The sequence below is a fragment of the Gossypium hirsutum genome, chromosome D06 (genome assembly GCF_007990345.1).
Source record: "Gossypium hirsutum isolate 1008001.06 chromosome D06, Gossypium_hirsutum_v2.1, whole genome shotgun sequence".
NCBI classification, from domain to species: Eukaryota; Viridiplantae; Streptophyta; class Magnoliopsida; order Malvales; family Malvaceae; genus Gossypium; species Gossypium hirsutum.
In genome coordinates this window covers 62,220,216-62,364,394 of record NC_053442.1, presented here as the reverse complement: position 1 = coordinate 62,364,394, position 144,179 = coordinate 62,220,216, and the positions used below count along the sequence as shown (strand labels likewise).

The window sequence follows — 144,179 nt, the reverse complement described above, 5'->3', positions numbered from 1 at the left end:
TTCAAAAAAGGATTGGTGGCGACTCCCATTTTCATTCTTTTTTTTCCAAAATCCAAGTCGACCCCGTTTTCATCCAAAAAATGGTGTCAACACCAGGCCGGTCCCGGGCTTATAATTTTTTCCCGGGCCGAGCCTAGGTAAAATTTTAGGCCCATATTTCGGGTCGGGCCGGGCCTGGGCCAAAATTTTTTATGGGCCCGGCTCGGCCCGGCCTATGAGCACCTCTAAATCTTCCCTGCAAAATCATCCACTCCCGACGCACTGGAGGAATTCCTCTGTGGGAGTTGAAACCCTCACCCGTTTCACAAATGTCTCTTATTTCATCCCAACTCCGCAGATTTCTGAGCTCCTTGGAGTTTTCAAAACTGAAAACAAACACTCCAGACTCAGAATGAAAAAAAATCTTCTCTTACTATCGTTGCTCCTTTGTGACTATGGCTTCAACGTCCAGTGGAACGTCTTCTACCTAGTAGATCGGCCTTTCATGCCGTGTTCCCCAAGCTGCCATTCCGCGTGTTGCTCTATTTGCCGCTCGCAGGACGTATCGAGAGGTAAAAATTCAAAACCTGGTTACTCTATCCGTAATCTCAATAATAATGTTGCCTATAACTGATCTATCAATCTCTGATTTTTTGATTCTTTTTAGGACTGTGAGTGCATTGCCTTCTATACAAACATCTCCAAAGCCCATTTCTTCCGCAAAGATAACTGCTTCTAAACATGAATGTGCTTCTTCTGTTGTTGGGTCTTAGACATTTTTAATCGGGTAAATGCATGAGCCCATAACCAATCCTAAAATAGATTTGTGAGTCTGCTTGTTGAAGTCAGCCCTCATGCAGCAGCCAAGGTGGCTATGCAAGGTGGCCATGCAGGGAACGTGCTTCAACATCAAACCGAAACTGCATTGTTTCATTTGGTTACTCAAATGAACATTTTGTATTTTAGTTTGTTTTAAACTTAGTTGGTAGCTGCATTTTGATGTAATTAGGTGCTGAATGACAAGTTTAGGTAGTTGCTTATGTGTTCAAACAAGTTTACCAAGTTACTAGGCAATTTAGTGGTGTTAGGTATGTTATTAGGTGGTAACTTGTTTGTTTTGCTGTTGTTATCTCATATATGTATTGGCATTACGCCTTGTGAAGTGGTTAATGAAAATTCAACTCATTTTCATTCAAATTTATCTCTTTCTTTTCTGTTTTCCAATACAAATTTCTTTTTTTTCTTCCTTTCTTCTTCGATAGTTTCTTCAGCAATGCTCGACACTTGCTGTCCAAGAAAAGCAGAAACAAGCTTGTTGCTGCCTCTTGCACCAACAATTGGTATCTAGAGCCCTTGTCTTAGTGGACCTGTTGCTTCAAACCAAGGAACCTGATGGCTTCTTTAGGATTTTCACCAGCAACCCCACCAGTCTTCAATGGAGAAGGCTTTCACATATGGCTGGTAAAGATGAAGACTTACCAACAGGCCTTTGATCTGTGGGAAGTTGTCAACACAGATGTTGAGCCAGCACCACTGAGGGCCAATCCCACAGTAGCTCAGATCAGGCAACATGCTGATGAGAGGACCAAAAGGCACAAAGCCATGTCCTACATTCAGAACTATGTGTCAGATGTCATCTTTACCAGAATTATGGCCTGTGAGACTCCAAAACAGGCCTAAGACAAGCTTAAGGAGGAGTTTCAAGGCACTGAGAGGACAAGGCAACAACAGCTGTTGAATTTGAGAAGGGATTTTGAGAATCTGAAGATGAAGGAAGAAGAAACAGTGAAGCAGTATGCAGATAGAATCATGGTAGTGGTTAACAATATAAGGCTCTTTGGTAAGCACTTTGATGAGGCAAGAATAGTGGAGAAAGTCCTCTCCAGTTTGCCTGAGAGATATGAGGCCAAGATATCCTCCCTAGAGGATTCAAGAGACCTAGCTAGCATCTCTTTGACCGAGCTTATTAACACTTTTTATGCTCAGGAACAAAGAAGAGCTAGCAGAGCTGAAGATCACCAGGAAGGTGCATTTCATGCCAAGGCCAGAGAAGTGTCGAGCATCAATGCTCAAAGAGGCAAAAAGCCTTAGAAAAGCAGGCCTAAGCCTGATGCTGCAAGGAGCAATGACCAGCCCTGCAGACCTTGCAAGAGGCCAGGTCATCAAGAAGACAGATGCTGGTTCAGGCTAGATGCAGTATGTCAACACTGCAAGAAGAAAGGCCATGTTGAAAGGGTTTGCAAAAACAAAACCAAGCCGAGGCAGAGTCAATTTCAACAACCAAAGGTTGAAGCTCGAGTAGCTGAGGACAGTAGTGACCAAGAAGAGCAGGTCTTTGCTGTTTCTTGCTTAGCTGCTGAGAAGAAATGTTCAAAAGACTGGTTATTGGACAGTGGCTGCACTAACCACATGTCACCAGATGCCTCCTTGTTTAAAACCTTGGATAGAAGTTGCAAAACCAAGGCCAAGGTTGGAAATGGTCAATTCATAAGGGCTGAAGGAAGAGGAGAGGTGCTGATATGTACTCCTACAGGCAACAAGATCATTCCAAATGTGCTATTGGTGCCTGAGATTGATAGAAACCTTCTCAGCATAGCTCAATTGCTCGAGAAAGGCTACTCTATTGTGTTCAATGAAAAACAGTGCCACATTACTGATCCAAGTGGATCAAGCCTTATGACAGTCATAATGACTGACAAATGCTTTGAGGTTCATTGGCCAAATGACTTAAAGTTAGCATACACAGCCTCTGTTGATGATTCTAACCTTTGGCATCAAAGGCTCGGGCATGCCAACTTCAGATCAATGGCTCGAATGGCCAAAGAAGGCTTGGTAGAGAACTTCACCAGCTCAATGGAGCATGATGATGTGTGTGAAGTGTGCCAAATGGGAAAACAGGCAAGGCTGCCATTTCCTACAAACTCAGTATGGAGAGCCACTGAAAGACTGCAGCTGGTGCACTCTGATGTATGTGGACCTATGAGAACTGAATCACTCAGCAAAAATAGGTATTTCATTCTCTTTATTGATGATTTTACAAGGTTTTGCTAGATTTTCTTTCTGAAACACAAGTTTGAGGTAGCTCAAGTGTTTGTGAAGTTTAAAATGGCTGTTGAGACAGAAACAGGTTGCAAGCTGAAATCGATAAGGTCAGACAATGGCACTGAGTACACTTCAGCTCAGTTTCAAGCTATTTGCAATGATGCTAGCATCAAACACCAGCTTACAAATGTCTACACACCTCAGCAGAATAGGGTAGCTAAAAGAAAGAACAGAAGTCTGATGGATATGGCCAGATGTCTCCTGTTTGAGAAGAAATTTCCCAAGACCATGTGGGCTGAGGCAGTAAACACTGCTGTCTACCTTCAGAATAGGCTTCCTACCAAAGCTCTTGCATCCAAGACACCTTTCGAGGCTTGGTTTAGATTCAAGCCTTCCTTGGCATATCTGAAGGTGTTTGGTTGCCTGTGCTATGCACAAATACCAGCAGCAAAGAGGGATAAGCTATCTGAAAGGGCTCAACCAGGTGTCCTAGTGGGTTATAGCTCAGTCAAGAAGGGCTACAAGGTTTTGGATCCCTTGACAAGTACAGTCCAGGTGAGCACAGATGTCATTTTTTATGAAAAAGCTTGCTAGAATTGGGAAAAGAGTGAACCAGAAGCTGCTTCAAAAGACCTGGTGCCTGATCAAGCTGAACTCGAGCAGCTTGGTCCTGAGATGGATGTTGATGATGTGCCTGTGAGAGGCACAAGGCCCCTAGGTGAGATTTATGAAAGGGCACAGGTTGCTATAGCTGAACCTACCTATTTTGAAGAGGCTAAGGCAAATGAGGGTTGGAAACAGGCTATGGTTGATGAAATCAACATGATTGAGAAGAACCAAACATGAGAGTTGGTTGAAAAGCCAACTAACATAAAGACCATTGGTGTAAAATGGGTCTATCGAATGAAGCATAATGTAGATGGAGGTTTAAACAAGCAGAAAGCCATGCTAGTTGTGAAGGGCTTTAGTCAGAGATATGGTCTGGACTACATGGAAACATTTGCTCCAGTAGCCAGACTCGATACAATCAGATTGCTGGTTGCTGTAGCTGCTCAGAACCAGTGGACAATCCATCAAATGGATGTCAAGTCTGCATTCCTCAATGGATTCTTGGAAGAAGAGATATACATCGAGCAACCTCTAGGATTCATAATGCCTGGTAAGGAACATTTGGTGTATAGGCTAAGAAAGGCCTTGTATGGCCTAAAACAAGCCCCTCGAGCCTGGTATGCTCGGATTGACTCATACCTGGTCAGTTTGGGATTTTAAAGGAGTGTTAGTGAGCCAACACTTTATGTTAAAAGAAATCGAGCTGAAACATAGCTCATTGTCTCACTCTATGTTGATGATCTTCTAGTGACTGGAGGAGACAAGTTCATGTTAGCTGATTTCAAAACAAAAATGAAGGAAATGTTTGAGATGTCAGACCTGGGATTGATGACATATTTCCTAGGAATGGAAGTAAATCAAGTAGAAGGAGGAATCTTCTTGAGACAAAAATCATTTGCCTTGAAAGTTCTAGCCAAATTCTCAATAGAGAATTGTAAACCAACCAGCACACCTATGGCTGTTGGCATGAAGCTATCGAGCCAAGAAGACCATGAATCTGTCTGTGAAACTGATTACAGAAGCCTTGTTGGTTGTTTGCTGTATCTGACAGCAACAAGACCTGATATTCTGTTTGCTATGAGCATGCTATCAAGATTCATGCATTGCTGCAACCAGCAGCATTACAAAGCTAGAAAACGGGTGCTGAGATATATCAAAGGCACTTTGAGCCATGGAATACATTTCAGTAGGGCTAAAGAATTGAAACTGATTGGCTACACTGACAGCGATTGGGCTGGTTCAAAAGATGACATGAAGAGCACCTCTGGTTATTCTTTTACACTTGGCTCAGCTATGATTTGTTGGAGTTCAAGAAAACAAACAATGGTGGCTCAGTCGACAGCTGAAGCTGAGTATGTAGCAGCTGCCAATGCTCTTAATCAAGCTATGTGGCTGAGAAAAATTTTGAGCGATTTGAACCTACAGCAGAATGAAGCAGCTGTGATACATTATGACAACAAGTCAGCAGTTGCTATTGCTAAAAATTCTATCTTCCATGGCAGGACAAAACATTTCAACATTAAACTGCATGTGATAAGAGAAATGGAACAAGCTTGAGAGATCGAGCTGATTCATTGCAGCTCAGAAAATCAGATTACCGATATCTTCACAAAATCACTTGGTACATCGAGATTTCTAAACCTAAGGAAGCAACTAGGAGTCTACTGCATAGAAGCTGAGGAGGAGTGTTGAAGTCAGCCCCCATGCAGCAGCCAAGGTGGCCATGCAAGGTGGGCATGCAGGGAACGTGCTTCAACATCAAACCGAAACTGCATTGTTTCATTTGGTTACTCAAATGAACATTTTGTATTTTAGTTTGTTTTGAACTTAGTTGGTAGCTGCATTTTGATGTAATTAGGTCCTGAATGACAAGTTTAGGTAGTTGCTTATATGTTCAAACAAGTTTACCAAGTTACTAGGCAATTTAGTGGTGTTAGGTATGTTATTAGGTGGTAACTTGTTTGTTTTGCTGTTGTTATCTCATATATGTATTGGCATTATGCCTTGTGAAGTGGTTAATGAAAATTCAACTCATTTTCATTCAAATTTATCTCTTTCTTTTCTGTTTTCCATTGCAAATTTCTTTTTTTTCTTCCTTTCTTCTTCGATAGTTTCTTCAGCAAGGCTCGACACTTGCTGTCCAAGCAAAGTAGAAACAAGCTTGCTGCTGCCTCTTGCACCAACACTGCTGTTGGAAAGAGGCATCAAAATTAACTTTCATTTGATCTCCCTTTGGAGGTTTCCACTGTATTTCTTCAATATTATTTCGGATCAGTGAGATTTCCTCCTTACTGTTTTAACTCGACAATGTATGCCTTAATGAAACTGACAACTTCACATACTCTTTCTCTTTTACCTTCATGATATAACTTGTTTCTATTATGCCAAATGGCCTAATATGCAATGGTTATGTTTATGTTTTGCAAAATGTTACAGTTTCCGAAAACATACACAAACCAAATTTTCCATCCTTGATTTGTGTTTGTGTGCAAGGGTACCATTCCTATCTCCTGAAGCACTTGTTTCATAAAAGCATAGTCTCGAAAGAGATGGTCCACCATTTCGTCTTCCTTCTTACAGATCGAGTAGAGGGCCTCCTCCCTTAGTCTTCGATACTTTAGATTACTTAGCAAAGGAAGAAAATTATTTAGAAACCTTCCATAGGCGTATTATGATTTTGTTTGGAATTTTGAGGTTCCAGAGCTTTGTGTAATAGTTTTTTTTGTAGCAATGTCTTGTAAATTATTATCGTCCTCTGTCCCGTCTTGGCCACCAGAAATGCACCACTTGTACTTGCTTTTGACCGAGTATTCTCCCGTATTATCACCCTTTAAGATTAAAGCATTTGATAAGAGTTGTTCACCAGTGGGATGGTTAAAATCAACTCGGCTTGCTTCTTCATGAACAATCTTTCTACTGGATCCATTTTCCAGGTATTAGTTTCACTATTAATGAGGTCTGCAACCTTCGAGCATCTAATGTCAATATTCTGAATTTTTACCTTTCTGTCTCCAGGTCCTGGAATCCAAGCATCTTCTATATATTCATTGTCATGCCATTCCCAATTCTCCAGCCAGTACCATCTTCCAAAATGCTACGAGCACCCCAAATGCTTCGCTAGGTAAAAGAAGGGTGATATCCTAAACCTGCATTCATAAACTCACTCCTTGGATAATACTTACCTTTCATTACTCGTGCAAGTAAACTGGTAGAATTGGTAATTAGTTTCCAACCCTACTTCGCTAAAAGGGTTTTATTAAAAATTGAAAGATCTCTAAAACCAATTCCCCCTTGTGCCTTTGGGGTACATATATATAGAACGCCAATTGCACCAATGAATTCCTTTATTTGTTTTCGAATTGCGTATCTAGAATTTGCACATCATAATCTCTTAATTCTCAACATAAAGAAATTGGCATAAAAAAACACTGCATTGCATAAATTGGAATGACTTGTAAAGTGGATTTGATAAATACCTCCTTCCCCCCTATTGATAGATTGCGTACACTCCATGCTTTTATTATATTAATGAACCTTTCCTTTAAATTGACGAATGCGTTCTTCTTTGTTCTTCTGACCATCGTTAGTAACCCAAGATACTTCTCTGGATTATTAGACATTCTAACTCCCAATTTGCACATTGTCTTCCTCACTTGTATTTATGCTAAAATAAATCAGGGATTCGTTAAAATTCACCATCTGTCCAGACATGCTTTCGTAGCCCTTAATCACTTCTTTCATCGCAAGAGCCCTTTCCATTGTTGCCTTGCCAAAATACTTACAAAATTAAAGTGGTTTTTATGTACTTCTGTAATTCTTTATATAATTAATATTTTAATAATCCTATCATCATATTTAATATTCCATTCTTATAAATCATGCATGTTGAGTTTTAAATAAATTAAAAATCGACCACGAGCCAAATATTTTATACCATATAACTAGTTATTCAACAAAACAAAATGTGCCTACCTACCTGTATATATCGTTGCAAAATCGCCCCCCCCCAAAAAAACCTTATCCAATTATGCCATCAAATTAACTAAAAAGTTATTATTATTTTGTTTTATTCTCCTTGAAATTTGGTATAAAAACCCTATCGAGGAAATGCAAATGCAAGGTTAACATTAAGAAATTGAATATAGAATCTTCTTCTTCATCTTTGAGTGTTGTAAGAAAAATGGTGATTAAGCAGTTAATAGCTTATGCTGCAGCTGTGATAGCAAGCTTGCTAGTGAAGTTCATGGCACTGAGTCTGATATAACCGAGTTCTGCATATAATCTACTAAATTTATTATTTTAGGACACTACACCAAAATAGGTTTTTAGCGGCGTTTTTTTAGGCCTTTAGCGGCGCTTTTTAACGCCACTAAAGATATTTGCGGCGCTTCTTCAAGCGCCGGAAAAAATGCCGCTAACGAAAACGTCGCAAATGTTTACAGCGTTTACAAACAAAAAGGCCGTTAAATACCATGTTCTTTAGCGGCGCTTAGAAAAAAATGCCGCTAAAGATCATGTTCTTTAGCGGCGCTTAGAAAAAAACGCCGCTAAAGACCATGTTCTTTAGCGGCGCTTAGGAAAAAACGCCGCTAAAGACCATGTTCTTTAGCGGCGCTTAGGAAAAAACGCCGCTAAAGAACATGTTCTTTAGCGGCGCTTAAGGGAAAACGCCGCTAAAGATCATGTTCTTTAGCGGCGTTTTTTTTCTAATCGCCGCTAAAGAACATGTTCTTTAGTGGCATTTTTTAAAAACGCCGCAAAAGAACATGTTCTTTAGTGGCGCTTTTATACAAAAACGCCACTATTTTGGGGATTTTTTTTTATTAAATTTTTCATTTTTTCTGCCCTCCTGTAGCAAAAATTCAAAAGCAACATTTCAAAAGCAACCAATAGCAATAAATTTATATAATATTTCAACATAAGGGAATAAAATAATATTAATATCAATAAATAAAAGTGAATTCATATTGTTTTTGCAAAAAATGTTAAATGTTAAATGTTAAAATGATAAAAATATTTATGTCATACACTATGAAGGTGGAAGTTGCGACTTAAACATCTTCATCATAATCTGAAGCTGCTGCTGAAGTTCGTCGTACTTTTTGCTCTGCTCTGCTTCTCTTGCTGCAGCCTCCGCTTCCCTCGCTGCAGTCGCTGCTTCCCTCGCTTCCGCCTCTGCTTTAAGTTGTAGCTGGAGTTCTTCATATTTCCTTTGAACCTCAATTGTAGTCGCTTGCATCTGAGCCATTTGGTCTTTTAACCTCTGAACTTCAGCTTGAGCCTGACTCCCCGAAGCCATGTATTGGTGGGAGCTGGATCCAAAATATTGGGTTGGGCTAACAAAAGATCCTTGAAATCGAACCCGACCATACCTTTCAGGACCCAAAACTTCAGTAATAATCCGATTATCAATATCTTCAAGATGAACCGAACTATCACTAGAAGCAATTGCTTCGTACTCCGCCTTTTTATCATTTAGTTTTTCCTAATAAATATATCACATAGTTAGGAACACAATATTATATATTGAAAAACATATGCAACATAACAATAGTCGCATTAACTGCAATGAATTAAACCATTAGAAAATAAACACTATAAATAACTAAAATAAGTCAAATCGTATTAAGTAAACGTACCATTATTTCAGCAGCTTCAGGAGTCATGGGAGATCCATCTTTCTTCCTATGTGTAATTTCAAAAAGTTGAAGGCGTCCAACTTTTTGACCGGACGACCGTTCCTACAATATAGTAGTATAAATATTATTTAATAGAAAGTTATACATATTCGACAATATTAAAAAATTTAAAAATACCTCCGCCTCAGCTACACATGCGAAACTTCTCGACCCGGCTGTGTGGGTGAATTTTTGTTTCTGCCTGCTGCTTATTCCAACTTGTTCACGATCCTACATTATGAAATTTTTTAGTACGTAAATAGAAAATACTATAAACCAAAATAATTACAATAGTTTAGAAGACCTCGCCTTTATTCGAATGCCAAAATCTAACCGCATCTTCCCATTGGTACCTCAACATACCCAGCGGGACATTTTGCAATTTCTCATCGAGGGTTGTTTTTGTCTTATAATAATTTTTCTTCAAAGTACTTTTGTTGTCTCTCCATCTTTTTCCCAATGCCTTCTTTACATAAGCATCCGAGACCTCTAAAGCAAACCTCGCCTGCAAAAAACAAAAAACACAAGTTAATAAAATAAATATAAATGAAACTATTTCCCAAGCATTATAGATGACATTAACATTTTGTTACCTTAATATTATCGAGGGCTTGGTTTTTGTTGCTATCGGGCATTTGATGCCATGACTCGTAGTTTATAGGTAACATATTCGGATTTCGTGCTAAAATGCCCATGTATCCAGCTAAAAGTCGAGCTTCTGATCCAACAGGCTGACCAAAACTGTTTCGTCCAACTTTGACACGCTCGACTGAATCTAACTCGTACAACTCTCTAAGTAGCGTACGTCCTCGACCTCTGCGCGTCCCACCATTTTCAGCTACAAATGGTATATTATAATATAAGAATTTGAAAAATAAATCAACTATAACAGAAACACGCATGTAAATTAAATGAAAAATTACTTTGAACTTCTGTAGGATCCTCAGCTGTAATCGGAACATTTGAAGATCCAACTGCTGTCTGTTGTTCAGTACTATTAGTTTCTGTCGAGTTTGGATTATTTTGAACAATGCTTCCCCTTAGAATTTTTCTTCTAGGCATTTTATCTACAATACACATAAAATAGTTAATAACTTAATAGCTAATTACAACAATAACAACACATATAAAACAGTTGAAACATATAATAAGATGAAGATTTAAATTATGATATTATATATAATTAAACAATCGTAAAATGTGTCTACATCATTATTCGTAAATATCTTCATCGGTATCCTGACGAACCCATCCAAATTGTGCACTAGTACTAGGGATATTATCGTTTAAGTTTAGTTCTGGAAAGGGTAAAGTTACTGATCTATCTTCGATGTTATCTCTACTTCCACTGCCCATATCAAACAAGTCTCTAGGGATGTTACGGAGTACAACGTACCAACCCTCATCAGTTGGATCTTTTGAGTAAAAAACTTGTTTGACTTGAGATGAGAATACATACGGCTCATCTATCAGTTGTTGTCCTGTGTGAATCAATCGGTCAAAGTTCACCATTGTAAAACCAAATTGATCTTGCTTAATTCCACGAGCTGTATTAACATCGACCCAATCACCACGAAATAAGACAACTTTCCATTTGCCGTAGTAATCCAACTCAATTATGTCAGTAAGTTGTCCGAAATATTCCACATTTCCCTCGACAGGATTATTGTCCCTAGCACTAGCATAACTCGTAATTGCAGAATTGACAACAATTCCACAATTTTGCGTTCTCCTCAACCTCTCGCGATATTTTGTATGAAATCTGAATCCGTTGATGAGGAACGCACTATATCTTTTAACCACTCGATTTGGACCTTGGGAGAGCCATTTAACATCGTCGTTTACGTTCTTCCCGCTCCAAACCTCTTGAATGGAAAGTAAACTGAGTAATTCATTTGTTATGAGAAAACATTATTATTTGTAAGCGGAAGCTCGAACTGCATACCGTTTGGCTTAACCATTCATAAAATGATTCTGTAAACAACTTATTGATATCTCGATGTTGTGTTCTTCGGGAGCGCAAACGAGATCTCAATATTTGTTTGTACTCATGATCTTGAAAGGATTAAATCCATCAGATGCTAGCCCAAGCCTCACACTCCTAGGATCGCTTGCGAAGCTTGTAAATTTATTGTCAAATGATTTCCAAGCTAAAGAATCTGTCGGATGCCTTAGTAATCCATCAACGGTTCGTCCATCATGGTGCCATGTCATTGACTCCGCTGTCTTCGACAATAAAAAAAGCCTTTGAAGCCTTGGTATCAACGGAAAATACCGTAAAATCTTGGCTGGCTTCTTCCGTGACTGTGCATCATTTTCATCGTCGTTCCCATCTTCTGTGTTTCTACTTGTCCAACGAGAGTGGCCGCATACATGACAGCACTGTTGGTTTCTCCGATCGCCCCAATACAACATGCAGTCATTTGGGCAACTATGGATTTTGTTATACCCAAGGCCTAAATCTTTTATCATCTTCTTCATATCTTTGCAGGACCGAGGGATTTTTGCAAGCGGGAACATTTCTCTCAAAAACTCTAACAGCATCGTCAACGAGTTTCCCGTCCACCCTCCCAAACACTTTAATTGAAAAAGACGAACACAGAAGGACATCTTTGAAAATTTTGATCCCTCATACAGTTCTTCGTTCATGTCATTAAGTAGCGCGTAGAACTTCGCCGCTTCTCCATTCGGCTCTTCATGACGTACACTACTTCCCGGTTCGGTAAAAGTATTTCCACCAATATTACAATCATCAGAGGCCATAAAGTCCGCTGGGAATGATTCAACACCATGATTGTGCATATTAAATGCATCCCGCAACATACCTTCCATGTCATCCCCTCTACCAGACTGATGGTAAGCAGTATCAGGATAAGTTACATCCATACTTGAAGAGGAAGTACTACGCAGGCATTCACCATGAAATAACCATTGTTTATAACCCCGAACAAACCCATCAACAATTAGATGCTCGTATACAACCTCACGATAATGCCAATTTATGTTGACACACTTCTTGCACGGGCAAAGAATCATGTTCTCTTGGCTTGCATATTGAAATGCAAAATTTAGAAAACTCTGCACCCCATTTCGATAACCGTCGCTTACCCTTGACAAATTCATCCAAGACCGGTCCATTTTTTAATTCTTGAAGTCTGACGTTGACAATAAATTGCACGGGTTTAGGATTTGACAACAAGATATACATTATGTAAGTTATGTAAGTTATGTAAGTTGTGTAAGTTGCGTAAGATGTGTATTATGAAACTTATGTAAGTTATGTAAGTTGTGTAAGTTGCGTAAGATGTGTATTATGAAACTTATGTAAGTTATGTCTTATGTTAGTTATGTAATTTTTGTATTATTTACACATGTAAGTTATGTCTTATGTAAGATGCGTAAGTTGTGTATTATGAAAGTTATGTAAGTTATGTGTTATGTAAATGAATATATGTATAATATTAAAAATATAGTAATACTTATTTAAGTTATAAATTTATTATTAATAAAATTTAAATATAGCTTATATAAGCAATCTTTGCTTTTAAACTAATCTTCCACTGAATAATTCGTGGAGAGGTATATGTGTCACTAATTTGACAACAAAATATGTTTAAATATTATTAATAAAATTTAAATATAGCTTACATACCTAAATGAATATATGTATAATATTAAAAAAATAGTAATACTTATTTAAGTTATAAATTTATTATTAATAAAATTTAAATAATTTTTAAATTATTTATTAAATTTAAATAATTGTTATAAATAATTTATTAAATTTAAAATTTAAATATAGCTTACATAAGCAATCTTTATTAGTAATTTATTTAATTAATATATTCAAGTAAATTTTAGTAAAAAATATGTTTTAGTAAGTAATGTAAGTCATGTAAAATATACTTAAAAATATATATTTAAGTAATCTAAGATATAAATTTCAAAAAATTATTACTTAACAATATATATATTTAATAAGTTAAATTAAATTGTAAGTAATATATTTAAGTAAAATATTAATTTGGACTTGAAATTAAATTTTGAATTACAAGTTTTAGTAAGTAATTTTTATTTCGTGGATTTTGTTTAAATAATACACATACCATTGATTGGAAGCATTATTTAAAATAAGACAATCATCAAAAATTGGATTTTGTGAGGCATAAGATATTATGTTTCAAATATATTAAGTTAAAACATAACATATCTTCCAATATGTTATAAAGGAATATTAGAAAAAAACAGAACAATTGATCAAATGGCTGTTAAAACAATTTGCATTCGATACTACTCGCATACATTTGATGAGAAACTGTGAGATACCAACTTCTACAACAAATAAAATATGAAAGTATTATGTGCATAACTAAATAAACAAAGTCCACTTGCTTAAAACCATTTCGGGATTTGCATAATACATGACAGGCTGACCAAAATGCAACGGGTATATAACTACCACGAACAGCAAGATGATTAACTAAAGATGATTAACTAAAAACCTTTTATTTGCAACATAAAATTTGCCTTTACAAAATTTACCTCCACGCCAAAGAATATCCAAATTTGGCAGCAATGAAACGAGCTCCAACCCAGCAAGCTAAGAAAGCAACGCAGACAAAAACCAGATCCAGATTTCAGAACCAAAGCATAATTCAGAACATAACAACATAATCAAAAACAAATTATTTCAGACTCAAAAATTATTTCAAATCCAAAGCATATTTCAGAACATAACAACATAATCAAAAACAAATTATTTCAGACTCAGAAATTATTTCAAATCCAAAGCATATTTCAGAACATAACAACATAATCAAAAACAAATTATTTCAAATCCACTCAATTATTTCTGCACATAACAACATAATCTAATTCTAATTGACCAACCAATTCGGATTTTACATCCTCAAGAGAATCCATAGCAATTCATTTATTTATTTTTATCCATCCCTTCCAATTCATGTGCTATAATCTAAATCGGAATATAAATTTTGCCACCCTCTCATGTGCTATAATCTAAATCGGAATAGTAAATTGATACCACAAATCAATATTGTGGCTGTAATATAAATTTTTTCAATACCACAAATCAATACCAGAAATCAGAATATGAAACTCAAATCCATAAGTGGCTGTAATAACAGAAACGCCTTACCTATTTAACAGAAACGCCTTACATATTTAATCGGAATAGTACATTGTTGAAGTTGTTTAATCGAAACCCTAAAACCCCAAATAACTATGACTGACCTAAAACCCTAAAAATTTAATCCAAAAATAACAGAAACGCCTTACCTATTTAATCGAAAAATCTCGCAGCTGTGCCAAACTTCTTTCAAGACCGACCCCAACCTTCTTTTTTCCTTTGTAAGAAGTCTGAAATTTGTTCCCTTTCGACACTTGAGGTCTGCAAATTCACTCTTTCTGTTTTTGGAGGACGAGAGAAGGGTATTAAGTTAAATGTCCCCTTAAGAAACGACGCCGTTTAAGAAATTTTTAAGTCAGATTTGCGGCGCGTTGAGAACAAACGCCGTTATTGAGTCCACACTTGCGGCGTTTTAAATAAAAACGACACTAAAATTCCAAGTTCAGAATAAAACAGTGCCGTTTTCACTTATATACCGTAACATTTTTGCGGCGCATTAGCAAAAGCGCCACTAATAAAAATAGGAAACGACGCCGTTTCCTCAACTCGTTATAAATTTTTGTGGCGTTTTCCAAATGCGCCACTAAATGAAAACAAAAAACGGCACCGTGTCTTTGTTACACTTAAGGAAATGGGCGGCGTTTCTTCATAAAACGCCGGTAATACATCACCTTTAGCGGCGTCTTTTGCTCAAGCGCCGCTAATGCCTTCATCCAAGATTCAAGCCAAATTGATCCAAAATTAAAACAAAATTTATAAAATGAAATTATCAATTAATAAAAAATGGAGAATAATGCATTTTTAAAAATTTATTTCATGATCTATAAAAATTTTTACATCAAAATATATTTTTATATTGAATAAATATAAATATTTATGTATGCAATATACGTAAATTAAAATGATGTTAATTATATCAATAATTGTGTTAATATTTTACAATATTTAGATCAAATTAAAGTTCATGTATACAATTGAACATTAAACTGTTGTTCATGCACGCTTTTAGGATTTAACCCTAAACCTCTAAACTTTTAAACCCTAAAATCTTAAGCTGCTAAATCGTTAAACCCTAAACTCTAAAACCAACAACCAGACCCCAAAATCCGAAACAATATTAACCTATTAACATGACTAAAGTAGCCTAAACCCCAAACTTTAAACCTTATACCCCAGACTCCTAAACCTTAAACCCTAAACACCCTAATACCCTAACCTTAAACCTACATCGTAAACCCTAAACTTTAAACTTTACACTGTAATCCAAAAATACTAAACATTATATAATGAACCCTAATACCCTATACCTAAACCAAATATGATAAACTAAATATATAGTAACCTACATTACATAATGCATGGTTAAAACCCAAAAATCTGTTAAGATATTTTGCGGCACTTTCAACAAAGCGACACTAATTTTAGTATAAATTAAGACCAAAACGTTGCGTTTTGTTTATGGTAAGTCGCGGCGCTATCAACAAATCGCCGCTAATACTATGCTTTAGCGGCGTTTTACCGAAATCGCCACTAAATCAAGTATACATCAAGACCAAAACGATGCGTTTTGGTTCAGATACTTGGTGGCGCTTTTATCCAAGCGCCGCTAATACTATGCTTTAACGGCGTTTCACTAAGCGCCACTAATTCTACTATACATCGAGGCCAAAATTATGCGTTTTGGTTAAGATATTTTGCTGCTATTAATATTCTTTAGCGGCGGTTTACCGTAAGCGCCACTAATTTTATATACATTAAGATCAAAACACTGCGTTTTTGTTAAGATATTTTGCGGCGCTAGCTACAAATCGCCGCTAATACTATGCTTTAACGGCGTTTCACTAAGCGCCACTAATTCTACTATACATCGAGGCCAAAATTATGCGTTTTGGTTAAGATATTTTGCGGCGCTTCTCACAAAGCGCCGCTATTAATATTCTTTAGCGGCGGTTTACCGTAAGCGCCACTAATTTTATATACATTAAGATCAAAACGCTGCGTTTTTGTTAAGATATTTTGTGGCGCTAGCTACAAATCGCCGCTAATACTATTCTTTAGCGGCGTTTGACCATATGCGCCACTAGTTCTAGTATAAATCAAGACCAAAACGATGTGTTTCGCTTAAGATAGTTTGCGGCGCTTCCATAAAGCGTCGCTATTACTGTACTTTAACGGCGTTTTCCTATAAACGCCACTAATTCTAAGATACCTCAAGACCAAACTCTGCGTTTTGGTTAAGCTATTTTGCGGCGTTTCCAGAAAGCGCCGCTATTACTGTCCTTTAATGGCGTTTCGCGTAAACGCCACTAATTTTAAGATACATCAAGACGAAAACACAGCGTTTTGGTTAAGAGATTTCGCGGCGCATTGTGGTAAACGCCGCTAATGATGTTCTTTTATGGCGTTTAGGTCTTTGCGCCGCTAATGATCGGTTTTTAGCGGCGTTTTTCGTCCAAGCGCCACAAAATATGCCGCTAAAGACCTGTTTTGGTGTAGTGTCCACACCTTAACTCTTGCCAATTCAACCCATTCAAAAGTATTATTATTAAATAAAACACATATTTTTTCAATTCTACTTAAAATTTTTATCGAATTTAATATAATTAATTAACTGGCGGAGCCTAACTGTTTTTGGAGGTTGGGATTAAATTGTAATTTGTAATTTTTAATAGTCTATATATTTGTAATTTTTAAAGGGTTAAATCAAATTTTTATCATCTTTGGAGGGTTAAAGTACAATTTTACCATTACTAATTTAAAATTTTATAAATTATAAAGAGCTTAAATAAAAAAAATTTACCATTTTAAAGGATGTCATGCTACCTAATCTTCACTATGCTCCGTCACTGTATACAATAAATCACTAAATGAAATTAAGAAAGGACTAAAGTATAAAATAAAAGGTGCAAATTTATAAAGGTATCTACATCCTTTACTATTTTAAATAAAAAACCGAATTAAAATTGAGAATAAAATATTTGTGTTACTAAATCACATGCCTTTTATCATTTTTATAAAATTTGAGTTAGGTATACTTCACCTAACTAAATAAACTGCATGTGAGCCGAAAACAATATTATTTAAAAAATAAAAAATAAAGCCCTATGCACTTTATGTTTATCTTTTATACCTAAATCTTAAATTTTTTTAAAAATAAAACCCTATGCATTTAAAAAAATAATTTTCACTCTTTTTTAAAGAATGGTTAATTTAATTCAATAATAGATACTATTTTTTAATAATTTTATTTATAATATTTATTTTATTTCATTACTTTCAAATAATATATTTATAAATAATGTTAAATACATAAATTTAAATTATATAATTAATTTTATATATTAAAAAAAGAATTTGCTTATACTACTGCGAAATTAAAGTAATTTTACACGCTTTCATATATTTTTACATGATTCTTAACTTAACAATCCAATCATTGAATTTGTTGATATTATTGTAAATTCTCAATTGATTCGATATTTTTATCTATCCATCTAAAATATTGTATGTATTAACATTCATTCAAAGATTAAAAGTATTTTACATAAAACAACTAGTTAAATTTTTTTAATTTACGTGAAATTTCACATGCATGATTTATATAAATGAAATATGAAATATGGTGTTTTTATCTTTAAAATATTAATCGTACAAAAATATACGGAATGGTGTAAACTTCTTTAGTTTAATTTTAGTTTAATGTCTATAATGGTCATTTTTCCTTTTTACTATAAATCTATAATCTATCTCATTTTAATAATCTCATTATTATAGTAATTAATCTCACCACCACTATTGTTTTTAATCTCACTGGAATGAATCTGGTCACCATAGAAGGTGACCAAAGTAAGCAAGGGTTGTGGCTCCTTTAAAAAGAAAAATACTCTTTAGACCTCCTAAAATGAAAACCTATTATTTAAGCCATTATAAAATTCTAGTTTATCCTCAAAAATATAAAATTTTAATTTATTATCTCTAAAAATTTAAAAAATTATAAAGAAATAAATTAATATAATTATCAACTTTTATACTTTAAAAACAGTTTTCTTACTTCAGCATGATTCAAATAGACCCAAAAGACAGAGAAAATCAGATGCAGGATAGTAGGACAGACAGTACTTGCAGACAAAGGCCAAAGTGATTCATGACCAAGACAAAAACATAAAGATAAGGTGATGGACTAATGCGAAGCAGATCATATCACGTTATAATCATTTATCTACGACCACAACTCTATATTTTCTATCATTTTTCTTCTTTGTGTGAAAAAGGAATACCTAGCTTAATTAATTACTATGCTCTTTTTTTATAAAAATAACTCAAAAATTTAATTAATTACTTAAATAACCCTTTTTTCATAAAAATTGAAAATAATAAAAAATTTACGGTACAAGTTAGAGGAGCCAAAGTGTTTTGCACGTCAGCAATCTACATTAATAAATCATTTTTTTAGTGGAGCCATGTAAAATAACACAACTTGTATAAATATTAGAGAAATATTATAATTTTTAAAAGTAAAATATTTAAGCAATTTTATCCTTTTCTGGTGATCCAAATAAATTTATGCTACCAAATTCTAAGATACTAGCGGGTTCCTTGTCCTATTGAAACAACCTAAATATTTTTTTTTTCATTCGTTACTTCTTTTTCTCTGATTCTTTGTCCTTTTTCATTTTTCTTTTTAAACTTTTTATTTATTTACTTTTTAAGTTTTTTATTTGTCCTTTATTTATTTATTTTATTTGTTTTATTTATTATTGGTTTTATAAAATTTGAAATGTATATTTGAAATGTTTTATAATATTATTTTTTTAAAACTATATATTATTTTTAATTTTAAATATTATTTTTTAATATTATAAAATATTTAAAATATATTATTTTTAAAGATATGATCTTTCAAATTTATTATTTATTTTATAATATTTTAAATGCATATTTTAAAAATTTTAAATATAATTTTTAATTTTAAATATATATTTTTTAAAATTATTTTTTAAAATTATGATTTTTAAAATTATTTTTAAAGATATTCAAACGTTTTTCTAAAATTCTATTTAAATTTTTTTAAAAATATTTTATTTAAAAAAGTGAAAATTGAATTGATTGGAAAAAATAAAAAAATAATTTATTGGTTAAAAAAGGATTAAAAATATATATTAGAAATTTTTTATATATTAGAAAATAAAAAAATATATATTTTAACTGGTCACATCGTGTCAGTGGCATTAGGGGTGTTCAGTCGGTTAACTGACCTAAAATAACATTAACCGAATCGAAATTTATTCAAAAATATAAATCAAACCAAAATTTTTCGGTTAATTCGGTCGGTTAACCGAAATTATATTTTTTTTTATTTTTGGTTAAAAATTAACCGAATTACCCGAATTACCCGAAAATTATATTTTTTTTATTTTTATTTATTAATTTATTTGTAATTTTTATGATTGGGTAATTGGGTTAGGTTGGATACTTGGGTTTGGATTGGATTTAGGTGAATAGTGGGCTTATTTATATATTATAATTTTATTTATTAATTTTTTCGGTTAAACTGAAAAAATTTGGTTAACCGACCGGTTTTGAACCGAATTAACCGTTAACTGAAAAATTAAAAAATAATTAATCGAGCCTCGACCGAAAAAATTCGGTTAACCGACCGATTAACCGAATTCGATAGATTAATCGAATTTTTTCGATTTTACCCAAATTTTGCACACCTCTAAGTGACATTAGCGATGTGACTAGTCATTAGCTTAATTGTTAGTTAAAAAAGAAAAAAAGAGAAGAAGAACATTATTTAAGAAGAAGAACATTCTATTTAAGAAGGTGGGGTTTGGTCGCCCCTTCAAATATTTTGTAAAAGGAAGGAAGAAAAGAGAAAAAAAAAGTAAGTTATTTATAGTTTTTATTTTGTAATTTTATATTTTATAGTTATTGTAATATAGTAATTAATTATATTTATTTTATGTAATTTTTTTAAATTATGCAGCTATCAAAATGCTTTCTGGAGCAAATACGGATTACACTTCATCGAGTATCAATGAAACATTTAAATTAATTATAAATTAAATAAGAAATCATTTTGATTGCATGAAACTGATCTCTATTTGGTTGTTATTATCCCTTTTTAACTTTTTTTTTGCATGAAATTGATCTTTTCCTGTTAGCTATATATATTTTAAATTTATGACACATTCATAAATTTATATATTAATTTTGTTAATATGACGACCTTTCTGCTTAATTTTGCATTGTTATTGTGCTTAGTTCCATTTGTGGGGTACAAAAAATTTACATTTGTCTTTAATGAGTGAATATATTTTTTTTTATAAAAGTTCTCATATGTAGATAAAATTTTGAGTTTGAATATGCCTAGTTTATATTATATGTAAAACTCTATATATTATTATAGATATTGATTCAATAAAAATAAGTCTTTTTTTATTTATATTACCTATACCACCTATGTTTTTTTAGGACATTATTTTTTTTGTTTTATGTATTTTTTGTAGTTATATGATTGCCCTCCACCCTCGATTAATCCATCTTTGATTCCTGTTATACCTCAAGTGAGTGATTCGTTGAGATTACTAAAGCCTCCTGTTGATAAAATCCGAAAACACGGGGCCAAAGAGTTCAGAGCCACTGATGATGATGATGCTCAGCGAGCTAAATTCTGGCTAAATAATACTATTCGAGTGTTTGACGAGTTATCTTGCATCCCTGACAAGTGCTTAAAATGTGTCATATCTTTGCTACGGGACACTGCATATCACTGGTGGAATACACTAGTATCAGTGGGTCCGAAAGAGCAAGTGACCTGCGAATTCTTTCAGTCTGAGTTCCGTAAGAAATACATCAGCCAGAGATTCATTGATCAGAAACGCAAGGAATTTCTTGAATTGAAACAGGGTCGGATGACAGTGACAGAATATGAGCGGAAATTTGTGAGACTCAGTAGGTATGCCCGAGAGTGTGTTTCGACTGAAGCTATTATGTGTAAAAGATTTGAAGATGGGCTGAATGAAGATGTTAAACTGTTAGTTGGCATACTTGAGATAAAATAGTTTGTGGTACTTGTTAAACGAGCTTACAAAGCCGAATAACTCGGGAAAGAGAAGAGAAAAGCTGACTTTGAAGCCAGAGATTTTTGTAAAAGGTTATTTTGTAAGCCATTTCAGTCGACCTCAAAGAAGTTTCGAGATGATACTAGCCGTTCAAAGACTGTTGTGGGGTATTCACGATGGGATTTGGATAGACCACCTGTGAGCTCGAGAGCTACTTCAGTAGCGAGTGTGGGTAATGTCAGGTCAAATCAATCCGAGTGTGAACATTGTGGTAAACGACATTCTGGTAGTTAGAGATTACATGATCGAGCCTATTTTAAATGTAGATCGAGGGATCATTTCATTCGTGAATGCCCAGAGTTAGTGGATCAAAATTCGGTACAAAATACGAGATCGGGTAACACTGCAGCTAGAGGTAGACCACCCAGAAACACAGGTAATATGAGTGGCAGTCAGAGGGGGACCAAAGATACAACTGTTAGATCTGAGGCTAACGCACCTGCCAGAGCATATGCTATACGCGCTCGTAAGGAGGCTTCATTCCCAAACGTTATTACTGTGCTTTCACTCTCTATGATACTAATGTTATTGGACTGATTGATCTTGGTTTGACTCATTCATATGTGTGTGAGACTTTAGTATCTAGTAAGACTTTGCTTGTTGAGTCTACTGAGTTTGTGATTAGAGTATCAAATCCCTTGGGCCGGTGTGTTTTGGTTGATAAAGTGTGTAAGAATTGTCCGTTGATGATTCGAGATTTACGTTTTACGGCTGTTTTGATGTTGTTGCCATTTGACGAGTTCGATACTATTTTGGGTATGGACTGGTTGACTTTACACGATGCTGTGGTTAACTGTAAAAGAAAGACTATCGATTTAAGATGCCAGAACGACGAGATTATTTAGATTGAATCTAAAGATCTAAATGGTTTACCAGCAGTAATATCCTCGATGTTGGCTCAAAAGTATGTGAGAAAAGGTTGTAAAGCTTACCTTGCATATATTCTTGATAGTAAAGTGACTGAAAAAAGATTGAATCCTTGCCGATTGTGTGTGACTATTCATATGTGTTTCCCAAAGAATTGTCGGGTTTGCCACCTATTCGAGAGGTAGAGTTTGGTATTGATTTAGTACCAGGGACGACTTCAATTTTGACAGCTCCGTACCGTATGGCACCGACTGAATTAAAAGAGATGAAAGAATAGTTGTAAGAGTTGACAGATAAAGGTTTCGCACGACCGAGTTTCTCTCCTTGAGGTGCACCAGTACTATTTGTGAGAAAGAAAGATGGAACGATGAGAATGTGTATTGATTACCGGCAGCTCAATAAGGTGACTATAAATAATAAATATCCATTGCAACGTATTAACGATTTGTTCGATCAGCTAAAAAGGGCTTCAATGTTTTCGAAGATAGATTTGAGATTGGGTTACTATCAGTTGTGAGTTAAAGACTCTAATGTGCCAAAGACAGCTTTCTGAACGAGGTACGGACATTACGAATTCCTGGTTATGCCTTTCAGGCTTACTAATGCACCTGCTGTTTTCATGGATTTGATGAATCGAATCTTTAGACAGTATCTGGATCAGTTTGTGGTAGTATTCATAGATGACATTTTGATCTACTCTCGTGATGAAATCAAACATGCTGAACATCTAAGACTTGTGTTACAAACTTTGCGAGATAAACAATTGTATGCAAAGTTTAGTAAATGTAAGTTCTAGTTATGCGAAGTCAGTTTTTTGGGCCATTTTGTATTAGCATCGGGTATTCGGGTTGATGTAAGTAAAATTTTAGCTATACTTGATTGGAAACCTCCGAGAAATGTCTCTGAAGTTTGAAGTCTTTTGGGACTCGTTGGTTATTATAGACAGTTCGTGAAAGGTTTTTCTATGATTGCGACCCTGATGACGAAGTTGCTACAAAAAGATGTTAAGTTCGAGTGGTCAGAAAAGTGTCAGAAAAGATTTGATCAGTTGAAAGTCCTTTTGACCGAAGCTCCAGTACTAGTTCAGCTAGAGACAGGTAAAGAATTTGTTATTTTTAGTGATGCATCTTTGAACGGTTTGGGCTATATTTTGATGCAGGAAGGCAAAGTTGTAGCTTATGCCTCGAGACAGTTGAAGCCACATGAAAAGAACTATCCGACGCATGATCTCAAATTGGCCGTTATTGTGTTTGGTTTGAAAATGTGGCGCCACTATTTATTCGGTGAAAAATGTCATGCTTATTTTGATCACAAAATCTTGAAATATTTGATGACTCAGAAGGACCTAAATTTGAGACAGCGACGGTGGTTAGAGTTGCTAAAAGATTTTAAGCTTGTGATTGATTATCATTCGGGAAAGGCTAATGTTGTTGTGAATGCCTTAAGTCAAAAATCATTATTTGCTTTGCGTGCAATGAACGCGCATATAGCTATGTCTGATGATGGTGCAATGGTAGCTGAGTTGAAAGTAAAACCGCTATTTGTTCAATATATTTGTGAAGCTCAGAAAGATGATAATGATTTAATTGCAAAACGGGCTCAGTGTGATTTGAATGTTGATTCAGAGTTTCTAGTTGATGCTGAGGATTGTTTGAGATTCAGAAACCGACTATGTGTTCTGAAAAATTCAGACTTAATTCATATGATCTTGAATGAAGCTCATAATAGTCGATTATCTATTCATCCGGGTAGCACGAAAATGTATAATGATCTAAAATAGCACTATTGGTTGCGCGGTATGAAGCGAGATATTTCTGACTTTGTTTCACAATGTTTAATATGTCAACAAGTAAAAGCCGAGCATCAGTTACCTTTTGGGTTGCTTCAGCTAATCATGATACCTGAATGGAAATGAGACCGAGTCACGATGGATTTTGTATCTGGTTTATCGTTGACACCGAGCAAGAAAGATGCAATCTGGGTTATTATTGATAGATTGACAAAATTAGCTCACTTTGTTCCAGTCCATACTGATTATTCACTTGATAAACTTGCTGAATTATACATTTCTCAAATTGTGAGGTTGCATGGTGTGCCTATTTCTATTGTTTCGGACAGAGACCCGAGGTTCACATCGCGGTTTTGAAAGAAACTACAAGATGCTTTAGGTACGAAACTACATTTTAGCACAGCTTTCCATCCAGAAACAGTCGAACGAATCATTCAGATACTTGAGGATATGTTGAGAAGTTGCATTCTTGAGTTTGAAGGTACGTGGGAACAATACTTACCTTTGATTGAATTGTCATATAATAATAGCTTTCAATCTAGTATCAAAATGCAACCTTACGAGGCTTTATACGGTCGTAAATGTCGTACACCATTGTATTGGACTGAACTCAGTGAAAATAAGATACACAGGGTCGATTTGATTAAAGAAACTGAATAGAAAGTGAAAGTGACTCGCGATAATCTGAAAACATCATCGGATCGTCAGAAATCATATGCAGACTTGAAAAGAAAATATATAGAGTTTCAGATTGGAGATAAAGTTTTTTTAAAAGTATCATCGTGGAAGAAAATACTCAGATTCGGTCGTAAAGTCAAATTGAGTCCGAGATTCATTGGACCGTATGAGATTATAAAGCGTGTCGGGCCAGTTGCTTATTGATTGCTGCTGCCACCTGAGTTAGAAAAGATTCACAATGTATTCCATGTTTCGATGCTTCATAGGTATAGATCCGGTCCTTTGCATGTGATTAGTCCTACCGAGATTGAAATTAAGTCTGATATGTCATATGAAAAAGAATCGATTAATATTCTGGCTCGTGAGGTTAAAGAATTACGAAATAAGAAAATTCCGTTAGTCAAAGTACTGTGACATAAGCACAGAGTTGAGGAAGCAACCTGGGAGCCAGAGGATGCAATGAAAGAATGTTACCCACAGCTATTCACCGGTAAGATTTTCGAGGACGAAAATCCCTAAAGGGAGAGAGTTGTAACAACCCGATTTTGACCCTAATCGGAACAGTGGTTTCGGGACCAGACATCCGAGTCTAAAAAATATTTTAATATTTTTATTCTGTGTTTATTATGTGTGAATTTACATGTGTGAAAGTTTCGTGAATTAATTTTATTGTTTGAGTGCTTAATTTGAGAAAAAGGGTTTAATCGCGTAAAATGAAAATTTAGTGGTTAAATATGAAAGTGTCTAATTGTTGTTGTCTTTATACTATGATGCAATTAGCACATTATATAAGTTAGTGGATGGTAATGGTCAAGAATGACCTTATATTATATGTTTTGTATATTCTTTATTAAAGGTTATTTTGGTAACATAATAGTTTGTTATTATTATATGTTAATAAAATAAAACATAAAATAAGAAAACCATGCTATTGTTCATCTTTGTTTTCACCGAAACTACAAAAGAAATAAAGAAAGAAAAAGCTTTGAACATTCGGCAATTACAAGTCTTAATTAAGGTTAGATTTTGTTTCGATTTTTGATAATTTTTATGTTTTTAATATCGTTGTTTCGAGTACTATAAAGCCCATGCTTGAAATTTTGTATTTGTTGTGTATTTTGTAAGATGCCATTGAAGAGAACTTGTTGTTTTTGTTTTTAGATGATGGAAAATAAATATATGTAGTTAGATTTTCATGTTTTAATTAGTAATTTTTTTGATAAAAATGTGTATTAAGGACTAAATTAAGAAAAGCGTAAATTGAGGGGTCAAATGCTAAATAAATGAAAATTATGGAGTTGTGTGGACACTAGGAATATTCGACCCTTAAAGAGTGTAGTCAAATTTTGTGTATTTTGTGTTTTGAGCAAAAAGGGTTAAATTGTAAAAAGTGGGAAATGTTAGGGGTAAAATTGTAATTTGTCCATTCATGTGTTTTTAGGCTAAATTGAATAGAATCGTGTTTAAATAAGCTTAATTTAAATATGTTTAGATCAAGAATTAAAGAAATCGGATTTGGATCGGGGAAAGACAAAAGTGGTCGAGTAGCCGATTTATTATTCGACGACATCCGAGGTAAGTCTGTAAGCATATAAATGTTGTTAAATTTAATTATATACATAGGTCACATAATAAATTCAATTTTATGAATTTTATTTGATGATGGCCGAATATGATTAAGCTAGAAATATGTATTTTTGAGTTTGATTTGATTAGGTTCAATAATCAGAAGCCCCGTACGAGCCTTAGGAATAGATAGGATTTCCAATATGTGATTTTGTGTAAGACCACGTCTGGGACGTTGACATCGACTTGTTATTACGTGTAAGGCCACGTCTGGGATGTTGGCATCGACTTGTGTTTATGTGTATGACCCTGTCTTGCACAGTGGCATCAATTTGTAAATACATGTAAGACCACATCTAGGACGTTGGCATTGTACGAGCTTTCCGACTATTTGCATATCCTTTTCAATGCAGAACGGCTCAACGGGCATCGTTAATTTAAGAACAAATGTGAAAACAAATTTAAAAGTTCAGGTATGTATTATTACCATGTTAAGAAATTAAGGTAAGTTTTATATTGAATTGATGATTCAAGATTATTTAGTAAGTCTATAATGTGTAAATATGTTTGAAATTATGAGTGATTTTGGCTTATTATCATAATTGTGATATATATATGATGATGATGATGAATATACTTGTATTCTAGTAGTAAAATATTCGACTTACATATGCTAAATGTATAAATTAAAGCCATGCGAAAATGGCTTAATTAGATTGTTGTGATCGGTTTGGGTGAATTATGGTTTAGGCATATTTTGATTATGATTAAGCATTTTATGGATGGTATTATATATGTGAATGTTATGTGTGATTTGTTTGGATATGAAATTGCAAATGGTATGTTTAATTCATGGGAATTGATGTTAAATGATATTATAGGTGTATATGTTTGATTAATTAATGTAATTGCCGATAGTTATAATTTGATATTTATTTTATAGCATATAATATATATATATATATATATATAACTGGTAATGAAATGCTTAGTTTTGTAAGGTAATGTAATGAAATATATATTTTGGAAATGGTTTAAGCATGAGCATTTATGCGCATGCATTTATATAGATAGTTCAATTATATGTATTTAAACAGGTAAATGATATGATTTATATGCTTTGGTATTGGATGATCAATTTGGTTAGATTGATGTTAGATTTAATTTAGGCATATTATGCGCTAGACGAATTGGTATTACTTTGGCCACTTCAATTTAATTATTTAGTAAAGAAAATTTGCTATGCATGGGTTTGCATTCGGTTTTAAATAGGACAAATTAGTTTGATCATATGATTTTATTATAAGCCATGTATATTCGGTTAAAGGTTAAATTCATGTTATTTATTATATTTATTAGTATAAGAACCTAATTTGTTATTCAAGTTGTAATTGTATTTGATTAATTTATGTAATATTTGAATAAGATTTTGAGATTTATTAAATAGGTAATAGGAAATATTGTATATACAGATAGATTATTTGGTTCATGTTTAATTCCAAAAAAGTGTGGTTGACTATGAAATTTGAGTGAGTGTTATATTATCTTAATGAATATATATAATGTTTCTTGGAAATGGTAAGATTATATATTTGAATAAATATAGTGAAATATCAATTTTATTCAAATCTGATAAATGTACACCTTTACTATATTTGAATGGATAGTCTATGTATTCCACTTGATTGTTAAGCATGCAAATTTGGTTTACTTGAATTTTATATTTGATTTTGCTATGCTATGCTATATATATATATATAACATAGTGCATGATTCATTTTGTTTTGGATTTACCATTTATTAATTAAAATTAGAATTAAGCTTTTGGTTCGGTAATGCCTCATAAACCCAATCCAGCGACGGTCACGGGTTAGGGGTGTTACAATGAGGGCGACCTAATGTTGAAGAGGATTCTCCCTCTACAAAAAGATTTTAGAGGGAAATGGATGCCAAATTGGGAAAGACCTTATGTTGTAAAGAAAGCCTTTTCCGGAGGAGCTTTGATTTTGAGTAAGATGGATGGTAAAAACTTGTCAAATCTTGTAAACTTAGACTCAATCAAGACACACTTCACTTGAAAAAAAGAGAAGGGACAAAGGCAAAAACTCGCAAAGGGCGCTTTGAGTCCTAAAAAGGACTAAGGTGAAAACCCACAAAGGGCGCCTTAAGTTCTAAAAAAAAAGAGAGATCAAGGTGAAAACCCACAAAGGGTGCTTTGAGTCATAAAAAATAATAATAATAATAAAGAAAAAAGAAAAAGGAGAGGCCAAGGTAAAAACCTGCAAAGGGCGCATTGAGACCCAAGGGGATTTGAGTTGAAAACTCAAAAAGGGCAGCTCAAATCTTTTATTAGAATGGGACATGAGGTGATCAGAACAGCTGAAATTTTGATCAAATTGGGGCATGTGGTGATCTTCTTATACCTGAATCAACAAGAAAGGGTAGGCGACATATTGGGGCAGCGACAAAGTACTATAGATCTCCTAAACACATGTCAAACTCGGAATGGTCTTTAGAAAGTTTGTACAGAGAAACTCAAGCTACGATATTTGGGGCATCTAGTCTTCATACTATTTATATTGAATTTGTTGTTCTTAGAATACTTCATTATTTTTCAATATACATGTTCCTACTTAATTCCTCTTTTATTTTACTATCTTTGATAATTTATTCATTTCGAACCGTGCTCCCAAATCAATTCTATTTTTATCCATTGGTATGATCTTTTGCAAGCATGTGGCATTGGAATGATGATTAATGGACTAATAATACTTTCTCAAAGGAAGTTTTGCATATTACTCTAGAAGTTTCTAAATAATACAAGAACCTAAAACAGGACTATTGTTTAGAACGCACCAAGTTTAAAGGTTGAAATATCTAAGAAGGAAAAGTCTAAATTAAGACTATCCCTTCAAATTTTGTTGTCAAAATGTTGATTGAACAAAATGACAAGATGCCGTGTTGGTGACAAAGCTTCAATGAACAAACAAGCAATGATCACCCAGTGATAAGAATATGTTTTCTTGGAGAAGAAAGTTCTACAATTGTGCATAAACATTTGGTATGACACTCTAGGAAAGTGTAATAGACCAAAGAGATTCAGGTCTTGTATCCTTGAATTGCAGGATGAGAGGATTGAGAAAGAGCCAGATCTTATATTCCTAAATTATAGTGGGAGGAAGATAGTTTAAATTTTATGTCCTAAAAGCACAGTGGATTGAACCTTGAAGATTACAATGGATTGAACCTTGAAGATTATAGTGGACGCAATCTGGTTAAGTAAGATATGAGTTTTACTAGCCGAACAAGATGGCGTTCTGATGTGTTGGTAATAAATCCTTAATGAACAATGAACAATAACAACTCAAACATTAGGGGATTATTTTCATGACATTTTGTATTCATGCATGCATATTTGATTAGGAGATTTTAATTCATTCCGATCATAACATCCTAATCACTAGGCATAAATAGGCCCATAAAAAGGATTCTACAGGTCATGTTCCCTAGAAAACAGATCGGTGAAACCACAAATCCTATCTCCCTGAAGTTACAGTGGAGTGGATTGAAGACACCAGTCTTATCACCCTTGCGTTAAGACTGAAGCCAACGGATGTTATTTCACTGACGTTGCAGTGGAACAGATTTGAACGGATCTGTAGAGATTGGAAACTTGTAAAATAATCTGGACATTGCCCTTCCACAACAAATAGCTATTTTTGTACTAATCTTCCTTTTCATTTCTGCCAGCTTTACAGTTTTTTGAATCGCAACCCTACTCTTTGCCGACATTGAAATACACAACCAACATCACCTTCTACAATTTCGCCATAAAAGAGAACGTAAACCAAAACACCTCATTATTCATCTTTAACAGAATTTTTGAACTCTCCTACTAAACACAACAATTTCACCATTCTATATATGCTAGAGAACCAAGAGGTGGAGCCATAAAGAATGGCTCCACCAAAATAAAATATTAAATATTAAATATTTATATTTAAAAAACATATTTTTTTAAAAATGACACTTGTAATAAAGTGGTGAAGCCATTCTAAAAACACATATTATTTTTTAGATTTTAAATAGAATTAAAAAAAATGTTTGAATATCTTTAAAAATAATTTAAAAAATATATATTTAAAATTTTAAAAAATATATTTAAAAATTTTTAAATATATATTTAAAATATTATAAAACAAATAATAAATTTGAAAGGTCATATTTTTAAAAATAATATATTTTAAATATTTTATAATATTAAAAAATAATATTTAAAAATTAAAAAATAATATTTAAATTTAGAAAAATATATTTAAAATTTTTAAAAAATAATATTATAAAACATTTAAAATATACATTTGAGATTTTATAAAACCAATAATAAACAAATAAATAAAATATATAAGGGACAAATCAAAAAAACTTAAAAAGAAAAAAAATCATAATATTTCCGTAGTATTTATACAAGTGGCAGCTCTACTCAAAAATTAATTTTTTAATATAAATTGCTGACATGGCATGTTGGTGGCACACTTTGGCTCTACCAACTTTTTCCATAGATTTCAGGTTATTTTCGTATTTTATCAAAAAAAATAAGTCATTTAAGTAATTAATTATTTTTGGGTTGTTTTTATAAAAAAAAGCCCTTTTTTTTCTAAACAAAAAATAAAATAAAACAGTTGTACCTACCAACATGATGTATTATTTATTAGAGTATGGTCAGTGAGCATAGTGTAAACTACAGTGTGTATGTGTGCATATATATAGGTGTTTAGTGCAACGTCCGAAGCACAAGACAAGACAAGCGACCCAAAACAGAAGCAAGATGGCCACCGAATGTAAGAAGAGAGCCGTTCTGGTCGGATGCAACTACCCCAACACCATCAACAAGTTGAGCGGATGCGTAAACGATGCGAAAGCCATGAGAGAAATGATCGTGAGCAGGTTTGGCTTTGATTCCGAAAATGTTGAGCTCCTAACTGATGAACCAGAGTCCACGTGTAAGCCTACACGTGCAAACATTATGGCTGCACTCAAGAAGATGGTGGTCGCGGCTAAAGAAGGAGATGTCCTGCTTTTCCACTTTAGTGGACATGGACTTGTGCACCGCATTGACCCCCACCAGCCTCCCAACGAGGGTGAAGCAATTGTGCCTTGTGATCTCAATCCCATTTTTGGTACGTAATCAACTCGGTAAACTAAATTATTAAAATACTCTCAATCTAAGCAAACTGTTATTTATATCATATTGTGGTTGCGATGGGTGTGCAGACGTGGACTTGGGGCAATTGATTCAGCTACTACCAAGTGGATCAAGCTTCACAATCGTTTCGGATTCCTGCCACAGTGGTGGTCTGATTGATAAAAGTAAAGAACAAATTGGACCCCATAGTACTCTAAGGGGTATAGCACCACCTGTTGATTACAAGACTAGGGGCATTTCCTTAGCAACCTTATTCCAGTGCCTACAAACAGCGGCCAACGTCATAATCGCGACACAAGACTTATTTCCCACAAGAGCACTTGGGAATGCCATCAACACTGGAACAGATAATATGACGGGTATTGGCTCTCTTTTGACCACAATCTTTGGGAACAATGTGAGTCTCAAATTCCTACCCCATTATGAGCGTGATATTTTGAATTTGAGGTCACTGACGGAGGATGAGGGAATTCTGTTAAGTGGGTGCCAAGCCAATGAGCTTTCAATTGATATGCCAGCGAGTGAGAAAACCGGAGGAAAGGCGTTTGGGGCCTTTACCTATTCAGTTCTGAAGGTCATCAAGGAGAGCGAATTAGGTGCATTAACCAATAGACAGCTTGTGGTGAAGGCTAGGAATGAAATAATAAAGCTAGGAATTGGGCAGCAGCACCCTTGCCTTTATTGCAGTGATGAGAATGCTGATGCAGCTTTTCTTGGCCACCAACCCAACACCACTACGGGTGCATAAGCTGCCGGCTTTGAACCAGGGTTTTCGATCACTAGAGGTCGAAACTGTAAACTAAATAATAATGTGCTCCATCGGTGTGCACTACTACGAAGTTGAAGTTAGCCTTCATTACTGCGTCTGTGTGTGTGTTTGCTTATTAATTACTATCGTATGTCTGTGTTTTAAGGCCTTCAAGCTTATGTAATCGCCATGTATGGCTATTTCATGTATAATTTTATGATAAAATAAAACGGCCTCTTTTGCAAGATTTTTAGTTATAGTGTTTGCCATTTGGTTCTTTTGGTGTTGTATTGAAGTAATGCAAGGATGTAGAGATTTATAAAAACAAAAACTTACATGAAAAATATAAAAAGATTTTAAAATTAAAAATTAAAATTAAAACAAAGTAAAAATAAATTATAAAAGAAAATTAATGAGAAGAAACTCTAGCTAGAAGTAAAATCTTTGTTTGATTCAAAGATTCGATCATCAATGCAAAAATAACTTCAATACCTTTAATAAATTAGTTCTAGTTGTTGACTCAGTGTAAGGCAACCCATCTCTCATTGTTCGATAGCCAAGAGAAAACTCGTTTGAAATTATTTCCTAATCGATAAATAACCCTGTAACTCAACGCCCTAGATTTAACTTATCGGCAGTATTAAGAACGAGAGAGTCCAAATTCTAACTAACAAACTCATCCTAGCGAGATTCATTTTAGCTATATCACACATTCACACCACATAAATATAAACTGCGACATAAACGAATTATGTAGTTTGTCACTAGTATTAGAATGAATTATACAATTATGGATTTAAGAATTCTAATTGACAAAACAATCATTCTAAGCTATCAAATACCGACTGAACATTCAATAAACTTGAAAAGTTGTAATTAAAACAAAAAATGCATGAATACCAAAGAACAAAGAAAAATTAAAGCAAAAATTAAGTCTCACAAATTTATTAAATCAAAATCTGATAAAACCTTCGACTAGATGGAGAGTTTAAAAAGCCACAAACTAAAAAAACAAAATAAAACTAAGAACGCCTAGGTCTAGGTCTCCCCTCGTCTTAACCTAATAATGTCCATTTATAGAGAAAAATAATATAATAGAGAAAGTACAAAAGTACCATTAATTATATAAAGCAAAAGTTTTCAAGATATTTTGGCAATTTTTCGGACAAACTTCCAGGACATTTTTTGATGTCTTCTTGATGTTTTTGGGCTTCATCCGCGAAACAAATTTAGTTAGTTATGTCAATTTTCTTCAAATCTGTATATTATGAGCCCAAAACTAAAACCTGTAGCTTAAGTTATTACCAAAATACTTAAATTGTATTGTAAATATTGAAAGTCCAACCCGCAAAACGTGTCAAAAATAAACTTTAAGCTCTTTTTTTTCTCCAATTATTCTCTAAATCAATAATAACTAATATAAAATATAATTAATATAATTAAAAATATAAATAAAATCATTTAAGAGGAAAAAATATCACAAAATCCTTATTTTTTATAGAGCAAAAATATAAATAACAAGGGTGTGTGAATAGTGTTGAGAGGAAGTCAGACTTAATTTTTTAATTTAATAAGCCACATCTTACCATTTAGTAGAGTATACAATTAATTGAAATGAACGTGTTTATTAATTATTATTAATTATTAATATTTGTATGACTAAATTACATCTATGAAAACATAATCTGCCTTTATCATTTTTAAAAAATTTATGTTAGGTATACTTAACGTATTTAAATAAATTGGATGTTAGCCAAAAATAATATTAGTTTGTTAAAAAGAAAAAACAAGTAAAACCCTATCCACTTTATGATCATCTTAATCGACAGTACACAGGCCGTAAATTAGTGTGTATATATATAGGGTCTTAGTGAGACGGTGGAAGCACATTAATACAAGGGTACAAGCAACACAAAATAGTCAAATTAGCAAAGCAAGATGGGTAAGGGTACGAGAGAGCAGTTCTGGTGGGATGCAACTACCCCGAGACCCAATTCGGCTTGCATGGACGCATCAATGATGTGAAAACCATAGGAGATGGGATCCTGAACTTTGGGTTCAAGGAAAGTGATATTAATGTCCTCACCGGTGCGCCAGGGTCGTCGGTTCTGCCTACCGGCGCAAACATTAGGGATGCACTTAATAGAATGGCGTGCAATGCTAAAGCAGGAGATGTCCTATTTTTCTACTTCAGTGGACATGGAACACGCATTCCAATCTTTCAACCTGGCCAGCCTTTCAAGCAAGATGAAGCAATCGTGGCTTGTGATTTAAATCTTGTCACGGGTAGGTTTTTGTTTGAATTTAAATATTTATTTTAGCAATATATATTCATACCCTATATATACATGGTTTCTGCAGATATGGACTTCAGCCGTTTAGTTAACCGGCTACCAGAAGGAGCAAGCTTCACAATCCTATCAGATTCGTGCCACAGTGGTGGTCTCATTGAAAAAGAGAAAGAACAATTTGGTGTTGAGCATATGACGACACCAGTAAATCCCAACATGCCTAAACCGTCTAAGGTCAAGGTTAAGAGTCTTCCTTTTGATATCATACATGGTGCGATAGATACAGCAGCAGGCCTCCTACACGACGCAGTAAATATTGGCCAAAAGATTTTCGGAATCTTCGGGAAAGATGTGAGCCTCAAATTCCATCCTCACTGTTGTGCGGAAGCGTGTAAAAGAGTAAAATTATTGTACTAAAAAATCACACTAAGTTCAATTCCCAGGAAAGAGAGGTGGATCACAAGGATCGCTTAAGTACCAGGTCTTTCCTAGTCAGAATATCCCTCAATCGTAATTTAATAGCACAATAAATCACTACAATCACACACACAATTCATGCAGAATAATACAATAAAGAACACAAGAATTTAACGAGGTTCAGCAAATTTTGCCTACGTCCTCGGGCACTACCAAATATATTTCACTCCAAAATACAAGTGAGAATTTACAAAGAGAGAGAGAGAAAACAATGCCTTAAGTAGAGAATGGCAAGTTTGAGATACAGAATGAGAAATGGTTATGCCTATTTATAGTTGAGGTTCAGGGATCAACTTGCAAAGTCACTTTACAATTAGGGACCATATATTGCAAATATCTCAGATTTTATTATGCCAATATCTCGATACCCATATCTTTGACTTTCCAATATTTGATACCCATATCTTTGACTTTTCAATATTTGATACCCATATCTTTGACTTTCTATTATTTGATACCCATATCTTTGATTTTCCATAAATATGGATAATTCTCAATAATCTCCACCTTGAAGATTTAATTCGAGTAATCTTATCTTCACACAATTCTCTCTGCCTTTGTCAACAACACTTGATAGTGCCTTCTTCAACTGTTAAACATGCAGAATATTGATCAAGTTCAAACAATGTTCGAACTTGATTGTTGTTACCACCTTGGTCATCATATCTGCGGGATTATCTGCAGTCTTAATCTTCTGAAGGTGAATTTTCCCCTCATCAATAATTTCCCGCACAAAGTGGAAACGTACGTCGATATGCTTTGTACGTGCATGATAGACTTGATTCTTTGCTAAATGAGTAGCACTTTGACTATCACAATACACATTAATATGCTCTTAGATCAATCCCAAGGTTTTAACCATACCTTGTAACCAAATAGCTTCCTTTACAGCCTCTGTTACAGCCATGTATTCAGCTTCTGTGGTTGACAACGCAACTGTAGACTGCAGTGTAGACTTCCAACTTATTGGTCCTCCAGCAAGAGTAAACACATAACCAGTGGTTGATCTTCGTTTGTCCAAATCACCGGCATAATCAGAATCAACGTACCCAACAACACCTTTACCAAGTGTAGTATCCTGCTTGAATAGGAATCCAATATCCATGGTCTTATGAATATACCGTAGAATCCATTTCACAGCTTGCCAATGTCCTTTTCCAGGATTATGCATATACCTGCTCACTATACTAACTGCCTGTGAAATGTCGGGTCTTGTACACACCATTGCATACATCAAGCTACCTACTGCATTAGAATACGGAACTTGTAACATGTATTCTTGTTCCGTATTTGTCGAAGGAGATAGTTGTGCAGAAAGCTTGAAATGAGAAGCCAACGGGGTACTTACAGCTTTAGTCTACTCGTTCATGCCAAACTTCTGTAGTATCTTCTTTAAATATTGCTTCTGAGATAAACTAACTCTGCCATGAGCTCTATCCCTACATATTTCCATGCCAAGGATCTTCTTAGCTTCACCTAGATCTTTCATCTCAAACTCAAGGTTGAGTTGAGTCTTCAATCTCTCAATTTCAACTTTACTCTTAGATGCTATCAACATATCATCAACATATAATAGCAAGTATACGAAAAATCCTTCTTGTAGCTTCTGAAAATACACGCAATGATCAAATTTACTTCTTGTATACCTTTGCCCTTTCATGAACTGATCAAATCGCTTGTACCACTGCCTTGGAGATTGTTTCAATCCATAAAGCGACTTTGTCAGTTTGCAAACCCAATTTTCTTTATCAGCAACCTTGAATCCATCTGGCTGAGTCATATAGATTTCCTCTTCCAAATCACCGTGTAAAAATGCGGTCTTCACATCGAGCTGAACTAGTTTAAGATCATATTGCGCAACCAAGGCTAGCAAAATCCGAATAGACGAATGCTTCACAACTGGAGAAAATACTTCATTGTAGTCTATTCTTTCTTTCTGAGCGTAACCCTTTGCTACCAATCTAGCCTTGTATCGAACTTCATTTTTATCAGGAAATCCTTCCTTCTTTGCATATACCCATTTGCATCCAATTGCCTTCTTTCCTTTAGGTAGTGTCACCAACTCCCAAGTCCTATTTTTATGAAGAGACTGCATTTCTTCATTCATAGCTTGCTTCCACTTTACACTATCAGAGTTACTTCTTGCTTCTGTGTAAGTAGAAGGAACATCATCATCTGCAATTGGAAGTGCATAGGCCACCATATCATCAAAGCGAGCAGGCATACGAATCTCTCTTCTTGGCCTTCTATATGCAATTGAATCATGTTGCTGTAGAAGTTCTTGGGTCGAAACTTCTTCATCATTTGTTCCTTCAATATTAGCTGGATCATCATTAACCTTTTCAAGCTCCACCTGCTGCAAAGTGCCACTGGTTGTGTTATCCTTTTGTGAATCATTGTTCTTCATCATGGTTGATTCATCAAAAGTCACATCTCTACTGAAAATTATTTTCCTTGTATCAGGACACCAGAAACGGTATCCTTTTACTCCACCAGTTATACCCATGAATAATGCTTTCTTTGCTCTTGGGTCTAACTTAGATTCTTTTACATGATAATATGCAGTGGAACCAAAAATATGTAAAGAATCATAATCAGTAGCAGGTTTACCAGCCCACCTCTCCATAGGAGTTTTTTCATTTATTGCAGTTGATGGCAACCGATTAATTAGATGGCACGCATATGTAACTGCCTCAGCCCAAAATTCTTTGCCCAATCCAGCATTGGACAACATACATCGAACTTTCTCCAGTATAGTCCGATTCATACGTTCTGCCACCCTATTCTGTTGTGGTGTATCTCGAACAGTGAAGTGTCGTACAATACCTTCATCGTGACATACTTGTAGAAATGGATCATTCTTGTACTCAGTACCATTGTCTGATCGAAGTCGTTTGATTTTTCGACCAGCCTGGGTCTCCACCATCTTCTTTCATTTAAGAAATACATCCAAAACTTTATTTTTCCTTTTCATTAGATACACCCATACTTTTCTTGAATAATCATCAACAAAAGTAACAAAATAGTGCATACCTCCCAAAGAAGCCACTTTAGTAGGTCCTCACACGTCACTCTGAACGTAGTCCAGAATTTCTTTTGTATTGTGAATTGCTGAACCAAATTTTATCCTTGTCTGCTTGCCCAGAACACAATGTTCACAGAATTCCAATTTGCAAGAATTTGCACCTTTCAACAAGCCTAGCTTCGCCAAACTCTGCAAAGCTTTTTCACCAGCATGTCCCAATCGCATATGCCATAACCTGGTAGCCTCTGAATCTGCATCTTTCGTAAAAGCTGTTGATGTTGATCCAATAACTGTACTTCCATTTAAATAGTACAGATTATTCCTTCTTGTGCCTTTCATCACCGTCAATACCCCAGCTACTACCTTTAGTAATCCATCTCTCAAAGTGATTGTGAGCCCTTTAGATTCTAGGACCCCTAATGAGATAAGATTTTTCTTCAAGATAGGTATGTAGCGAACATCTGTCAAGACTTGAATTGAGCCGTCGTGATTCTTCAATTGGATTGTACCTACTCCCATTGTCTTACAAGCGCTATCATTGCCCATAAAAACAACTCCACCTTCTAGTTCTTTAAGACTAGAAAACCAGTCCTTATTAGGACACATATGGTAAGTACATCCCGAATCAAAAATCCACTCATCTGTATGACATGCCATTGCCATGCCAACCAAGCTAAAGTCTGACTCCTCATCATGCTCCGCTACACATGCATCAGAAATAGCTTTACCCTTTTGTAACTTAGGACAATTCTTTTTCCAATGCCCTTTCTCACGACAAAAAGCACATTCATCTTTGGCAGGTCTCTTTTTGGACTTACTCCTTCTACCAGATTTGTTGCTGTGCGAACGACTTCTTACTGTTAAGACTTCTGTAGTCTCTGTGATCTTTTTTATCTTTCTTTCGAGTCTCAGATCTATACAACGCACTACAGACTGCATCAAATGTGATTGTATCCTTCCCATGAAGCAATGTGGTGGTAAGATGATCATATTCATCAGGAAGAGAATTCAACAACAGTAATGCCTTGTCTTCATCTTCAAATTTCTCATCCAAATTTAGCAAGTCTGCTAAAATTTTATTGAATGAGTTCACATGGTCATTCATCGACATACCGGGTGCATACGTGAATCGATAAAGTTTCTTTTTCATATAAAGCCTATTTTCAAGACTTTTTGTTAGAAACTTTTCTTCCCGTGTATCCCACAACTTCTTCGCTGATGACTCCCTCATGACAGAGTACTCCTGCTCTTTGGCCAAACATAGGCGAATTGTTCCACATGCCTGTCTATTGATCTTGGCCCACTCCTTGTCATCCATCTTGTCAGGTTTTTCTTCAAGGGCTATATCCAACTCTTGCTGACATAAGACATCCAGGATCTCACATTGCCACATACCAAAATTATTGGTACCATCAAATTTCTCTACTTCAAATTTCGCATTGGTCACAGTAGTCTTTGACGATGACTTTTCCATTTTTTTCTCCTCAATCCCAACTACAGTACGTGAACAGTACCGTGAACGATCGTATTCCCCAAGTACGAATCTAGCTCTGATACCAATTGTTGTGCGGAAGCGTGTAAAAGAGTAAAATTATTGTACTAAAAAATCACACTAAGTTTAATTCCCAGGAAAGAGAGGTGGATCACAAGGATCGCTTAAGTACCAGGTCTTTCCTAGCCAGAATATCCTTCAGTCGTAATTTAATAGCACAATAAATTACTACAATCACACACACAATTCATGCAGAATAATACAATAAAGAACACAAGAATTTAACGAGGTTCAGCAAATTTTGCCTACGTCCTCGGGCACTACCAAATATATTTCACTCCAAAATACAAGTGAGAATTTACAAAGAGAGAGAGAGAAAAAACAATGCCTTAAGTAGAGAATGGCAAGTTTGAGATACAGAATGAGAGATGGCACCTATTTATAGTTGAGGTTCAGGGATCAACTTGCAAAGTCACTTTACAATTAGGGACCATATATTGCAAATATCTCAGATTTTATTATGCCAATATCTCGATACCCATATCTTTGACTTTCCAATATTTGATACCCATATCTTTGACTTTCCAATATTTGATACCCATATCTTTGACTTTCTATTATTTGATACCCATATCTTTGATTTTCCATAAATATGGATAATTCCCAATACTCGCTACGTAGATGGGTTAATGGTGTTGGATCCACTGAAGGAGGATGATGGGATTTTATTAAGAGGGTGTGAAGCCTATGAGACATCATATGACTATTTGGGGATGCGGTGGTTAACGTACTCTTGGTTTTTAATTTTCACAACTTCAAATCAAAACTGAACACGACCACACTTGGTTTCGCTAATCTAATTTTTTTAACCCTGATTTTGTGATGTGACACCCACCATTGAATTTATCAATATTGTTGTACTTTTCATGTATGTAAAATTTTAAATTGATTCGATATTTCTGTCATAGCTATCTAAAATATTATATATATTAACATTTATTAAACGATTAAAAATATTCTTAAATAAAACAAATAGTTAGAAATTTTTAATTTATGTTAAAAATATGCACGATGTGTTTAAATGAAATATTAAATATGTCATTTTTATCATTAAAATAATAATCATAGAAAAATATACGGAAAGGTGAAAACTAATTTATTTTAATGTCTATAATGGTCATTTTCCTTTCTTACTATAAATCTATTATCTATCTTCCCGCCATTCTTGTGTTTGAATCCGCATCTCACCACTAATTTTAACATCATCACTGTAGTAACTAATCTCACTGCTATAGTAATTAATCTCATCGCCATCCCTATTCTCAATCTCACAAGAATTAATCTTGTCTCCAAAGGCGGTGACCATAGCGGATAGGGGTCGTGGCTAGACTTGATCATGGGCTCAATCGGGTTGGGATTCTAGGCTCGTTTTCTAGGCTCAAGCCCTACCCGACCAAAAAATGGGCCTAAATTTTTTATCAAGCCTGACCCAGATAAACAATGCCAAACCTGAGCCTTGCCCGGCCCGCCTATATTAAAATATTTTATACTTTTTTATTTTAAAAAATATAATACATCAAATACACTAAAAATGTTGAAATAAATGTTTCCCAACTAATTGAAAATAGTAGCAAAATTAACAATAAAACAATAATTATACAATATACAAATAATAGCAACAATATAGTAACAATATAATAGCAAACAATAGTTAACAGTAGCAAGGAAAATTTTTTAAGCAAATTTGGGTCGGGTTGGGCCCAAGCAAAAAAATCTTACCCGAGGCTCGGCCCCTTTGGAATATGGATATTATTTTTTGTCCAAGTCTGTTTTTTTGGGCTATATTTTAGCCCAATCTCTCTCACTTGTCAAGAGAACCATTAGACTTGGACGGGTGACCCAACTCATAATCAAGTCTAATCGTAGCGCCCTTAAAATGAAAATTACTCTTTATACCCCTAAAATGGAAAACTATTATTTAAACCTCTGTAATATCAATAAATTTATAAGTTAAACATTGTATAAATACAGTTTATCGTAAAAAAATATAAAATTTTGATTTAACACTTCTTAAATCTATATAGATACAAAGTTTAACACTTAAAAACAAATTTCTAATTTTACCTCTGCAAACCGCACATTCAAATAGACCCTATTAATACATAGAAATCAGAAGCTAGGCAACACAATCACGATAGTAGGACCGACATGCAGCACTTGCAGACAAAAGCCGACGTGAGTAACGACCAAAACAAAAACATAAAGATGAGGTAGTGGACGAAGGCGAAGCAGATCATATCATGCTGTTATAATCATTTATCTTCGTCTTTGTGTGAAAAAGGAATACCTAGCTGCCTTTTGCTAGAGCTTTCTTGCTTCAGTCGGAAACCACCTTGTCTTACGCTTTGTCCATCACAACACCTGTCCTCCTCCCAATTCGGATTAATCACCCACTCTATATGTTGATTTCTTATTAGAGGCCAAATATATCACATTATTGAAACACCCTCAATCTAAGCGAACTATTATTCATGTCATATGGTGGTTGCGATGGTTGTGCAGACGTCGACTTGGGGCACTTGATTCAACGACTACCAAGTGGATTAAGCTTCATAATTATTTCTGATTCCTGCCACAGTGGTGGTCTGATTGATAAAACTAAAGAACAAATTGGACCCCATAGTACTCTAAGGGCTATACCACCATCTATTGATTACAGGACTAGGGGAATTTCCATTGAAACCTTATATCGGAGCCTACAAACAGTAGCCAACGTCATGAGCATGACGTCAAGCTTTTTGGACAAAACAGTAGTTGCCAATACCATCAACACTGGAACAAATAATATGAACATGTTACTAACTCTATAATACTGAAAAATATTGAAAGAAAAGACTAATTAAATTGTTTGTATTGTTAACCTTTTTCTATCAGTATAGAGATAATACTTATATGCATGAGACTTGAGCTAACTACTACTAACTAACCTACTAACAATATACCAGTCTTGATAACAGACTAATAGCCTAATACATTCACATACTCTAACATTTACCCAGCTTCTCAATAGGTAAGATCCGAAGGAAATTACAAAACTGAGTAAACAAAGAGACAGACAATGGTTTCCTTAAAATGTTAGCAACTTGGTACAGGCTGGTACCTCACCAACAACGAGTGAACTGTTAGCAACCTTTTCACGGACAAAGAAAAGGTCAAGTTCAACATGTTTAAACTTGAAGTGTAAAACCAGATTGCCAGCAATCGCTACTGCACTAGAATTGTCACACCAAATAGTAGGAGAGTCAGCAGAATGAAGTTGTAACTCCGTTAGCAGAGAGACTAACCATATTATATCACTGGTGGCGGCAGTAAGAGTTCAATATTCTACTTCTGCTGTTGATCGAGAAATAACTTGTTGCCTTTTTGAACAACACGAGATGGGCGTATTTCCAAAATACACATAATTCCACCTAGAAACTTATTCTGTCACCAAGCGGTCGAAAGGTAATCAGGTGTAAATGGCTCTTCAAAGTAAAAAAAATTTGGATGGAACGATTGCAAGTCGGATAGCTCGGTTAGTGGCTAAAGGATGTTCTCAGGTACTTGGATGTGATTTTAAGGAAACGTTTAGTCCGGGGGTCAAGCATGCTACTATTCGAGTTATACTATCAGTCTCTGTCTCAAGACGTTAATAATGTTTTTTTTAAATGGCAATCTTACTGATTAAGTGTTTATGCAGTAACCTCCAGGGTATGTTCAGTTTAGTCCTAATGGTGAACCTTTGGTGTGTCGTCTTAAGAAGGCATTGTATGGACTGTGACAGGCTCCACGTGTTTGGTTTAAAAAGTTAAAGTGTTTCCTACTTTCAATTGGATTTCATATATCCAAGTCGAGTTCGTCCTTATTTATTCAAGTCATACCTTCTGTCACTCTATATGTTCTTGTGTATGGATGATATTATTGTTACTGGAAGTGTACCTACATGTATTGAAAGTTTTGTTCAGAAATTGCATAAGGAGTTTTCTCTTAAAGATATGGGTGATCTTTATTACTTTTTTGGAGTTGAGGTGACTCGTTCCTCTGATGGATGTATCCATCAATGCCAGCAAAAGTACGTTCGTGATTTGCTTAACAGGTGTTGTATGACTCATGCAAAGAGTGTTCATACTCCTATGATTAGCTCATCATCTTTGTCTAAGGATGGCGGGGAATGACTTTTTGATCCCACTGAATACAGAAGTGTTGCAGGGGCGCTATAGTATGTGGTTCTAACTCGACCTGATATTGCCTACGCAGTAAATCGCATCTGCCAATTTATGGATACACCCACTACTATACATCTGGTTGCTTTAAAATGCATATTGCGGTATTTGTGTGGTACTCTAGACTATGGGATTGTGTTTCGTTCGTCTACTCAACTCTCTTTAGTTGGTTATGCCGATGCAAATTGGGGGCTGGATCTTGATGATAGTTGATCCACAACTGGCTATTGTGTATATTTTGGTCACAACTTAGTGTCATAGTGTTCAAAGAAACAACAAGTTGTGTCTCATTCCACAGTCGAAGCTAAATATCAGAGTCTTACTGCAGTAACGAGTGATGTCCTTTTGCTGACTTCATTATTAAAAGAATTAGAACTTCAGTCTAATGATTTCCTTACTATATGGTATGACAACTCAAGTGCAGTTGCAGTTGCTGTGAATCCGGTTTTACATTCTAAGTTTAAACACGTGGAGCTTGATTTGTTCTTTATTTGTGAAAGATTTGCTGCTAGGTCTTTAGTTGTGGGTGAAATACTTGCGTGCGATCAAATTTCTGACATTCTTACTAAGCCTTTATCTGTTTCATCTTTCGCTCGGTTTCGAAGTCTTCTTCAGGTGTTACCCGTCGGAAAGATAAGTTAATGTTAAAATATAAAATAATAGCTGTTAGTATTGATAGGCAACATTTAGTTTTTTTATTCTCATCAATCTATTAATTTGTTAGCAGCAATTATAAATAATAGCTAACTCATGTACTCTATTATTGTGAAATGGTAGAGGAAGGGAAATCACCTATTTTCTTGATCAATATAGCATTACTTTGTTCATTAAGAAAGTTCTTAACACGTTCTAATTGGACTAATTTACCCAGCCCGCATGTAAATAAATAAAACCAAATACCAAATAAAAATTCAAAGTCCAAATACAGTCCAATTGCTAGCCCAAACCCAAACCCGATTTCAAAATACACTAAGACCCAATCTAAATCCCTAACCCAATAAACAGTGGCTCAATTACAGAGGCCCAATGCCTAGCCCTAGACCACGAGACAAAAACCTTAGTAGCAATAGATGCTTTTTGCCTTTGCGCTACAGCCGAACCCAGGCCCCCCACGCGTGCGCCCCTCCGAGCTTGTACTTGCACAACAAAAATGGCAACAAACAGCACATGTAGGAAAAAATAGTAAGAAAATCAAAAATCACAAATCAAGGCCGTCAGATAACATAATAGATTTCTTTTTATGTTATTTTCTTGTTTCATTTTGGCTATAAAAAGCCATTGAAAATTTGTAAATGGGGGATACGAAAAGAAATAAAAATTGGCCATTGCTAAATTCTTTGCTCCGTTCCTGTTACACGAGAACGAGCAAAGAGGGGCAGCTATAATTGGCCCAATTTGCCTGGCCCGTATGTAAATAAATAAAACCAAATACCAAATAAAAATTCAAAGTCCAAATACAGTCCAATTGCCAACCCAAACCCAAACTCGATTACAAAATACACTAAGACCCAATCTAAATCCTTAACCAAATAAATAGTGGCCCAATTACAGAGGCCCAATGCCTAGCCCTAGACCACGAAACAGAAACCTTAGCAGCAATAGTAGCTTTCTGCCTTTGCGCTGCAGCCGAACCTAGGCCCCCCGCGCATGTTGCTCCTCCGCGCACGTGCGCCCCTCCGAGGTTGTACCTGCACAACAAAAATGGGAACAAACAGCAGAGGTAGGAAAAAATAGTAAGAAAATAAAAAATCGCAAATCAAGACCATCAGATGACAGAATAGATTTCTTTTTATTTTATTTTCTTGTTTCATTTCGGCTATAAAAAGCCATTGAAAATTTGTAAATGGGGGATACGAAAAGAAATAAAAATTGCTAAAAGACAGAAATCCAGAGGTGATTTTCATTTTTTTTCCTCTCTCAATAATTTTTTTCTGTTCTTGAATCTTTTTATTTATTTATCGTGAATGAAGAAAAAAGAAACAGTTAAGAGTCGGTTACCTGGTAGTCGAACCTTGGTTCGCTACATCGCAATCGGAGGCGGGCGAAGGGCGGAGGACCTTTGAACGGCCTAATTGTTGAACGGCGCTCGGAGAGGGTGAGACAAGTTTTTTTTAGGGATTGATTTTTAAATCATAAATGGCTGCTAATTTTAGGGTTAAAATTGGTTTGTATATGATAAAAGAAACGGCGCCATTTGGGGTCTGTTTTAATGACTCCAAAACGACGCCATACCGCCATGTATACCCGCGTAGTGACCCGACCCGGGGAAAGATCCGCGCATTTTGTAGCGCATGGGGAATTTGTGCAAATGGTCCCCCACGTTTATAACGTATTCAAATCAATTCTTTAATGGCTTTTAAATTTTGCTTGACATTTTCTTTTTGTATCATTTTGGTCCACATCAAAATGCAGCGTTTTGAGAGAAGGCAATATTTCCTGTTTGGCCCTCATGTTATTCGCGCGTTATGCTCTGGCCCTTCATTTTGTTTTATTTTTTTCCCTTTTAATTCTATTTTGAGTTCAATTTAATCCCTACTAATTTACTGTGCTTGATTTTTTTTAAAAATTTTATTTAAGCATCTATTATTCCCTTATTTTTAATGTATTTAATTTTAAAATTAATATTATTTTAAATTTATTATTAACATTGTTTAAATTTATTGTATATTATTATTTTAATTTTATATGTATTATTTTTCTAAGCTTTTCATGCATTATTATTATTTTTAAATTTATTATATATTATTATGAAGTTTTTCATTCCATATGTATTACTTTTTTAAATTAATATATGTATATTATTTTGTGTGTTTTGATTTTCTTCTTATATAATATTTATTTTAAAATTTATTTGGATACTATTATTTTATGTAGTATTTATTTCGAACTATGTTTTTGATTTATTTCAAACTTTGATATATGTATATATTATTTTAAATTTACATAATTCCCCTTCTTTCATGTCATTTGTTTTTTTAGTTGTTTTAAAATTTGTTACATTTTATTTGTGTTAATTTGCTTCGTATTTCTTTCAAAATGGACTTTTGATTCATTAGCTTTTAAAGTTAGTATTTGTATAAAGATGATTGCTCTCATGTGTATTGTATTGCTTATTTGTATTTATTTGTCGCTCATTAGTGTGCACTTTAGTTTACAAACTATCCTTTCCCGTTATACATTATCATTCCATCGTTTTTTTTCTTAAAGGATTATGCTTAATTAAAGTAATTAAATTGTTTTATTCAAAGGTTTTCAAAATAACACAATACTCGGTATCCAAGATTCTCGAGAAGATTGTGCCCTAACTTACTGGGTTTCAATTTTCCTCGATGAATTTAGGTAACCCTGTATCCTTCTTTCCGAAGAACGTAAAAATTCCAAAATTAAAGCTTATCTCGAGGATTCAAAACGTTGGGTCCTAAATAATTGGATATGACATTTTATTATCTCGAGATGAAGTTTTCTAATAAAGGCAAATTCATGTTGTTATCGGAACTTCAAAGAATCATACCCTAACTTACAGGGTTTCGATTTCTTCATTGAAGCAAGATGATTAAATTTTTTAGTTTTCAAAATAATAAATTCCAATAAATATTTTTCTAAAGGGGAATTGTTTTTTTTTTCGATATTCGACCTTAAGACATTAATAATCAATTAGGTACCACTCTTATACCATATAACTAGTTATTCAACAGAATAAAATGTGCCTACCTACCTGTCTATATCGTTGCAAAATCGACCCCAAATAAAAAAATAAAAAAAAAAACCTTACCAATTATGCCATCAAATTAACTAAAAAGTTATTATTATTTTGTTTTATTCTCCTTGAAAGTTGGTATAGAAGCGCCATCAAGGAAATGCAAATGCAAGGTTAACATTAAGAAATTAAATATAGAATCTTCTTCTTCATCTTTGAGTGTTGTAATAAAAATAGTGATTAAGCAGTTAATAGCTTATGCTGCAGCTGTGTTAGCAAGCTTGCTAGTGAAGTTCATGGCACTGAGTCTGATATGACCAAGTTCTGCATATAATCTACTAAATTTATTATTTTATCCACACCTTATCTCTTGCCAATTCAACCAAATTCAACCCATTCAAAAGTATTATTATTAAATAAAGCACATATTTTTTCAATTCTACCTGTGAAGTTTAAAATTTTTATCGAATTTGATATAATTATTTAAGTGGCGGAGCCTAAATTTTTTTGGGTTGGAATTAAATTGTAATTTGTAATTTTTAAAGGGTTAAATCAAAACTTTATCATCTTTAGGGGGGTTAAAATACAATTTTACCATTATTAATTTAATATTTTATAAATTATAAAGGGCTTGAATAAAAAATTTACCATTTTAAGGGATGCCATGCTACCTGGATCTCCACTATGCTCCGTCACTGTATACAATAAATCTCTAAATGAAATTAAGAAATGACTGAACTATAAAATAAAAGGTGCAAATTTATAAAGGTATCTACATCCTTTACTGTTTTAAATAAAAAAATTGAATTAAAATTAAGAATAAAATATTTGTATTACTAAATCACATGCCTTTTATCATTTTTATAAATTTTGAGTTAGGTATACTTAACCTAACTCAATAAACTGCATGTGAGCCAAAAACAATATTATTTAAAAAATAAAAAATAAAGCCCTATGCACTTTATGATTGATTATCTTTTACACCTAAATCTTAAATTTTTTTAAAAATAAAACCCTATGCATTTTAAAAAAATAATTTTCACTCTTTTTTTAAAGAATGGTTAATTTAATTCAATAATAGATACTATATTTCAATAATTTTATTTATAATATTTATTTTATTTCATTACTTTCAAATAATATATTTATAAATAATGAAATATATTTATAAATAATGTTAAATACATAAATTTAAATTATATAATTAATTTTTTATATTAAAAAAAAAGAATTCGCTTATACTAGTGCGAAACTAAAGTAATTTTACACGATTTCATATATTTTTGCATGATTCTTAACTTAACAATCCAATCATTGAATTTGTTGATATTATTGTAAATTCTCAATTGATTCTATATTTTTATCTATCGATCTAAAATATTGCATGTATTAACATTCATTCAAAGATTAAAAGTATTTTACATAAAACATGAAATATGAAATATGGTGTTTTTATCGCTAAAATATTAATCGTACAAAAATATACAGAATGGTGTAAACTTCCTTAGTTTAATTTTAGTTTAGTGTCTATAATGGTCATTTTTCCTTTTTACTATAAATCTATAATCTATCTCACTGCCATTGTTGTGTTCGAATTCTAAAACACATCTCACCACTAATTTTAATAATCTCATTATTATAGTAATTAATCTCATCATCACTGCTGTTTTTAATCTCATTGGAATGAATCTCGTCACCACAGAAGGTGACCAAACTAGGCAGGGGTCGTGGCTCCTTTAAAAAGAAAAGTACTTTTTAGACCTCCTAAAATGAAAAACTATTATTTAAGCCTCTCTAAAATCTAAAATGAAAAACTCTTTAGATAATTGAGTTATCATATTTTTATAAAAAATTTACCATACAGGATGGGTATCGGGTTCTGAGGTTGCGGTTTCATTTTCCCAAGCACAATCCGGACGAGCGAGTCATGCCATACTTACAATTGGCGGGATTTGGGGACGTTGCATTGATCTGAAGGTTTGGCCTGAGGGTGAACTTAATATCCGTCTTGGTTGAGCAGTGGTGTATGAAGACCCACACCTTCATTATGCCGTGCGGGGAGTGTACTATCACATTGGAAGATGTTGCTATGTAACTTGGGTTATAAGTTGATATTGTTGTGGTCACGGGCCAAAGAAAAGTGTTGGAACCTTCAATACTATGCCACAGATTGCTTGGACGGTCCCCTAGTGGTGGGGAACATAATTTCACATGCTTGACATTGGCATGGTTGAAACTAAATTTTAAGTAGTTATCAAGCATTGCCACTGAGCACGAGGTGATGTGTGCCACTTGAGCATATATTATGCAGCTAATCGGGGGTACTTATGTCGAACAACACGTCTAATAGGGTCCACTTAAAGTACTTGCCTCTATGTGAGGACTTCTCTCGTGTCGATAATTACAGCTGGGGATCGGCAGTGTTGGCCAAATTGTACCATGAGCTTTGCCGAGCAACAAAACATGGGGTTAGTAACATGGCTGGTTGACTAAATCTGCTGCAATCTTGGGCTCTATACAGGATGCCATTTCTAGTGGTTGTTAGGCACCAACCATATTCGTCGCCACTTGTAAATAGGTAAAAACAAAATTATACTTAACATTTAATTGCTAACATGTTTGTTTCGGTTTTAGATGGGCCACGTCTCCGCGAATTGGTGCGACCTAAACATTAATCATTTACCAACAAATGATAGAGGCATCCGTCGGAAAGAAAGTAATACATATTAACATGGTTTAAGTAACGTTGATTTAACTTATCCACTTGCAGTATGTGATGTGACTTGACTCATTATGTTATATTGTGCAGTTCTTGTGGATGTTGTATTCAGCACCGAACATTGCAACCCTTATTCCTTAGTGGGTTCACGTAGAAGCCCATGTGTGGTGTATTAACATGCCAGTGCTCAACTTCTCAACCATTGTGTGGTATAATACCGATCGAGTTATGTGACAATTTGTGTAACACCTCAAACCCAGCATAGACATTATCGCCAAATTTGGTAATGCTGCGATGAAGGGTTTTGAAATCAGAACCATTTCGATAAATCAACCAAGTTTTATAAATAATACTGAAAACATTATTTAATTAATTCATATTCCAAAACATAATTTTGAGCAGAAATATTAGAAATCGTTATATTTGAAAATCCCGTTTGCATTTTCAAAAAAACCTTTGTTTAGTAAAAACCACGGTTTTAGCCAACCGTCGCAAATGAAGAGTTAATTCGAAAATCCAAATCTAAAATAAAACCAAACAGTCCGGAGAGTCCCTTAATTACAAAACTCCCAGAAATAATCCATAACTAAACAAAAACCACCAATTAAAATTAGTTCACAAACTTGTGGTTACCGTGAAACTCTGCCGCACCGATTTGCCTAAGACTGTGGATTACCTGAACATAACAGACAAGCAGAACTGAATTTTCGCAAACTTAGTGTTTAACCCAACATAAATAGACATGCAGTACATACACAAAATCTCATATACAGTCAAATATAGATTCAGACCTAAGTCCATATTAGATGCAATTATCATAATCAGATAAGCAAAATAGATACATGTAGTACTATGGAATGCTCGATACAACAAGCGGCCTGAGATGCACTTTTGCATGTTTGACTTCAGTCCTTTGACTGAATACATGTAGTGGTACATGACTCGATGGCGTATTTAGTTATATGGTGGGCAACATATAATAGTACCGGACACAGCTATAGATATGTAAGTCAACCTATGGGGGAGCTAGAGGATCAACATATGGCGGAGCCCGACTCGGAGGACCAACCTTTAAACATATCGTACCAATAGGTTGATGCTTTTTGTGAAGAGTCACAGAGCAGTTCATATCACCTGGACATGGGCGGTTCGAGTTCATATTACCCAGAGCAACCACTGATATCATTTGATATGTTTGGTAATAACATTTATACACTCCGCCTCATTCCATGTTTGATCCAGCTGCTGATCCTCCTGATGTGCCGATCCATTTGATATGTCGACACAAGAATGATTGGACTATCTTTCATTAGTGACATGATGCAGTTGCAAATAATTTTGGCATCCAATTTTTGGGGATCTTGAGAATACGCACGACAGTGCATGTATGACACCATTCTAATTTTCGTATTTGCCACTATTGAGTCTTCTGTATAAATGCAACCCGAACCCGTCAAGCACACCCATCGTCGGCTCTCCAGCATTTCTTAACATATAATGTCGGTGTAGACTTGGCAACCTTGTAATCAATCGATAACTTCATGCTATAATTAATGTTTGATGGCAAACACACAGCCCGCCTTGTTCTCGAACCATTACCCAATGAACAACTCCTCCAACTACGAAATTGACGTCAATCTATGAGCATGTACTATATCAGTGTACTCAGGGAACTCGGATGCATGCACTGCATCTGGATCTAGATTCAACAGGTCACCTCCAGGTTCATTTCGTAAAATAATGCCACGACTCGGGTTATTGAATGAAGGCCAGTGAACGTCTTCCACCTCCTCCGGGCCTTCATCAACGATATCGTCCGGAACCTTATCAACATCGAGGTCGCTAAAATCGTAAACGTCCTGATCAGAATCTTCATCATTATTGGTCATTTCTTTGATATCTGCCTCTGTGCTTATTATCACCTCCGAATGTATTTGTAGACGGGGACCGGGGGTAGGGTTGTTATACGAACTCCCACCATAATTTGGATTTTCGGGTATCTGCAATGTCCCACCGCATTCTAACTAGTCTGTCCATCTGGCATTACGACCAAAGTCAAATTCGCGATGTTGACTTATTGGACTAACATTTTCAACAGGCTCTGAGTTTGCTAACTCAGTAAATAACTCAACTGGTTGGGGATTCTCACTTCCAGTCGACCACCATATTTCCATCATAGTGCCCAAGTCATCATCATCTAACAGTTGCATCTCACAAAATTTGAACAGATCTGTAGAGATTGGAAACTTGTAAAATAATCTGGACATTGCCCTTCCACAACAAATAGCTATTTTTGCACTAATCTTCCTTTTCATTTCTGCCAGCTTTACAGTTTTTTGAATCGCAACCCTACTCTTTGCCGACATTGAAATATACAACCAACATCACCTTCTACAATTTCGCCATAAAAGAGAACGTAAACCAAAACACCTCATTATTCATCTTTAACAGAATTTTTGAACTCTCCTACTAAACACAACAATTTCACCATTCTATATATGCTAGAGAACCAAGAGGTGGAGCCATAAAGAATGGCTCCACCAAAATAAAATATTAAATATTAAATATTTATATTTAAAAAACATATTTTTAAAAAATGACACTTGTAATAAAGTGGTGAAGCCATTCTAAAAACACATATTATTTTTTAAATTTTAAATAGAATTAAAAAAAAATGTTTGAATATCTTTAAAAATAATTTAAAAAAATATATTTAAAAATTTTTAAATATATATTTAAAATATTATAAAACAAATAATAAATTTGAAAGCTCATAATTCTAAAAATAATATATTTTAAATATTTTATAATATTAAAAAATAATATTTAAAAATTAAAAAATAATATTTAAATTTAGAAAAATATTTAAAATATTTAAAAAATAATATTATAAAACATTTAAAATATACATTTGAGATTTTATAAAATCAATAATAAACAAATAAATAAAATATATAAGGGACAAATAAAAAAAACTTAAAAAGAAAAAAATCATAATATTTCCGTAGTATTTATACAAGTGGCGGCTCTACTAAAAAATTAATTTTTTAATATAAATTGCTGACGTGGCATGTTGGTGGCACACTTTGGCTCCACCAACTTTTTCCATAGATTTCAGATTATTTTCGTATTTTATCAAAAAAATAAGTCATTTAAGTAATTAATTATTTTTGGGTTGTTTTTATAAAAAAAGCCCTTTTTTTTTCTAAACAAAAAATAAAATAAAACAGTTGTACCTACCAACATGATGTATTATTTATTAGAGTATGGTCAGTGAGCATAGTGTAAACTACAGTGTGTATGTGTGCATATATATAGGTGTTTAGTGCAACGTCCGAAGCACAAGACAAGACAAGCGACCCAAAACAGAAGCAAGATGGCCACCGAATGTAAGAAGAGAGCCGTTCTGGTCGGATGCAACTACCCCAACACCATCAACAAGTTGAGCGGATGCGTAAACGATGCGAAAGCCATGAGAGAAATGATCGTGAGCAGGTTTGGCTTTGATTCCGAAAATGTTGAGCTCCTAACTGATGAACCAGAGTCCACGTGTAAGCCTACACGTGCAAACATTATGGCTGCACTCAAGAAGATGGTGGTCGCGGCTAAAGAAGGAGATGTCCTGCTTTTCCACTTTAGTGGACATGGACTTGTGCACCGCATTGACCCCCACCAGCCTCCCAACGAGGGTGAAGCAATTGTGCCTTGTGATCTCAATCCCATTTTTGGTACGTAATCAACTCGGTAAATTAAATTATTAAAATACTCTCAATCTAAGCAAACTGTTATTTATATCATATTGTGGTTGCGATGGGTGTGCAGACGTGGACTTGGGGCAATTGATTCAGCTACTACCAAGTGGATCAAGCTTCACAATCGTTTCGGATTCCTGCCACAGTGGTGGTCTGATTGATAAAAGTAAAGAACAAATTGGACCCCATAGTACTCTAAGGGGTATAGCACCACCTGTTGATTACAAGACTAGGGGCATTTCCTTAGCAACCTTATTCCAGTGCCTACAAACAGCGGCCAACGTCATTATCGCGACACAAGACTTATTTCCCACAAGAGCACTTGGGAATGCCATCAACACTGGAACAGATAATATGACGGGTATTGGCTCTCTTTTGACCACAATCTTTGGGAACAATGTGAGTCTCAAATTCCTACCCCATTATGAGCGTGATATTTTGAATTTGAGGTCACTGACGGAGGATGAGGGAATTCTGTTAAGTGGGTGCCAAGCCAATGAGCTTTCAATTGATATGCCAGCGAGTGAGAAAACCGGAGGAAAGGCGTTTGGGGCCTTTACCTATTCAGTTCTGAAGGTCATCAAGGAGAGCGAATTAGGTGCATTAACCAATAGACAGCTTGTGGTGAAGGCTAGGAATGAAATAATAAAGCTAGGAATTGGGCAGCAGCACCCTTGCCTTTATTGCAGTGATGAGAATGCTGATGCAGCTTTTCTTGGCCACCAACCCAACACCACTACGGGTGCATAAGCTGCCGGCTTTGAACCAGGGTTTTCGATCACTAGAGGTCGAAACTGTAAACTAAATAATAATGTGCTCCATCGGTGTGCACTACTACGAAGTTGAAGTTAGCCTTCATTACTGCGTCTGTGTGTGTGTTTGCTTATTAATTACTATCGTATGTCTGTGTTTTAAGGCCTTCAAGCTTATGTAATCGCCATGTATGGCTATTTCATGTATAATTTTATGATAAAATAAAACGGCCTCTTTTGCAAGATTTTTAGTTATAGTGTTTGCCATTTGGTTCTTTTGGTGTTGTATTGAAGTAATGCAAGGATGTAGAGATTTATAAAAACAAAAACTTACATGAAAAATATAAAAAGATTTTAAAATTAAAAATTAAAATTAAAACAAAGTAAAAATAAATTATAAAAGAAAATTAATGAGAAGAAACTCTAGCTAGAAGTAAAATCTTTGTTTGATTCAAAGATTCGATCATCAATGCAAAAATAACTTCAATACCTTTAATAAATTAGTTCTAGTTGTTGACTCAGTGTAAGGCAACCCATCTCTCATTGTTCGATAGCCAAGAGAAAACTCGTTTGAAATTATTTCCTAATCGATAAATAACCCTGTAACTCAACGCCCTAGATTTAACTTATCGGCAGTATTAAGAACGAGGGAGTCCAAATTCTAACTAACAAACTCATCCTAGCGAGATTCATTTTAGCTATATCACACATTCACACCACATAAACATAAACTGCGACATAAACGAATTATGTAGTTTGTCACTAGTATTAGAAAATGGGCATTATTTTTTGTCCAAGCCTATTTTTCAAGCTTATATTTTGCCTAAACTCTCACTTTTCAGGAGGGCTATCGGACTTGGAGGGTGACCAAACTCATAATCAAGTCTAATCGTGCCCCTTACAATAAAAATTACTCTTTATAGAAATAGAAAGCTATTATTTAAATCTCGCTCAAATCAATAAAATTATAAGTTAAACTTTATATAATTACAATTTATTCCCAAAAAAAATATAAAATTTTGATTTAACAATTCTTTAATCTATATAGATACATAATTTAACTTTTAACCCTTAAAATCCATTTTGTAACCTCACCCCTACACCAACCTCACATTCAAATAGACCCTAATACATAGAAATCAGAAGCTAGACAACACAACGACGATAGTAGGACCGACAGCACTTGCAGACGACGGCCAACGTGAGTCACGACCAAGAAAAAAACCTAAAGATGAGGTGATGGACGAAGGCGAAGCAGATCTAATCATTTATCTTCGACCACCACCCTATATTTTTCTATCCTTTATCGTCTTTTGTCTGAAAAAGGAATACCTAGCTGCCTTTTGCTAGAGCTTTCCTGCTTCAGTCGGAAACCAACTTGTCTTACGCTTTGTCCATCACAACACCTGTCCTCCTCCCAATTCGGATTAATCACCCACTCTTTTATTTTTAATTTATTTCGTATTTGATATTATCAAATAATTCCATAACTCCAGAGTCACTCTTTTATGCAGTACTGATATGCAAATTCCTTGCACAAAATGTTTGCATATGCATGGATTTCGCATGCATTTTCAAAAACACAAAAGACAAACAAAAGTGTTGTACCTGCCTACCTACCTACCTACCTACCTACCTACATGCCGTCATCTTTATGGTCAGTACACATGCTGTAAATTAATGTGTATATATATAGGTTCTTAGTGAGACAGTGGAAGCACATTAATACAACGGTACAAGCTACACAAAATAGTCAAATTAGCGAAGCAAGATGAGTAAGGGTACGAAGAGAGCAGTTCTGGTGGGATGCAACTACCCCAAGACCCAATTCAGCGTGCATGGATGCGTCAATGATGTGAAAGCCATAAGAGGTGTGATCCTGGACATTGGGTTTAAGGAAAGCGATGTTAATGTCCTCACCGATGCGCCAGGGTCGCCGGTTCTGCCTACGGGTGCAAACATTAAGGATGCACTTAATAGAATGGTGAACAAGGCTAAAGCAGGAGATATCCTATTTTTCTACTTCAGTAGACATGGAACGCGCATTCCAATCTTTCAACCTGGCCAGCCTTTCAAGCAAGATGAAGCAATCGTGGCTTGTGATTTAAATCTTGTCACCGGTAGGTTTTTGTTTGAGTTTATATATTTTTTTTAGCAACATATATTCATACCCTATATATACATGGTTTCTGCAGATGTGGACTTCAGCCGTTTAGTTAACCGGCTACCAGAAGGAGCAAGCTTCACAATCCTATCAGATTCGTGCCACAGTGGTGGTCTCATTGAAAAAGAGAAAGAACAATTTGGTCCTGAGCATATGATGACTCCAGTAAAACCCAACAAGCCTAAACCATCTAAGGCTAAGGCTAAGGCTAAGAGTCTTACTTTTGATATCATACACAGTGCGATAGATACATTAGCAGGCATCCTACACGACGCAGCAAATGTTGGCCAAAAGATTTTCGGAATCTTCGGGAAAGATGTGAGTCTCAAATTCCATCCTCACTACGTAGATGGGTTAATGGTGTTGGATCCACCGGAGGAGGATGAAGGGATTTTATTAAGTGGGTGTGAAGCCAATGAGGGGATATTTACTAAAATATTATAACAAAAATAAAAAATTACCAAAATGTTATAACTTTTTTTTATTTACCAAATTATATATTTTTTATTTACCAAAATATATAAAAAACCAAAAAAAAAAACAATGAAAAAAAAAATCTAACCGATGTGACGGGTGTACCTTGGTCACGCCAATGGGATTGGCGGCACCAAAGGTGCCATAGCCATTGGCGGCACCAATGGTGCCAATACCATTGGCGGCACCAATGTTTATGGGGGGGTCGGTGGTGGGGGGACCAGAAGGAGAGGGAAAGAAAGAAAGAAAGAAAAAAAGAAAGAAAGGAGATGAAAGAAAGAAAAAGAAGGAAAGAAAAGGAAAGGAGAAGAGAAAAAAAGAAAGAAAGAAAGAAGAAGAAAAGGAAAGGATAAGAAAAAAGAAAGAAAGAAGTAAAGAAAAAGAAAGGAGAAGAGAAAAAAAGAAGAAGAAGAAGAGGGAAGGAAGGAAAAAGAAAAGAAAAGAAAAGAAAAGGTATTTTTTTTATAAATTTAATTTTTTTAATATTTATGTTACGTACATTATAGTTATTTTATTATTTTGTTTAGCATATATATTTTATGAAATATATTTAGAATGAAAAAATAATGGTATGTACATTGTATGTTGAATAAGGATTTTTTTTATGAAATTTATTTAGGAATTTGAAATTTAAATTTTAGGAAAATAGCATTAAAAGAAAAATGACAAAGAAGTATGTTTAAGAAAACATAAAATACGAAAAGAAAAAATGGGAATTGTATATTTATCGAAAATAATAAAATGGGAATAAAAATGCAAAAAGTGTACATGTAATAAATTTCAAACATAATAAATTGAAATAATATAAAATTATAAAATAAAAAATTACGATATTGTTAAAAATAATAAAATACTGAAAAAAATACGAACAAATGGCCGAAGTAAGAGTGTATTAGTAAATTTTTTTAAAAATTCAGAAATAAGTTATACAAATAATTGAAACAAAATGTACTGAAATAATATAAAATAATAAAATACGAAAATAATATATTTTTCTTGAAAGTAATAAAAATCGGGAAAATAATAATACGACCAAAGGGCAGGGGAAAGGGTTTATTTCGGGTTTTTTACCAAAATATTAGAAAAAAATACGAAAATATTATAAAATTTTTTTATTTACCAGAATAATGGGTTTTTACAAATATATTAAAAAAATTAAAAATAACCAAAATGTTATAAGTTTTTTTTATTTACCAAAATATATATATATATATTTATTTACCAAAATATATAAAAAAACTGCAAAAAAAAGGGTGATGGTTATTTTTTTACAGAAAATTAATACGAGCAAAGGGCAGGGGTAAGGGTTATTTTTTACAGAAAATTAATTTAAATAACACACTAGATTAATAAATTTCAAACATTATGCACTGGAATAATGTAAAATTATAAATTTAGAAATTATGATATTTTTTAAAGGAATAAAATGCGGAGAAAAAAAATACGAATAAATGGCTGAAGTAAGAATTTTTTTCTAACTTTTTTTTCAACTTGCAGGCATCGCAATGGCTGGATTGATTCAAAGCAATATTAGACACATATCTGATGCGACTAATAACGCGGTATGATTTATTATTTGTTAATCAGAAGTTCTATTTATTTTAAAAGGATATATGCAGTATATACAAAGAAATTATGTTATCGTAATATTTTTCTGTAATTTAACACTATCAGGACTCGTTCTGAGTATTAAGGGGCCGCGTGAGTGTTTTAAAGAAAGCTCCGGATGATCGATTGCTGCCATACCTGGAGCTAGCCAGATTTGGGTCAGTAGCATTCATCCGGTCGTCCGACTTGCGCTTTGATTTATTATCTGCGCTAGTGGAGCGGTGGCGTCCGGAGACCCATACTTTCCATTTTCCGTGCGGGGAGTGCACAGTGACCTTGGAGGATGTTGCAGTGCAGCTGGGGCTCCCAATTGACTGGAATCCCGTAACGGGAGTATCATCATTCACCGATCCGGTTGCAGTTTGCTATCAACTCCTAGGAGAGTCGCCAGAGGACGGCGACAAATATTTTTCCGGCATCAAATTTACATGGCTAAAAGCCAAAATTAGACAATTATCAGTGACCGCCACTGAAGGTGAGTTGATGTGCGTTGCCCGAGCGTACATCATGCATATGATAGGGGCAGTACTCATGCCTGATGCAAACGGCGACAGTGTGCATTTGTCGTACCTGCCCCTGCTAGCTTATTTCTCCACTGCTAGGCGGTATAGCTAGGGTTCCGCCGTTCTAGCAACGCTCTACCGGGAGCTTTGTCAGGCGACAAAGCCGCAGGTTAAAGACATCGGCGGATGCCTCATACTGCTGCAGTCGTGGGCGCTTTATCGGATGTCGTTTTTGGCACTCGTTAGTCACCAACCCTATCTGTATCCACTGCCACTCAGGTGATAAGACGCTAAATTGTCATTATTTGTAGTCATAATATATTGAGTAATGTTACCAACCCTATACCCTATACTATTTTTTATAGGTGGATGACCCGTCCTGGCATCAGGAAGTCGTCTGATGTCCCAATATACCGCATGAGGATTGAACAGCATGCCCGGGAAGGGGTAAGCTGCTATTCTAATATTCATGACATCTATTCTATTTCTATATCTTAATCACATGTTATCGGTCTAACTCGTTACAATGGTATTACTCATGCAGTTTATATGGATGCCATACCGGAGGCGGGAAATTGCAAATGTCGTACCCTCGTCCGCACTCGTTGATTCCCACATATGGTGCATTAACACACCAATTATTAATTTCAACGTCGTCAAGTGGTATCACGTCGATCGCGTGCTTCGACAGTTTGGGTGCATCCAACCTATCCCGGATCCGCCGGCCCAGTTGGAGGATGATCACGGCTTGACAAAGAGAGGAAGAGTTCAATTGGGCTTGGGAATCAAGCACCGAAAATACGTCGCACTGTGGAACGATCGATTTCGCCGAATTCCTCAAATGGTTATGGCTACGGACCTGCAACCATCATTGGAGTATACACAATGGTACCATAGTTGCAGGAAGCCATATTTACTTGAAGTACAATCGAACTATAATCCCCCCGTACGTACAGCAAGTTGGGGCATCGGACGAACCGAGCCCGATGGATCCAGATCCGACGGCATATTGTTCTCCGCAACTGACAGAGCCGGAGCAGGACCCCCAGCCAGATCCTGGACATTCACAGTCAAATGTGGATTCACATGGCTATCGTCCGGATTTGGTGGGCGATAAATATTATCCGAGCTTCGCAGACGGCGAATACGCCTACGAGTTTGAACTGTTTGGATCCCCCGGCTGCAGTACGGCATGCCCGGCCCGTCCGACACGTATTCGCAGCATTATGGTTCAAGTTCGTCGGCGACGAACGAGGCACAGGACCATTCCTCTATGTTTTCCACGCCCCCACCTGCGGACGATGAGGATGTTGGTCGTCTCCCAGACCGTGAGCGTCGACCTCCGCAGAGGTATACCCCCCGGACAACACCATCGAAACATTGATTTTAGGGATTTGATGCACTTTTTGTATAAAAAGCCATATTTGTATTTTAATTGACCTTACTTCTGATTTTTTTGTATAAATATCCATTATTATTATTTTTCATTATATTAAAGCTCAATCGAATTATGAATGCCTCTATTTTCGATATAATCTTAATAATTCCAAGTGCGCACATGGTACAAAGCTGAATAAAATTAATGTTTATAACAAAATACAAAGCATATCAATTTCACCCCGATCCGGACGACTGACCAAAATGAAAGTTTCGGTTAAGACATTTATTCCGGCTATGACCACTTAACCGGTATATTCCACAACGCTTTCCATCAAATTTTTCCCTAATGTCCATCTCATTACGGATTCTGCTTGACTGCAGACGACCCCTTGGATTCCTCCTTAGCCCTCTGTCTGGGATCAGATCGAAAGTCATCGGCGACACCTCCCACATAGATAGGTCCGGCAGGACGGGGAACTCATTCTCCCAGACACGCAATGTGCGCTCCAGCGTGTACACATCATCGACATATTGTTCAACATCAAGGTTGACTTTAGCACACGCCGCCACGATATGTGCACAGGGATAATGAATTGTTTCAAACTTCCTGCACTCGCACTGTCTGTTCCGGAGATCAACTCCGTAGGACCTAGGTCGACGACCGATGTTCTCAGTAACTCGAAACGTTTCCAGTCGTCGTGAATATATTTCCATGTTCATTGACCTCGCCAACCGACGGTTTACGACCATTGCATCCCTTACATGTTCGACAAACACATGTCCCGCCTGAATTTGGCCGACTTAATGCTAGCCCATTCTTGGCATCAAAGTAGCCAGCCTGTAGAAAGTAGCAGGAAATACCGATGCAATCGGAAGATGACGTGTTTTCAACAAGACAGCATTGATCCACTCGACTAAGTTTGTGGTCATGTGGCCGTAACGAAAGCCCTCGTCAAAACTTTGAGCCCACTGCCACGGCTCCATTGTGCGCAACCATTTTCGGAAAGATGTGTTTGTCTGCCCCTCCATGTCACTCTCAAGTCGGATCATTCTTTGCCGGAAAATATGTGGCTTTAACTCGTACGCTGCATACATATTAACGAAAAATAAGTTCTAGTAAGTCGATAACATCAAACATTACAACTTATAGTGAAAAGATAAGGTTATCATTTACCCATTGCCACGACTTGTCTCTTCCAGTCTGCATTTTTATAATTTTTATGGAAGTTAGACGCAATGTGACGAATGCAGTAAACGGATCTCCACGGTAAACCAGAATGCCTAATAGCTGCAATTAAACCCTTCCCTCTATCGGAGATGATGCAAATGTTATCGTTCCTAATAACATACCTTCGCAGATTTGTGAGGAAGAATTCCCAAGACTCTATGTTCTCTTTATCTACGATAGCAAATGCTATCGGGAGCACATTTCTGTTACCGTCTTGAGCAACTGCAAGAAGTAGGATCTGTGTATATTTTCCAAATAGCCATGTCCCATCCACCTGCACAAGTGGCTTGCAGTGGGAAAATGCTCGCACACATGGATCGAAGGTCTAGAACATCTGATGGAAAATCCTTTTTGCCGGCTGTAACTGGTCATCCGGGCCGTAATATGGACTTATCTGCAAGTCAATCACAGTCCCCGGTACGTACTTCCACATAGCAGCTATCGAACCTTGAAGCTCGTTATACGACGAATCGTAATCCCCATACAGTTGCTCCATCGCCATCTGTTTAGCTATCCATGCCTTCCGATATGAGACTCGATACTGGAATCGTGCTTGGATTTTCGCAATGAGTATCGAAACTTTAATGGTCGGCATGTCCTTCACCATTGGCATGATACACGCACAAATAGTTTTTGAATCAAGTTTTCCATGATCTTCTATCATACGTGTTGATGTGCATGTATGAGGACCAACAAATTTTCGTATCTCCCACAGCTGAGAACTTTTAATGAATGCAGCTCGTACCCGCCAATTGCAGCCTTCCGCTGCCTTCCAACACGCCTCAACATATATTGTCGGAGTAGACACGGATACTTTATAATCCACCGATATCTTCATGCTGTACCGTTTAATGGCATATACGCACTCTTCTTTACAGCTGAATCTCTGGCCTATGAATATCTCATCATCATCAGATGTTACGGGCAGCCCGTGAGAATGAACTATTTCAGGGTACTCCAGAAACTCAGCTACATACGTTGCGTCGGGGTCTATGAGCGACATATGTGGCTTAGGATTATTGTGTATCACAATACGCCGCATCTGCTCCCCAACCGAAGAAGCGTTAATGCCTTCATCGTTGTTGACATCTTCATCGTCAATATCATCAGGTACATCGTCAACATCGGGATCACCGTCACTATCGACCTCTTCATCCCAATGATCGCCACCACCTTCTTCTTCGCCAGCACCTTCTTCTTCACCACCAACCATGTCAACATCGGGTGTAATATTCAGGTTGATACCGATCCCTCCCATAGTTGATTCACTATCAACGTATGATATTGGAGTCACCATCCACGGTTCTTCAGCCCCGTCTTCTTCATCAGATGCATTAACATCTTCATTTTGCTCCATACCGACTAACTCAGCAAATAAGTGAATCGGTGCATTCTTCTCACTCCCATTCCCACAGTAGAGATCGACCATTGTCTCCACGTCTTCGTCGTCTACAAGTTCCATCTCGACGAATTTGACCGGATTTGTCGAAACCGGAAACTTGTAGAAAATTTTTGCTATCCTTCTCCCACAACGTCTATGAATTTTTGCACTAATCCTTACCTTCATTTCATCGAACGATACATTTCTATTAAATCTCATTGCTATTTGTTGCCGACATTCAAATACACATCCAACACTTGTTGTCAAGATGACTCAATCGAAATAAACGCATACAAGAAACTTAGCATCCATCTTCAATATTTAATCTGTCAAAAAAAACAAAATCTCATAAAAATTCTCGAACGGTAACTAAATTACTTAAAAAAAATTTTATACTCAAAATAATATACAAAATGATACACACTAAAATTATTAATTTTACTAAAAATAATAACTAACTAACTAACTATAATAATAATACTAGTTTTTTACTAACTAGTTTATTTTCGTAAATAAAAATAATAAGTAACCATAATAATAATACTAGTTTTTTGCTAACTATAATATTACTAAGTTACATCTTAATACATTAATAACATCTTAATACTAACAACAACAACAACAACAACAACAACAACAACAACAACAACAACAATAATAATAATAATAATAATAATAATAATAATAATAATAATACTAACTAATACTATTATTTTGAGTTTTATTAATCTTAATAACTAAAGTAAAACAAAAAATATTACAAAATATACAAAATAATAACAACAATATAATCAATTATTTTTTAAAAAATACATTCTTTTTCTCCTCTTTTTCTCTTCTTTTACGCAGTAACTCTTCTTCTTCTTTTTTTTTCTTTTGATTTTTCTCTCTTCAGCTGGACAAAGGTCGTTTTTATAATACGAGTAGTGCCGCCAATCAATACGGCACCATTGGTGCCGCCAATGGTATTGGCACCATTGGTGCCGCCAATGGCTTTGGCACCTTTGGTGCCGCCAATCCCATTGGCGTGACCAAGGTACACCCGTCACATCGGTCAGATTTTTTTTTAGGTTTTTTTTGTTTTTTTATATATTTTAGTAAATAAAAAAATATATATTTTGGTAAATAAAAAAAAAAGTTATAACATTTTGATAATTTTTTATTTTTGTTATAATATTTTAGTAAAAAACCCGCCAATGAGACATCATATGACCTGGTCTTGGAGAATAAAGCCTTTGTGGCTGAGGCTGCCAAGATTTTGAAGAACAATGGATTCGAGCAGAACCCTTGCCTTTATTGCAGTGATGAGAATACAAACACACTTTTCTTGGGTGGCTTTGCTTAAATTTCTGATCAAAATGCTGGTGCTCAGGCTGTCAGTAATGTGCTTATGTTTTGCACTACTACTAGAATAAATTTGACAGCCTGTTGACTTATATCTACCTACCGCTGTTTTCTTATGCATCTTCTTATATAGTGTGAAATTCTAGTGTATAAATAAATAAATAAATAAAAGTTTTTATTCTCTTATTTAGAGTTTTTTTAATCTTATAAGTTAGGTTAAGGGAGGTTTCGGATTGTTATAGCCAAGTGGGCCGAACATTAAATGGTGCGGAGAAATTCAAGGTGTCCGACAATCTTCATCAATAACATGTATTAGGAGAGTGATTTCAAGGTCACACGGGTCCGATTCTATCATAAACGATTTGTGGTAAATTTGACATGTTTCAATCCAAGATCATTAATTTGGAAGAGATCCTTTTCAGTTAGAGAAAAAAAATATATGCGGATCAATTTTGATCAGTAGAGATGTGCATCCGTTCCAATCGACTAAAACATTAAATTTTTTTTTACAATATAATCAATTCTATGTTAGATTACATAAATTTAAAATTATATATTCTTGAAAATTTATTCAAAGAAAAATAAGAGAAAATAAAGATATTTTAGTATGAAAATTTTGAATAATTAATTTACTTATTTAGGTCTCAAAAATGATTATTTAAGAATCTTTTTTAATTTTTTATATATTCTTTAGATTTTTTTTATTTTTATAAATATTTAGAATTTTTTTGTAATTTTTGTTGAGAGAAAGATCAATCTGCTCATTTTTAAAATTGACCGGGGCCAAACGTGTATTTACACCAATCTATTATTTGAGTTATTCGAATTGTAAAATTTAACCCGACTTCAATCTGAAACTAGAATTACTTAATCGAGTTTACTCAAATTGGACCCCATAGTACTCTAAGTGGTATAGCACCATCTGTTGATTACAGGACTAGGGGCATTTCCATTGAAACATTATATTAGAGCCTGCAAACAGCAGCCAACGTCATGAGCACGACGTCAAGCTTCTTGGACACAACATCAGTTGCCAATGCCATCAACACTGGAACATATAATATGTTGGAAGGGTAATAAAAATAACTCAAGTACTAATTTTTTATTACACACAAATAAACACAATACAAATATAAACTCTTTTTTCTCTCTCTACTAGCTGCTGCTAGTTTTTCCTTTTTATACAACTCACAACACCTTTCTTTCTTTTTTTCCTCTCAAGCTCACTAACGTTTTCACACACACTCATTTAATTTTAATTTCATAAGACTCTACTTACATATTTATAAGCATAGTAAACCGACTTAAACTTTATCAAGCCTTGCCGTCTAAGACTATTCAAGCTGCTGTCATCATTATCCTTTATCATTTGTGCAGGCCAATTTACAAAGTTGCAGCTACTTTTGCAATTCAATTTCAAGCCAATTTGGATAGAAATTCTTTGGCTGCAATTTTTATGCCGACTTTGAAAGTTGGTTTGTTTTTTAACACTTCCCCTTGAACTTTTCATTCCAAGCTTTTCTTTGAGTTTATAGAATATGTCCGTTTTCAATGGTTTCGTAAAAATATTCGCCAATTAATCTTCTAATTTGGAGTAAACTAACTCTACATTTTTATTTTTCACTTGCTCTCGAATAAAATGATACATTGTATCCATATGCTTGCTTCGACTATGAGACACTGAATTCTTTACAAGAGATATTGTGGACTTGTCAACATAAATTATAATTGGACCTTCTTGTATAATAGTTAATTCACCTAAAATATTCTTCAACCAAATTGCTTGAGACGTGCATGTTGCAACATCCATGAATTTTGCCTCACATGTTGAGATAGCTACTGTTTGTTACTTTTCGATGACCAAGAAAATGCCGCGAAGCCAATATGGAATAAATATCTGGATGTGTTTTTGCGATCATCAAAGTCACTACCATAATCACTATCTAAATAACCAACCAATTTTGAACTCTGTGAGTGTGTATAAAATAAACCATGATCCATCGTACCTGTGATGTATCTCAAAATTCTCTTTGCTGCAATCAGGTGATCTTGTTTTGGCTTCTCCATGTATTTGCTAACTGTTCCCACTACGTACATGATGTATGGCCATGTGATAGTCAAGTACCTTAAACTTCCAACAATACTTTTATTCAACATTGGATTTACCGACTCTCCGGATGAACCAACACTTAATTTCATGCCTGGTTCTACGGGCGTGGCTACTTGCTTGCAATCTTTCATTCTGAATTTTCTTAAAATCTGTTCTGCATATTTTTTTTGAGACACAAATTTTCCATCTTTCATTTGGTTCACTTCGACTCAAAGAAAGTATGACATTTCACCAATATTTGTCACTTCAAAATCTTTAGTCATAGCTTTCTTAAATTCATTGAACATACCTGGATTGTTTCCCATGAAAATCATATCATCCACATATAAGCACACGATCATGATGTCACCAACTTTATTTTTCTTTGTATATAGAGCATGCTCGTATGGGATTTTCATGAACCCGTTCTTCTAAAAGTATTCATCTATTCTTGTGTTCTATGCTCTCAGGGCTTGCTTCAGTCTATTTAAAGCTTTCTTCAAGTGATAAACTTTGTCTTCTTGTCCTTGTTTCCTATATCCAGGTGGTTGTTCAATTTAGACTTCTTCTTCCAGGTAGTCATTAAGGAATGCTGACTTCACGTTCATCTAATAAATTTTCCATTTATTTTGTGCTGCAATTGCCATGAGAAGTCTTATAGTATCAATTCTGGCGACCGAAGTAAATATTTCATCATAGTCCACACCGTATCTTTGCTTGTAGCCTTTTGCAACTAGTCTTGCTTTGGATTTCTCTATTTTTCCTTCTTTGTTGGTCTTCGTCTTGTACACCCATTTGATTCCAATTGGAGTATGTCCTTCTAGTAGACTTGTTAGCTCTCATATGTCATTTCTTATTATTGTTGTAATTTCTTCATCCATTGCCTTTTTCCATCTAACATCTTCAATTGCATCTTTATATGTTATTGAATCACATTCTGTCATTATATAGAATAATGAATAATCGAGTGTTATTTCTATGGTTCTGTAACATTATAAATATCGCGTAAACTACGCATTATTGCAGGTGCTTCCTCTGAGTTGCTGGTACTGTTGTTGGTTGGTGATGATGATGCTGTAAGAGTTGTTGCAACAGGACTTGAAGGAGGTGTGATAGCCCGAAATAGGGCCTAATCGGAATAGTGGGTTCGTAACCACAAATCCGAAGTGCAATAGTTTTATTTTATAAATTTTTATAAGTTACTGATTGATTGAAATATTGTGTGAAAATATGGATTGGAAATTTTAATGATTTAGTGCTTAATTGAATTTTTAGGACTAAATTGAAAAAAATGCAAAGTGTGTCTAATTAGTGATTAAATGACTTAATTGAATTATTGCATGAAATTGGAAGTGTTTATGTGACAATTAGACCATAAATTAGTGTTATGGACACAAAAGGGTAATTCTAGAAAAATATCTAAGTAATGGGTCAAGGGCATTTTTGTCCAAATTGAGAAAAAGACAAAATAAAGAGAAAATAAGTGTCCATCTTCTTCAAAATCAGAAGCTTGCTGCCGAAAGTTTCATGTTACCATAGCTAAGGTTCTTGATTTTTCTAAGCTCAATTGTAAGTGATTTCTTGCCCCATTTTTAACTATTTTCATATTTTTATGCTTATTGATGCTTGAATTTCATGTTTCTACTATTTAATTTAAATGAAATTAAAGTTTAAAAATTGACCCATTCATGATATAATTGTAAATTGATTAGTGATGTTAGATAATGAATGTTTGAAGTGTTAATTACAAGTTTTACTAGATGAATTTTGATGAAAATATTGAAAAAGGGCTAAATTGTGAAAGATGGTAAAGTGTGCATAAAGTTGTGATTTGGTGAAATTGAGGGCTGTTATAAGCATGAAATATGATTTAGTGAAGTTTGAAATTTAAAAATTTAGTGAATTTTATTTTTACGAGCTTAGGGACAAAAGTGGAATTTTTGAAAAGTTTTGGGGAAAAATGTAAATTTGTCAAAATGTTGTGTATGAATTTTATTTGAATGAAATGTTGATAAAATGTATTAAATTGTGTTAATATAGATCAAGAAAGAAGAAATAGTGGAAGTGATCGGGGAAAAGAGAAAGTTATCGACTAAATTACAAAAATAGTCGTTTTGCATCCGAGGTAAGTTATGTGTAAATAATAGTTATATTTTTATAAATTGTGAATTATATTTGATATGTGAATTAATATTCAATGTGGAAGGAAAATTATTCATGAATTATTCAAGTGTTAAAGTGTTGAAAATAAAGTGTTAAAAATAAAGTGTTAAGTGTAAATTCCCGGTTGAACTTAGGAATAGAAGTGGATACAAGTGACATGTCACTAGAGATCAGTGTTACAGTGTTACAGTGAGTCCCGGGTGCTGGGTGATCTAGCATGTGTTGCAGACACCTGACAGCTTGTGTGAGCAGGCCTGTGGACATTTCCAGTGTTATTGATCAGTGGTAGCTTCGGCTACGTTTCAGTGGTAGCTTCGGCTACATAACAGTGGTAGCTTCGGCTACATTTCAGTGGTAGCTTTGGCTATATAATAGTGGTAGCTTCGGCTACATATCAGTGTTGCACTTATGTGCTAAATCTCTACGTATCTGTGTATATTCCGAGTGTTCAACGGGATTAATAATGAGTTAAAGTGAATATGAAATGAAGTGTGTATGCAGGTACATTTGAAAAGAATGAGCATAGTGATAAAGATTAAGTGTGAAAATGTATATGCAAGTGAATTGGTAAGATTGTGTATGTATAAGTGATAGAAATTGCTAAGAAATGTTTTGATTAGTTATATGTTAAAAGTGTTAATTATTAAATGAGTAATTATTATTTACATGTAACTTACTAAGCTATTAGTAGTTTACACCTTTCTTCTTTTCCTTTGTTTTATAGTGATTTGAACTTGGTCGAATTGGGGATCGTCGGAGCTCGTATCACACTATTATAATCATCTCGGTATTATGTGCTTTTCAGAATGTTTAAAACTATGGCATGTATAGAGTGTTAATCATTTTGAGTATGTTCATATGATATGGCTAAGATTAGCTATTGAAATGGTTAGTAAAAATTATGTTTTGGGTGTTATGTATGTTAAATGTTAACTAATTCAAAGAAGCAGTTTCTTTGACAGCAGCAGTGACGTGAATGTGAAAAATCACCATAAATAGTATAAATGGAATTAGAGAGTTAATTATATATGGAATTAAAGCTTATCAAGTCTATTTTTATATGAAAGAAACAGTGTAGGCAAAGGAATTCTGTATTTTGAGATATTTGAATTTTAGTGAGACAGGGTCAGAATGGTTTTTGAAGTCCCCTGTTCTGACTTTGGAAAATCATTATAAATTGTACAGGAATAATTATGGGTCATAATTTATATTTCTAGATTCCTTAGTGAGTATATTTTCAAAATAAATAAACGGTAACCTTATATGAATTCTGTACAATGAGATAATTGATTTTTAGTGGCAAGAGGTCAGATCTATCGAGCTGTGAAACAGGGGATACTTTAATGAATAAAATGTACTAATTGGCTAAGTCAAAAATTCTGAAAATTATATGGTAATTAGGAATATGAGTCTAGTTTCAGGGAAAATTTACAGATTTAAATTTTGAGTTTTGTAACTTGAGTTATAAGTAAATTAGTGACAGTCGCGCAGGTGGACAGTTTTGTTGTGAACAGTGAATTTAATTTTAAAAGCAAATTTTTATGCTCTAAATTGGTAGGTTAAATTGGATAACATCTCGTACTCGATTCCGACGATGGTCTCGGGTAAGGGGTGTTACAGGAGGGCTTTCATCGTCGCCTTGTTCTTGATTAATAAAGTCGTCGTCTTTGTGATCACTGAAAAATAATCCATCAATTTTCCTCTCTTTTTCGTTCCATCTCCAGTAATCAGCTTCATCGAATTCAACATCTCTTGAAATAATAACTTTCTTGGTGAGAGTGTTGTATAACCTGTATGTCTTGCTTCTCTTTTCATAACCAATGAAAATACATTTTACTCATTTATCGTCAAGCTTCTTTCTCATCTGGTCAGTAACATAAGCATATACGATGCATCCAAAAATCTTGAAATGTTCGACTCCTAGCTTCTAATTGTTCCAAGCTTCGTTTGGCATCTTGTATTTCACACTTTTTGTTGGATGCTGGTTCAACAAATAAACAGCACATTGAACAGCTTCAGCCTAGAAAGCTCTTAGTAAATGCTTACATTTAACCATGCTTTTTGCCATATCAAGAATAGTGCGGTTCTTTCTTTCAATGACTCCATTTTGTTGTGGCGTGTATGCAGTTGTCAACTGGTGAATAATTTCGTGCTCCTTGCAGAAGCTTTCAATTAGCTTTGAAGTATACTAACCGTCTCTATCAATTCTAAGTATCTTAATGAAATGTCCACTCTGTTTTTCTACCAGGGCTTTGAACTTGATAAACTTGTCAAATGCTTTTGATTTTGTTTTAAGAAGATATATCCAACTTTTTCTGCTAAAATCATTAATAAAAGTAACATAGTACTTGTTTCCACCAAGTGATGGTATATTAAAAGGACCTGCTATGTCAGAGTGCACGATCTCCAATGGTCTCTTGGCTCGTCGAGTTTTTCCAACTTCAAAACTCTGTCTATGTTGTTTTCCTTTAATGCAGGCTTCACACAGTTGATCAGAAAGATTAATTTATGGCAGCCCATTCACCATATTTTCTTTTAACAATAGCTTCAGACCAGAAAATCCAAGATGCCCGAACCTTAAATGCCATAACCATGAATCATTTTTAATTACGTTCTTCATACATTTCACCTCTCCAGATTCAATGTCAATAGTAAGCAAACGGTTAGGCGTAATATCAACTTGGATAATTAATTCACCACTCTTATTTTTTAGGGCGAGCATACAATCCTTCATATGTACTTTATATCATTTTTCTAGAAGCTGTCCAAGGCTGATGATGTTGCTTTTCAAAGCTGGTACGTAATAAACTGTTAGGATCGTCCCGATTAAGCAACGAACAAGTAAAAACTAGTAGAAGAAATTGAGAAGATGAACACACAAATTTAACGTTGAAAAACCCCTCCAAAGGGGATAAAAAACCACGGGCAAATATAATTTTACTATAATGGCAAAAGAACGAAGAGTATAAAAGATGGAGATAAAAACTAAACCCCGAAAACTCGAAAAATAAAGAACTCTCAAAACTTAAACACAAAATTCTCTAAATATGTTATGAGTTCTAATCTAATGGGTGTGTTTTTCTAAGATTGTAAAAGAGCCTATTTATAGGCTAAATTAGTAAGTAAAATAAACTATGCTAATAAATGCTAAATATATTATACAAATAAATACTAAATCTTCTAGAAAGAAAAAATTATTTTTGTTTAACTTGACTTGCAAGCAATCTCTTAGAATTTGGGTCACACAACTTTAACAACCTCCACCTTGACACGAATTCTTTCAACGCCATCTTTGCCAAAACCCGCCACGGGTCTATCTTGAACTATGCAGGAAATTAACTGAGTCAAATCTATACTTAGAAGCTGGAAGACTTCTAGCCTCCGACTTGTGCACTGCCAAATCAAAACTAACCCAAGTCTGATTTTCACAAACATAGTGCCCTAACTTTTCAAAACCTACATCCAAAAGAGAACCTCTATTCAACGAAACGGTCATACCTTTTTCCCTCCTATGACCAGGTTGCCTTCGCTCCAAACGAGTTAACTTTGACTCCGTAACGGACGAGGGATGTCCGATTTCACCGATCACTGTAGAACCTTCCAAAATATAAAGACTGTCAGTTCTTTTACCTTTTAACAAAACGAGAGCTCCACGAGATACTTTAATGTCACTCGACTCGATGTTGATTCTACATCCTTTCAAGTCTAAAATACTCGAGGAGATGAGATTTTTTCGTAAATTACGTACATAACTGACATCTGAGAGTGTCCTAATCGTCCCATCGTCTATCCTAATTTTAACAGTACCAATACCAATTATCTTACTAGATGAATAGTTTCCCATGTGCACAACTGCACCTTCAACTGAACTGTATGTGGAGAACCATTCTCTATTGGGACACATGTGGAAAGAACATCCTGAATCTAGGATTCACTCAGACGTAAGCTTAGAGTTATCTCTCGTTGACACTAACAAGAAATCATCACCGCCTTCATCGACCAAATTAGCACCAGCTACATATTCCTCGTTACTCTCAGCAACTATTTTATTTCGCAGTTTATAACAATCTGCTTTGACATGACCTAACTTTTTACAATAGCGACACCTTTTGTCTCGTTTCTTTGATACTACCAAAACGGAAGCTTTCCTATTTGCTTTGCTATTCAAACCAAACTCATTGTCGAGTTTGTCTCTACTCAACAAATGACCCTTCACATCTTTGAACGAGAGTTTGTCTCTACCATAAATCAGGGTCTCCCTGAAAGACTTGTATGAAGGTAGTAAAGAGCACAATAATAGCATAGCTTGATCTTCATCGTCAATATGAATATCAACGTTCCTTAAATCATTTAAAAGAGTAATGAATTAATTGATGTGATCTCTAAGAAGCTTACCTTCATTCATGCGAAACGTAAATAGACGTTGTTTCAACACTAAACGGTTAGCCAAAAACTTAGTCGCATAAAGAGTTTCTAACCTTTTCCATAAGACAGATGAGGTCTTCTCCATCAATACCTCCTACAATACAGTATTCGCGAGGCACAAATGGATTGCAGACAATGCCTTTTCATCAAGCTCTTCCCATTTTGTTTGATTTAGATTCTCAGGCTTTTTCCCTATAACAACCTTTTCAAGCCGTTTTGAACTAGAATTGCCATCATCCGAACTTGCCATAGATTGAAATTTGTCTCACCATCGTACTTCTCAATTTCAAACTTTGTTGTTGCCATCTCTGAACGGGCTGATCTATAAAAATTGAACTAGCTCTGATACCACTTGTTAGGATTGTCCCGATTAAGCAACAAACAAGTAAAAACTAGTAGAAGAAATTGAGAAGATGAACACACAAATTTAACGTGGAAAAACCCCTCCAAAGGGGATTTCGCATGCATTTTCCAAAACACGAAAGACAAACAAAAGTGTTGTACCTGCCTACCTACCTACCTACATGTCGTCATCTTTATGGTCAGTACACATGCTGTAAATTAGTGTGTATATATATAGGTTCTAAGTGAGATAGTGGAAGCACATTAATACAATGGTACAAGCAACACAAAATAGTCAAATTAGCGAAGCAAGATGAGTAAGGGTACGAAGAGAGCAGTTCTGGTGGGATGCAACTACCCCAAGACCCAATTCAACTTGCATGGATGCATCAATGATGTGAAAGCCATAAGAGGTGTGATCCTGAACTTTGGGTTTAAGGAAAGCGATGTTAATGTTCTCACCGATGCACCAGGGTCGCCGGTTCTGGCTATGGGTGCAAACATTAAGGATGCACTTAATAGAATGGTGAACAAGGCTAAAGCAGGAGATATCCTATTTTTCTACTTCAGTGGACATGGAACACGCATTCCAATCTTTCAACCTGGCCAGCCTTTCAAGCAAGATAAAGCAATCGTGGCTTGTGATTTAAATCTTGTCACCGGTAGGTTTTTATTTGAATTTATATATTTTTTTAGCAACATATATTCATACCCTATATATACATGGTTTCTACAGATGTGGACTTCAGGCATTTAGTTAACCGGCTACCAGAAGGAGCAAGCTTCACAATCCTATCAGATTCGTGCCACAGTGGTGGTCTCATTGAAAAAGAGAAAGAATAATTTGGTGCTCAGCAAATGATGACTCCAGTAAATCCCAACAAGCCTAAACCGTCTAAGGCTAAGGCTAAGAGTCTTACTTTTGATATCATACACAGTGCGATAGATACAGCAGCAGGCATCCTACACGATGCAGCAAATGTTGGCCAAAAGATTTTCGGAATCTTCGGGAAAGATGTGAGTCTCAAATTCCATCCTCACTACGTAAATGGGTTAATGGTGTTGGATCCACCGGAGGAGGATGAAGGGATATTATTAAGTGGGTGTGAAGCCAATGAGACATCATATGACCTGGTTTTGGGGAATAGAGCCTTTGGGGCGTTCACCGATGCAGTGGTTAGCGTACTCGATCAGTGCATGGGTGGTGGAATAAGCAACAGACAACTTATGGTTGAGGCTGCCAAGATTTTGAAGAACAATGGATTTGAGCAGAACCCTTGCCTTTATTGCAGTGATGAGAATACAAACACACTTTTCTTGGGTGGCTTTGCTTAAATTTCTGATCAAAATGCTGGTGCTCAGGCTGTCAGTGTCGTCTATAATAATGTGCTTATGTTTACACTATTACTAGAATAAATTTGACAGCCTGTTGACTTATATCTACCTACCGCTGTTTTCCTATGCATCTCCTTATATAGTGTGCTTTTGCTATGTGTGAAATTCTAGTGTATTAATAAATAAATAAAAGCTTTTATTGTCTTATTTTGTCCTATAGAGTTTTTTTAATTTTATAAGTTAGAGTAAGGGAGGTTCTGGATTGTTATAATCAAGGGAGGGCGGACAATAGAAAAATGGAGTGGCGAACTTCTAGTTGTTGCAACGATCTTCATCGATAACCTTCCAAATAACATGCATTAGGTGAGTGATTTCAAGCTTAAACGGGTCTGATTCTATCATAAACGGCTTGTGGTAAATATGACACACTCTAATTTAAGATTCTCATTTTGGAAGAGATCCTTTCCGGTTGGAGACAAAGGATATATGTCGATGAACATCGACCACTAGAGGTGAGCGTTCGATCGGATCGCGTGAAAAAATTAAAATATTTTTACAATTTAACTAACTCTATACTAAAACACATATCTTTGAAATCATATATTTTTTAAAATTCATTAAAAAAAGAGTAAAAATAGTATGATAAACTTGAATAATTAATTAACTTATTTAGGTCCCAAAAATGATAATTAGATTTTTCTAATTTTTTTTATATTTCTTTAGATTTTTTAATATATATTTAAAAAAGTTTTAAATTCTAAAATTCTTATAAATATTTTGAATTTTTTTGTAATTTTTGTTGAGAGAAAGATCAATTTGCTCATGTTCAAAATTGACAGGGACCAAATGTGTATTTACACCAATTTATTGTAACATCCCAAAATAGGACCTAGGAGTTTTAGAGGTAATTTAGGAATTTTAGCCTTAGAGTGTTCGGAATTTTATGAATTGGTTTATCGATATTTTTTTTTTACTATGGTTAAAATTAAATCAATTTCTGAAAATGAGTTTTAAATATCTTTAATTTTGAAAGTAGGATTGATTTGTAAAAGAGTTAAAATTGTGAGTTTTTAAGAGGCAATTAAAACAAATTTTAAAAATCAACCTAAAATCATCCCCACCTATAATTTTTACCTTAGTCTTCTCCATTTTCATGCTTTAGCCGCCCCTTGCTCTCAAAGCTCCTCTCTTCCACTATTTGATCTTCAACCTTAATTCTCTTGATTTCTATCATCACCCAAGCCAAATATCTCCATAAAATCTAAGAAAAACACTCAAAAACACCACAGATTTCTCTATTGTCAAGTTTGTGGGTTTTTTTGGGATTTTCATCAAACGCTCGATTTTTTTGTTTAAATGTTATTTAGTCTTTAAAACTAAGTTTTTAGCCATTAAATCACAATAAAAATCGAAAATTGGGTCGTTAATGGTGAAATTTGAGATTTTGCATAAAAACGATATTTTAAAGTGTTTTTCAATTAGTTTTAACATTATTAGAAGGTTTCTAAACTTACTTTGAAGTTTCGTTAAAAAATTCTTGAGTTTTAATGAATTTTCAGAAAATAGTCATAAAACATGTAGAAAAAGTCAATACCATGAATTTAGTATTTTATTCTAGTTTAAAGGTTGGGAATTAGTCGTAGGTAAATTATAAGATGAACGAAACTGATTTTAGGGAAAAAGATTGAGTAATTGATTAGTGTTTGAGCTAGTTTGAGTAGATATAAAGACAATGAAAAACTAGTTTGAGCGTTTGGCTTTTCGACGAAAGTGTAATTGGTGACTTGGAATAATTACTTGCGAACATGATTCAATGCGTTATTTTGGAATTTAGTTGTGACCTAAACCCCTACTCTAAATTTCGAGTGTAAGCTTTCTCATACCTATGTTATCTTGTGAACTATGTGCTTATGTGTTTGTGAATATGTGAACTGAGATGATATGCTATAACATGTGATATATGGTTATCATAACTGTTGTGAAAGTGCAAATGTGTACATGTTATGTATATGTTAAATGTTAGTGACAATGTTTTTCTAAAAATAGCAAATATACAATGATAGTGCACGGATAGTTGGTAAGTGATATGTGTTTAATTTTGGATATTTTGGACTTGTGATCTTGAACCCGTTGGATATAGTAGGCATGCCATAGGATTGTGAGTACTCATCTATATGTATAGTGATTTGGGCGTTGAGGCCTTGGGACATGTTGGAGTGATAAGGGAATGTGAGCTAGCCTCTATTCAATGGGGCATGTGAGGGGAAATAATGAGAGTGTTAGCTTTATGCTTCACTTTTGAGACATGTTTGACTCTACGAGTCTATGTGGTGTACTGGATATCCGTGTATCCGATGAGTGGTGATAGTGCCCACTTTTACGTTTCATAACTTATCTATAAAGATGTTTTGAGTATTGTGATATATGCTTAAATGTTATGAGATTATATGTATATTGTGATATATGCTTGAATGTTATGTGATTATATGTATATATATTGTGATATATGCTTGAATGTTATGTGATTATATGAGTATTGTGATATATGCTTAAATGTTATGTGATTATATGAATATTTTGATATATGCTTAAATGTTATGTGATTATATGAGTATTGTGATATATGTTTGGATGTTAGGTGATTATATGTGTAACAAGATATATGTTTAAAAGTGAATATGTTTACAATGTAAAAGAAATAGAAAATAATGCACAAGTAAGTATATTATGACACTAGTGTTGGAATTGTTGAGGTTGTGCTATATGGTTGTTTCGTTGATGCTTGATGAATTGTTTGCATGGTAGTTATTCTAGGCATTCACTGAGCTTGTTAAGCTCACCCACTTCTTTCTTAAAGTGCCGGTGTGAGCGGTGTGGTTCCAAGGGGTGATCCAAGTAAGTTCATTTCCGTGATTTAGTAGGTGTTATTGTTATTTGTTTATGTTTTGGAAAAAAGGCAATGTGGTAGACTTCTATTGGTATTTACCATGATGTTTTAGATGCTTCCATAGATTATTTGTTCCTAAGTTTATGAGATTCATTTCGTATTACGTTGATTATTGCTCAGACTTACTTTCGATGTTTGAGACTATCATATTGTCCTTTTGATGTTTATTTGATGGTGATATGATAGCATGATGAATTAGTACAAGTTAGAATGATTTTTTTGTGCTCAAGTATGTTGTATTTTTCTGGCTTGGAGTAGAGGTATCGATATTCATGTTTTTAAAATGATACATCTGTGATTTTGAAATGTGTAGGAAGTCAAAATCGTAGATTGGTATCAATATCATATCACGAGTATCGATACTCGAAGTAATTTCATCTATACTTTTGCAAAGTTACTGATACTTTATGAGACTTTGATTTTAGATGAGAAACAGAATACTGATTTGGTTCTAATTTTACAAAGGACATCAATACCGTACCAGGAAAATATTGATACCCTTGTCCTACTATCGATACCTACGTACTTGCTTGGAAAATTTTGCTAAATGAACCCTATGCAAGTTTAATTATTAGTGTAAGACTATTTGATGTATGATTAGCACGTAACGATGATAACTAAAGAGTAAGATCGACTTAAAACCTTTACGAATGATATTGTGGAAGACGTCTTCATTTAAAATGGGCTTTTATTCGTTGTGTATGACATGAGACGATGGTGTGGCATCCTGATATTCGGGCTCGACGACCAGGCTGGGTATAGGGTGTTACATTTATTATTTGAGTTATTTGAATTGTAAAATTTAACCCGATCTCGACTTGAAACTCAAATTACTTATTCGAGTTGACCAAAAAAATAAAAATAACTTAAATAACTCAATTCAATTAACTCAAAATTTGATTTTTTTAAAAAAATCAAATCGAGTTTTATTCACTCCTATCTATCACTCTGAGCCAATCAACAAAGTGTCCATAGTGTATTTATTAGGTGAGGAGGTTTAGAGTGCAGATTCAAGAAGCTCGAGGCATTCACAAAGTGTTTGGAAATGTTTACATTAATTCCATTTAACCTTCGGAGAGTTGTTTATTTATAATATTTGTTTTATTTCATTACTTGCAAATAACATTTAATATTTTATTTACATTAGTTAGGTGTATAAAGAAATATATTTATACTTATATTTATAAATAATTTCAATACATAAATTTAAATTGTATAATTAATTTTATATATTAAAAGGAGAGAGATCTGCTTACACTAGAGTGAAACTAAAGTAATTTTACACGCTTTCATATATATATATATTTGTATCATTATTAATTTAACAATCCAACCATTGAATTTATTGATATTATTGTACTTTTCATGCATATAAAAATTTTCAAATTGAGTCGATACTTCTACCATAACAATCTAAAATATTGTACATATTAACATTCATTCAACGATTAAAAGTATTCTTACATAAAACAATTAGTTTGAACATTTTAAATTTACATTAAATTTTATACACATGAGTTATATAAATGAAATATGACGTTATTATCATTAAAATATTAATTGTACAAAAATATACTGAAGAGTGTAAACTGCTTTAGTTTAATGTCCATAATGGTCATTCTACTTTCTTACTATAAATCTATAAACCACTGTTGTGTTTGAATCCTAACACACATTTTAGTATTAATTTTAGTCTCATCACTATAGTAACTAATCTCACCGCCATCGCTATTTTCAATCTCACTGGAATTAATCTCATTGCCAAAGGCAGTGACCAGAGCAGGTAAGGGTCGTGGCTAGACTTGATCATGGGCTAAATCGACCCGAAAAATGGGTCTAAATTTTGTCCAAGATTAAACCAGATAAAAAATGCTAAACTTGAGCTTGACCCGGTCTACCCGTATTAAAATTTTTTATGTAAATATATAATGCATCAAATAAACTAAAAACATTAAAATAAATACTTCCCAACAAATTGAAAATACATTAAAAAAAATCTTTATATTTAAATAACACTAAGATAGTAGCAACTTAGCAAGCAAATGTTTCTAAAATAGTAGCAAAATTAATAATAAAACAAAGTTATAAAACATCTAAATAATAACAACAAAATAGTAGCAATATAATAGTAAAATGGTAGCAAAACAACATTAAACAACACCAAGAATTTTTTTTTAATCAAATTTGGGTCGGGCCGGGCCCGGACAAAGAAAATCTTACTCAAGGCTCGACCCGTTTCGAAAACGGGCATTTTTTTTATCTAAACCTATTTTTCATGCCTATATTTTTACCTAAACCCTCTCACTTTTCGAGCACACCGCCACCCATAATCACATCTAACCATGACCCCCTTAAAATGAAAAATACTCTTTATACCCATAAAATAAAAAATTGTTATTTTGATCTCTCTTAAATCTATAAAATTATAACTTAAACATTATACAATTATAATTTGCCCATTATGAGCCAATTGCCAAATAAGGCCATAGAAATCGAAAGCTAGGCAGCAGAATCTCGATAGTAGGACCGACAGCACTTGCAGACGAAGGCCAACGTGAGTCACGACCAAGATAAAAACATAAAGATGAGGTGGTGGACGAAGGCGAAGCAGATCATATCAGTGCTGTTATAATCCTCTAGCTTCGACCACCACTGTATATTTTCTATCTTTTATCTTATTTGTCTGCAAAAAGGAATACCTACCTTATCTTCCTCTTTGTCCATCACAACACCTGTCCTCCTCCCAATTCGGATTAATCACCCATTCCATTTCTTGATTTCTTATTAGAGGCCAAATATATCAAAATTGCTTAATTGGAAAAGTGTGGTATCAAATTTGGACTTAATAATATGGAAAGCTTTTCAAATTATTCATTTTTGTGTATAAAATATTTTATAATTATTTTAATGTTAATTTTAATTTTTTTTGTAATATAAAATTTTTATTTTATAACTATTTTTAATTTGTAAAATTCTAATAACTTAATTTGTCCTAAATCAATTATTTATCCAAATAAAACAATTACAAATTTTAATATTTTAAATTAATTCTAAAATTTTTAGTCCAAATACACTCTAACAGTGGTACTTTTATACAGACAACTAATTGCATGTATATGGATTTGCCATGCATTTTTATAAACAATAATAAAATAAAACAGTTGTACCTACCAACATGATGTCTTATTTATTAGAGTATGGTCAGTGAGCATAGTGTAAACTACAGTGTGTATGGGTGTATATATATAGGTGTTTAGTGCAACGTCCGAAGCACAAGACAAGACAAGCGACCCAAAATAGAAGCAAGATGGCGACCGAATGTAAGAAGAGAGCCGTTCTGGTCGGATGCAACTACCCCAACACCATCAACGAGTTGAGCGGATGCGTAAACGATGTGAAAGCCATGAGAGAAATGATCGTGAGCAGGTTTGGCTTTGATTCCGAAAATGTTGAGCTCCTAACTGATGAACCAGAGTCCACGTATAAGCCTACACGTGCAAACATTATGGCTGAACTCAAGAAGATGGTGGTCGCGGCTAAAGAAGGAGATGTCCTGCTTTTCCATTTTAGTGGACATGGACTTGTGCACTGCATTGACCCCTACCAGCCTTCCAACGGGGGTGAAGCAATTGTGCCTTGTGATCTCAATCCCATTTTTGGTACGAAATCAACTTGGTAAATTAAAATTTTAAAATACTCTCAATCTAAGCAAACTATTATTTATATCATATGGTGGTTGCCATGGTTGTGCAGACGTGGACTTGGGGCAATTGATTCAGCAACTACCAAGTGGATCAAGCTTCACAATGGTTTCGGATTCCTGCCACAGTGGTGGTCTGATTGATAAAAGTAAAGAACAAATTGGACCCCATAGTACTCTAAGGGGTATAGCACCACCTGTTGATTACAAGACTAGGGGCATTTCCATTGAAACCTTATACCAGTGCCTACAAACAGCAGCCAACGTCGTGAGCGCGACACAAAGCTTCTTGGACACAACAGCAGTTGCCAATGCCATCAACACTGGAACAGACAATATGACGGGTATTGGCTCTCTTTTGACCACACTCTTTGGGAACAATGTGAGTCTCAAATTCCTACCCCATTATGAACGTGATATTTTGAATTTGAGGTCATTGACGGAGGATGAGGGAATTCTGTTAAGTGGGTGCCAAGCCAATGAGTTTTCATTTGATATGCGAGCGAGTGACAAAACTGGAGGAAAGGCGTTTGGGGCCTTTACCTATACAGTTCTGAAGGTCATCAAGGAGAGCAATGGTGCATTAACCAATAGACAGCTTGTGGTGAAGGCCAGGAATGAAATAATAAACCTAGGATTTGGGCAGCAGCACCCTTGCCTTTATTGCAGTGATGAGAATGCTGATGCAGCTTTTCTTGGCCACCAACCCAACACCACTACGGGTGCGTAAGCTGCCGGCTTTGAACCAGGGTTTTCGATCACTAGAGGTCGAAACTCTAAACTAAATAATAATGCGCTCGATCGATGTGCACTACTACGAAGTTGAAGTTAGCCTTCATTACTGCGTCTGTGTGTGTGTTTGCTTATTACTATCGTCTGTGTGTGTGTGTTTGCTTATTACTATCATATAATGTCTGTGTTTTTTAAGGCATTCAAGCTTATGTAATCGCCATGTATGGCTATTTCATGTATAATTTTATGATAAATAAAACGGCTTCTTTTGCAAGAATTTTATTTATAAGCGTCGGTGTTTGACATTTGGTTCTTTTGGTGTTGTATTGAAGTAATGTAAGCATGTAGAGATTTATAAAAACAAAAATTTAATTGAAAAATATAAATGAGTAGATAGCAATAGGTAATGTTGTATTTATATACATCCGTGACAATTTTATTTTTAAAATAAAAATATAAAGAGTTTAAAATTTAAAAATTAAAATAAAAATTAAAACAAAGTAAAAAGAAATAATAAAAGAAAAGAAAATCAACGAGAATAAGCTCTAGCTAGAAGTAGAATGATTCAACATGACGAGGCTCGGATGCCACTTGTTAGAACCGTAAAATAAAATAGGATACAAACTTAAAACTGTAAACTAGGATCTATCATGTATCAAATCATCAAGAACAAAACTAGATGCGAAAGCATACCTTAATTCATTGATTTCTTGAAATCTACGGATATTGGAGTTTTGATCTTCCAAATTAGCACAAAAGAAATTCAGAGAAGGTGACTCTTTCTTTTCTAAATATGGAATATTAGAAAAGTTACTTTATGTGTAATTTGATAACCATAACCCTAATATATAACTTTTACACGTTAACCTAATATCTAATTAACCCATTATTGATTAGAAATTAATTACTAGAGTATCTACACATATTTAACCTATACTTTATTTAATAATTAAAGCCCAATAAAATTTAACCAAATTCGATCACTTTTAATTTGGGCTAACCTTTTATGATAATAGATAAAAACATGTAATTACCCTTATTATATATATGTGATGTCCATATTTTCCAACCGATATTAAAAAAGGAAAATTTAAAATGCAATGTAAAACATAGTTATACACGCACCATTTGTAACAGCCCAATATTGACCCTAATCGGACATAATGGTTTTGGGACCACAAATTCGAGTCAGAAAAATATTTTAATATTATTTTGTGTGTTTATTATGTGTGAATTTTATTGTGTGAAATTTTCGTGTTTTAATTTCGTCGTTTAAGTATCCGATTTAATAAAAGGGCTTAATCGCGTAAAATAAAAATTTAGAGGTTAAATATAAAAGCACCTATTTTTTGTTTTCTTTTTAAATGGGAGGATTTATGATGCAATAAGACCATATAGTAGATAGTGGGTGGCATATGATATAATTAACCTTAATATATATGTTTTATATATTTATTATAATAAGGTTAATTTAGTCAATTGTTAAATTAAACATTATAATTAAAAATAAATGATGAAAAGATGAATGTTTTCATCTTTTCTTAGCCGAATGTTAAGCATGAAGAACCCAACTATGGCTTTCTAAAGTTTGGCACTTTCATAGCTTGATTGAGGTTAGTTTTGTTTCGATTTTTTGATAATTTTTACGTTTTGAGATCGTTGCTTTGTGTATACTACAAGACCCATGCTTTAATTTTAGAATTTGATGGTGATTTTGAGATATGCCATTGATGAATGTTTGAGCTTTTTGATAGTTGATGATGAAATATGAAAGATGGGTGAAAGATTAATATGTTTTGTCTTTGAATTTTTGGTGAAATTGAGTAATTAGGGCTAACTTGTGAAATTAAATTTATTGAGGGACTAAAATGTGAAATAAATGAAATGTGTGGACTTTTATGAAGCCTATGAACATTCGGCCCTAGCATAGGTTGGGCAATTTTGCGTATTTTGTGTTTTATGCAATAGGGACTAAATTGCAAAAAGTGTAAAATGTCAGGGGCAAAATGGTAATTTTCTCATTTATGTGTTTTTGGACTAAATTGAATGTAATAATATTTAAACTAGTTTATTTTGAATATATTTAGATCAAGAAATAAAGAAATTGGAGTTGAATCGGGGAAAAGCTAAAGTAGTCGACTAATCGTCCAGTTTCGATTTTACACTGTCCGAGGTAAGTCTATTAGCAATTTGATGTTATTAAATCAGTATATATGTATGTATATATATTATATTTTGATGTGCTGAAATTGAAAGTATATAGATTGAATTTGGTTTAAGTATGAATGATATATATATATATGTATCATGTTCGAAAATATATATATATGTATAAATTCTTGTTTTTAATCAAAGGTATATATATAATATATATGTATACATAAGGTCCGAATATATATAAGTATATACATGTATAAACCCTTGGACTTGGTTAAAAGTATGAATGTTATATATATGTATATGTGAGTTGGAACATATATGTATGTATATGAATAAGTCTTGAATATATTTAAAGGTATGAAATTGTTAGCTTACATTATTTATAAGGTGTTCGAATGTATGATATATTTTCTTTGAATTGATTTTTAATGTTATGAAATATATATGTATTTAAGTGATTCGATTAGTAAATGTATGTTACTTAAGGTATGATATAAGTTAAATGATAAGATTTTAGTAGTAGAATTTAATTTATTAAATTATATATATGTGAGTGTTCGGATGTATAATTAAGTCATTTAGCTGAATTTGGTATTTGATCTTTATATATCTATGTGGTTTAAAGATATAGTTAATAAATTATTGAGCTGAATTTTTATGTATGGATATTATATACAAATATAGTTCGAATAAGAGTTACAACTTCTGTGAATTGAGATTTTCAGGCTCAGTGCCTATCAGGTTTATTGTCAGTGAAATAATTTAGACTTTACGTCTAGCAGGCTTGATGCCGGTGAAACATTTCAGACTATATGTCTAGCAGGCTAAGTGCCGGTGTACAGAATCAGGCTTCAAGCTTAGCAGGCTAAGTGTCGGTGAATCTATTTAAAGTATGTGATTACATGCATTGGATATGTATATGATTTCAGTTACAAGTATTTGATGAGTATACAAATGTTCAGTTATATGATTTTGGTTATATTTAATTGATGAGCATATATATATTCGGTCTAAGCATTTGTTAAATATATATATGTGCATTCGGTATATGCATATATTAAATATATATGCATTAGGTATATGCATTTGCTAAGCAGTTGATAAATATATATACATTCGGCAAATGTATTCGATAAGTATCTATATATGTATTTGAGGTGTATATACATTTGTTTATAAGTATTTGATGAATATATTTGCATTCGGTTATATGCTTTAGATATGTACTGGGTTTTAAGTTTAAGACGAGTATATATATACAATCAGATATAATATGTGTTTAGTATATATATACATGTTCGGTTATATGCATTCGGTTATAATGTTTATTTAGTATATATATATGATCGGTTATATACACATGATGTATATGTATACATATATTCAGATGTATGCATTCGACAGGTACATATATTTGGTTATATATAAAATGGTTTAAGGACAACAAATGCTAATATTATAATTGTTTGTGTTATTTACAATTTCAGTGAATTTAATTTGGAAATTATATGACTTTTATATATATTTTAGTTATGCTATAGACTTACTAAGCTATATAAGCTTACTTTGTTCGTTTACGTCTCTCTGTTTTATAGACTTAAAAATTCAAGCTTCAAGCTCGGGGATCGTTAGCAAAGTTCATAACTCTATCTACTATCTTGGTATTTAAATGTTAGAACTTAACTTATGGCATGTATAGGCTGGACATTATTTTTGTATGTTGTATTTTGAGATACTGTTTATGTAAATATTAGCCATGTGAAAATGCCTTATTTCCTTATGGTTTAGATCGTTGCAATGTTTATGTTTTGTTTTAAAATAGTTAATTTAGATTTGAAATTAGTCAAATAGCCGAATATTCATAAGGTAGAATGTCATTTAGATTGAATGTTAATAGGTTATAAAGAGTAAGTAGATAAGTTCAGGTACAATTTGAGTTAAACAAATTTTCATATAGATGTTAAAATTTTTGAATTCAAATAAACGTCTGTTCTGAGTTGTGTTTTGTTCAGTAATGCCTTGTAACCCTAATTTGGAGACGGATATGGGTTAAGGGTGTTACACCAAAACAATTTGTAGTTTTCTAAGAGGTAAATGATCAAATAGTTGATAGGCATGTTGAAGGAAGACGACATCAAAAAGTTTGGAAAACAAATTACCATCTAAACTCATCAGCATTCAATTATGAACTCGGATTGAAGTTATTAGGTATGGCAAAACTCAATCCATCAAATAGATTTTGAATTGTTTCTCTTCGAATGAAACATTTGTTTTTTTTTTTTAAAGAGTGGATGCAGGACAGGACAGGGTGAATTTTTTTCGGTAATTACTATAATTGTTTGTCCTTCCCCGACCCACTCTACTGTATAAAATTACTATTTTATCCTTGTATATATAAACTATTTTAAGGGTAAAAATATAAAAATGTAATATAGAAAAAAAATTAAATATTTTATGTTTAAATATTTTTTGAAGAATTACATTTAAATATTTACTTGACTTTAAAAAGATTAAAAATATCAAAAACAAATATCAAAAAATAAATTGAAGTGGAGCAAAGTGGGTTGGGGTGTGTCGAGGATGAATGTATACAACATGCAAATGATGGAGCGATGATCGATAATAAATTTAACAATATTTACTCTCACCCCACTCCATTGTCATCTCTAAAAGCTACACCAAATTAAATCATAATTGTAAATTTTAATTAAATTATAAAAAAAAACTCATCTTTTTCAGCTAAAGAATAAAACATTTGTATTACTAAATCACATCTATAAAAACATAATCTGCCTTTATAATTTTTCTTTTTAAAATTTTGAGTTAGGTAAACGTAACGTATCTAACTAAATTGCATGTGAGCCAAAAGTAATATTATTATTTTTGAATGTACGTAAATTATAATAGTTTAATATGGAATTAATACTATAAATTCATAAATTCATCTCACTTTAAAAAAATCATATATATAATTGTATAAAATTAAAATTTACGTATTAAATTACACATTGAATAAATATTTATATTTTATTTTAGAATATATCTCGATAAATTATAAACTTTGTTTAATTGTCCCTAAGCCATTTAGTCACTGGTATTTTTTAACAAATATAACAAACCTAAAAACAAAATATTAACTTTTTTCTTTTTTGGTGAATTACAATAACAGGGAAAAGCCCGAACGACAAATGCAACTAACACGATTTGAACCCAGACAACACCTAGGACGATGAACACTTTTAACCATCAGGCCATCACATAGGGGTCCACTACAGGAAATTAAGGTTTTAGCGGTGTTTGGACGAAAAACATCGCAAATGTTATACACTAGTAGTGCTAACGAAAAAATGCTGCAATAGGTAAAGCAATAGTAGCATATATGATAAAAACACCACAAAATAATGTAAGAAATAGCAGCCTTTGTGGTAAAAACGCCGCAAAAGGTGACATTATCTCAGGTAAGACAATTCTTCTTCATTTCTTCCTTTTTTTTAAATTTTCTTATTGGCTTTTTATTTTTGTGTTTTTTTTTAATTTCTAGATCTATTGTAATTTATTTTCTCTTTTCTTCTGAATTATGGGTTATGCTGGTTGGGTGATTAGAAAATTGGGGTTTTGATTGATATTTCAATTCTTCTATATATTTTTTTAATTTTTACTTAACAAAACTAGAATATGTGATTTACAATGGTGTTTAGTCCATAAAATTTCCACAATATACTTTTACGAACCAAATAATAGATACCTTAAGCAATCTTAGGTTTGGAAAAAAAACAAATAATAATATGTTAATCCACTCTAATCTCCTTTTCTTCTTTAATTTCCTTTCGTTTTTCTTATTGTCAATTAATTTCTTTTGCTGTTCAAAGATGTCGTTTATCCGAAGATCTTTGCCGACTATCAGTCGTTCTCAAGAGCTCTCCTCCAATCATTCAAGTGAATACTTTTCATTCTTCCTTTAATTTTTGCCTCACTATAATTAGAATTATTTACTTTGATTTTTTGTGACGCGATCTTTCAGAAAAATAGGAAGTTATATCTAAATTGGAAAATATGCATTGAAATCATGTCATTTTGAAGTTGAAACGGTATGGTCTTGGCTGGTTTTCTTTCAAATGAGTTCATCAAAAGCATAAATAAGCTTTTAAAAATGATTAGGTCATGCAAGGTAAATCTGTAGACTGTAAATGATAGATACCGTTTCTAGAAAAATCTATTTATTTTGTATCTTAATGAGCAGTATCAGATACGGGCACCGGTAGTTGCTTGGAGGAGTTTCAAGACCTTAAGTGCAACGGAAAAGTGGGGTAAGTGGCTGATGATGATGATGAGCTCATTTGATTCTAGATACAAAGATCTCGATAAATATTTATGTTTCATGATTATTTGACTTCCGTCTGCCGCAGATGGGTTGTTTTCCATCAAAACTACCAGTAAGTTTAGTGTCTCAGTATTCTTTTCTTGCTAGTCAAATATCCATGGTTGAATAGCTTAGATTTTGACAACAGTTAGGGGAACAGGGAATTAGAACCAGAGATCTCCTTTTTGGAAGATTAACATGGTTACCACTAGGCTATGCGTATTGCCTGTCAGTTGTTAGCTGCTTAAGGTGTGGGCGATAATACAGGGTTGTCAATGACTCAATTTTGCTTTAAGTTTACTACGCTGCTTATAGTGCCTGAAATGTTGTCAAGAGGCATGCTTCTTTTTTTCCTTTTAATATTAAAATTTGTCCATTTATTCCGTTAGTTAGAGCATATTAAACAATATATATATATACATGCATATGTGTGTGTGTGTGTCTCTTCTGTTAAATTCTTCGTTATGTATTTAATAAAGTCAATTTTGTGTCTGGCTGCAGGCATTAGTGATAATAAGATATATCATTATCACTTAAATCTTAGAGGAAGTGTTTCTGCGAGAAGGCTGACTAGGATACCTTCAATTCCTAAGAATGATGCAAAGTTCAGGTATGCGCCATACTTAAACATTTCTCTGTTCTTAGGTTATACAAAACATTATGATCTTATTTATTTGTTTTCTGTGGCACCGAAGTATGTCTGTCCATTTCTGAGACTATAGATGCCTTGCTGAGAGATATCAAACACTACTTTCAGAAGGTTTGTTTTTGAGTATTTGACTGACAGTTTTTGAATGACAATATAGTATATGCAAACAGAGTTTTTGAGTATTTGGCTGTGGATTTTGGTGCAACTTTAGCATACACCGAATCCTTCAACAAATATAGCTGAACCTATTAAGAATTTAGAAATCCAAGATTCTTTGTTTATTTCTAGCCAATAAGCTTAATTACTTGAATCAACTTGATAGATAATCTATTAGAAAGAAAGAACCATAACTTCACAGATAAATCAAATAAAAAAACTTAGGTGATGTCAGAAATATCACCTTTGCCACTGTATTACCATTTTGCTAGGGAATCATTTCAAGAAACCTCTTCATACAACACTGGAGGAATCTCGCATAAGCTGATGGACGCAAGAAATGTTTGTCAGCATTCATATGCAGTATGCAACCAGCTAGTTGAAAAGGACATAACTGACAATTAATCAAGGTTTTTCATTTTTTGAATTTTAAAACTGACTGTATTTAGGAAGTTTTCTAGAAGACTGTCATTCATATCTTCTAAGTCGACCTAGGAAGTTCTCCTCCAAAGAGTCTTCTCATAAAATCATGGATCATGAAGTATGTTTTTTGAAAGTATGGATTTCTAAGACTGACAATATCATTTTTTGCTTGTATGGATTTCATTGTCTGTGGTCTTCTCTCTCCTTTCTTTCCCCTAAAGATCCCCGTAAGTTCAACTGCTACTTTGATGCCTTTCATCTGTACACAGAACGATATGGTCTGAAATTTGTATTTTGAATATCTGAAGAAACTAACCTTTTCAGAATGCTTTCCCTTCATTTTCTGAGATGCCATGTAACCTTCTTCAAGTCATGTTGGGAATGAATTTTATCTACTTCAATTAACATCTCCTTGTTAATCATATATTTACCAAGTTTTCGTTTGATAAACCCAAGAAAAATACTGAATTTGTATTATTAAAATTTTATGTATGTCACAAAATTAAATGCTGAATATATTTATATTATTGGGCAAGTGTAAATACCGAATTTTGAAAAGTACTTATTTCATGATTTTAACTTCTTTCATGTAACATTTATATTAGTCTGAATTTTGGAGTGCAGGTTCCAGATGCTCGAGGCATTCACAGAGTGATTGGAAATGCTTACATTAATCCCATTCAACATTTTCCATATTTTTCAACAATTTTAATATTTTTATTTATAAAATTTGTTTTATTTCATTACTTCAAATCGTATTTAATATTTTATTTACATTAGTTAGGTGTATAAAGAAATATATTTATAAATACTATTAAATGCATAATTTAAATGATATAATTAATTTTACACATTAAAAGGGGAGGGATCTGCTTACGCCAGTGTGAAACTAAAGTAATTTTATACGCTTTCATATATTTTTTGATATTATTGCACTTTTCATGCATTTAAATTTTCAAATTGATTCGATATTTCTATCATATCGATCTAAAATATTATATATATTAACATTTATTAAACAATTAAAAGTATTCATACATAAAACAAATCGTTAGAAAATTTTAATTTATGTTAAAGATATGCATATGATTTATATCAATGAAATATTAAATATGACATTTTTATCATTAAAATATTACTTGTACAAAAGCATATGGAAGGGTGTAAGCTACTTTAATTTAATGTCCATAATGGTCATTTTGCATTCTTACTATAAATCTATAATCTATGTTGCTGTCATTGTTGTGTTTGAATCCTAACACCATTTCACTATTGACTTTAATCTTATCACTATAGTAACTAATCTCACCACTATTTTTAATATCATTGAAATTAATCTCATCGCTAGTAGTGACCACAGCAAATAGGGACGTGGCTAGAATTGATCATGGGCTAAGTTGAGCTGGGATTTTAGACCCATTTTCTAGGCTTGGGCCTAACTTGATATGAAAAATAAACTTAAAATTTTGATCAAGCCTAGTCCAGATAAGAAAATGCCAAACTTGTGCTTGGCTCAGACCACCCATATTAAAACTTTTTTATATTATTTTTTTATTTTAAAAAATATAATATATCAAATACACTACAAACATTAAAATAAATATTTCCCAACAAATTAAAAATATATTTTAAAAAAATATACTTGAATAACACTAAGATAGTTGCAATTTAGCAAGAAAATGCCTCTAAAATAGTAGCAAAATTAATAGTAAAACAAACTTACATGATATTCAAACATTAATAAAAAAAATAGCAACAATATAATAGTAAAATTGTAGCAAAATAGTAGTTAACAGCAATAGGATTTTTTTTAACCAAATTCGAGTAAGGTTAGGTCTACGCAAAAAATCTTACCTAAGACCCAACTTATTTGGGAAACAAGCCTTATTTTTTGTCCAAGCCTATTTTTTGAGCCTATATTTTTGCTTAAACAATCCCATTTTTTGGGCAGCCATTCGAGTTTGAAAGAATAGCCCAACTCATAATCAGATCTAATTGTAGCCCCCTTCAAATAAAAATTACTCTTTATATCCTCTAAAATAAAAAATTACTATTTGAACCTCTCTAAAATCTATTAAATTATATGTTAAACATTATATAACTACAATTTATTCCAAAAAATAATAAAATTTTAATTTAACACTTCTAGAGATGCATAATTTAACTTCAACCCTTAAAATCAATTTTCTAACCTCACCCTCATACAAACCGCACATTCAAATATACCCTAAGACATAGAAATCAGAAGCTAGGCAACACAATCACGATAGTAGGACCGACAGCACTTGCAGACGAAGACCAACGTGAGTCACGACCAAGATAAAAACATAAAGATGAGGTGGTGGACGAAGGCGAAGCAGATCATATCAGTGCTGTTATAATAATTTATCTTCGACCACCACCCTATATTTTCTATCTTTTATCGTCTTTGTCTGAAAAAGGAATACCTAGCTGCCTTTTGCTAGAGCTTTCTTGCTTCAATCGGAAACCACCTTGTCTTCCTCTTTGTCCATCACAACACCTGTCCTCCTCCCAATTCGGATTAACGACCCACTCTTTTATTTTGAATTTATTTCACATTCAATATTATCAAATAATTGCATAACAACAGAGTCACTCTTTTATGCAGTACTGATATGCAAATTCCTTGCTCAAAATGTTTGCATATGCATGGATTTCGCATGCATTTCCAAAAACACAAAAGACAAACAAAAGTGTTGTACCTACCTACCTACCTACATGTCGTCAACTTTATGGTCAGTACTCATGCTGTAAATTAGTGTCTATATATATAGGTTCTTAGTGAGAAAGTGGAAGCACATTAATACAACAGTACAAGCAACACAAAATAGTCAAATTACCAAAGCAAGATGGGTAAGGGTACGAAGAGAGCTGTTCTGGTGGGATGCAACTACCCCAAGACCCAGTTCAGCTTGCATGGATGCATCAATGATGTGAAAGCCATAACAGATGTGATCCTGAAACTTTGGGTTTAAGGTAAGCGATGTTAATGTGCTCATCGATGTGCCAGGGTCGCCGGTTCCGCATACTGGTGCAAACATTAAGGATGCACTTAATAAGATGGTGAACAAGGCTAAACCAGGAGATGTCCTTTCTTTCTACTTCAGTGGACATGGAACTCGCATTCCAATCTTTCAAGCTGGCTAGCCTTTCAAGCATGATGAAGCAATCGTGGCTTGTGATTTATATCTTGTCACTGGAAGGTTTTTGTTTGAATTTATATATTTATTTTAGCAACATATATTCATACCCTATATATATACATGGTTTCTGCAGACGTGGACTTCAGGCGTTTAGTTAACCGGCTACCAGAAGGAGCAAGCTTCACAATCCTATCAGATTCGTGCCACAGTGGTGGTCTCATTCAAAAAGAGAAAGAACAATTTGGTGGTGAGCATATGACGACAACAGTAAATACCGACAAGCCTAAACCTTCTAAGGCTCAGGCTAAGAGTTTTCCTTTTGATATTATGCATAGTGCGATAGATACAGCAGCAGGAATCCTACACGACGCAGCAAATGTTGGTCAAAAGATTTTTGGAATCTTCGGGAAAGATGTGAATCTCAAATTCCATCCTCATTCCTCACTACGTAGATGGGTTAATGGTGTTGGATCCACTGGAGGAGGATGAAGGGATTTTATTAAGTGGGTGTGAAGCCAATGAGACATCATATGACCTAGTTTTGGAGAATATAGCCATTGGGGCGTTCACCCTTGCAGTGGTAATTAGCATAATCGATCAGCACATGGGTGCTGGAATAAGCAACAGACACTTATGGCTGAGGCTGCCAAGATTTTAATGGACAATGGATTGAGCAGAACCCTTGCCTTTATTGCAGTGATGGTAATACAAACGCAGCTTTCTTGGGTGGCTTTGCTTAAATTTCTGATCAAAATGCTGGTGCTCAGGTTGTCAGTGTCAGCAATAATAATGTGCTATATATGTTTTGCACTACTACTAGAATAAATTTGACAGCCAGTTGACTTATATCTACCTACCGCTGTTTTCCCATGCATCTCCGTATATAGCGTGCGTTTGTTATGTGTGAAATTCTAGTGTATTGGTAAGTCAGGTCTTCAAGCTTATGCCACTAGTATATGTCTATTTATTCATGCCCATTTGTAATGTTCATCATGCTATAATGTGGTATAAATAAATAAATAAAACCTTTTATTGTCTTATTTAGAGTTTTTTTTTAATTTTATAATAAGTTAGATTAAGGGAGGTTCCGGATTGTTATAACCAAGGGGGGCGGACATTAGAAAAATGGAGTGGAAAAACTAAGGGTGTTCAACAATCTTCATCAACAACTTTCCAAATAACATGCATTAGGAGAGTGATTTCAAAGTTAAACGAGTTCGATTCTACGATGAATGGCTTATGGTAAAATGACATGCTTCAATACAAGATTTTCAATTTGGAAGAAATCCTTTCTTATCGGAGACAAAGGATATATGGAAACCAACATCAACCACTTTGAACCAATGAACAAGGTGTCCATAGTGGATTCATTAGATGAGGAGGTTTGGAGTGCACAGGTCTAGAAGCTCGAGGCATTCACAGAGTGATTGGAGATATTTACATTAATTTTTTTTCCATATTTTTCAAAATTTTAATATTTTTATTTATAGTGTTTATTTTATTTCATTACTTCAAATCATATTTAGTATTTTATTTACATTAGTTAGGTGTATAAAGAAATATATTTATAAATAATATTAAATACATTAATTTAAAAGATATAATTAATTTTATATATTAAAAGGGGAGGGGTCTGCTTACACTAGTATGAAACCAAAGTAATTTTATACGCTTTAATATATTTTTGTATAATTATTAATTTAACAATCCAACTGTAAGATCCTAAACTTGGCCTAAAAGTTATGACCGGATGTTGAGAAATTACATTCAACTTGTTCAAAAGCCTTTGCTTCGATCAAACTAAATGCATTTCGAAAATATACACTTTGGCAAAACTTTCATGAATGTTTAGAAAAACTTAAGTTCGGAAAAAACTCACTTAAAACCCAGAATTTTGAATTTCAAATCGTGTGTTTTGATAATATCTATTTTGACAAATCATTTCTAGTTTAAGGCAAACACTCATTAAAACCATTTGTTTTTTATATAGAAAAACTCTTTAGGAGTTAGTTTACAATGGAAAATTTTCAGAGATTTAATTTTGGAAATCAAAATTTTAAATTGTTAACCCAGCAAGATTTAGCAATTTTATGTTCGCAAATATCAACATCGATGAATTAAATAGAAACCAAAACAAAAACCCAAAAAAAAATTACAGCCCCAGAAGTTCAAAATAAACAATTACGAAAATTGCCAATTTTTTAGAAATAACTGATAAAACCATCCGAGCACCTGCACGCCGTCCTACTCTAACTTACCGATTACTTGAAATGTGTTGAAATGTACAAAAAAAAAACAAATGGTTGAGCTATTAAGTTTAGTGTCTAACTAAAACTCAAGCTAAGGTCACATACAATACAATAAACAAATAAGAAAATCACAGCAAATTTTATAACAATTAATCAAACATAATTGAATATGTATGATTATGCCAATTCGATATTTTAGAAAATCATAATGCGGATTTTTTTAGAAAACGTCCTACCCAACTCCGCTACACACCAAAATAGAGTTCCCTAGAACTCTTCCATCCAAAAACACACCAGTTAAGTCATCACGGGTTGCCCATCAATAATGACCCGCCACCCCGGGTTGCCCGGTAACAATGTCTTAGCAATATGCAGTTAAATTGCCAGATCAAATATATGTGATCAAGCCATTGAATTACGCAGATCATTAAACTACCAATACTGAATCTTTCTCCTTTAACATTATCAAAATTCCATGCAATGTGTCAAGGCATGTATGTACAGAATCAAAATGGTGAGCATGTAGAACATGCTGACGTACAATAACAGAAACAAAAGACATGAAAGTCCAAGCTTTACAGAATAGATTTATTTAATCTTATAGAAACACATCAGTTTTACCATGAAATCACATGCATGGTTATATCAAATTCAAAAATACAAATTAACATGATCGTACAATATAGACGCTTATACAGACATAACGAATCAAGACATACCTTCAGAACTAATAGTATTAGCTCATACAAATTTATAATACATATACATTTAACACAACATAGAACCATATTTATAGATACCTTGTTTTCAAGTCCTATTTAAGCGGTACGGACCCTACGGAGAGGCTAATTACCTTCTACCGATCAAATTGGGCCAAGATGGAATTTCCAAAAAATGGGCCCACACGGCCTCGTTTATACCCGTGTGGCCCACACAGCCCAATTGGCCCAGACCGTGTGGCCAAACGAACTTGCACACGGCCTGTCACATGATCGTGTGTCACACACGGCCTACCACACGGTCATGTGGCATCGATAGTGCACTTTTTCAACTTTCTTCGATCGCTGTTTTTCGAATTTTTCAATTTTTTCGTTACACAACTTACTGCTTTCCGATGTCGACCCACAACAGCCATTTCAGCACCTAAAGAAGAAACAATTCCTACGACACTGTTCATCGACAAAGAATTACGCGCTTCACAGACCTCCCATGCAACCTTACCACAATCCCAAAACTCCAAATCGCGAAGACCAACAACCGAATTAAAGACTAGAAGCGACACGGACCAGAACCGTGACAAAAAAGTCGTTAGGAGCGACAAATAGATAAAATAAAATAATAGATAAACAACACCCAACAGATGAGAGCAAATTGGTTTCCAGAGAACAAGAGGAAAGAATAACGAAAAATTAAGAAAAACAAAAGATGTCAGAGCATTACCTTGGTAGCAACAAATTAAACAAAACTAAGAAAGACCAAAAAAATGGAAAAGAATTGAGAAGAAGAGTGCAATGAGAAGAAGCTGAAAACTACTTTAGTTTAATGTCTATAACGGTTATTTTGCTTTCTTATTACAAATTTATTATCTATTTTTCTATTATTGTCGTGTTTGAATCCTAACACACATCTCATCACTATTTTTAATATCATCGCTATAATAACTAATCTCATTGCTATAGTAATTAATTTCATCGCCATCGCTATTTTCAATCTTAAAAGAATTAATATTGTCTCCAAAGGCATTGACCAGAGCAGTAGGGGTTGTGGCTAGACTTGATCATGAGCTCAATTGGATTGAATTTTAGGCTCGTTTTCTAGGTTCTGGCCCTACCTGACCCGAAAATAGGCCTAAATTTTTGTTCAAGCCTGACTCAAATAAAACAATGCCAAACCTAAGCTTGGCCCGGCCCGCCTCTATTAAATTATTTTTATTATTTTTTATTTTAAAAAATATAATACATCAAATATATTAAAAATATTAAAATAAATATTTCCCAACAAATTGAAAATACATTAAAAAAAAGTCTTTATACTTATATAACATTAAGATAGTTGCAACTTAGCAAGCAAATGCATCTAAAATAGTAGCAAAATTAACAATAAACAATAATTATACAATATCCAAACATAACAATAAAATAGTAATAATATAATAGCAAAAAAACAGTTAACAGTAGTAAGGAAAAAATTTTAAGCAAATTTGGTCGAGTTGGGCCCAAGCAAAAATATCTTACTCGAGGCTCGGCCCATTTAGAAAATGGGTATTATTTTTTGTCCAAGCTTATTTTTCAGGCCTATGTTATTTTCCAAACTCCCTCACTTTTCAATAGGGCCATCGAGCTTGGACAGGTGACCTAACTCATAATCAAATCTAATCGTAGTCCCCTTAAAATGAAAATTACTCTTTAGACCCTTAAAATGAATATTACTCCTTACACCCTTAAAATGGAAAACTATTATTTAAATCTCTCTAAATCAATAAAATTATAAGTTACACATTGTAAATTTACAGTTTATTCAAAAAATAATAAAATTTTGATTCAACACCTCTAAAAACTATAAAGATACATAATTTAACTTCAACCCTTAAAAGCAATTTTCTAACTTTATCCCCACGGCACATTCAAATAGACCCTGAGATATAGAAATCAAAAGGTAGGCAACAGAACCACGATAGTAGGACTGACAGCACTTTCAGACTAAGGCCAACGTGAGTCACAACCAAGATAAAAACATAAAGATGAGGTGGTGGACGAAGGCAAAGCAGATCATATTAGTGTTATTGTAATCATTTATCTTCGACCACCACACTATATGTTTTATCTTTTATCTTCTTCGTTTGAAAAGGAATACCTAGCTGCCCTTGTCCATCACAACACCTGTCCTCCTCCCAATTCGGATTAATCACCCACTCTTTTATTTTTTATTTATTTCGTATTCAATATTATCAAATAATTCCATAACTCCAGAGTCACTCTTTTATGCAGTACTGATATGCAAATTTCTTGTACAAAATGTTTGCATATGCATGGATTTCGCATGCATTTTCCAAAACACAAAAGACAAACAAAAGTATTGTACCTGTTGGCAAATAATTAAATTAATCTTGCATAAATTAAATTATGAGAAGTTATGAATGTGAAAAGACTTGAATATGAAGAGTTAATAATGCGAAGAGACTTGAAGATGAAAAGTTACACACATGCATGAATAGTCATAACTTCTATAGTATTTAAGTTATGTAAATGAATAGTTACAACTCTTAGCATTTAGTGATATAGATGAATAGTCACTTACAACTCCTATATAAAGAGTTATATGTGATGAAGAATACATAGTGTGAGTGAAATAAAAAGTTTATTAGAAAAAATTTTTCTTCTCTTCCATACAAAATTTGTTTCTCTTCTCCATTATATTCTTTATCACTTTCTTTGTTTTATTTCTCCAAATATTAATCAAACTTCTACAAATTGGTATCAGAGCCTTGTTCATTGAAATGAATAATTTTATTCCTCTTTCTTCTGTTCCCCAATTAACCACAGAAAATTATGGCAAATGGAGTATCCAAATGAAGGCTCTTCTTGGATCTCTAGAAGTTTGGGAGATTGTTGAAAAATGTTATAATGAAGTTGAGGCTGAAGAGGAAGAATGATTAATACAAGTTCAAAAAGAGAGTCTAAGAAAATCAAAGAAAAAAAATCAGCAAGCCTTATTTTGGATATATCAAGGAGTTCAATCATATGAAGCGGCTTGGGAAAAAATTGCTTGTGCCACTACGGCAAAACAAGCATGGGAGTTTTTACAAAATTCATTCAAATGAGATGAAAAGGTGAAAAGAGTTCAGTTGCAAACTCTTCGAGGGGAGTTTGAAAGATTGCAAAAAATAGAGTCGGAATCAATTTCTGATTACTGTTCACGGGTTTTGTCCATAGTCAACCAATTAAAAAGAAATGGTGAAACTATGGATGATATTCGTGGTGTTGAGAAAATCCTCCGTTCTTTAGATTCCAGATTTGACCACATTGTAGTAGCCATTGAAGAATCAAAGGATTTGAGTACAATGACTATTGATGAACTCACAGGTTCGTTGCAAGCCCATGAAGAAAGATTAAACAACAACAAGAAGAAAGTAGATCTAGATCAAGCACTCCAGTCAAAGTTGTCTCTAAATGAGAAGAAGGGAGATTTTAAAAATCAAAGAGGGAGAGATCGTGCTCGTGGAAGAGGAATAATTTTTAGGGGAAGAGGCTCAAATGCTCGTGAAAGAGGTGAAGATGCAAGCATGGAAAATGGATGGAAATAAGCCAACCAAAGTCAGAATTTTAGAGGATCACAAAGAGGACGTGGACGTGGAAATTAAAGAGAAAGAGGTCGTGGCTATTTTGAATGTTATCATTGTCGCAAACCTCGTCATTTGGCAAGTGAATGCTGGTACAAGAAAGAAGAGAAAAATAAAGCTAATACAGTACAAAATAATCAAGAACAAAAGCAAGAAACTTTGTTGCTCGTGTCTCATAGTGGAGAGATTGGTGATGTCTGGTACATAGACAGTGGTGCTAGCAAGCATATGACAAGTAACAAAAATTTATTTTCGAAGTTCTTTGAATCTAATTGTGGAGAAGTAAAAGTAGGAGATGGCAAAGCTTACAAAGTTAGCGGTGTTGGTGAGTTGGAGTTCAAACCAAAGCAAGGAAGGGTAGAGAAAATGTCTGAAGTTTATTTTGTTCCTGGTCTTAAAAATAACCTGCTTAGCGTTAGGCATCTTTTGAAGAAGGGATATGATATTTATTTCCGTGACATGGCTTGCTATTTGTCAAGGAAAAATCAAGTTGTTGCTAGAGTTGTAGTGGCATCAAATAATTTTTTCTCTCTCACCCTTCAAAATCAGAATATGTCTTGCTTTATTGGTGCTCATAAAGGAGTTTCAAAGTTATGGCATGATAGATATGGACATCTGAACTATGAAAATTTCGAGATGCTTTCAAGAAAGATGATGGTCAAAGGTTTACCAAAAATCGATCGGCTTGATGATGATTGTTGTAACACCCCTTACCCGTATTCGACACCGAAATAGGGTACGAGGTATTACCGGAGTTTACTCATTAATTTTCAAGCATTTCATTTTTATCTAACATTCATATTTATAACCGATCAAAATCAAAACATTTATGAGCTAACGTTAACCAATTTAACTTATACATTTATAACCAGAATCAAGTCATCCAAAACTACCGATAAAACCAATAGGTAATGTGATATATCTCCAACAAGCTTCCGATAATCATTTCAAAGCATCTAATAATTATGTATATCACCAATAATAATTCAGTTCCAATATAAAACACACATATATGTATAATATTCATTACCGAATAGCATTCACTTCAATTGAAATTAAACAAAATATAGTTCATACGAACTTACCAGGCTAAATTGCAGAAATACCAAAATATAGGGACATTTTGGAAATTTTCTATTTTTCTCGAATTTCCACCCAATCTTGATCTAAATTAATATTTCATTCAATTTACTAATTTAAATGATAAAACAATTCATTTCATGCAATTTGGTCACTTTTTGACATTTTTACAAATTTACTCTTAAATTTTCATATTTGTTCAATTTAGTCCCTGAAACATATAAATTGATCATTTTTAATAAAAACTCATGCTAGTTGAATAATCACATATTTTCCTCCTCCTCCTCTCCATTCCGCATCCTTAATATATATATAACATACTTATATGTAACATTATCTATAATTTCATATTTATTTATATTCTTTTAAAGCTGTCCACTTGAGTCATAGTCACTAAATTATTTATATCTTGAGCTAAAGAACTCCAAATTGAGATCAGTTAATTTTATCTGAAACTAGACTCACATATCCTCTTACCATAAAATTTTTAGAATTTTTGGTTTAGCCAATATGTACAGTTTATTCTCTAAATTCATCTCTGTTCTGCTGTCTGACAGTTCCGACCCTTCTTCACTAAAACTTAATTATCTCCTCATACAGAATTCAAATGATGTTACCGTTTGTTTTTATTGAAAATATACTCATTAAGGATTTAAAAATATAAATTTAAGCCTCTAATTATTTTTCTCAAAGTTTTGATGATTTTCCAAAGTCAGAACAGGGGATTCCAAAATCATTCCGACCCTTTCTCACTAAAATTTAAATATCTCAAAATACACAATTCTTTTGCTTTCTATGTTTCTTTTATATGAAAGTAGACTCATTAATATTTAATTACACATCTTGTTCATATTCTAATTCGATTTCCACAATTTATGGTGATTTTTCAAAGTTAACCTACTGTTGCTGTCCAAAACTATTTTAGTTCAAAATGTTGATTACTAGGTGTATAACTCCATTTCTCTATAATATTTCCCATCACTTTCACTTATTTTTCTTCACTAATATATCAAGAACATAAGACCATATATAAGAAAACTCTACTATAACATTATTTCCATGCTTTTTTCAATAATATTAAACTTAAAAATAAATTGACATCTTGATGTTCTTACCTTGTGCTATTGATTTCAATCTTTAACTTGATTTTCTCTCTCCTCCAGCTTCTATTTCTTGAATCTAACTTGATATTCTAGCTCCCCATATTCTCTTTATGAATTTTCTTTCTTGGTGGTTATGGAAATTTGTTTGATTTCAAAGTGAAAATGGAGGATTTTTGGTTAGAGGACCAAATTGTAAAGAAAAGAAAGTTTCTTTCTTTCTTTTCTCTTCATACGTTGGAATGCATGGGGGAAGATGATGATTCTTCATCTTCCTTTTATTATATATATATATATATACTAAATAAAATAATAATAAAATAATAAAATAACATTTAAAAATTAAATTAAAATATTAATAAACTAATATTTATTTAATTAATCTAAAATATCTCCAACATCATCATTATCTTCTAGATTTCTCTCTCTTATTAATTGATCATTTTGCTCTTTATGATCTTTTAAAATTCCATTCTTGAGTCATCACTCAATTTGGTAAAATTGTATTTAGTCCCTCAAAATTCTTCACATTTTTTAATTTGATCCTAATCCATCCATTTTTCTTAGTTTCTAGATCATTCCACCCTTAAAATACTTACACCTTTGGTCCTTCAACTTTTTTGTATTTACACTTTAACCCCTCAAATTTTGAGTATTTACTCTTGGGCAACAAAACTTTTCGCACTTTTGCAATTTAATCCTTTCTTGAATTATCATGTTATAATATATTTCCCAATGTTGCCATAACTCAAAATTCTCCCTTTTTATTTTTTTATTATTTTATCACTTCATTTCCTTATTTTACTGTACCAAGGATAATATCTTACTGTAGAAATTTTTAAAATATTACATTTGTGGTCCCGAAACCACTATTCCGACTAGACCCAAATTCAGGCTGTTACATTTGTGAAGCATGTCAACTTGGAAATCAACACTAAATTGCTTTTCCTTCTCAATCCTCGTGGAAAGCAAGAAGACCATTGCAACTTATTCACTCGGATCTTTTTGGTCCTATGACAGTTTCATCTTTGGGAGGTAATCGTTACTTTATCTCTTTCATTGATGATTAATCAAGAAAGTTATGGGTATATTGTGTCAAAGAAAAATCAGAGGCTTTTCAGAGATTCAAAGATTTCAAGGCAGAAGTGGAAAGCTTTACTGGGATGAAATTTAATTACTGGGTTGAAAATTAACACCTTGCGGACAGATCATGGAAGTGAATATTTTTCAAAAGAATTTGAGAAATACTGTCGAGATAGTGGCATCCGGCATGAAATGACAGTCCACCATACACCTCAGCAAAATGGTGTGTGTGAAAGAAAGAATAGAACAATTATGGAAATGGCTAGATGTCTTCTTAAGAAGAAGAGGTTATCAAGAAGATTTTGGGTTGAAGTTGTTTCTTGTGCAGTTTATCTTATCAATAGATCACCAACAAGAAGCTTGGAGAATTGCACACCACATGAGGCGTGGTATGGTACAAAGCCTAGTGTTCGTCATCTTAGAGTATTTGGGAGTGTTGCTTACTCTCATATTCCAGATGCAATGAGAAGCAAGTTGGATAACAAGTCAGAGAAATGCATTTTCATTGGCTATAGTGAAAGAAGTATGGCATACAAGTTGTACAATCCGGTGACAAAAAAGATTGTGATAAGCCGAGATGTTCGGTTTGATGAAAATTCTATGTTTGAATATATGGAAGTTGAAAAAAAAATTTGCCAATTTTTCCTTTTGAACTTGAAGAAGAAGAAGAGGCAGTAATTGAGAATGCTGAAGATTATGCTGAAGCAGAAAATCCTCCTACTTCCTCATGTTCTTCATCAAATTCTTCTTCATCCAGCCCGATTCGAAAAACGAGAAGCATCCAAGAGTTATATAATGTAACTGATGAAGTTGTGCAAAATGATGTTGTATTATTTGTCGTTTTTTGTAGGAGAAGATCCAATTTCTTTTGATGATGCATATCAAGAAGAAATATGGAGGAAAGCCATGACAGAAGAGATTTTCTCAATTGAAAATAATGATACATGGGACCTTACAGATTTGTCACCACACAAGAATTCAATTGGAGTCAAATGGGTGTACAAGACAAAGATGAATCCAAATGGATCTATCAACAAGTACAAGGCAATACTGGTTGCAAAAGGATACAAGCAAAAGGAAGGAGAAGATTTTACAGAGGTATTTGCTCCAGTTTCAAGACTTGAAATATTTCGGTTACTTATTTCTCTTGCTGCCTAAAACAATTGGAAAATGTTCCAAATGGACATAAAATCTGCGTTTTTAAATGGTGTTCTCAAAGAAGAAGTCTATGTTGATCAACCACCAGGGTTTGTCAAAAAAGGAGAAGAAGAAAAAGTTTACAAGTTGAAGAAAGCTTTGCACGGGTTGAAGCAATCACCCCGAGCTTGGTACAGCCTCATCGATTCTTATTTTTAGAAGTGTGGATTCCAGAAATGTCCATATGAGCATACTCTCTACATCAAAGGCAATTATCAAGGAAGATTCATGGTTGTAAGTCTCTACGTTGATGATCTTATTTTCACAGGAAATGATGTGAAGATGTTGAAAGAATTTCAGCACTCAATGATGGCATATGACAGATTTGGGAGAACTTCATCATTTTCTTGGCATTGAAGTTCATCAATCCGAGAAATGAATTTTTATTTCACAAGAGAGCTATGCAAAGGAAGTTCTAAAAAGATTCAAGATGGACAATGCGAATCCAGTCTCTACTCCATGCATTACAGGTCTGAAGTTATCTAAAGAGGATGAAGGAAAGCTTGTCAATTCCACCATATTCAGAAGTTTGGTTGGAAAGTTGATGTATCTGACTTCGACAAGGCCTGACATCGTGTATGCTGTTAGCTTGGTGAGTAGATTCGTGGAGAAACCTTACTCCAATCACTGGGAGGCTGCCAAGAGAATATTGAGATATGTGAAGGGAAGTATTGATTATGGAATTTTCTATAAAGCCAAGACATTAGTTGATTTCATTGGTTTTACGGATAACATTGATGATAGTAGAAGCACTTCTGGTTATGTTTTCCACCTTGGTAGTGGTGCAGTTTCATGGAGCTCAAAAAAACAATCAGTTGTGGCGCTTTCGACTACAGAAGCTGAATATATCGCTGCATCTTATGTAGGATGTCAATTGATTTGGTTACGTGGAATTTTGGAGAGTCTTAAGCAGAAGCAGAGCAAGTCAACGATTTTGTTTTGTGACAATAGTTCTACTATTTCAGTCACAAAAGATCCAGTTCTTCATAGAAGAACAAAATACATTCGCATTCAGTATCACTTCTTGAGGGAACTAGTGAATAATGGTGATGTTCAAGTTGAATATTGAAAGATAGAATATCAGATGGCTGATATCTTCACAAAGCCGCTTAGTGGACAAGTCTTCAAGAAAAATGTTGAAAGGTTGGGAGTTCGAAGCAAGTTTAATTTAAGGGAGGCATTGTTGGCACATAATTAAATTAATCTTGCATAAATTAAATTATGAAAAGTTATGAATGCGAAAAGACTTGAATATGAAGAGTTAAAAATGCGAAGAGACTTGAAGATGAAAAGTTACACACATGCATGAATAGTCACAACTCCTATAGTATTTAAGTTATGTAAATGAATAGTCACAACTCCTAGCATTTAGTGATTTAGTGATATAGATGAATAGTCACTTACAACTCCTATATAAAGAGTTGTATGTGATGAAGAATATATAGTGTGAGTGAAATAAAAAGTTTATTAGAAAGAATTTTTTTTCTCTTCCATACAAAATTTATTTCTCTTCTCCATTATATTTTTTATCACTTTCTTTGTTTTATTTCTCCAAATATTAATCAAACTTCTACAGTACCTGCCTATTCAGTTGTAAAATAGTAGTTAAAATAGTAAATAGCAGTGCAGGTTGTTGTTAGCAATTAGCATTTAGCAGTTAGCATTTACAAGTGTTAGTTAGACTTGTAAAACTCTTTAAATACAGGAAGCTGATGGTTCAGCTGATCATCTTTTTCATGAATAATAATTCATTCATTCATTCGTTTCATGTGAGAGTTTCTATTACAGCCTACCTACCTATCTACCTACCTACATGTCGTCATCTTTATGGTCAGTACACATGCTGTAAATTAGTGTGTATATATATATATGTTCTTAGTGAGGCAGTGGAAGCACATTATTCCAACAGTACAAGCAACACAAAATAGTCAAATTAGCGAGCAAGATGAGTAAGGGTACGAAGAGAGCAGTTCTGGTGGGATGCAACTACCCCAAGACCCAATTCAGCTTGCATGGATGCATCAATGATGTGAAAGCCATAAGAGGTGTGATCCTGGACATTGGGTTTAAGGAAAGCGATGTTAATGTCCTCACCGATGCGCCAGGGTCGCCGGTTCTGCCTACGGGTGTAAACATTAAGGATGCACTCAATAGAATGGTGAACAAGGCTAAAGCAGGAGATATTCTATTTTTCTACTTCAGTGGACATGGAACACGCGTTCCAATCTTTCAACCTGGCCAGCCTTTCAAGCAAGATGAAGCAATCGTGGCTTGTGATTTAAATCTTGTCACCGGTAGGTTTTTGTTTGAATTTATATATTTATTTTAGCAACATATATTCATACCCTATATATACTTGGTTTCTGCAGATGTGGACTTCAGACGTTTAGTTAATCGGCTACCAGAAGGAGCAAGCTTCACAATCCTATCAGATTCGTGCCACAGTGGGGGTCTCATTGAAAAAGAGAAAGAACAATTTGGTGGTCAGCATATGACGACAACAGTAAATACCGACAAGCCTAAACCGTCTAAGGCTAAGGCTAAGAGTCTTACTTTTGATATCATACATAGTGCGATAGATACAGCAGCAGGCATCCTACACGACGCAGCAAATGTTGGCCAAAAGATTTTCGGAATCTTCGGGAAAGATGTGAGTCTCAAATTCCATCCTCACTACGTAGAGGGGTTAATGGTGTTGGATCCACTGGAGGAGGATGAAGGGATTTTATTAAGTGGATGTGAAGCCAATGAGACATCATATGACCTGGTCTTGGAAAATAAAGCCTTTGGGGCGTTCACCGATGCTGTGGTTAACGTAATCAATCAGAACTTGGGTGTTGGAATAAGCAACAGACACCTCGTGGCTGAGGCTGCCAAGATTTTGAAGAACAATGGATTCGAGCAGAACCCTTGCCTTTATTGCAGTGATGAGAATACAAACACACTTTTCTTGGGTGGCTTTGCTTAAATTTCTGATCAAAATGCTGGTGCTCAGGCTGTCAGTAATGTGCTTATGTTTTGCACTACTACTAGAATAAATTTGACAGCCTGTTGACTTATATCTACCTACCGCTGTTTTCTTATGCATCTCCTATATATTGTGCGTTTGCTATGTGTGAAATTCTAGTGTAATAATAAATAAATAAATAAAGTCTTATTTTGTCCTACAGAGTCTTTTTAATTTTATAAGTTAGAGTAAGGAAGGTTCTGGATTGTTATAATCAAAGGAGAGCGCACAATAGAAAAATGGAGTGGCGAACTTCAAGGTGTTGCAACGATATTTATCGATAACCTTCCGAATAACATGCATTACGTGAGTGATTTCAAAGTTAAATGGTCCGATTCTATCATAAACGGCCTGTAGTAAATATGACACGCTCCAATTTAAGAGTTTCATTTTGGAAGAGATCTTTTCTGGTTAGAGACAAAAGATATATGCGGATGAACATCGACCATTAGGAGTGAGCGTTCGATCGGATCGAGTGAAAAAATTAAAATATTTTTACAATTTAACTAATTCTATATTAAAACACATAACTTTGAAATCATTTATTTTTTTTAATTCATTAAAAAAAAGAGTAAAAATAGTATTATAAAATTGAATTATTAATTAACTTATTTAGGTCCCAAAAATGATAATTTTAGAGTTTTCTAATTTTTATATATATTCTTTTGAGTTTTTAATATATATTTTTAAAATATTTAAATTCTTAAATTTTTATAAATATTTTGAAATTTTTTTGTAATTTTTTTTGAGAGAAAGATCTATTTGCTCAATTTTAAAATCGATAGGGACCAAATGTGTATTTACACCAATTTATTGTAACATCCCAAAATAGGACCTAGGAGTTTTAGAGGTAATTTAGGAATTTTAGCCTTAGAGTGTTCGAAATTTTACGAAATGGTTTATCGATAATATTTTTTACTATGATTAAAATTAAATCAATTTCTGAAAATGAGTTTTAAATACCTTTAATTTTGAAGGTAGTATTGATTTGTAAAAAAGTTAAAATTGTGAGTTTTTAAGAGGCAATTAAAACAAATTTTAAAAATCAACCTAAAATCATCCCCACCTATAAGTTTCACGTTAGTCTTCTCCATCTTCATGCTTTTCTTCCACTTTTTGATCTTCAACCTTAATTCTCTTGATTTCTCTCATCATCCAAGCCAAATATCTCCATAAAAATAAGCTTTTAAAAATGATTAGTTTTGAATTTTAAAACTGACTATATTTAGGAAGTTCTATAGAAGACTGTCATTCATATCTTACATAAAACAATTAGTTTGAACATTTTTAATTTACATTAAATAGGTGGAGATTGTTAGAATTAAGTAACCCAAATCATTATTTAAATAAAATACTGTGGTAAAATAAAATAAAAGTAAAATCCCTATAGAATTATACTTCTTTTATTTTATTTTAGAATAAGGTTTTTTAAACCTTATTAAACTCTATCTATTTGATATTGATTAGAATAAGGTGTTTTACTCCTATTAGATTATAGTTTTACAAGCCTATAAATAGGTATAGTCTACTCCTCTTGTAATTAATTCGAATTCGACATAGTGAATTTTCTTCTCCTTTGCCCGTGGTTTTTTTTCCCAAAAGGGTTTCCACGTAAAATCTGTGTGTTTTTTATTTTTATTTTTATTTTTTATTTTTCTTTGCGATATATTGTCATTACCGACATTATATTTTTCACAAATTGGTATCAGAGCTTTCGGGTTATTCATCTCAATCACGATAATGACGTCTTTGAAGTATGAAATTTCGCTGTTGGATCGCAACACCAGATTCGCATTGCGGCAAATAAAGATGCAAGTAGTTCTTGCATAGATAGACTTAGAGGAAGCCCTACTAGGGGTAGATAAGGTGCCTTCAACATTGACGGAGGAAGAGAAGAAGCGCAAGGATCGAAAGGCGTTAACACAGTTACATCTGCATTTGTCTAACGAAATTTTGCAGGATGTGATGAAGGAGAAGACCGCCGCTGGATTATGGAAAAGGTTGGAACAAATATGTATGTCGAAAACTCTAACTAGTAAACTGCATATGAAGCAGCGTCTTTATGATCATCGTTTAGAGGAAGGTGCGTCTGTGCACGAACACTTGACAATGTTTAAAAAAATTCTCTCAAATTTAGAGGCCATGGAGGTTGAGTATGATAAGGAAGATCTAGGGTTGATTCTACTTTGTTCGTTGCCCCCGTCTTATTCAACCTTTAGAGATACAATTTTATATAGCCGCGAGTCTCTCACAGTTGATGAGGTTTATGATTCTTTAACCTCGTATGATAAGATAAAGTATCTTGTGGTTAAAATTGACTCTCAAGGAAAGGGTCTCATTGTTCGTGGGAGACAAGATCGGAATTTTGATGATGATCGTGGAAGGACACAGGAACGGAATCCTCGCTGTAAATCTAAAGGTAGATCGAAGTCTTCAAACAGAGGTAAAACTTGTAACTTCTGCAAGAAGAATTGTTGACACCATTTTTTGGATGAAAAAAGGGTCAACTTGGATTTTGAAAATGAAAACGGGAGTCGCCACCAATCCTTTTTTGTGAGGTGTGATTGGATCACCTCGAAAAGTGGTTGTTTTGAATAAACGGTTTGATTTTATTAAAACAACAAGTTCGGTCCACGAAATTCAGAAAAACGGGTTCGGGAGTCGGTTACGCACGAGGAAGGATTAGCACCCTCGATACGCCCAAAATTGGTACCTAGTTGATTAGTTAATGTCTTAATGTCGAAAATTGAAAACTTTGAAGAATTTTAAAAATACGATCCTTATATTATAATGTTGAAAATTTTTGGGAAAATGAGGCATATTTCACGTTAATCGAGGAAAAGAATCATATCCAGTAAGTTAGGACACAATTTCTCGAATTTTCGATGCGCGAATGAATGCCGAAAATTTAAAAGATGTCTGACTATCTCGAATTTAAAAAAGGGATCAAGTCCAGTAAGTTTGGACTCGATCTTTTCTTAATTTCCAAGATCATTTAAAAATTCGGTTAAAAAACTCGCGTATTTAGATTTATCGTGAAAATCGAAACCCAGTAAGTTAGGGTACGACTTTCTCGAGTCTAAACATGAAATTTTATTTATTCAAAAGTCATAATTTATACATTGAATGAAAAATAATTTAACGCCTAATAGTAGAAATAAAACATGATGTTAATGCTTGTAACAAAACAATAATGAATTCGATAATGTAAGTATGAATAATACGAGTAACAACAAATAAAAGATAAATAAATAAAAACGAATTAAACATGCAAAAGAATAAGCAAATAAACTACTCGAATGAAAGTGGGCATAAATAAATAAAAGAAAATAAACACCGCGCTAAATAACGAAACCATAAAAGAAATAAAAATATATAAATACATGTTTATATATATTTTAGAATTATGAAAATATAGAAAATATTTAAAAATATGTATACGTATATCTATGTGTAATAAAATACGTAGAAATAGATATAGGTATGTGTAAGTATGAAAAATGAAATATAAAAATATATTTATAATAACTTTAAAATGTATGTGTATATGGATTAGGAAAATGTATATATTTACACACAATAAAATAAAATAAAATAAAATATGTACATATATATTATAAAAAGTATGCGTTTGTATATGTAAAATATATAACAAGAATTTTAAAATTAAAAGAGTATAAACATAATAATAATAATAATAATAATAATAATAATAATAATAATAATAATAATAATAATAATAATAATTTGAAATCATGAAAAGCTAGAAGTAAATAATAAATAATAAAAGATACAGTAAGATAAAAATATATATATAAAAACTAAAAAACTAAAAAAGAAATATATAATATATAATATAATATAATATATAAAAAGGTAATGCAAAACTAATTTATATAATAATGATGAATAAATAAATAAATATAAGGGAAAATAAAAACTAATAATAAATAACAATAATAATAATAACATCTCATTTATTGATTTAATAATAAAACAAACAAAATAACACAAAAAAAGGCTAAACTAGATATTAAAGCAAAATTCGGGGCCAAATCTATAAATAAATAAAAGAGGAAGGACAAAGTTGAACGCGCGAACAACAAGAAGGGATCAAGAGAGCAATTTTTCCTTCTTTCCCAAAACGCACAGCATCATAGGACCAAATTGTAAAGAAAAATAAACTAATGTGCGAATTTAAAAAAAACAAAAGGGCCTTGATTGTAAAATTATTTAAAAGCGGAAAGGCTGAAAACGCAATTAGCCCTTCCGCTCAAAAATACGCGGATCTTGGCCTGGAGCGGGTCGGGTGGATCGGGTCAAAGCCAAAATGACGCCGTTTTGGCGTTTTAGAGGGCTGAGCAAAACGACGCCGTTTTGCTTCCCTATTTAAACAAACTTTTTTCCAGAAACTTTCATTTTTCTTTCTTCTTCAAAAAAACTCCCTCATTCTCTCTCAACCCCCTTTCTTCTCCCTCAAAATCTGGCCAAGCTTCCGGCGAGCCACCGCCGTAGCGCCACCGCGCCGGCCACAGTGTACGGTGGCCGGAAAAATAAAAAAAAGGTAATTTTTTTATTTTGCTAATATAAACTGTTTTTATATGTATATATATATGTTTGAAAATAGGAAATGAACGGATATATAAAAAAAAGAAAAAAAAAGAATCCGAAATGAAAAAGGAGAGATCACCTTTTAGTGTCTCTTTTTTTTCTATTGATCTTTCTTCCCTTTTTTGTTACAAAAGTCCCTCAAAAAACCCCCGTTACATTTTTTGAATGGCCTTTAAATAGCCATTTTTTACATCTTTTTAATCTGTTCTTGCGCTCTTGTCACTTCTTTCTTTTTGTTTGCAGGCGCAAACGGGTGAGCAAGTGGGCTGTGGCGTCAGAAGCAAGTGGCGGCTAGGAGCAGGTGGTGGCAGTTGGGGTTGGTGGCTGCGGCAGCTGAAGCTAGGGTTAGGGGCTAGGGTTTCTTTTCTTTTGTTTTTTTTTTGTTATTGTTTTCTGATTTGGGTTGAAAAGTTTTTTATTGGGTTTGGGTTGTTATTTGTTATTGGGCTAATTGTTTTGGTTTAATTGTTTTGGTTCCTTGGGCCCGGGTCAAAAATTGGGCTTGTACAGCTGCCCCTCTTTGCTTGTTGTCATGTAACGATAACAGAGCAAAGACTAAGAAAGACCAATTTTTGCCCGGTCTCACTGAGTCTTGACTTCTCTAACACCTCTCTTTCCAAGTAGTTTCATTCCAGTCCAGTATGTCTTGTTGCTTCGATCCATTCCGCTGCAACTTCAAAAAGACAAGACTTGTAGCTTCAATCCACTCTGTTATAACTTTAGGGGGACGAGATTTGTGGTTTTAGTCTGCTCCACTACAACGTTAGGGAGATAAGGTTTGTGTCTTCGATATGCTTCGCTGTCAATGCAGGAAGGCAAGATTTGTTATCTTCAACTAGCTCCGTTACTACCGAGAGAGGCAAGGTTTGTGTCTTTGATCTGCTTCGCTGTCAATGCATGAAGGCAAGATCTGTTGTCTTCAACCAGCTCCACTACAACCGAGAGAGGCAAGGTTTGTGTCTTCGATCTGCTTCGCTGTCAATGCAGGAAGGCAAGATCTGTTGTCTTCAACCAGCTCCACTACAACCGAGAGAGGCAAGGTTTGTGTCTTCGATCTGCTTCGCTGTCAAGGCAGGAAGGCAAGATCTACTATCTTCGATCTACTTCACTACCTAATACAGGAAGACAAGATCTACTTTCTTCGATCTACTCCGCTGCCTAATACAGGAAGACAAGATCTGCTTTCTTCGATCTACTCCGCTCTAATACAGGAAGACAAGATCTGTTATATCTTCGATCTACTCCACTGCCTAATACAAGAAGACAAGATCTGCTTCCTTCGATCTACTCTGATGCCTAATACAGGAAGACAAGATCTGCTTTCTTCGATCTACTCCGCTACCTAATACAGGAAGACAAGATCTGCTTTCTTCGATCTACTCCGCTGCCTAATACAAGAAGACAAGATCTGCTTTCTTCGATCTACTTCGCTGCCTAATATAGGAAGACAAGATCTGCTTTCTTCGATCTACTCTGCTGCCTAATACAGGAAGACAAGATCTGCTTTCTTTGATCTACTCCACTGCCTAATACAGGAAGAAAAGATCTGCTTTCTTTGATCTACTCCACTGCCTAATACAGGAAGACAAGATCTGCTTTCTTCGATCTACTCCGCTGCCTAATACAGGAAGACAAGATCTGCTATATCTTTGATCTCCTCCGCTGCCGAATACAGGAAGATAAGATCTGCTATCTTCGATCTCCTTCGTTGCCAAATACAGGAAGACAAGATCTACTATCTTCGATTTCCTCCGCTGCCAAATACAGGAAGACAAGATCTGCTATCTTCGTTGATCTGTTCTTTGGGGAACCTGACCTGTATGTTCTATTTTATGAACCTAATTGTGCCTAGTGATTAGGATGACATGATCAGAACAAATCAAATGCTCCTAACTAGATGTGTATGAATGACATTTGAATGAATGCAAAATGTCATGAAAATGGTTCCTTAATGCTTAGGTTATCATCACGCAAAAGCTTATTAAGGTTTTATCACTGACGTACTACAACGCCTTCTTGCTCGTCTGGCATATCCAAAGAAACACTTAATCTGATTGCCCCCCACTGTGAACGTCAAAGTTCAATCCATTGGGACGTAAAAATGTACCATCATTCTCCCACTGTAACCCAAGGGTAGAAAGATATGGCTTTTCTCAATCTTCTTCTATCGTAATTCAAGGATACAGAATGTGAAGCTTTTTGGTTTTTTTTACCCCATTCCCCAGGTGTCATACCAAATGCTCATGCACAATTGCAAAATTTTCTTCTCTGAGAAAACCTTTTCTTATCACTCAGTGATCATTGCTTGTTTGTTCATTGAAGCTTTGTCACCAACACGGCATCTTGTCATTTTGTTCAGTCAATGTTTGGACAACAAAATCCGAAGGGATAGCCTTAACTTAGACTTTTCCTTCTTAGATATTTCACCCTTTAAACTTGGTGTTTTCTAAACAATAGTCCTGTTTCAGGTTCCTATATTATTTAGAAACTTCTAGAGTAATATGTAAAACTTCCATTGTGAAAGTATCATCATTCCAATGCAACATGCTTGCAAGAAGAATATAACGATGGATAAAATAGAATTGATTTGAGAGCATAGCTCGAAATGAATAAATTATCAAGGATAGCAAAAAAAGGAATTGATTGGAACATGTATCTTGAAAAAGAAAGAAGTATTCCAAGAATAACAACTTCAAATAATACGAATGGCAGGTGCCCTAGATATCGCAACTTGAACTTCTCTGTACAAACTTTCTGAAGACCTTCCTGAGTTTGACAGGTGTTTAGAAGATCTACAGGACTCCGTCGATGCCCCAAGATGTCGCCTTACCCTTTCAGGTATAGCAAGATCACCGCATGCCCCAATCTGATCACTTCATGCCCCATTCTGATCAATATTTGATCCGCCCTTCGGGTTTTCAACTCAAATCCCCTTTGGCCTAAGATGCCCTTTGCGGGTTTTCCCCTTAGCCTCTCCATTTTTACTTTTCATTTTTTCATTTTTCAATTTTTTTCATTTTCATTCATTTTTTTTTACATTTTTTTCTTGACTCAAAGTGCCCTTTGCAAGTTTTCACCTTGGTCCTTCCTTTTTCTTTAAACGAAATGTTTCTTAACTGGATCCGAGTTTATAGGATTGGCAATCTCACTCAGGATCAGTGCTCCTCTGAAAATGATCTTCTTTACAACATAGGGACATTCCTGGTTTGGCATTCATTTCCCTTTAGAATCCTTTCGTTAAGGAAGAATCTTTTCAACATCCAGCCTTCTCGTGGAATTCTCTGAGACGAGCCTATTTATTATGGGCTCATATCATTTATTTATGGTACATCCGACCCTGATGAATAGCTTTTAACCATTTTCCTAGGGCCAACTAATCATATCGCGATTGGATCCCTCCAACAAGCAATACAAGCCCAATTTTTGACCCGGGCCCAAGGAACCAAAACAATTAAACCAAAACAATTAGCCCAATAACAAATAACCAACCTAAACCCAATAAAAAAACTTTTCAGCCCAAATCAGAAAACAATAACAAAAAAAAACAAAAGAAAAGAAACCCTAGCCCCTAACCCTAGCTTCAGCCGCCACAGCCACCAACCCCAACTGCCACCACCTGCTCCTGGTCGCCACTTGCTTCTGACGCCGCAGCCCACTTGCTCACCCACTTGCGCCTGCAAACAGAAAGAAAGAAGTGACAAGAGCGCAAGAACAGATTAAAAAGATGTAAAAAATGGCTATTTAAAGGCCATTCAAAAAATGTAACGGGGGTTTTTTGAGGGACTTTTGTAACAAAAAAGGGAAGAAAGATCAATAGAAAAAAAAAGATACACTAAAAGGTGATCTCTCCTTTTTCATTTCGGATTCTTTTTTTCTTTTTTTTATATATCCGTTCATTTCCTATTTTCAAACATATATATACATATAAAAACAGTTTATATTAGCAAAATAAAAAAAAATTACCTTTTTTTTTATTTTTTCAGCCACCGTGTACGGTGGCCGGCGCGGTGGGCTACGGCGGTGGCTCGCCGGAAGCTTGGCCGGATTTTGGGGGAGAAGAAAGGGGGTTGAGAGAGAATGAGGGAGTTTTGTTTGAAGAAGAACGAAAAATGAAAGTTTCTGGAAAAAAATTGGTTTAAATAGGGAAGCAAAACGGCGTCGTTTTGCTCAGCCCTCTAAAACGCCAAAACGGCGTCGTTTTGGCTTTAACCCAATTCGCCCGACCCGCTCCAGGCCAAGATCCGCGTGTTTTTGAGCGGAAGGGCTAATTGCGTTTTCAGCCCTTCCGCTTTTAAATAATTTTACAATCAAGGCCCTTTTGTTTTTTTTAAAATTCGCACATTAGTTTATTTTTCTTTACAATTTGGTCTTATGATGCTGTGCGTTTTGGGAAAGAAGGAAAAATTGCTCCCTTGATCCCTTCTTGTTGTTCGCGCGTTCAACTTTGTCCTTCCTCTTTTATTTATTTATAGATTTGGCCCCGAATTTTGTTTTAATATCTAATTTAGCCTTTTTTTGTGTTATTTTGTTTGTTTTATTATTAAATCAATAAATGAGATGTTATTATTATTATTGTTATTTATTATTAGTTTTTATTTTCCCTTATATTTATTTATTTATTCATCATTATTATATAAAATAGTTTTGCATTACCTTTTTATATATTATATTATATTATATATTATATATTTCTTTTTTAGTTTTTTAGTTTTTATATATATATATTTATCTTACTGTATCTTTTATTATTTATTATTTACTTCTAGCTTTTCATGTTTTCAAATTATTATTATTATTATTATTATTATTATTATTATTATGTTTATACTCTTTTAATTTTAAAATTCTTGTTATATATTTTACATATACAAACGCATACTTTTTATAATATATATGTACATATTTTATTTTATTTTATTTTATTGTGTGTAAATATATACATTTTCCTAATCCATATACACATACATTTTAAAGTTATTATAAATATATTTTTATATTTCATTTTTCATACTTACACATACCTATATCTATTTCTACGTATTTTATTACACATAGATATACGTATACATATTTTTAAATATTTTCTATATTTTCATAATTCTAAAATATATATATACATGTATTTATATATTTTTATTTCTTTTATGGTTTCGTTATTTAGCGCGGTGTTTATTTTCTTTTATTTATTTATGCCCACTTTCATTCGAGTAGTTTATTTGCTTATTCTTTTGCATGTTTAATTCGTTTTTTATTTATTTATCTTTTATTTGTTGTTACTCGTATTATTCATAATTACATTATCGAATTCATTATTGTTTTGTTACAAGCATTAACATCATGTTTTATTTCTACTATTACGCGTTAAATTATTTTTCATTCAATGTATAAATTATGACTTTTGAATAAATAAAATTTCATGTTTAGACTCGAGAAAGTCGTACCCTAACTTACTAGGTTTCGATTTTCACGATAAATCTAAATACGAGAGTTTTTTAACCGAAGTTTTAAATGATCTCGGAAATTAAGAAAAGATCGAGTCCTAACTTACTGGACTTGATCCCTTTTTTAAATTCGAGATAGTCAGACATCTTTTAAATTTTCGGCATTCATTCGCGCATCGAAAATTCGAGAAATTGTGTCCTAACTTACTGGATATGATTCTTTTCCTCGATTAACGTGAAATATGCCTCATTTTCCCGAAAATTTTCAACATTATAATATAAGGATCGTATTTTTAAAATTCTTCAAAGTTTTCAATTTTCGACATTAAGACATTAACTAATCAACTAGGTACCAATTTTGGGCGTATCGAGGGTGCTAATCCTTCCTCGTGCGTAACCGACTCCCGAACCCATTTTTCTGAATTTCGTGGACCAAACTTGTTGTTTTAATAAAATCAAACCGTTTATTAAAAACAACCACTTTTGGAGGTGATCCAATCACACCTCACAAAAAAGGATTGGTGGCGACTCCCGTTTTCATTTTCAAAATCCAAGTTGACCCTTTTTTCATCCAGAAAATGGCGTCAACAAGAATGGGCACGCTAAATCTGAGTGCTATAAACTGCAGAATAAGATCAAAAGGGAAGCTGTGAATCAAAATGGAAAGCAACCAGAAAATTTTGGTAAGGCTGATGTTGTAGAAGACTATAGCGATGGTGAACTTCTAGTCGCTTCTGTCAACAATTTTAAAGTGAGCGAGGAGTGGATTCTTGATTCGGGCTGCACCTTCCACATGAGTCCCAATCGGGATTGGTTTACAACTTACGAAACAGTGTCTGAAGGTGTTGTTTTGATGGGAAATAATGCTTCATGTAGAATTACAGGTGTTGGAACAATTAAAGTTAAGATGTTTGATAGAGTTGTCAGAACACTTAGCGACGTACGACATGTTCCAGAATTGAAGAGAAATTTAATTTTATTGAGTACTCTTGATTCAAAAAGGTACAAATACACAGCTGAAAGTGGGGTTTTGAAGATTTCTAAAGGTTCCCTCATTGTAATGAAAGGGCAGAGAAAGACTGCCAAGTTATATGTTTTGCAGGGTTCTACTGTTACTGGTGATGCAACTGTCACATCCTCTTCCTTGTCAAATGATGATATTACTAAACATTGGCATATGCGCCTAGGGCATATGAGTGAGATTGGCATGGCAGAATTGAGCAAAAGAGGACTTCTTGATGGGCAAGGAATTTGTAAACTACAGTTCTGTGAGCACTGCGTTTTTGGGAAGCAAAAAAGAGTTCGATTCACCAGAGGAATCTATAACACGAAGGGAACATTAGAGTATATTCATTATGATCTGTGGGGTCCATCCAGAGTATCTTCGAGAGGTGGAGCTAATTATATGCTAACTTTTATTGATGATTTTTGTAGAAAAGTGTGGGCGTTCTTTCTGAAGCAGAAAAGCGATGTGTTTTCCGCATTTAAGTCTTGGAAAACCATGATTGAAAAACAGACGGGAATGCAAATAAAACACCTTCGCACAGATAATGGCTTAGAGTTCTATTCTGATGAATTCAATAAACTATGCAAGTCAGAAGGGATCGTGAGACACTTGATAGTTCGTCATACTCCACAGTAAAACGGTGTTGCAGAACGAATGAATAGAACGATTATGGAGAAGGTTCGATGTATGTTGTCAAATGCCAACTTACCAAAGTCATTTTGGGCCAAAGTAGCCTCTACTGTATTTTTTTGATCAACCGATCTCCATCTGTTGCCATTGAGAAAAAGACTCCACAAGAGGTATGGTCTGGTAATCCTGCTGACTATTCTAATTTAAAGATTTTTGGTTGTCCTGCGTATGCTCATGTTGATAATGGAAAATTGGAACCGAGATCTATTAAATGTGTTTTTCTTGGTTATAAAGCTGGTGTAAAAGAGTATAAGTTATGGTGTCCTGAAAATAGAAAAGTGGTGATTAGCAGAGATGTTGTTTTTGATGAAACTGCTATGCTACCTAACTTATCTCTTAAAGACTCTTCCGATAAAGAAAATCAAAAGCAGGTGGAGCATTAGATTAATTCAGAATCTACAACAGAGTCGACTACTGAAGCCAGTACAAAAATTCAAAATAGAGTTGCTTCTTCACCATAATACTCTATCGGCAAAAATAGAACTAGAAAAGAAATTAAACCTCCAAAGAAGTATGCCGAGGCTGATCTAGTGTCTTATGCTTTAAATGTGGCTGAAGATATAGATGCAAACCAAGAGCCATCTAATTATTCTGAGGCGGTTAGTTGTGAAGACTTAGAAAAGTGGATGTTTGCTATGCAAGAGGAGATGGAATCACTACACAAAAATAAAACATGGGATCTTGTGAAACTTCCTAAAGGTAAAAAGGTTGTTCGTTGTAAATTGGTGTTTAAGAAGAAAGAGGGGACTTCAAGAGTTGAAGAACCCAGATATAAAGCAAGGCTTGTTGGAAAGGGTTACAGTCAAATTCCAAGAGTGGACTTCACAGATATGTTCTCTCCAGTTCTGAAGCATAGTTTGATTCAAGCTTTGCTTGGTATTGTAGCCATGCATGATTTGGAGCTTGAGCAGTTAGATGTAAAAACTGTATTTTTGCATGGAGAACTTGAGGAGGATATTTACATGCAACAACCAGAGTGTTTTACAATCTCAGAAAAAGAGGACTATGTTTGCTTGCTGAAAAAGTCCCTTTACGGTTTGAAACAGTCACCAATACAGTGGTATAAGAGGTTTGATTCCTTTATGACTTCTCATAATTTTAAAAGAAGTAGCTTTGACAGTTGTGTTTACTTTAAGAAAAACAGTGATGGTTCTTTTGTGTATCTACTCTTTTATGTTGATGACATGTTGATAGCAGCGAAAGATAAAGGAGAGATAAGAAAGGTCAAAGCCCAACTAAGTAAAGAATTTGAGATGAAAGATTTGGGACCAGCGAAGAAGATACTTGGTATGGAGATTCTCAGAGATAGAAAAGCAAGTAAATTGTACCTAAGTCAAAAGGGGTACATTGAGAAAGTTCTTTGTAGATTCAATATGCAGAATGCTAAGTCTGTCAGTACTCCTTTAGCAGCCCATTTAAGACTTTCATCGGCTTTGTCTCCACAATCAGATGATGAGATTGAGTATATGTCACATGTTCTATACTCTAGTGCAGTGGGATCTCTCATGTATGCTATGGTTTGTTCACGTCCAGATTTATCATATGCAGTTAATGCAGTTAGCAGATACATGGTGAATCCCGGTAAAGAACATTGGAAAGCAGTTCAGTGGGTTTTAAGATACTTACGAGGTACTACCGATGTTTGCTTACAGTTTGGAAGAACTAGAGATGGAGTCATTGGGTATGTTAATGCTGATTTTGCTAGATACCTCGATAGAAGAAGATCTCTCACAGGTTATGTCTTTACAATCGGAGGTTGTGCAATCAGTTGGAAAGCCACTTTGCAAACTACAGTCGCTTTGTCCACCACTGAAGCTGAGTACATGGTGATTACTGAGGCTTGTAAAGAAGCAATTTTGTTGAAGGGACTCTTTAATGAACTCAATGAAGACCTTCAAATCAATACAGTATTTTGTGACAGTCAAAGTGACATCTTCCTTACAAAAGATCAAATGTTTCATGAGAGAACAAAACATATTGATGTTCGGTATCATTTTGTTCGTGATATTATTGCTCGTGGTGATTTTGTTGTGAGCAAAATTAGTACTCATGAAAATCCTGCAGATATGATGACTAAGTCACTTCCTATAACCAAGTTTGAGCATTGCATAGACTTGGTTGGTGTTCATTGTTGAAGATAAACCCTTAAGTTGAAAGTTCGCGATGAAAAACTTGTTCGTTGAAAGTTCGCGATGAAGAACTTGTTCATTAAGAATTCGTTTCAAGGTGGAGATTGTTAGAATTAAGTGACCCGAATCATTATTTAATAAAATACTGTGGTAAAATAAAATAAAAGTAAAATCCCTATAGAATTATACTTCTTTTATTTTATTTTAGAATAAGGTTTTTTAAACCTTATTAAACTCTATCTATTTGATATTGATTAGAATAAGGTGTTTTACTCCTATTAGAATATGGTTTTACAAGCCTATAAATAGGTATAGTCTACTCCTCTTGTAATTAGTTCGAATTCGACATAGTGAATTTTCTTCTCCTCTGCCTGTGGTTTTTTTTCCCGAATGGGTTTCCACGTAAAATCTGTGTGTTCTTTATTTTTCTTTTTTTATTTTTCTTTGCGATATATTGTCATTACCGACATTATATTTTTCACAATACGCATGAGTTATATAAATGAAATATGAATTTTTATTATTAAAATATTAATTGTACAAAAATATATTGAAGAGTGTAAACTACTTTAGTTTAATGTCCATAATGGTCATTCTACTTTCTTACTATAAATCTATAAACCACAGTTGTGTTTGAATTCTAACACACATCTCACTATTGATTTTAATCTCATCACTATAGTAACTAATCTCACCACCATTGCTATTTTCAATCTCACTGGAATTAATCTTATTGCCAGAGGCAGTGACCAGAGCAGGCAAGGGTCGTGGCTAAACTTGATCATGGGCTAAATCGACCCGAAAAATAGGTCTAAAATTTTGTCCAAGCCTGAACCAAATAAAAAAAATGCAAAACCTGAGCTTGACCCAGTCTACCCGTATTAAACTTTTTTATTTAAATATATAATACATCAAATAAACTAAAAACATTAAAATAAATGTTTCCCAACAAATTGAAAATACATTAAAAAAAGTCTTTTTATTTAAATAACACTAAGATAGTTGCAACTTAACAAGCAAATGCTTCTAAAATAGTAGCAAAATTAATAATAAAACAAAGTTATAAAATATCCAATCAATAATAACAAAATAGCAGCAATATAATAGTAAAATGGTAGCAAAACAACATTAAACAACACCAAGAATTTTTTTTAATCAAATTTGAGTCAGGCTGGGCCGGGCCCGGACAAAAAATTCTTACACAAGGCTTGACCCGTTTCGAAAACGGGCATTTTTTTTATCTAAACCCATTTTTCATGCCTTTATTTTTACTTAAGCTCTCCCACTTTTCCGGCATACCTTCATGTGGCATAATCACATCTAACCATGACCCCCTAAAAATGAAAATTACACTTTATACCCCATAAAATGAAAAATTATTATTTTGATCTCTCTTAAATCTATAAAATTATAACTTAAACATTATACAATTATTATTTGTCCATTATGAGCCAATTGCCAAATAAGGCCATAGAAATCAGGATAGTAGGACCGACGGCACTTGCAGACGAAGGCCAACGTGAGTCACAACCAAGATAAAAACATAATTAAAGATGAGGTGGTGGACGAAGGTGAAGCAGATCATATCAGTGTTGTTATAATCCTCTATCTTCGACCACCACTCTATATTTTCTATCTTCTATCTTCTATCTTATTTGTCTGAAAAAGGGAATACCTACCTTATCTTCCTCTTTGTCCATCACAACACCTGTCCTCCTCCCAAGTCGGATTAATCACCCATTCCATATGTTGATTTCTTATTAGAGGCCAAATATATCAAAATTGCTTAATTGGAAAAGTATCGTATCAAATTTGGACTTAATAATATGGAAAGCTTTTCAAATTATTCATTTTTGTGTATAAATTATTTTATAATTATTTTATTTTTATTTTTATTTTTATTTTTATTTTTATTTTTTTGTAATATAATTTTTTATTTTACAATTATTTTTAATTTGTAAAATTCTAATAACTTAATTTGTCCTAAATCAATTATTTATCTAAATAAAACAATTACAAATTTTAATATTTTAAATTAATTCTAAATTTTTTAGTCCAAATACACTCTAACAGTGGTACTTTTATACAGACATCTGATTGCATGTATATGGATTTGCCATGCATTTTTATAAACAAAAAAATAAAATAAAACAGTTGTACCTACCAACATGATGTCTTATTTATTAGAGTATGGTCAGTGAGCATAGTGTAAACTACAGTGTGTATGTGTGTATATATATAGGTGTTTAGTGCAACGTCCGAAGCACAAGACAAGACAAGCGACCCAAAATAGAAGCAAGATGGCCACCGAATGTAAGAAGAGAGCCGTTCTGGTTGGATGCAACTACCCCAACACCATCAACGAGTTGAGCGGATGCGTAAATGATGTGAAAGCCATGAGAGAAATGATCGTGAGCAGGTTTGGCTTTGATTCCGAAAATGTTGAGCTCCTAACTGATGAACCAGAGTCCACGTATAAGCCTACGCGTGCAAACATTATGGCTGAACTCAAGAAGATGGTGGTCGCCGCTAAAGAAGGAGATGTCCTGCTTTTCCACTTTAGTGGACATGGAATTGTGCACCGCATTGACCCCCACCAGCCTCCCAACGAGGGTGAAGCAATTGTGCCTTGTGATCTCAATCCCATTTTTGGTACGTAATCAACTCGGTAAATTAAAATTTTAAAATACTCTCAATCTAAGCAAACTATTATTTATATCATATGGTGGTTGCCATGGTTGTGCAGACGTGGACTTGGGGCAATTGATTCAGCAACTACCAAGTGGATCAAGCTTCACAATGATTTCGGATTCCTGCCACAGTGGTGGTCTGATTGATAAAAGTAAAGAACAAATTGGACCCCATAGTACTCTTAAGGGGTATAGCACCACCTGTTGATTACAAGACTAGGAGCATTTCCATTGAAACCTTATACCAGTGCCTACAAACAGCAGCCAACGTCGTGAGCGCGACACAAAGCTTCTTGGACACAACAGCAGTTGCCAATGCCATCAACACTGGAACAGACAATATGACGGGTATTGGCTCTCTTTTGACCACAATCTTTGGGAACAATGTGAGTCTCAAATTCCTACCCCATTATGAACGTGATATTTTGAATTTGAGGTCGCTGACGGAGGATGAGGGAATTCTGTTAAGTGGGTGCCAAGCCAATGAGCTTTCAATTGATATGCCAGCGAGTGACAAAACTGGAGGAAAGGCGTTTGGGGCCTTTACCTATACAGTTCTGAAGGTCATCAAGGAGAGCAATGGTGCATTAACCAATAGACAGCTTGTGGTGATGGGCAGGAATGAATAATAAACCTAGGAATTGGACAGCAGCACCCTTGCCTTTATTGCAGTGATGAGAATGCTGATGCAGCTTTTCTTGGCCACCAATCCAACACCACTACGGGTGCGTAAGCTGCCGGCTTTGAACCAGGGTTTTCGATCACTAGAGGTCGAAACTCTAAACTAAATAATAATGTGCTCGATCGATGTGCACTACTACGAAGTTGAAGTTAGCCTTCATTACTGCGTCTGTGTGTCTGTTTGCTTATTACTATCCTCTGTGTGTGTGTTTGCTTATTACTATCGTATGTCTGTGTGTTTTAAGGCATTCAAGCTTATGTAATCGCCATGTATGGCTATTTCTTATATAATTTTATGATAAATAAAACGGCTTCTTTTGCAAGAATTTTATTTATAGGTGTCGGTGTTTGACATTTGGTTCCTTTGGTGTTGTATTGAAGTAATGTAAGCATGTAGAGATTTATAAAAACAAAAATTTAATTGAAAAATATAAATGAGTAGATAGCACTAGGTAATGTTGTATTTATATACATCCGTGATAATTTTATTTTTAAAATAAATATATAAAGAGTTTAAAATTTAAAAAAAATTAAAATTTAAACAAAGTAAAAAAGAAATAATAAAAGAAAAGAAAATCAATGAGAAGAAGCTCTAGCTAGAAGTAGAATGATTCTACATGACGAGGCTCGAATGCCACTTATTAGAACCGTAAAACAAAATATGATATGAACTTAAAACTGTAAATCAGAATCTATCATGTCAAATCATCAAGAACAAAACTAGATTCGAAAGTATACCTTAATTCATTGATTTCTTGAAATATACGGACATTGAAGTTTTGATCTTCCAAATTAGCACAAAAGCAATTTAGAGAAGGTGGCTCTTTTTTTTTTCTAAAGATGGGATATTAAAAAAGTTACTTTATGTATAATTTAAGAACCATAAACCTAATATATAACTTTAAAAAGATTGAAAATATCAATGACAAATATCAAAAAATAAATTGAAGTAGAGCAAAGTGGGTTGGGTTGCGTCAAGAATGAATGTAAATGATGGAGCGATAATAAATTTAACAATTATTTACTCTCACCCCGCTCTATTGTCATCTCTAAAAGCTACACTAAATTGAATGATAATCGTAAATTTTAATTAAATTATAAAAAAAACCTATCTATTTCAGCTAAAGAATAAAATATTTGTATTACTAAATTACATCCATAAAAACATAACTTGCCTTCATAATTTTTTTTTTAAAAATTTTGAGTGAGGTATGCGTAACGTATCTAAATAAATTGCATGTGAGCCAAAAAAAATAATATTATTTTTGAATCTACGTAAATTCTAATAGTTTAATATGGAATTTGATATAAAAAAATCATATATATAATTGTATAAAATTAAAATTTACGTATTAAATTACACATTGAATAAATATTTATATATAATTTTAAAATATATCCCAATAAATTATAAACTTTGTTTAATTGTACCTAAGCCATTTAGTCACTGGTATTTCTTAACAAATATAAAAACCCTGAAAACAAAATATTAACTTTTTCTTTTTTGGTGAATTACAATAACAGGGCAAAGCTCGAACGACAAACGTAATTAGCACGATTTGAACCCACACATCACCTAGGATGATGAATACTCTTAACCATCATGCCATCACATAGGGTTCCACTATAGGAAATTAAGGTTTTTTTAGTGCACTTAGACAAAAAACGCGGCAAATATTATACACTAGTGGCGCTAACAAAAAAACACTGCAATAGATAAAACAATAGCGCAATAGGTAAAGTATAGCAGCGGTTATGATAAAAACACCACAAAAGTAAGAAATAACGGCATTTGTGGTAAAAACACTGCAAACCGTTTTTCAGTGATATCACCTTGACGCGGTGAAGTCATCAGTTCGAGCCTGATTATCCCTAAACCCAATGTGAGTTTTTCTATTTTGCCTTCCCCCTCCGTGATCAAATAAGAATGGATAAGAGGCTTGTGGGATTGACGTGAGGGGTAGAGATGGCTATATTTCTAGGAGCGAACTCCAGGCGAATATGAAGCGCATGGATACAAGTTATGCCTTATCTCCAAGGACGAATTATTTTCTTTCTCAATCTTTTCTTTGCTAGAAACCCCCCAAAACATTTCCCTTTTCTTTTCAAGACTTTTCTTTGATTGAAACCCCAAAATCCCGTCCCTTTTTTTCTCAATCTTTTCATTGCTTGAAAACCCCAAAATCTCGTCCATTGTTTTTCTATTTTTGCTGCTCCTCACATTGAAGAAAATATTAGTCTTTTCTTAGTCTCAATCGACATTGTCTCAGGTAAGACAGCTCTTCTTCATTTCTTCTTTTTTTTTTTTTTAAAAAAAATTTCTTATTGGCTTTTTATTTTTGTGTTTTTCTTTAATTTCTAGATCTGCTGTAATTTATTTTCTCTTTTCTTCTGAATTCTAGCTTATGCTGGTTGGGTAATTAGAAAATTGGGGTTTCATTGATGTTTCAGTTCTTCTGAATTTTTTTTAAATTTTTTTAACTTTACTTACCGAAACTGGAATATGTGATTTACAATGGTGTTTAGTCCATAAAATTTTCACAATATATTTTTACGGACCAAATAATAGATACCTTAAGCAATCTTAGGTTTGGAAAAAACTAAATATTAATATGTTAATCCACTCTAATCTCCTTTTTTCTTTAATTTCCTTTCGTTTTTCGTATTGTCAGTTAATTTCTTTTGCTATTCAAAGATGCCGTTTATCCGAAAATCTTTGCCGACTATCAGTCGTTCTCAATAGCTCTCCTCCAATCGTTCGAGTTTCAAGTGAATGCTTTTCATTCTTCCTTTAATTTTTGCGTAACTATAATTAGAATTATTAACTGTGATTTTTTGTGACGCGATCTTTCAGAAAAATAGGAAGCTATTTCTAAATTGGAAAATATGCATTGAAATCATGTCATTTTGAAGTTGAAACGGTATGGTTTTGGCTGGTTTTCTTTCAAATGAGTTCATCAAAAGCATAAATAAGCTTTTAAAAATGATTAGGTCATGCAAGGTAAATCTGTAGACTGTAAGATATATCATTATCACTTAAATCTTAGAGGAAGTGTTTCTGCCAGAAGGCTGACTAGGCTACCTTCAATTCCTAAGAATGATGCAAAGTTCAGGTATATGCGCCATACTTAAACATTTCTCTGATCTTAGGTTATACAAAACATTATGATCTTATTTATTTGTTTTCAGTGGCACCGAAGTATGTCTGTCCATTTCTGAGACTATTGATACCTTGCTGAAAGATATCAAACACTACTTTCAGAAGGTTTGTTTTTGAGCAATTGACTGACAGTTTTTGAATGACAATATAGTATATACAAACAGAGTTTTTGAGTATTTGGCTGTGGATTTTGGTGCAACTTTAGCATACACCGAATCCTTCAACAAATATAGTTGATCTTATTAAGAATTTAGAAATCCAAGATTCTTTGTTTATTTCTAGCCAATAAGCTTAATTACTTGAATCAACTTGATAGATAATCTATTAGAAAGAAAGAACCATAACTTCACAGATAAATCAAATAAAAATAACCTAGGTGATGTCGGAAATATCACCTTTGCCACTGTATTGCCATTTTGCTAGGGAATCATTTCAAGGAACCTCTTCATACAACACTGGAGAATCTCGCATAAGCTGATGGGCGCAAGTAATGTTTGTCAGCATTCATATGCAGTATGTAACCAGCTAGTTGAAAAGGACATAACTGACAATTAATCAAGGTTTTTCTTTTTTTCTTTTTTTGAATTTTAAAACTGACTGTATTTAGGAAGTTCTATAGAAGACTGTCATTCATATATTCTAAGTCGACCTAGGAAGTTCTCCTCAAAAGAGTCTTCTCATAAAATCATGGATCATGGAGTATGTTGTGCATTTTTTTACTTGTATGGATTTCATTGTCTGTGGTCTTCTCTCTCCTTTCTTTCCCCTAAAGATCCCCGTAAGTTCAACTGCTACTTTGATGCCTTTCATGTGTACACAGAATGATATGGTCTGAAATTTGTATTTTGAAAGTATCTGAAGAAACTAACCTTTTCAGAATGCTTACCCTTCATTTTCTGAGATGCCATGTAACCTTCTTCAAGTGATGTTAGGAATGAATTTTATCTACTTCAATTAACATCTCCTTGTTAATCAGTTTTCGTTTGATAAACCCAAGAAAAATACTGAATTTGTATTATTAAAATTTTATGTATGTCACAGAAAATTAAATGCTGAATATATTTATATTATTGGGCAAGTGTAAATACTGAATTTTGAAAAGTACTTATTTCATGATTTTAACTTCTTTCATGTAACATTTTGTATTAGTCTGAATTTTAGAGTGCAGGTTCCAGAAGCTCGAGGCATTCACAGAGTGATTGGAAATGCTTACTTAATCCCATTCAACGTTTTCCATATTTTTCAACAATTTTAATATTTTTATTTATAAAATTTGTTTTATTTCATTACTTCAAATCGTATTTAATATTTTATTTACATTAGTTAGGTGTATAAACAAATATATTTATAAATAATATTAAATGCATAAATTTAAATGATATAATTAATTTTGCACATTAAAAGGGGAGGGATCTGCTTACACCAGTGTGAAACTAAATTAAATTTATACGCTTTCATATATTTTTCGATATTATTGCACTTTTCATGCATTTAAATTTTCAAATTGATTCTATACTTCTATGATATCGATCTAAAATATTGTATATATTAACATTTATTAAACAATTAAAAGTATTCATGCATAAAATAAATAGTTAGAAAATTTTAATTTATGTTAAAGATATGCATGATTTATATAAATGAAATATTAAATATGACGTTTTTATCATTAAAATATTACTTGTACAAAAGCATATGGAAGGGTGTAAGCTACTTTAGTTTAATGTCCATAATGGTCATTTTGCATTTTTACTATAAATCTATAATCTATCTTACTGTCCTTGTTGTGTTTGAATCCCAAAATCATTTCACTACTGATTTTAATCTTATCACTATAGTAACTAATCTCACCATTATAGTATTTAATGTCATCGTCACCGCTATTTTTAATATCATTGAAATTAATCTCATCGCTAGTAGTGACCAGAGCAAATAGGGACGTGGCTAGAATTGATCATGGGCTAAGTCGAGTTGGGAATTTAGGCCCATTTTCTAGGCTTGGGCCTAACTTGACTTGAAAAAGGAGCTTAAAATTTTGATCAAGCCCAGTCCAGATAAGAAAATGCCAAACCTATGCCTGGTTCAGCCCACCCGTATTAAACTTTTTTTTATATTATTTTTATTTAAAAAATATAATATATCAAATACACTACAAAAATAAAAATAAATATTTTTCAACAAATTGAAAATACATTTAAAAAAATTATACTTGAATAACAATAAGATAGTTGCAACTTAGCAAGAAAATGCCTCTAAAATAATAGCAAAATTAATAGTAAAACAAACTTATACGATTTTCAAACATTAACAATAAAATAGTAGCAATATAATAGCAAAATTGTAGCAAAGCAGCAGGAAATTTTTTTTAAGCAAATTCGAGCAGGGTCGGGTCTGAGCAAAAAATATTAACTGAGACCCAACCTGTTTGGAAAACAAACATTATTTTTTGTCCAAGCCTATTTTTCAAATCTATATTTTTGCTTAAACAATCCCGCTTTTTGGGCAGGTCTTCGAGTTTGAAAGAATAACCCAACCCATAATCAGGTCTAATCGTAGCCCCTTCAAATAAAAATTACTCTTTATACCGTCTAAAATAAAAAATTACTATTTAGACAAATCTATTAAATTATATGTTAAACATTGTATAATTACAATTTATTTCAAAAAAGAATAATAAAATTTTGATTTAACACTTCTAAGTACTATATAGATACATAATTTAACTTCAACCCTTAAAATCAATTTTCTAACCTGACCCTTACACAAACCGGGTTAACTCTCATAATAATAAAATCAATTTATCTACAGCTATTCACAATTTGAATTTGAATTTTAAGTAGAATAAGATCCTAAAGAATAGGAGTGATAACAAGTCTAGTTTGACTTGGTTAACTCTCAACAGCCCCCCACAAACGGATGGGGGAAGTCACCATCAGTTTGTCTCGAAGTGTAAGAAACCGAGTTGTCGATAAAGGTTTCGCCAAGACATCGGCTATTTGATCAATGGTCGGAACATAGGAGACGAGAAGATTTTTCTAGCGTACTTGGTCTCGGACAAAATGAAAGTCCAACTCAAGGTACTTACTACGAGAATGAAAAACGGGATTCGCAGCTAGATAGGTAGCGGAAACGTTATCGCACCATACTTCCAGCGTTGTTGGAAGCTTGTAATTGAGTTCCCGAAGAAGGCACTGAAGCCAATAAACCTCCGAAGCAGCTGATGCTAAAGCTCGATATTTCGAATCCGTGCTTGAACGAGCGATAGTCTTTTGCTTACGAGAAATCCAAGAGATCGGATTGGAGCCAAGAAAGACAACATATGCAGAAGTGCTCTTTCGATCAAGCTTGTCGCCACCCCAATCAGCATCCGAAAAAGCAACAAGTGAAGCTTGGCGAGAAGAGCGAAGCATGAGACCATGATCAATTGTGCCGCGAAGGTAACGTAGGATCCGTTTCACGGCTTGCCAATGATGGAGGCAAGGAGAATGCATAAATTGTGCAGAGCTTTGTTTACTGCCATGGTTATGTCGGGGCGAGTGAGTGCCAAATATTGAAGAGACCCAACAAGCTGTCGATAAAGCTTAGGATCATCAAAGGTAGAAGAAGTAGTGCCGGTGAGGTCGGCTTGCGGCGTTGAAGGAGTCGAAACCGACGATGCATCTTGTATATTCGCACGATGGAGTAAATCTTTGATATATTTGGATTGAGTGAGCTGCAAGCCACTCGAGAACCACGCAACTTCAACACCCAAGAAATAGGATAGCGGTCCTAAATCCTTGAGCGCAACAACCTTCCCAAGTTGAGCAATAAACCGTTGTAACAACGAAAAGGATGATCCTGTCAACACCAAATCATCAACATAGACCAAGCAATATGCATACTCGTCATTACCTGAATATATAAACAGCGAACTGTCAGCCTTGGAACTGTGAAAACCAAGCTGTTGTAGTGCATTCGAAAGGCAAAAATACCAAGCTCGTGGCGCCTACTTTAAACCATATAACGATTTCTTTAGAGCACATACAAAATCAAGTTTAGAATGATCAACAAATCCCTGTGGTTGTTCCATAAAAACAGTTTCATCAAGAATCCCGTGAAGAAAGGCATTCGAAACATCAAGTTGCCGAATGGGCTAATGACGATTGACGGTAATGGAAAGAATTAACCTTATGGTGGCCGGCTTTATTACAGAGCTGAAAGTCTCAACGTAATCAAGGCCTGGTCTTTGATGAAGCCCTTTTGCAACCAACCGCGCACGACATCTATCGAAGGAACCATCCGCTTTTGTTTTTACACGGTATACCCACTTGCAACCAATGATATTCGAAACTCGAGAACGAGGAACAAGATCCCATGTGCTGTTTGATAGAAGAGCATCAATTTCTTCTCCCATTGCAGCACGCCATACTTACTGTTTTGCTGCTTCAATGTATGATGAAGGGGCTGACAGTGTAGTGGACGCAGCAGCATGAAAAACCTTTGGTTTAAGTGAGCCAGTATGGGAGCGTAAAGTCATTGAATGACGCACGGTAGGTGCCTGAGCAGTGGTAGGAGAAGCATTGGGACTGCTAGAACCTATCGGGAATGTGATAGGGTCATTGGGAACAATGGGAGCAGGTTGGGAGGACACGGTAGTGATGGCAAGAGATTGATCGGCAGTCGGTGGGGGGTACTTGGGACAGTAGGGAGCTGCTGGTTGGGGCATAGGGCTGTAGGTAGTGGGACGGCAGGTAATGGATTAGAATCGGAGCGATGGCCAAGAGAAAAAATGGTTGTCGGGGAAGGTGGAGGACCGAGAACCGATACGTGCCCATCACTTGACTTGAATGAAAAAACCTGTTCATCAAAAATAACATGGCGTGAGTAAAACACTTTATTGGTGGACAAAGATAAACATTTATAACCTTTGTGAAGAACACTGTAACCAAGAAAAACACATTTGGCAGACCTAGGCTCAAGCTTATTTTTGGTGTATGGACGCAACCAGGGATAGCAACAACAACCGAAAATTCTCAATGACTTGTAATCAGGGTCACGATGAAAAAGGGCTTGGTAGGGTGATTTATGGTGTAATTTTGGAGTTGGGAGACGGTTGATAGTGTATACAGCAACAACAAAGGCATGATCCCAAAATTTGGGAGGGACAGAGGCATGATGTAACAAGGCGCGACCAGTTTCGGTTATATGACGGTGTTTTCTTTCAGCGCAGCCATTTTGTTCAAGGGTATGGGGACAAGAGCTGCGTTGGATTATAGCTTCAGAGGCCAAATATTTTTCAAGGGCTTGGAATTCCCCACCCCAATCGGATTGGAACTGCTTAATAGGTAAACCAAAGTATTTCTCAACAATAGCATGAAATTGAATGAAACAATTATAAACATCCGATTTACGAAGAAGAAAATAGATCCAAGTATATTTGTTATAATGATAAAAAAACACCACATAATATAGAAAACCATCACTAGAAGCAATTGGAGAAGGACCCCACAAATTTGAACAAACTAACTCTAACGGTTGCTTTGCTTCATAAGTAGAATCCGAAAAAGACAATTTGTGTGATTTACTAACACAGCAAGTTTCACAAAGAGATGAATCATGCTTATTAGAAGCAGACAATTTATTGAAACTAAGAACTTTATTGACAGTGTTTGAGCAAGCATGGCTTAGTCTAGCATGCCATGTAGACAACGAAACTGAATGACAAGCAGGAGATACTGGATCAGTGGCTAGGCGATATAAACCATTCTCGATGTACCCTCTATGCAGATTTTGCTTCGTCCGTCGATCCTTAACCACAAAATAATCATGGAAAAATTCAACAGAGACATCATTAGTGAGTGTAAACTGAGGAGCAGACAATAAATTTAGGTTAGCCTCAGGAACATAAAGAATATTAGACAATTTGAAAGGATGAGAATTAAGAGTTAAGACAGACGAGCCAACATGAGAGATAGGTAAGGTTTTACCATTGGTGAAAGTGACTTCATCGGAACTAGTGTACTCAGAATGAATGCCCAGGTTTCCCAATTCAGATGTCAAATGATGAGTGGCACCGGTATCAACGATCCATGGCTTGGGATTTGTTTAAGGAGACAAGCTATAGTTTGCTGAGGGTTTGGGGTAGGACTCGGCATATCTTGGGCTAGGACACTGACGACTTGTGTGGCCACGTCCCTTGCAGTTGTAACATGTTGGATCCTTGGGCGGGGAGGCAGCTCGGCCACGACTGGAATAATTGCCATTGTGCTTACTATTATGACCCCGTCCACGATTAGCGAAAGCAGAAGGCTGCCGACCGACAAAGTGGGCAACGGCAGTAAGATGAAGAGGCTCTTGAACAGCTTTCAATTGTAATTCCTCAGAAAGTAATAAGCCAAACAAATCATCAAAGGATGTTGACTGTAGTTTTGCCTCTAGATTGCGAACGAATGGTCGATAATCGGTACCAAGTCCTCGTAAAATATGATCGACAAGATCGTCTTCAAAAATAGCCGCATTTAGAGCCCCGAGTTGATCAAAAATCCATTTCACACGATCCATGTATATGACGATTGAATCATCGCCACAAGATAAGGCATGAAGAGAGCCTTTAAGGGTCCAGATTTGAGCCCGAGATTCGGAAGCAAAAGTTTGATGCAGCTTTGTCCAAGCTGCGAATGCGGTAATGGCTCCGACTACCTGAGATAGCACTGACTCAGACAACGAGCCAAGGATCCAGCTAATAACCATTTGGTCCTTAAGAAACCAGGGCTCATAGGCCGGGTTAGGAGCATTGTCAATGGTCTTGGGAGGAGCTGCTGTGCCGTCGACATGATGCATGAGTTTTTGGCTATATAAGAGAGGGGTCATTTGTGTTTTCCACAGGAGGTAATTAGAGGGAGTAAGCTTGATGGTGATTTGATTTGGCATGAAAGGTGGAGAGGAAACAGTCGAATTGGCCATGAGGAAAAAAAAAAGGAGAGGAGGCGGTGATTGAAACCTTTTTACTGGCAGTCTGATACCATGAAAGATAGTGATTTTGGTTTGTAAATTCAGCTCAATTGTATTCGACTATTGATAGCAAATATATACAAGATTACATCAGAGTGTTATCTACAGCTATTCACAATTTGAATTTGAATTTTAAGTAGAATAAGATCCTAAAGAATAGGAGTGATAACAAGTCTAGTTTGACTTGGTTAACTCTCAAGACATACTTGTCAAAAAGGCTCTCATAAAGAATTGCTAAACTCCCTGGTGGTGTGGCAGTCATTAAGGTTTGCAATCATGACGCAGTGTATACTGAAATTGAAATGCATAACTCAATGTTTTACCATACCCACATCTTTTTCTGCTTCAAATTGTTAAGAACTTTGCATCACAACTGTAGGTAGGAGTGCATACTGAGATGGAACTTGAAGACCGTAAACTAAGAATTGAAGATGCAAAGAATGTTGCATGTGCTGCCATGGATGAAGGGATAGTACCTGGTGGTGGTGCAACTTATATACACTTGTCAGAGTAGATTCACACAATAAAGAATTCAATGGAAGACTTAGATGAACAGATTGGTGCTGATATTGTAGCAAAAGTATGTGACTCCTTGAGATAACTTTATTCTGGAGTCAACCGTCTATTTGTATGTATTGAGAAATTATTGTCTATTGATTTTTCATTATCTTTTTTGTGTTATTTTTTGACAGTAATACCAATACCAAACACTCAAATTTTTCAAAAGCACTTCTCCAGAACACTTTTCAAAAGCACTTTTCAAAAATAATGAAGAACTGGCCCAAAATCTCAATATCTAATATATTATTATTATTATTATTATTATTATTATTAAAACCAACCACTAAATCTACCTTTGAGAAATTATTTATAAATATGAAATTATTGTATGTATTGAGAAATTATTGTCTATTGATTTTTCATTATCTTTTTGGTGATATTAGATTGATCACTGGATTAAATTTTGAAATTTTTTGTCTGATGGACTGTAGGCACTCCTTGCGCCTTCAAACAATTCCCTGGATTAAATATCAAGATATTAACTGGGCATATGAGAATATTATTGATTCAAAAAATGCACATGGTCGAGAAAGTGATGATGATGACGGTGAATCAAACAATACAAGTGGTTTTGAAATGAAATTAACAAGAGATGTTATAGCTTCTAGTTTAATGAATTCACTTTAAATTGTAAATGCTATTGTAAAATTTTTAGTATTTATATTTGGTATATAAATATTATCCCTTTTTAAAACTTTAATCTAAATATATGTAATATTTTAATTTGTTAGGTTTATATTTTCTATGTTATGTTAATATCTAATATGAGTTATATATTCAAATACATTTTAAAATAAAAATAATACAAATGTGTTAAAAGTACTAGTTAAAAATAAAAAAATTTAAAATAATATGTCTAATTACAAATATTTAATTATTATATTTAAATATTTAAATATAGTTTATAAATTCTAATTAAATTTAATAAATAATTAATATTAATTACTTAGAAATATTTAAAATTAATATTATATATTAAAATATTAACAATAAATTATTTATTATATTTTTGCTAAAATATCATAATATTATTTAATTTGAACATTATTTAAATACATATTTGTTACTTTATAATATCATGTCTAAAATGGACATTTTATTTTTCAAAAGTATTTTTTGACAGCAATACTAAACACTCAAAATTTTCAAAAGCACTTCTCCACAATACTTTTCAAAAGTAATTTTCAAAAACAATAAAGAACTGGCCCAAAATCTCAATATTATTATTATTATTATTAAAACCAACCACTAAATCTATTAATTAACCCTAAGAAAATTTCCCAAAGTTTAAAATAAAACAAAAAAAAAATTCAACTTTGTTGATACAATATTCAAACAGTACAGGACCATATGTTGAAACCTTGCCGATGAACCCCAGGCTCATCCTTATTATTAGTTCAGCAAAAATAACATATAAGTTAGGTGTTCAAAATCAAAGGTTGAAACAAAAATTAATAAAAATTTAAAGAAAAGAATTTGAGCACAAGACCTCAACACACAAATAAATTACTTATTCATTAAGTTAAATTAATTCACTTAATATAATTTTCACAATCCCAAATCAAAACAGAACAAGACCATTATTGGTTTCACTAATCCAATTTTTCTTAATCCTGTTTTTGAGATGTGACACCAACCTTTAAATTTATCAATATTATTGTACTTTTCATACATGCAAAATTTTAAAATGATTCGATATTTTTGTCATAGCGATCTAAAATGTTATATATATTAATATTTATTCAACAATTAAAAGTATTCTTAAATAAAACAAATAGTTAGAAATTTTAAATTTATGTTAAGTAATATGCACGATTTATTTAAATAAAATATTAAATATGACGTTTTTATCATTAAAATAATAATCATAGAAAAATATACGAAAAGGTGTAAACTACTTTGTCCATAATAGTCATTTTGCTTTCTTACTATAAATCCAAAATCTATCTTTTTGCCATTGCTTTGTTTGAATCCTAACACACATCTCACCACTAATTTTAATATCATCACCGTAGTAACTAATCTCACTGCTATAGTAATTAGTCTTATCGCCATCGCTTTTTTCAATCTCACAAGAATTAATCTTGTCTCCAAAGGCGATGACCAGAGCAGGTAGGGGTCGTGGCTAGACTAGATCATGGGCTCAATCGAGTTGGGATTTTAGGCCTATTTTCTAGGCTCAGGCCCTGCCCGAACCAAAAATGGGCCTAAAACTTTGTTCAAGCCCGACCTAGATAAAACAATGCCAAACTTGAGCATGGCCTGACCTGCCTATATTAAAATATTTTTTACTATTTATTATTTTAAAAAATATAATACATCAAATACATTAAAAATATTAAAATAAATGTTTCCCAACAAATTGAAAATACATTAAAAAAAGTGTTTATACTTAAATAACATTAAGATAGTTGTAACTTAGCAAGCAAATGTCTCTAAAATAGTAACAAAATTAACAATAAAACAATAGTTATACAATATCCAAACAGTAATAACAAATAAGTAACAATATAATAGCAAAACAACAATTAACAATAGGAAGGAAAATTTTTTAAGCAAATTCAAGTCAGGTTGGACCCGAGCAAAAAAATCTTACCTGAGGCTCGGCCCATTTGGAAAATAGGCATTATTTTTTGTCCTAGCCTATTTTTCGGACCTATATTTTGCCCAAACTCTCATTTTTCAAGAGGGCCATTAGGCTTGGAGGGTGACCAAACTCATAATCAAGTCTAATTGTGCCCTTAAAATAAAATTTACTCTTTATACCACTAAAATAGAAAACTATTATTTAAATCTCGCTAAAATCAATAAAATTATAAGTTAAACTTTGTATAATTACAATTTATTCCAAAAAAATATAAAATTTTGATTTAACAATTCTTTAATCTATATAGATACATAATTTAACTTTTAACCCTTAAAATCAATTTTGTAACCTCACCCCTACACCAACCTCACATTCAAATAGACCCTAATACATAGAAATCAGAAGCCAGGTAACACAATCACGATAGTAGGACCGACAGCACTTGCAGACGACGGCCAACGTGAGTCACGACCAAGATAAAAACATAAAGATGAGGTGGTGGACGAAGGCGAAGCAGATCATATCAGTGCTGTTATAATCATTTATCTTCGACCACCACCCTATATTTTCTATCCTTTATCGTCTCTGTCTGAAAAAGGAATACCTAGCTGCCTTTTGCTAGAGCTTTATTGCTTCAGTAGGAAACCACCTTGTCTTACACTTTGTCCATCACAACACCTGTCCTCCTCCCAATTCGGATTAATCACCCACTCTTTTATTTTAATTTATTTCATATTCAATATTATCAAATAATTCCATAACTCCAGAGTCACTCTTTTGTGCAGTACTGATATGCAAGTTCCTTGCACAAAATGTTTGCATATGCATGGATTTCGCATGCATTTTCCAAAATACAAAAGACAAACAAAAGTGTTGTACCTGCCTACCTACCTACCTACCTACATGTCGTCATCTTTATGGTCAGTACACGTGCTGTAAATTAGTGTGTATATATATAGGTTCTTTGTGAGACAGTGGAAGCACATTAATTCAACGGTACAAGCAACACAAAATAGTCAAATTAGCGAAGCAAGATGAGTAAGGGTACGAAGAGAGCAGTTCTGGTGGGATGCAACTACCCCAAGACCCAATTCAGCTTGCATGGATGCATCAATGATGTGAACGCCATAAGTGGTGTCCTCCTGAACATTGGGTTTAAGGAAAGCGATGTTAATGTCCTCACCGATGCGCCAGGGTCGCCGGTTCTGCCTACGGGTGCAAACATTAAGGATGCACTTAATAGAATGGTGAACAAGGCTAAAGCAGGAGATATCCTATTTTTCTACTTCAGTGGACATGGAACGCGCATTCCAATCTTTCAACCTGGCCAGCCTTTCAAGCAAGATGAAGCAATCGTGGCTTGTGATTTAAATCTTGTCACCGGTAGGTTTTTGTTTGAATTTATATATTTATTTTAGCAACATGTATTCATACCCTATATATACATGGTTTCTGCAGATGTGGACTTCAGACGTTTAGTTAACCGGCTACCAGAAGGAGCAAGCTTCACAATCCTATCAGATTCGTGCCACAGTGGGGGTCTCATTGAAAAAGAGAAAGAACAATTTGGTGGTCAGCATATGACGACAACAGTAAATACCGACAAGCCTAAACCGTCTAAGGCTAAGGGTAAGAGTCTTACTTTTGATATCATACATAGTGCGATAGATACAGCAGCAGGCATCCTACACGACGCAGCAAATGTTGGCCAAAAGATTTTCGGAATCTTCGGGAAAGATGTGAGTCTCAAATTCCATCCTCACTACGTAGATGGGTTAATGGTGTTGGATCCACTGGAGGAGGATGAAGGGATTTTATTAAGTGGGTGTGAAGCCAATGAGACATCATATGACCTGGTCTTGGAGAATAAAGCCTTTGGGGCGTTCACCGATGCTGTGGTTAACGTAATCAATCAGCACTGGGGTGCTGGAATAAGCAACAGAAACCTTGTGGTTGAGGCTGCCAAGATTTTGAAGAACAATGGATTCGAGCAGAACCCTTGCCTTTATTGCAGTGATGAGAATACAAACACACTTTTCTTGGGTGGCTTTGCTTAAATTTCTGATCAAAATGCTGGTGCTCAGGCTGTCAGTGTCGTCAATAATAACGTGCTTATGTTTTGCACTACTACTAGAATAAGTTTGACAGCCTGTTGACTTATATCTACCTACAGCTGTTTTCTTATGCATCTCTGCGTTTGTTATGTGTGAAATTCTAGTGTATAAATAAATAAAAGTTTTTATTGTCTTATTTAGAGTTTTTTTTAATTTTATAAGTAAGGTTAAGGGAGGTTCCAGATTGTGAAACTCAGGGTGTCCGAATGCATTAGGAGCGGTCTGTGGTAAATATGACACGCTCCAATTCAAGATCTTTAATTTGGAAGAGATCCTTTTCGGTTAGAGACAAAAGATATATGCGGATAAATTTCAACCAGTAAGGATGTGTATTTGTTCCAATAGAGTGAAAAAATTATTTTTTTTACAATATAATAAATTCTATATTACATTACATAAATTTAAAATTAGATATTTTTGAAAATTCATTCAAAGAAAAATAAGAGAAAATAAAGATACTTCAGTATGAAAAACTTGAATAATTAATTTACTTATTTAGGTCTCAAAAATGATTATTTAAGAATCTTTTTTAATTTTTTATATATTCTTTAGATTTTTTTTAATTTTTATAAACATTTGGAATTTTTTTGTAATTTTTGTTGAGAGAGAGATCAATTTGCTCATTTTCAAAATTGACAGGGGCCAAAAGTGTATTTACACCACTCTACTATTTGAGTTATTCAAATTGTAAAATTTAACCCGACTTCAATCCAAAACTAGAATTACTTATCCTAGTTTACTAAAAACAAATTAAATAACTCGAATAACTAAATTCAATTAACTCGAAATTTAATTTTTCTAAATCAATCGAGTTTTACTCACTCCTATCCATCACTATGAGCCAATCAACAAGGTGTTTATAGTGGATTCATTAGGTGAGGAGGTTTGGAATGCAGGTTCCAGAAGCTCGAGGCATTCATAGAGTGATTGAAAATGTTTACCTTGGGAGAACTGTTAACAAATTTAATTTAATGTTTTTATTTATAATATTTGTTTTATTTCGTTACTTGCAAATAGTATTTAATATTTTGTTTACATTATTTAGGTGTATAAAGAAATATATTTGTTAACACATCTCATTATTGATTTTAATCTCATCACTATCACTATTTTCAATCTCATTGGAATTAATCTCGTTGCTAGAGGCAATGACTAGAGCAGGTAGGGCTCATGGCTAGACCTGATCATGGACCAAGTTGACTTGAAAAATGAATCTAAAATTTTGTCCAAGCCTAGCTTAGGTAAAATTGCTAAACTTGAGCTCGACCTGGCTCGCCCGTATTAAATTTTTTATATTATTTTTTATTTAAAAATATAAATACACTAAAAATATTAAAATAAATATTTTCTAACCAATTAAAATATTATATTTAAATAGCATAAGGTAGTTGCAATTAGCCAGTAAATATCTCTAAAATAGTAGCAAAATTAATAATAAAACAAAGTTATACAATATCCAGATAATAACACCAAAATAATAGTAAAATGATAACAAAACAACATTAAATAGCACCAATAAATTCTTTTTAAGCAAATCTGGGTCAGGCTAAGCTCAAACAGAAAAATCTTACTCAAGGCTCGACTCGTGTAGAAACGGGTCTTATTTTTTGTCTAAGTCTTTTTTTCAGGCCTATATTTTTATCTAAATCCTTTCACTTTTTAGACAAATGTTCAAGTAGTCGTCCATAATCAGATATAGTCATGACCCCTTAAAATGAAAATTACTCTTTATACCCCATAAAATAAAAAATTGTTATTTTGATCAAAGTCTACGAAATTATAAATTAAACATTATAAAATTACAATTTTTCCAAAAAATAATAAAATTTTAATTCAACACCTCTAAAAACTATAGAAATCAAAGGCTAGGCAACAGAATCACGATTGTAGGACCGACAGCACTTGCAGACGAAGGCCAACGTGAGTCACGACCAAGATAAAAACATAAAGATGAGGTGATGGACGAAGGCGAAGCAGATCATATCAGTGTTGTTATAATCATTTATCTTCGACCACCACCCTATATGTTCTATATTTTTATCTTCTTCGTCTGAAAAGGAATACCTAGCTGCCTTTTGCTAGAGCTTTCTTGCTTCTGTTGGAAACCACCTTGTCTTCCTCTTTGTCCATCACAACACCTGTCCTTCTCCCAATTCGGATTAATCACCCACTCCATATGTTGATTTCTTATTAGAGGTCAAATATATCAAAGTATTGAAACACCCTCAATCGAAGCGAACTATTTTTCATATCATATGGTGGTTGCGATGGTTGCGCAGACGTCGACTTGGGGCACTTGATTCAGCAAGTACCAAGTAGATTAATTAAGCTTCACAATCGTTTCTGATTCCTGCCACAGTGGTGGTCTGATTGATAAAAGTAAAGAACAAATTGGACCCCATAGTACTCTAAGGGGTATAGCACCATCTGTTGATTACAGGACTACGGGCATTTCCATTGAAACATTATATTAGAGCCTACAAACAGCAGCCAATGTCATGAGCACGACGTCAAGCTTCTTGGACACAACATCAGTTGCCAATGCCATCAACACTAGAACATATAATATGTTGGAACGGTAATAAACATAACTCAAATACTAATTTTTTATTACACACAAATAAACACAATACAAATATAAACTCTTTTTTCTCTCTATACTAGCTGCTGCTAGTTTTTCCTTTTTATACAAATCACAACACCTTTCTTTCTTTTTTTTCCTCTCAAGCTCACTAACGTTTTCACACACACTCATTTAATTTTAATTTCATAAGACTCTACTTACATATTTATAAGCATAGTAAACCGACTTAAACTTTATCAAGCCTTGCCGTCTAAGACTATTCAAGCTGCTGTCATCATTATCCTTTATCATTTGTGCTGGCCAATTTACAAAGTGGCAGCCACTTTTGCAATTCAATTTCAAGCCATTTTGGATAGAAATTCTTTGGCTGCAATTTTTATGCCGACTTTGAAAGTCGGTTTGTTTTTTAACACTTCCCCTTGAACTTTTCATTCCAAGCTTTTCTTTGAGTTTATAGAATATGTCCGCTTTCAATGGTTTCGTAAAAATATTCGCCAATTAATCTTCTAATTTGGAGTAAGCTAACTCTACATTTTTATTTTTCACTTGCTCTCGAATAAAATGATACTTTGTATCGATATGCTTGCTTCGACTATGACACACTGAATTCTTTACAAGAGATATTATGGACTTGTTGTCAACATAAATTGTAATTAGACCTTCTTGTATAATAGTTAATTCACCTAAAATATTCTTTAACCAAATTGCTTGAGACGTGCATGTTGCAACATCCATGAATTTTGCCTCACATGTTGAGATGGCTACTGTTTGTTACTTTTTCGATGACCATGAAAATGCCGCGGAGCCAATATGGAATAAATATCTGGATGTGTTTTTGCGATCATCCAAGTCACCACCATAATCACTATCTAAATAACCAACCAATTTTGAACTTTGTGAGTGTGTATAAAATAAACCATGATCCATCATACCTGTGATGTGTCTCAAAATTTTCTTTGCTGCAATCAGGTGATCTTGTTTTGGCTTCTCCATGTATTTGCTAACTATTCCCACTACGTACATGATGTATGGCCGTGTGATAGTCAAGTACCTTAAACTTCCAATGATACTTTTAAACAACGTTGGATTTACTGACTCTCTGGATGAACCAACACTTAATTTCATGCCTGGTTCTACGGGCGTGGCTACTGGCTTGCAATCTTTCATTCTGAATTTTCTTAAAATATGTTCCGCATACTTTTTTTGAGACACAAATGTTCCATCTTTCATTTGGTTCACTTCGACTCC

The 144,179-nt window shown here is 34.0% G+C and overlaps 12 protein-coding genes, 1 long non-coding RNA gene and 1 pseudogene across 15 annotated transcripts; 13 read left to right on the top strand and 1 right to left on the bottom strand.

The window, feature by feature from the left end:
• Window positions 1–31,225: 31,225 nt before the first annotated feature.
• Window positions 31,226–32,683, top strand: LOC107956328 (metacaspase-9). Its single transcript, XM_016892028.2, has 2 exons — window positions 31,226–31,664; window positions 31,759–32,683. Exons 1-2 carry the CDS (start codon window positions 31,313–31,315, stop codon window positions 32,436–32,438), a joined length of 1,032 nt encoding a protein of 343 aa, XP_016747517.2. The 5' UTR covers window positions 31,226–31,312; the 3' UTR covers window positions 32,439–32,683.
• Window positions 32,684–53,709: 21,026 nt separating this feature from the next.
• Window positions 53,710–55,148, top strand: LOC107941593 (metacaspase-9). Its single transcript, XM_016875158.2, has 2 exons — window positions 53,710–54,129; window positions 54,224–55,148. The coding sequence occupies exons 1-2, from the start codon at window positions 53,778–53,780 to the stop codon at window positions 54,901–54,903; spliced, it is 1,032 nt and encodes a 343-aa protein (XP_016730647.1). The 5' UTR covers window positions 53,710–53,777; the 3' UTR covers window positions 54,904–55,148.
• Window positions 55,149–56,603: 1,455 nt separating this feature from the next.
• Window positions 56,604–57,845, top strand: LOC107941604 (metacaspase-9). The gene is made up of 2 exons (XM_016875168.2): window positions 56,604–57,025; window positions 57,101–57,845. The coding sequence occupies exons 1-2, from the start codon at window positions 56,677–56,679 to the stop codon at window positions 57,511–57,513; spliced, it is 762 nt and encodes a 253-aa protein (XP_016730657.2). The 5' UTR covers window positions 56,604–56,676; the 3' UTR covers window positions 57,514–57,845.
• Window positions 57,846–59,048: 1,203 nt separating this feature from the next.
• Window positions 59,049–59,766, top strand: LOC107941600 (protein MAIN-LIKE 1-like). Its single transcript, XM_016875165.1, has 2 exons — window positions 59,049–59,105; window positions 59,260–59,766. The coding sequence occupies exons 1-2, from the start codon at window positions 59,049–59,051 to the stop codon at window positions 59,764–59,766; spliced, it is 564 nt and encodes a 187-aa protein (XP_016730654.1).
• Window positions 59,767–61,268: 1,502 nt separating this feature from the next.
• On the bottom strand, window positions 61,269–61,784 carry LOC107941599 (uncharacterized). Its single transcript, XM_016875164.1, has one exon. The coding sequence runs from the start codon at window positions 61,782–61,784 to the stop codon at window positions 61,269–61,271; it is 516 nt and encodes a 171-aa protein (XP_016730653.1).
• Window positions 61,785–74,287: 12,503 nt separating this feature from the next.
• Window positions 74,288–74,849, top strand: LOC107941598 (metacaspase-9-like). Its single transcript, XM_016875163.2, has 2 exons — window positions 74,288–74,668; window positions 74,743–74,849. Exons 1-2 carry the CDS (start codon window positions 74,320–74,322, stop codon window positions 74,847–74,849), a joined length of 456 nt encoding a protein of 151 aa, XP_016730652.1. The 5' UTR covers window positions 74,288–74,319.
• An 18-nt stretch (window positions 74,850–74,867) lies between these two features.
• On the top strand, window positions 74,868–75,341 carry LOC107941597 (metacaspase-9-like). Its single transcript, XM_016875162.2, has one exon. It carries the CDS (start codon window positions 74,868–74,870, stop codon window positions 75,339–75,341), a length of 474 nt encoding a protein of 157 aa, XP_016730651.2.
• A 6,065-nt stretch (window positions 75,342–81,406) lies between these two features.
• Window positions 81,407–83,093, top strand: LOC107941603 (metacaspase-9). Its single transcript, XM_016875167.2, has 2 exons — window positions 81,407–81,947; window positions 82,042–83,093. Exons 1-2 carry the CDS (start codon window positions 81,596–81,598, stop codon window positions 82,716–82,718), a joined length of 1,029 nt encoding a protein of 342 aa, XP_016730656.2. The 5' UTR covers window positions 81,407–81,595; the 3' UTR covers window positions 82,719–83,093.
• Window positions 83,094–88,056: 4,963 nt separating this feature from the next.
• LOC107941605 (uncharacterized) lies at window positions 88,057–91,200 on the top strand. Of its 2 annotated transcripts, none has more exons than XR_001695666.2 (5): window positions 88,057–88,338; window positions 88,750–88,816; window positions 89,121–89,187; window positions 89,742–89,850; window positions 91,093–91,200. It is a non-coding gene; the product is annotated as an uncharacterized lncRNA (long non-coding RNA). The 2 variants fall into 2 exon arrangements; XR_005915106.1 differs by lacking the exon at window positions 91,093–91,200 and adding an exon at window positions 90,318–91,052.
• Window positions 91,201–93,338: 2,138 nt separating this feature from the next.
• Window positions 93,339–94,121, top strand: LOC107941596 (metacaspase-9-like; annotated as a pseudogene).
• Window positions 94,122–106,521: 12,400 nt separating this feature from the next.
• LOC107941590 (metacaspase-9) lies at window positions 106,522–107,845 on the top strand. Its single transcript, XM_016875156.2, has 2 exons — window positions 106,522–106,974; window positions 107,050–107,845. The coding sequence occupies exons 1-2, from the start codon at window positions 106,626–106,628 to the stop codon at window positions 107,646–107,648; spliced, it is 948 nt and encodes a 315-aa protein (XP_016730645.2). The 5' UTR covers window positions 106,522–106,625; the 3' UTR covers window positions 107,649–107,845.
• Window positions 107,846–123,323: 15,478 nt separating this feature from the next.
• LOC107941594 (metacaspase-9) lies at window positions 123,324–125,268 on the top strand. Its single transcript, XM_016875159.2, has 2 exons — window positions 123,324–124,216; window positions 124,311–125,268. Exons 1-2 carry the CDS (start codon window positions 123,865–123,867, stop codon window positions 124,460–124,462), a joined length of 504 nt encoding a protein of 167 aa, XP_016730648.1. The 5' UTR covers window positions 123,324–123,864; the 3' UTR covers window positions 124,463–125,268.
• A 1,609-nt stretch (window positions 125,269–126,877) lies between these two features.
• LOC107941592 (type 2 DNA topoisomerase 6 subunit B-like) lies at window positions 126,878–129,384 on the top strand. Of its 2 annotated transcripts, none has more exons than XM_041096108.1 (4): window positions 126,878–127,856; window positions 127,927–128,048; window positions 128,125–128,200; window positions 128,519–129,384. In XM_041096108.1, exons 2-4 carry the CDS (start codon window positions 127,930–127,932, stop codon window positions 128,648–128,650), a joined length of 327 nt encoding a protein of 108 aa, XP_040952042.1. In that variant the 5' UTR covers window positions 126,878–127,856; window positions 127,927–127,929; the 3' UTR covers window positions 128,651–129,384. The 2 variants fall into 2 exon arrangements, with proteins under 2 accessions (XP_040952042.1, XP_016730646.1); XM_016875157.2 differs by having other exon boundaries at window positions 126,883–127,205; window positions 127,608–128,048.
• Window positions 129,385–139,208: 9,824 nt separating this feature from the next.
• On the top strand, window positions 139,209–140,483 carry LOC107941602 (metacaspase-9). Its single transcript, XM_041096107.1, has 2 exons — window positions 139,209–139,616; window positions 139,692–140,483. Exons 1-2 carry the CDS (start codon window positions 139,268–139,270, stop codon window positions 140,288–140,290), a joined length of 948 nt encoding a protein of 315 aa, XP_040952041.1. The 5' UTR covers window positions 139,209–139,267; the 3' UTR covers window positions 140,291–140,483.
• The last annotated feature ends 3,696 nt before the right edge of the window (window positions 140,484–144,179 follow it).

Bases quoted from the DNA above. Each gene is read 5' to 3' on its own strand.
- LOC107956328 (XM_016892028.2), top strand. From the start codon at position 31,313: ATGGCCACCGAATGTAAGAAGAGAGCCGTTCTGGTCGGATGCAACTAC. The intron at 31,665-31,758 runs GTACGTAATCAA...ATGGGTGTGCAG, and splicing joins TGATCTCAATCCCATTTTTG to ACGTGGACTTGGGGCAATTG.
- LOC107941593 (XM_016875158.2), top strand. From the start codon at position 53,778: ATGGCCACCGAATGTAAGAAGAGAGCCGTTCTGGTCGGATGCAACTAC. The intron at 54,130-54,223 runs GTACGTAATCAA...ATGGGTGTGCAG, and splicing joins TGATCTCAATCCCATTTTTG to ACGTGGACTTGGGGCAATTG.
- LOC107941604 (XM_016875168.2), top strand. From the start codon at position 56,677: ATGAGTAAGGGTACGAAGAGAGCAGTTCTGGTGGGATGCAACTACCCC. The intron at 57,026-57,100 runs GTAGGTTTTTGT...TGGTTTCTGCAG, and splicing joins TGATTTAAATCTTGTCACCG to ATGTGGACTTCAGCCGTTTA.
- LOC107941600 (XM_016875165.1), top strand. From the start codon at position 59,049: ATGGCTGGATTGATTCAAAGCAATATTAGACACATATCTGATGCGACT. The intron at 59,106-59,259 runs GTATGATTTATT...AGTGTTTTAAAG, and splicing joins CTGATGCGACTAATAACGCG to AAAGCTCCGGATGATCGATT.
- LOC107941599 (XM_016875164.1), bottom strand. From the start codon at position 61,784: ATGGTCGTAAACCGTCGGTTGGCGAGGTCAATGAACATGGAAATATAT.
- LOC107941598 (XM_016875163.2), top strand. From the start codon at position 74,320: ATGAGTAAGGGTACGAAGAGAGCAGTTCTGGTGGGATGCAACTACCCC. The intron at 74,669-74,742 runs GTAGGTTTTTAT...TGGTTTCTACAG, and splicing joins TGATTTAAATCTTGTCACCG to ATGTGGACTTCAGGCATTTA.
- LOC107941597 (XM_016875162.2), top strand. From the start codon at position 74,868: ATGACTCCAGTAAATCCCAACAAGCCTAAACCGTCTAAGGCTAAGGCT.
- LOC107941603 (XM_016875167.2), top strand. From the start codon at position 81,596: ATGGCGACCGAATGTAAGAAGAGAGCCGTTCTGGTCGGATGCAACTAC. The intron at 81,948-82,041 runs GTACGAAATCAA...ATGGTTGTGCAG, and splicing joins TGATCTCAATCCCATTTTTG to ACGTGGACTTGGGGCAATTG.
- LOC107941590 (XM_016875156.2), top strand. From the start codon at position 106,626: ATGAGTAAGGGTACGAAGAGAGCAGTTCTGGTGGGATGCAACTACCCC. The intron at 106,975-107,049 runs GTAGGTTTTTGT...TGGTTTCTGCAG, and splicing joins TGATTTAAATCTTGTCACCG to ATGTGGACTTCAGACGTTTA.
- LOC107941594 (XM_016875159.2), top strand. From the start codon at position 123,865: ATGGCCACCGAATGTAAGAAGAGAGCCGTTCTGGTTGGATGCAACTAC. The intron at 124,217-124,310 runs GTACGTAATCAA...ATGGTTGTGCAG, and splicing joins TGATCTCAATCCCATTTTTG to ACGTGGACTTGGGGCAATTG.
- LOC107941592 (XM_041096108.1), top strand. From the start codon at position 127,930: ATGCAAGGTAAATCTGTAGACTGTAAGATATATCATTATCACTTAAAT. The intron at 128,049-128,124 runs GTATATGCGCCA...ATTTGTTTTCAG, and splicing joins AAGAATGATGCAAAGTTCAG to TGGCACCGAAGTATGTCTGT. The intron at 128,201-128,518 runs GTTTGTTTTTGA...CCATTTTGCTAG, and splicing joins TCAAACACTACTTTCAGAAG to GGAATCATTTCAAGGAACCT.
- LOC107941602 (XM_041096107.1), top strand. From the start codon at position 139,268: ATGAGTAAGGGTACGAAGAGAGCAGTTCTGGTGGGATGCAACTACCCC. The intron at 139,617-139,691 runs GTAGGTTTTTGT...TGGTTTCTGCAG, and splicing joins TGATTTAAATCTTGTCACCG to ATGTGGACTTCAGACGTTTA.